Source organism: Lepisosteus oculatus, chromosome 8 (assembly GCF_040954835.1).
Source record: "Lepisosteus oculatus isolate fLepOcu1 chromosome 8, fLepOcu1.hap2, whole genome shotgun sequence".
Lineage (NCBI taxonomy): Eukaryota > Metazoa > Chordata > Actinopteri > Semionotiformes > Lepisosteidae > Lepisosteus > Lepisosteus oculatus.
Window position 1 is genome coordinate 28,932,523 of NC_090703.1, and position 144,179 is coordinate 29,076,701.

The following is a 144,179-nucleotide window of genomic DNA, read 5'->3' on the forward strand; positions in this document are numbered from 1 at the left end:
AAAAAGAAGAAAGTGAACACAACGTTTCGGCCGTGGAGCCTTCTTCAAGTGTGAGAGAGACAGGGAAGTAGGCAAAGGTAAAGTAGTGGGAGAACAAAGGTTGGGAGGGAGGAGGAGTGAGAGGCGGGAGCAGGGGACAGAAAGAGAGGCCAATCAAGAGGTGTGAAGTCAGAATGGGTGCAGAGAGGTGTGAAATGAAACTTCCAATGAATGGAGAAAATTTAAAAGAACAGTAATCTGTCGTTAAGGGAAGGGAGAATGTGTGATCCTAACTGCTGAATAATTTTAGTTTCGGTGGTCTTTCTGATGTATGAGTTCGGAAAACCGTCTTTGAGAACACAGACAGAGTGATTAGTGTGGTTGTGGCCGTCAGAGGTGAAATGAGAAACAATGGGTTTGGAGAGATCTTTAATCTTCACAGCCCTGACGTGTTCTCTGAAGCGGTCTCCGAGTCTCCTTCCTGTTTCTTTCTGATGTATGAGTTTGGAAAACCGTCTTTGAGAACACAGACAGAGGAAGGAAGGAAGAGGAAGAAACAGGAAGGAGACTCAGAGATCCAAGGTTGTACTCCCTATTTACTCACGACTGCACAGCAAGACACAGCAACAACCGCATCATTAAGTTTGCCAATGACACCATTATAATAGGACTGATCAGTGATGATGACGAGTCCACTTACATGGATGAAGTTGTACAGCTGCTTAGGTGGTGTCATAGCAATAACCTGGACTTGAACATAAAGAAAACGAAAGAGCTTATAGTGGACTTTCAGAGACACAGGCCACACACTCACAGCCCACTCAGTATTGATGGAACGGAAGTGGAAACAGTCACCAGCTTTAGGTTTTTGGGAATTCACATCTCTAAAGATCTAACCTGGACTCTGAACACTGACTATCATGAAGAAGGCTCAGCAGCGCCTTTATTTCTTGAGGTGCCTCAAGCGATGGGGGATGCCAATACATGTGTTGGTGAACTTCTACCGCTGCATCATCGAGAGCGTCCTTACCGACGGGATCACCGTGTGGTATGGCAACACCTCTTCGCAAGAAAGAAAGGCACTGCAGAGAATGGTCAATATGGCCCAGAAGATCATCGGCTGCGGTCTCACCGAGATTAAACAGCTCTATGAGGACCGCTGCCGTGGTAGAATTCTAGCCATCACAGAGGACAGTCACCACCCCAGGCATGAGCTCTTCACCCCATTGCCCTCAGGCAAGAGATATAAGAGCATACGGACACTTACCACTAGATTCTTCAATAGCTTCTATCCACAAGCAGTGAGACTGGTGAACACATTTAGCCATCCCCCTCGGACCACACCTACACCATCACCATCTACCTCTTTATGATTTCTTATCTATTGCACATCTCAAGTCATTGTTTACATGTCTGTATTGTTTACATTCAAACTGTCTACATGTTTACTTGCACATTGTCTATTGTTTGTTTGTACATTGTCTTGATGCACTGTTTGCACTTTGTCTTGTTTTTTACACTTGTTTTACACTTTCTTACAAAAGTAAGAATTCCATTGTAGCAGTACCGGTTACATATGGTAATAAAGTTCAAGTTCAAGTTCAAATTCAGGTTCACAAAAGGCATCAGGTCCCTAGGACATGCCAGTCGGCCAGTTTTCTGACATCTCCAGGTGCCGTCCTCTTGGATGCCCACTCCTCGCTTAATCTAGGTCCATTTCTCAGTCTTAGAGGCCTGAGTCTGTACTTCCTTCAAGTGAGTGGAATTCAGAGCATGAACATGGTTGTTCCATTCTCCTAAGGCTGCTTGTCTAGCAGCCCAGTCAGCCAGGTTGTTTCCCCTAGCTTCAGGAGTGTTTTCTTTATTGTGTCCCTTACACTTTACCACAGCCAGCTTTTCCGGGAGCTGGACAGCGGCCAACAGCTCAGTTACTAGGTCGGCATTCTTGACTGGTGACCCAACTGCTGTAACAAAATTTCTTTGATTCCACATTCTCCCAAAAAATGTGACATACCCCAAATGTGTAACATGAGTCAGTGTATATAGTAGCCGTCTTTTCGTTAGCCACCTTACAGGCTTCAATAAGGGCCTTCAGCTCTGTGTGCTGCGCAGATGTGGGGATATCAAATCTCCCAGCACACATAATATTATGTTCTGTCACTTCGGCCCATCCTGCTCTCTTCACTTCATCTTGATCTATGAATGAGGTACCATCTGTAAATAATATTAAATCCTCATTCCCCAGGGGGTGTTCAAAAATGTCCTTGCTATGATTTTCCTGATCTGCCCAAACCTCAACAATCGTGTTCTAACAAATATTCCTCAGATGGTTCAGGCAGGATGGAAGCTGGATTCAGAGCTCCTTCTCGTTCTATTGTGAAATTAGGGGCCTCCAGTATGAGCTGCTACTTACTCCATCTAGCAGCACTAACTTGACTCACACGGTTGAGAGATAACAATGTATGTACAGCATGAGGACAGCTCACTATTAATTGTTGATCTAGTACTATATCATTTATAGCTTGCACTGCGAAACATACAGCCTGGACTGCTCGCAAGCAAGGTCCCCATCCCTTAGCTACATCATCAGGGGGCCTGAGTAATAACCTATATCTATATCTGCCCCCATGTTCCTGAGTCAGAATAGCAGTCCAATACCCATTTTTCTCACTTACATACAGATAAAAAGCCTGATCCAAGGGAACCCCAGTGCAGGAGCCTGCAAGAGAGATTTCTTTAAATCCTTATAAGAATCTCCAGCATCGCTAGGCCATGGAATGGGGTCATTAAGTTTCCCTGCCCCCTTCAGCAAATCAGTTAATGGTTTAGCTCTTTCAGCAAAAGCATCCACCTAATTCCAATTGAAATTGCACAGGCCCAAGAAGGAGTGCAGCTCCCTGTCAGTCTCTGGGGGGGAGTTTTAATTGCTTTTGCCCTGTGTTCTGTTAGCTCACAAAATCCCTGACTAATCTTTTGCCCAAAATAGATTACGGTATCTAGGCATATTTAGGCCTTGTCATAACTGGCCTTATGCCCTTTCTTAGTCAGATGGTCTAGGACTACCTTCAGGTCCTCCTTGTGGGTTCTCTCGTCGGGAGAGGCAATCAATATATCATCAACATACTGAATAATGACAGAGGCGAGGGGAGGCAGGTCTCTGAGGTGTGTTCTCAGTGCAATATAATACACCGTGGGACTGTTATGGAATCCCTTTAGTAGCCTAGTCCAGGTGTACTGTTCGCCGTCCACTACAAATGCGAACCATTCCTGCACTTCTGGGTGCAGGGGCACTGACCAGAACCCGTTAGCCATGTCAATCACTGAAAATTTCTTATGATCAGGGTTTAACAGCTGAAAAATTGTGGATGGGTCTTCTACCAGGGGTGCCAGTCTGTTAATATATTTGTTAGCTTCAGAATAGTCCACAGTGAACTATAGTCCTTTCTTTACTGGCCAAATAGGACTGTTGCTGGAGCTATGAGTGTGCCTAATGATTCCCTGCTTTAACAGTTTTTGCACAATGGGCCGAATTCCCTCTTCAGCTTATTTCCTAATCTTATATTGTTTAGTGTATGGGGGTGGTTTTCCCATAAAATTAGCTAGTTCCAATCCAACAGGCCACACTCAACCTTATCTTTAGACCAAATTGGATGATTTTTTACTTCATCTTTCTGAAGAGACCAGATGTCAGCCCTTCTTGTACCATCAGAGTGACACCCTGTAAATGTTTGAGGTCATCCCATCCCAAAATATCTGATGTTGGACCGACCCACATTGCCATGGAAATAGAGACCTGTCCCCCTTCCTCATCACTCTAAGTGGTCCAGTTTCGTTGAGAGTAGCTTTCCCCCGTACACCAGTAGCCTCCAGCAGCCTCCCTGTATATTGAACTTCACATCGTTGAGCATTTTTTTTTAGACAAGCATGAAATTTGAGCTCCGGTATCCCATAACAAAGAAACATCCTCACGATTTATTTTACATTTCAGTTTCAATTCTTTTTCCCCCAATTTTTGAGTGAGGCATAGGGAGGCTACTCGGGGGTCTTCTAGTTTAAAAGATCTCTGAGCTGTTGCTTTTGCTCCTCACTTAAATCTTTTAATTGTGAGAGAAGGCTTTTCTGCCCTTCCCTATCCATTGGATTATAGGGAGGATTTTCGTCTCTCATTTCTTGATACCTTTTATGACATTTTCCCTGAACTTGCCCATACTTTAGACAATAACTACATTGCTTATATTGTGATTGACTATTGTCCCCTGTGGATTTAGGCAATTTGTAATCCTTCCCCTTTGGGGGAGCACTTGGTTTGGGATTAAAAGACATTCCCATTTGAACTGTGTGTACTTTTGCATACATAGTTCTCTAAATTTTCCTTGCCTCATCGGCGATCTCTTCAAACGGTTTACTGTTATCGGTAGAGAGATCAGGGTACCAAAGCTGCAATGCTTTAGCTATGAAGTAAGAGACAAGATGTAAAAAGGGTTAACTTAACTTAACTGCCTGAAAATTAGACTTCTAAGCAACAGGGGTTTATGGCAGGAAAGGGGGTTAACTGATCAGGATTCCAGATGCGAGCAAGGAACCCCCTGGGAGCATAATCTTAAACTGACCATTTGGCCAGGGTCTCTTAACTGGGCAAATACCATGACCCCCCCATAACACTGAATGACGTCTGAAGCAGCAAGGAAGGACTATATAACCTAAAAGTTTGTACCGGCACATCAAACAATACTTCAGTTTTGTTGTTTCTTGTGGGAAACAAGACTTCGGCTTTATTGTTCCTTGCATGCAATAAACTCATCTGTTTTACTTCATCTCGGGATCCAGAACCTTATTCTTTCTGTTACAACAGCTATATCAGGTTTTAAACCATTGAAGAACAGCTGTTTAATTACTGACACCTTTTGTTCTATAAAATCGTGCTCCTCATCTTCTAGTCCCGAAAATTCCACCCATGCATTTGCAAATCTTTCAATATTGTCTGACACATCGTTAGATTCTTTTTGTTGGCAGACAGACATTTTTTTCCAATCAGTTTTGGGCGGATAATGACCGCCCAGCCAATTTTTCAAATATTCCCAATCTCCCCCTCCTCTTTTTTCGAAGAAATCTCTAATAGTTCCAGCCTTCTTTTCCCTGGCTCTCCTTAAAATCATCATCGCAGTAAGAGGGGTAATACCATAAGTATCTTTGAGCTCCATCAAAGCTCTCCAAGTTTGTTGCATACCGTTTTTAGGATGTGGGACCTCTTTTGCCCACCTATCTATATCTTTGGGTTTTCTATTCCCACCACCCCTGAGTCACCACATTCTAATACTATTGGAGGTTAGAGGATCGTCTTCATCAGAACCCTGGTCCCCACTCAGTATTATAGTTATACCAGATCGCTCTTCACAGGTATAAGGGCTGTCTCCTATCGAATAAAGCTGTGCTTTCCCCTTTTTGTATTTTACCCAGAGATCCTCCTGGCTTTCATCAGTCAATCGAGAAAACTGTTCCCACTAGTCTCGGTAGGGATCCCCGCTTTGTCTTGCGGTATGGTAGGATATAATTTAGCTACAGCTGGAGTCGAGGGGGTGGCCAGCTCCCCTCTCTCCGTCCGTGCGTAAAACCTAACCTTTTCAACCTCTTCAGTTAATCTCTTTACTTTACCTTCTAACTGATCTCTCTGTCCTAACAACACATCTTTTCTTTTGTTTAGTGCTGCTAATTTTTCTTGCAATTCTCTTTTTCCAACTTCCCAGTCTGATCGCTCTTTAGTACCTGTATAGTATTGCAGATGCCTTCCTAATGCCAGCACTCCTCTCACATCCTGACCTTTCTCCCATTATTCAAACACTTTTCTACAAGCTGCAACATCCCACACACCCTCTGGCAGACCTAACTTTTTCCTCAATATTTCTTCAGTTTCCTTCAACCTTTTTTTCTTACTCACATAATCTGATAGCTGTACTTTCGTCTCATCACACCACTTTTTATCCATTCTGAAAACAACAGTGGAACAACAATGAAACAATAAAACACCGAAGCGCACCTAGGCTTCTCAACAAATAACATGGACACTTGCTGGGAGAGATCCGGAACTTACAGTGCCAAACAGAAAATGCCTGCCCGGGACAAAATCGGGCCTTACAGCACCAGATAGAAAATGCAGAATTCCTACTGGCTTCGCAAACTTACACTCAGGCAGTACTCGCTAGACAAGGGAGCCTTCCCACCACAGCACGAGAGAGTCGGGACTTTTGGAAAAAGGAGTCCTTACCTCTGATTTTGTGCTCAGAATGCCGTCTCGGGTGCCGGGTACAAAAGTCTCGTGACGTTGGAGTACCCTGCAAGAAGTGCCAAATTGTAGAAACCAAGAAATTCGAGCCCGAAGTGTTCGTTCGTCCAGCCAAGCTTTATTGCATACATACAAGGAACCACAATAAGCACCCTAGTGGTTATGGTACCTATCGTATAAGTTCCCCCCCGATGTAACCGAAGGAAATAAAAACCTTCCTTTGTCATCAGGAGTTCAGTGTAATGGTATGATGGTTACAGTTCAGCATGTAAAAGCCATTAGCAGGCTACATCAGAGGTAATAGTTGTCTCTAATAGTGGACAGGGACAGGCTACCTGCATCCTTTACTAGAATCTTGATGTCTTTGAAAACCCCCATGTTCCTCACCTTCCAGACCGCATCCTTTCCACTCCACTGATCACTGCAGCCCAAATCCTGTCAAACACATTTGGGGAAGTTTGACAGGAGAGATACCGTATATAATGAAGGCAGCAGTAAGGGAAAAGTGACATTAAAGGGCCTGCAACCATTCCTCAAACTGGGCCCAGAAAGCCTTAGCAAATTGGCAGGACCATAGCAGATGGGTCAGTCTTCTCCTGACTGCAGTCTGCTCTAACATAGTCAGGGTTGGGAGTGAGACCTCTGCAGTACATGAGGTTCGTACTGCTAAGCACTGGTGGATGACGCTCTTATATTACACTTATATAGCACTTTTGTGGACAATCCACTCAAAGTGCTTTGCAGGTGATGGGGACTCACCTCCACCACCACTAATGTGCCGCATCCACCAGGATGATGCGACGGCAGCCATAGTACGCCAGAACACTCACCACACATCAGCTATTAGTGGGTAGGAGAGCAGAGTAATGAAGCCAATTCATAGGGGGGGAGTATTAGGAGGCCATGACTGGTAAGGGCCAATTGGAAATTTGGCCAGGACGCTGGGGTTACACCCCTTCTCTTTTCGAGGAACACCCTGGGATTTTTAATGACCACAGAGAGTCACGACCTCAGTTTTACGTCTCATCCGAAGGACGGCACCTGTTTACGGTATAGTGTCCCCCTCACTATACTGGGGCATTAGGACCCACATGGACTGCAGGGTGAGCGCTCCCTGCTGGCCCCACTAACACCTCTTCCAGCAGCAACCTTAGTTTTTCCCAGCTGGTCTTTCATCCAGGTACTGATCAGGCTCACACCTGCTTAGCTTCAGTGGGATGCTAGTTGTGAGATGCAGGGTGACATGGCTGCTTGCATCAGTTTCCATTTAGGATTGGCAGTTTGTTCTGTCAGTTCACCGTTTACATCCATTCTCCAAAATACAGCCTTAGGACCTTAATTCTCTTCTCTTATAGTCTGAGATCTTGTTCTTTCTTTGGTTCCCTCCAGTCCCTCCAGTATAAATTCTCACTCATGGATTTATTAATTTTTGCAGAGGAAGATAAAGAGAACCGATCACAGCACTGCAAGGCCTTGTTGACTGAGGCATTGTCAGAGAGGAGAAGTGTTACATCACCGATGTACAGAGATTCTTTACATCTTACCTACTCTCAGGCACTGGTATCCCTTTAATAGACTTATCCCGATGCAAGGCACAGGCTAAAGACTCCATAGCTATTACAAATAACAAAGTGGATAATGGGCAGCCTTACTTCACCCCAGAACAGAGGAAGGCAGCAGTCTTTTGAGTACAGACAGGCATCATTCAAAATGCTCACTCATCAGGCATCCTGGTAACCTGTTCTTTTCCTACTAGTGAGGCCACTAGTTTGAAGGGGCAGGAAAAGGGCTTTGGACAGGATCTTAGAGACCATACCTAACCGACTGAGACTGACAATTCTTTATGTCATTTTTCATTCTTTTCTTAAAAAAAGAGAGAGATAATACCTTCTCATAAGGAGTCAGGCAGCAACTCTATCTTGAATCTTTCCTTATACAGGTAGAATAGTGGATCCTTAAGCAGATCTCAAAAGGTGCAATAAAATTATTTTGGGAGCCTGTCCACACCGGGAGTTTTCCCCTTCTGTAGAAAGTTTTCCATAGCCTCTCTCAGCTCTTCTACTGTCAAATCCTTCTCAAGTAATTACCTATCTTCTTTATTAAAAATGTTTCTAGCTTTGAGGTACAGATCCAGCCATTCAAAATGCGCAGAGTAGGCTGCGTTAAAACACGGTAGGCATGGTGCATCCCAACAAGTCATAGCGCATCATAACGCATCATACCACGTGTTATGATAGTAGTATCCGGAACCACCTTGTAAAACTGCCAGGTGAAGCTAATAAAGCTTAACGGCACATGTACAGCATTTGAACTGTCACCAGAAAACACCTGGTTTCGAATCCTAGTCACTGCTGAGGGACAATCTTTTTCCAATTAAGAATTTAAGTTGTATACTCTTTAGACTTTAAATAATTTTAAACTGTGTATTACAGCATGTTAATCATTAAACATTAAAAAGTCAGTATATATTATAAAAGCAAGATTGTTCAGTTGGACAAGTACACAACCTTCCACCTTTTAATTATGCAGAAATATTTTATGCGTCAAAGTCTTTACAGAAGATATTACTAATAGTATTAATAATGAATGACCTTGGACCTTGGAGGCTGTAAGCTCAAAGTATTACTGTGGTCCACTTTCTTTGTAACTGTCTGCATTAGTTTAACTGTTGCTACATGATAATACTTTAGTTTTTCATTGACAAAAAGTAACACTGCACTCTCTTGTTTAAATGGATTGTTTTGTTGCTGCACATACTGTTAAACCAGAGGAAAAGAGCGCCTCTTTCTTCGAAGCATTTTGTTGATCTGATCACATATTCGTTTCCAATCATACAATGTGCATTTTGAGAATTACTGATTCGGGAAGCCTTTAATGGTTTCCCGAAGATTGCTCATATCAGTTGAAGCCTTCTGACTATAAAAAAAACAGGATTCACTTTTTTCTTTCTCTTCCTACTCTCTCTCACCCGCTGCGAATGGTTAAAATTGGAAAGAGGTCAGACAGGCAGAGGGAAGGGGGAGGGGTGAAACTGTTACCTGTCCTGGCTAAAGCGGTTAGAAAATAGGTTGATTCAAAACTGAAAAGCTTTCCAATTTTAATGCAATATGGAAGATATTATTAATATCAGTCATCACTCAATATTAATGATGCTGAAAATGTTTAGGCAGAAAGTGAAATACTGGTGTGTATTTCTTTTTAAACTACCAATATCAGCCATATACAGTTTACATAATATGTTTATGTTCCTAAATTAATATGCTTTATGACCTTATGCTCCTCTTCTTTTTATGCTCAGCTACTAAACTTTCGCTTTACAGATGCAGCCATTCAAAGTGCGTGGTACAGACACGTACTGGAGGTAATTGGCTATGGCCTTGCGCATCGTAACGCATGTTGACGCAAAATACAGCGGTACGTGATTGGTTGACCGACAGGGGCACTCGTGGTCCGTTGGTCAGTTGTAGAAAGATTTACAGTAAATGTCTTTACTGTGCCCATTTTAGTATTGAATATTTATATGGAATTTTACCACTGAAGGGAAATCTTAGAAGCTGAGCATAAAAAGAATAGGAGCATACTGTAACGCGTGTGAAGGCCATAAACGATATTAATTTTCGAACATAAACATACAGTATATGGCTGGTCTCGGTACTTTAAATAAAAAATACACACCAGTATTCCATTTCTCCCTAAACATTTTAAGCATCGAAGTCTTTAACTAACGTGATACTGGGGTCAACAAGCATACTTTTAGAATTTGATTAAAAGGGAATATAATATGGAATCGTGTATCTAAAGAAATTAATAACGATATAATTATATTCATGTACTACAACACAAGAATAGTACACGCTGTACATTGTCTGTTGATAATGTTTCTGTAGTGCTTTTTCAGCACCCTGCATGTGACCTTGCTGGTGGCGCTGTGGGTTAGGTTCCTGACTCCCATCTCACATGGTGAGTGTTTGAATCCAGCCATGACTTTTTTTTAACAAACATTTCTTTGAAAAAATAAAACTTTTCCCTGGGTCATAAGAATCAGTATGGCTCAGAGATTAAATAAAACCTCACTCGCACCAAACAAATTTGTATTTCTAAATATCACAACATGATCTAATTTAAGTCATTTTAATTACAATGAATAGTCACCTAGGCGTTACAATATAAACATTTATATTTATTTAAATCGCGTTTTGATTTAAATCGCAAATGCGGGTTTAAATATATGTGTTTTTTGATTCACAATCAGACAAATGCAACATAAATTGATATCTTTGTCTTCTAAGTATCTTTACCCATTTATCCCATTTAGATTTATTTTTCTTGGTATCTTGGGATCAAACGTGGAAAGATTAGATTGTAATCGTTTTTATTTTTTAAATACATTGCGGAGTTAAAGCAAGTTAAAGCCTTGATTTTATATATCACCTTTAAAAGTGGAATCTCAAAGCAAAGTAAATACCCAACACCGATTGTACCCATCTGTCATGCTAATAAAGCACCTTGAATTGAATTGAATTGAATTGAAGGGGGGGGGGGGGCAGCGAGAGAGCCAGAACAGACAGGCAAATAAGATACACTCCACAGACATTCACAACAGCGACATATCATAAAACGTTTACACATAGAGTTAAGTTATTACTTGGTTTTCAAAGTGCAGTGAAGTACATTATTGTTGCTGTTGCTGTTATTGTTGTTTTAACCCTGTAAGGCGTTTTGAGAAGCCACCTTTAAAGGCAATATATAAAAGCGCTGAATCTTATGGAATGTGTTCTGCCGGGGATTCAAAAACATTTTTTTTTAATCGCATATCTAAGGAAATAGCAGTATAACCTTGTTCATGCACAAACAGTGGCATGTTACATTATTAATTTGGGTGTCTCCTCTTGCCAGAAAGCTCTAAACTGCATTTTGAGTGCGGTTTTTGACTTTTTCTAAATTGCAACCCTTAAATAAAGCTGATACAGTTTAGACTTATTTTAAACTGTATTACAGCAGCACAATGGACAATGCAACGTAAATTGCAAAAATGCACTTGGAATCTGTCCAAGCCCTACTTTGCCAGGCATTTTCTTTTACTGCAACGGACATAAAAACTCCCTTGCTTTTAACAGAGCATTTCATAATTTCTAACTACGAAAATTATTTAAACGGCGACACTTATCATTTATTCCATTCCATTCCATTATCAATCTTTCATTTCTCCCTAAACATTTTAAGCATGAAAGTTTTATCAAACGGTACCCAAATATGCGATTGCTGTATGGAATGAATTTTAATTTAAAAAATTTATTTAACACGAAAATTAAGCTGTTTACATCTTCCGCCTGAGAACAGTCACCCGTTGCTACCCAACGCAGAAACACAGCCACTAACTAGCAAAGAGAGGACATTAGCTAGCCAATATGATAAAGAAATAAATTATTATTTTATTTATTTTGCACATTTATTTGAACATTTCCATCGATTGTACAAGCACTTGGAAACTGTCCAATCCCTAGTTCATCAGGCATTTTCTTTTACGCTGCATCATTCTCCTGGTCTGGCGCCAATCTGTGTCTTCTAGGATATAATGCCAGCGAACTCTTGTTTTTATGTCCACTATAACAGACAATCTTACAGCGTACACAGATTTCTAAACTGATCAGGATTGTTATCTTTGTCTTATCCATAATAATGTTCACCGCTCTGTCCAGCAAATTAATAATAAACTTTATTTTATATAGCGTTTTAAATGAATAAGTAATTAGATTGCTCATAAACTTAATCGCTTTTTCTACATAAACACAGCGTGATTACTCTCTGAAAATGCTTTTTCTTTTTATTTAGGCTCAGATTTAAACTATAGATCGTATTATTATAAACTTTCTTGGAAAAATGTATTTTATGTAAACCATGTTTGCTATTAATTCATTAGGGTTAGAATATGTTCATTGTCTTCCAAACGAGTCGAGTTGACATTAGAAGCTTGCCACGCCCGGACTGTTACAACAACGCATTAGCATGTTAAAGCGATTTCATTGAGGAGCCTAGCTTTCTTAACTAGTAAGTACTGAACTTCCTTGGGTTTGGAGGGGGGAGGTGTCTTTCGCTGGAAATCTCGCCCCCTTCTACTTTGAAAATACCTGTGAAACCGGTTTAATTCATCACAGCCAGCACTCCCGCAGAGAGGGGGGTTGTACTCGTTAATGTCTTAACCGGAACACATCATTATATCTCATTTTGTATTTCTATAAAAAAATCATTAACATTATTGCTGTTGTTTTTATCCTGTAAAGCGCTTTGAGGAGCACAGCTTTCTGACCACTTAGATTACTTTTTGATTCCACCCTTACACAAAGCAGAAACTTCTTGTATTTTCCGATGACATACAAGTGGAAAGATTACAGATTTTAATCTTTTTTCGGAACCAGGGAAAATCTGATCATGTTTCTCTATAACAATAATAAAAAACTTTATTTTACATATCACCTTTAAAAGTGGCGTCTCAAAGCAATACAGTAGATGTAAACCACAGATTACAAAGTAAATACCCAGACAAACGCAAACGCGTTTTTAATAAAATGCTTTTATTCATTCAGCAGAGAGAGAGGGGTGAAGATCACTCGCTGGATAAACGTCTCACCTGTCCTGTTCTTTGTTTTCCTAATTTGCTGATTATGTCTTCTGCGATCCACTCCTGCCCTTACACCTAAAGAAGACTATTTTAAATTTCTTTGCGCGGTCCATTGTGCAATTAACCCTTGTATGTGCTGTCCTTAAGGTGATATCACATAAAGGTGATATGTAAAATAATGTTTTTATTATTGTTATAGAGAAACATGATCAGATTTTCCCCGGTTCAGAAAAAAAGATCTAAAGTATACTAGTTTGTCACTAGTTTACTTTTAATACAGTCTTTGCTGTGCTCTTGAGGATCCTTGTGATATTTCGAGCTCTGGTTGAATGATAAGTGTCGCAGTTTAAATGATTTTCGTAGTTAGAAATTATGGAATGCTCTGTTTAAAGCAAAGGAGTTTTTATGTCCGTTGCAGTTTTTTTGCAACATGAATATAATTATATAATTATTAATTTCTTTAGATACGTGATTCCATATTATATTCCCTTTTAATCAAATTCTAAAAGTATGCTTGTTGACTCCGGTATCACGTTAGTTAAAGACTTCGATGCTTAAAATGTTTAGGGAGAAATGGAATACTGGTGTGTATGTTTTCTTTAAAGTACCGAGACCAGCCATATACTGTATGTTTAAGTTCCAAAATTAATATCATTTATGGCCTTCACACGCGTTACAGTATGCGCCTATTCTTTTTATGCTCAGGTACTAAGATTTCCCTTCAGTGGTAAAATTCCATATAAATATTCAATACTTAAATGGGCACAGTTAAGACATTAAATATACATATACATACTGTATACAATTCAGTTTGCATACGGTAATATGTTTATGTTCCTAAATCAATCTTTTATGAGCATGTGAAAGGCATGGTGAATCGATTCTCAAAAATTACTGTACTTTGCATGATTGAAAACAAATGCGTGATTGTGAAATGCTGTGGTGTTACTTTTACAAAGACGGTCAATGAAAAAAAGAATGTGGAACAGGGCAATACTTTGAGTTTACAGCTTGTCCAAGGTCATTCATTATTAATACTATTAGTAATATCTTCGGTAAAGACTTTGATGGCGACAGCTCAAACATGAGAGGTTGAGCTTTATTAGCTCCACCTTGCGGGAATTTCGGATACTATTATTTTGCTTGCGGTATTATAGGAGAATTTACAGTAACTAGCGGTATTTACCGATAACTCACGGTAGACTGCGTAAAGCGCACCGGAAAATAATGCGGTATTGCCCGTGCATTTTGAATGGCTGCATCTGTATGTTTATGTTCCTAAATTAATATATTTTATGAGCATGAGAAAGGCATGGTGAATCAGAAATTCTCAAGAATTACTTTGCATGATTGGAAACAAATGCATGATTAGATCAACGAAATGCTGTGGTGTTACTTTTTGTTAATGAAAAAAAAAAGTATTTTTGTTTACAAAGACGGTTACTCAGCAGCGTCTTAAATACAGCACCCATGGTGTATGTATTTATATTGTGCAAGCGAATGCAAAATATTAATGTAGAGCTTTCGGTCTCACGTGGATTTGCACCCTTCACCCTACGGGTCCGCTGTGTAGATACAGTATGAACATGTTGTGATATTTAGAAATATAAAAATTTCAATATAATGCCAATAATATTTGCTATTTTAGTTTTTCAAAGAAATGTTTATTTGTTAAAAGAAAACTAATGGTAACAGCTGGATTTGAACACCTGACCTCAGGGTTATAAAGCAGTCACTTAAAGCTATCACACCACCAAGACAAGTCATGTGACAAGCCCTGAAACAGCAATACACATATCAATGTAAAGTCTTATACTACTGTTTGTGCAAAAGTATATGAATATAATTATATCGTTATTAATTTCTTTAGATACACGATTCCATATTATATTCCCTATTAATCAAAGTCTGAAAGTATGCTTTGTTTACTCTGATAACAAGTGTATTCGCAGAAAAGGTTAAAACAATCACTTTTCACAAAGTATATAAACGTACAGTAATATGGTCAGAAGGATGTAAGACCACATGTAAGACTTTGATGCTTAAAATGTTTAGGGAGAAATAGAATACTGGTGTGTATTTTTTCTTTAAACTACCAAGACCAGCCATATACAGTAAAGTTTACATTCAGTAATAAGAATTTATGTTCCTAAATTAATATATTTTATGAGCATGTGAAAGGCTTACTTTGTATGATTGGAAACGAATGCATGATCTGATCAACAAAATGCTGTAGTGTTACTTTTTGTCAATGAAAAAATAAAGTATTTTCATTTACAAAGACGGTATCAAAGAATGTGGACCAGGGTAATACTTTGAGTTTACAGCTTGTCCAAGGTCATTCATTATTAATACTATTAGTAATATCTTCGGTAAAGACTTTGATGGGGACAGCTCAAACGCTGTACATGAGAGGTTGAGCTTTATTAGCTCCACCTGGCCGAAATTCCGGATACTATTATCTTACTTGCAGTATTATGCGGGATTATACGACATTATAAGGTAACCCGTGGTATACTTTGACAAGCACACCGCGTTTTAACGTAGTATAACCCGCTCGTTTTGAATGGCTGCATCTTTATGTTTTGGGTATTGTTTGATATTTGTAATATACAGTATATAGAGTACAGTATACACAGTATTGACACCTGAAGGAGGCTTCACTGCTGAAATATTTTGTTTTCCCTCTTCTCTTTTCAGCATGGAATAAACCTAATACTTGTTCCTATACAGTATATATATATACTGTATGATTGCAGGAACTAGTTGCTTGGTGGGTGTGCATCACTTCATTGTTCTTTTATGTATGTCCGTATTGATAAATCAGAACATGTTCTAGTAAAGACACAGTAACCACAGCCCTCGTCTCTTATTGTTTTTTTTATGTAGTTATGTTAACAAACATAATAGGTATGTCATTGCAACATTTTGGTAACAAGTAGTTAATTTACTTTCAGTTTTATTAGAGACGGGATCCAGTCCCTGTTTTTTCTACTTAATGATGATTCACTGAATAAGAACAAGTAAAGGTTTATTCCATACTGAAAAGAGATGAGAACAAACACAATGTTTAGGCTGTGGAGCCTTCTTCGGTTGTGATTCACTGAATAGATCTAATATAGTACTGAAAATTATTATTATATTCTGTTTTGAACACATTATGCACACGTTTCATTGCTGGCTAATAGAGTTTAGTGTTTAATTTAATGTACTCACATACACTAAAAGCATAGAATTTAGCCTCTGCATTCCAAATGTATGTTTAAGTTTGAAGTTAATATTAATTTTAAATTACTTTATTAATTGAATATGTGTATGAGCATATGTATATTATATGTATAGTGTATATGTATAGTGTCATATTGTCTTCATTTTCATGTTTTCTCTTCCTTTTTCAAAAATAATAGTGTTGATCACAAACATTTAGAACTAATTAATGGTAACACTACAAATGTTCTTGCTTAATTTCAGATGCATTATCTTGACAATACAAGTAAAACATGTAATGAAATACAATGTTATGGCACATTAAAAAACACATTGGAAAGCCAATTCTTCCTTGGTATCTTTACCATGGAAATGCTGCCAACAGCAGTCTTCAGTGAAATATATCCTTATACTCTTTTATTTTTAAGCAGGTATAGTTTTGGCTCTATGACTGTATGGCAATAATTTAGAATCTAAGCATACTTATGTGTAGAGGCATTTTTTACATGTACTTCTGTATACGCTTGACATCCACATTAAATTATGAATGTCCAACAGGTACCTAAAAGTAAATGAGCATGAAGAAACCATCCCAAAAAAACCAAATGGTTGTATTTTGTATGATTTAAAAAAATTAACACATTTGAAATCAGATTTTCTACAGTACCGGCAATTAGACCTACAGCACTCATAAAACAATTTGTATACTGACAGACAAGAATAATCAGAAGAAAAATAAAAAGGAACAATTTTTAAGACAATTAAAAAAAAACATCTGTATATAGTAAAAGATAAAATGAAGAAAAGCGTTCTTGCATTTGATAAAATCTGCACTGTAAATTTAGTCCCTTCTGCAACATGTTTTAATTTGCATTATAAACTGCTGTATTTAATTTGGAAATGAATTCATTGACACTTTTTCTATATTCCCTTTTTGTTTTCATTGTCAAAGGTAATGAACAGTTCCACCATAAATTGCTGATTGAGTGGTGGTACCATAATTAAGACAAGTAGTATCATCCCATGACAATTTGTCCCTTTTATAAATTGTAATATAACAAACAATATTGCTCTAATAACTTTTCCTTTAAATACACCCCGAAGTTAATCAATAAAAATGATTAAATGTGAGTAGTAAAGAGAGAAAATTATTGAAAAAAAAATTACAAAAATCTTTAGAAAATCTTTAAAAAATGACAGATGGATATTAGAGCTTTGAAATGTGATTTAATAAATTGTACCCTTCTACCTATTAGATACTGAAAGGCAAAATTTAGGTACAGTAAAAAAGGAAACAAGAATATGAGGTAGGGATTTGAATGTGTAGATACTTGTGTTATGTTACTGTGTTGCATCAAGCCCAAACCCCAAGTTACATCTGATGGGCTCTGATCCTTTGTCTGCAGACAAAAAAGGAAGAAAAAATATATATCTTTCAGGATGATGAGCCTGCCAATAATAATTTCAGTGTTGAGATTTCCCTCTGGCTTTTAATGCTGCACAATGGGCAGATGCATTGATCAGCAGAAACAAGGACACACACAGGCAAAAAGCAAAATGAAACAACCTTTCTTTATAAGAGGGTTATACTTCATGCAAGGCATAAGACATCAATATCATAGTTGTCACACTAATCCCCTGTTAAGGATAGAGCTGTTACAAAATGTCAGCTTTCCCTGATGTTTGCTGGGATGGGCAGAATGTACTTAATAAGGTGTCAAAGTTATCCCTGATGTAAAGTAATATCTTATACAGAGAACTCTGGGAAAAATAAAAGTTTTACAGTGCAAGTTAACTGTATAACAGGATTCCAGATTATTGTACTTCACTGAGGCCAATTAAGGGCAATCTCAGAGCAGCAGCAATTATTTTTTTCTTATGACATGCCCTACAAGTTTATACCCCCTTATTATCCTTTTCCTTTTTAAAGCCCTTGTGAGTCGTTTATACAATCCTGGTTGTGTGCCAGACAGGGAGCTCCACTGGGCTAACATAGGAATTATGTTAAAAGAGATTTAGAAAGAAAATACCACAACAACAAATCAACAGAATGATATTGCTAAATAATAGCCCATTGAAACCTGTCAACAAGAGCTTCATGAATCAAACTGTCCTTACTGTATTTGTTCTAAACCGCTGTCTCTCTACCCCACTCTCCAAGAAAGGTTCGAGTTATTGTTCATTGTAAAAATGAACCTAGTACTTCAATGTAGGAGCCGCAGAAGCACTAGTACTAAAAAGACACAAAAAGACAGTCCTCAGTGATACCAAAAAAGAAATAGGTTTTAAATTAAAAAAGGGTAGAAGTAAGGAATAATAGCCTTACAGTCATTAGGTCCTCTGTGACATACCAGCTCAAGTAAATTGATGATTGTTCTGCCCACTGGGGCTGTTAATTGTAATTTTTTTACGAGGTAGTTTTTGTCAGGATCCATCAGTCTTATTTGTCATTTGTAAAATGATAGTCATCCTAGATTCTATTCTAGCATTCAGTCAGGTCAGGTCAAAGACAACTTTTTATCATGATAGCAGAGCTGTTCAAATGTAAGCATTGATTCAATAATGTTCAGTATTTGGGTAGGAGGATAAAGCTCTTCAATATGTTTCCAAAGTACATGTCTGTTTTTTTGAATAACTTATAAAATAATTGCCTTTCTTTTTATTACCATTTATTAAGCTGTGCTTATTGTTGTTTTACTTTGTTGTCAATGGGAATAAATGCACTAGGAAAGCAAATACAATGAGCGTGATTTAGAGTTGTCATTGGCAAATATTAATATATTACTTTTCTGCACTGAAGTAGAAATAATATAATTTATTTTCTGAAGAACATCCTGATTCACCATTCAGATTATTCCAGTTCACTTTTATTTACTTTGATACAGTATGCCATGAGCTGTCAGTGGCAAAAAAAGGAAAGATTTTCAAACTAATGCCATTTTAAAATAGGTTGTAAGTCAAATAGTTAATTTTTTTTGGTAAAGAATCTCTAACAATTCAAATAAATATCTGGATTATTTAGACCAGAAAAATATGGACAATTGTCATCAGTCAAAATCCACATGAATTAATTTTCTGACCTAAATATCTTTATCCTAAATAACTCTCTCCTTACAATTTTAATGCTAAATACCCTTATTGCTTAAATGCTTAAAACCTCTGTAATATAATGGGATAAAGACAAGACAATAAGTACACTGACATTTTAGATTAGTCCCCATAAAATCATTTTTAAATGCTTTTTGTTTGGATAATCTTAGAATTAAAGATAATGTGTAACATCTTTGCAGTTAGAGCACTGCTCAATCACATACAGGACACAACAAAAAGTTAGATACAAAATCTGCATAGTGTGAGAAAAATTACCATTGTCATACAGGAAGACAGTAGTAAATGGTGCATCATTTTTCTGTAATTTACAAATCACCAAGCGGAAACAAAATTAGATTAAGAGGGATCTTTAAAATCAACTGGCTAAACACTGCAATTAATTACCCAGTTGTCAGGGTAAATATTATTTATTTTTAAGAAGAGGAATTAATGACTAGTGGATTTATTTTATAGTAATAATTCCTATTAGTCTACAAAAAATGTTTTCTATCAAAAGAGCCTCATGTGTTTATTATTATCAAAGCAATAAACAACTGAACTTGAATTATGTTGAACAAAATGAGAGACAAATATTACAAGGCTTTTAATTGGTTGCTATCATTTATGAATAGTCAATCCAGTAGCTGAGACAATCCTAATTCAGACATAATTAAGAAGTAATTAAAAAAGACATATAGTTTTTATTGGTTTAACCAGCTTGGCTCAGGAAATGACAGGAACAAGGCTATTGGAATTCACCTACTTGCTTGAATTTGGCAGGGAGCAACTGCAAGAGCAATAATGGAGTAGAAGAGATGCAATGTAAAATAAATGCTTTAGAAATCTGATACATTTACATAGGTAAGAGGAATGGAGTTTTCATTCTTGTGAAATTTTATTTAAAATTCCATTTGTGGAAAATTTAGAATAATTAAAACAAAGTGTTTATACCATTGTGAGGCATATCTTTGTCATATGCAAAATAAGAAAAATATAAGCAGCATACGAATAATCCTCAAATTTTACAGCACTAAAAAAAATAGAACTAAATTCTCAGAACACTTAACTGGAATATCATGTGGTTTTTCAGATGAATCATTTATCTAGTTCATTGTGACACAAAATTGCAAATTATTAATTGGCAGCATTTTTTTGTATTCATTTTCAAGGCCAAAATAGCATTTAGCCAAAATGTAAGGTCTCAGGATATCTCAGTAGCTCATGGATATGATATGGTGAAGGGCCAAACCTGTTTTAGCAAACACTGATGCAGTAATTGGATAATTATTCAGAATGCAAACTAAACCCTGTAATCCAGACACCACTATTAATTACCTCTTAACTATTAACTATTAACAACCTCTGACCAGAATTCTACAAACAATGGTGCACAATAGCTTGAACTGTTCCCTGTAACTTGGGGGATGGAAAATAAATGTCAATTAATGAAAAAATGAAATAATAACATAAAAAAGTATTGCTAATTTAGCTTTATCACTGATGTGGGCATTGTATCTGCCAGCAATTTCAGCAGCAGTGGGGGTTGCAGATCTGAAACGATCTCTTAGATGGACCTGTCTGATGTGTCAGTCCTACTCTGGTGTGGTCACTCGAGGGTGACCGGATCTTGGATGGTCATCTGTCCTGTGGGTCTGCTGAAACATTCTCTGCAGTTGGGACACAGTGGAGTGGCTTACTCCATAGTGTCAGGCAGGGCTGGCACATGACACGCCTGCCTACAGCATCTGGTGACATTTGTGGCATTATGAAATGCACAGAAAACTGACTAAGTCTGGCCTTGGAATGACCTAAGGTTTGAATTAAGGCCTTTTTAAAGTTAACCTGATCAGGCATTGTTCCACCTGGACCTCGTTGGGTAAAAGTGCACCTAATGAGCTTTCGTGTGATTGGCAAGTTGCAATGCCTCACTGCACAAGCTGTATTGCTGGTCAGATGGCTTAAAACAAATTGTCAAATTCTAGTGCAATTATAAGTATAGTATTCTCATTCCAGAAAATATTGTGTTTCTATTTAGTACAGTTGTCAAGATGACACTGTATGTTCATATGGCATATTAATAGATGTGCACTACAATTTTAGGCTTTCTGCTGAAGCATACACTACTACAATAAAACAAAATCAAATGGAGCTTCATTTCTAGCTTAGATGATTAATCCTGACTGAATTCATCAAACAATGTTTTTAGGCTGTTAAAACATTTAAAAACAGTGTTTTCTTAAGAAACACCTCATACTGAACATTTTCTCCATTTCAAGATCAGTGCTAGTACTGAATCGCGGACATCTGTGAAATTACAGTGGGAAGAAACAGTGGGAAATGATAGTAATTACAGACATTTTAAAATTTTAAAATAAAGTGTCGATAAATAGATCTAACAAATTACCGTATGTTTAAAATTACATTATTTTGGACAAACAATTTCTTGTAAGAAAATATGTACACTTTTTGTCACTCCAGATGTTTATCTTAAATGTGGGCTGTCTGCAGATACTTACAGTGGTACACTGGTCAGCCAATCTGAAGACAGAACACATTGCCCAGCATTTCATGGATGATTCAATATCATTCACAGGAGCCTGTCATTTATCAGGGCTGAGCAATACAGACAGGTATAAAGGTGATTAATTTCACTTTCCCATTTTCTGAAACAAGCTCTATAAATCATTCTAAGCTGCATTTTTTTTATTTCTGCATGACAAACATTAGTAAATTATATCACTTTGCACATTGTGCGAGAGGCTTCTGCCTAATCATAAAACCCAGATTGTATGATTCAAAATAGAGGTATACTGTACAAACATTCCATTCAAAGTTCATATTCAGTACAATTTTATGATTGAAAAATTATTGAAGAAATCAATAATATTTTATCCATAACATGGAACTTAACTTCATAATTTATTTAGATGTGCATTTTTTGTATTGAGAACTGTATTTAAAAGTTCAGTTGCTTATTTAAAAACAATTGTTTGAAGCTCATTTTAGAGCATGGCACAGTATATCTTCCCTAGCTGAACATATGCTCATATTATCCCATAGTATAAAAGATGGAAAAAATGGCTACAATGAATAGCTTGCATACAGATGGCTATACATTTAAATGTAGAAATCAGATCCTCAATAATGCATTGCACATATTGATTTGTAGCAACAAAGTACCAAATAAGTGCTCTTATCAGTAAGTACCATCTCCACTAGATGTGTAAAAAGCTGTAGTGTTAAATATACACATGCAAAGCAAAATATTGCTTCAAGCTTGTGGTAAGAAAAAATGACATAAAAATTGGGTGAAATCAGCTAAAGTGCTTTTGAGCTAAATTTTTCATTACTGTCATGGACACCAGAAAGGCCAGCCAAGGAATGAGCAGAAGAGAAGTAGAGACACTATGCATAGCGGCAAAGATGGGACAAACACAGAGGTTTGCTCAGGGGTCAGGCAATGGCGGGGATGAGGCCTATGTCCTCAGGACACGGACGTGGGATGACCTGGTGCTAGGCGGACCTGGCAACATCCATACCCTAATGCTGAGCGAGGAACACTGGAGACACAGGGACTAAATAGGAAACCTAAACAAGATACACCAGAAGGACACGAATAATCACATGGAACATGAAACAGGAAAGAAGTGGAGTGCCGTCTAGGGGTTGGATGTCAGCCGAGAAAGTACCACATGTAGAATAGGCTGCACAGCAAAGGGGAGAGGAAAAACCTAATTTAACTGTCAGGAAACCTCTTGGAGTCCATGGCTTAGAGCTGCCCCCTCCTCCAGGGTTATAAAAATAAACTTTATTAGCTTGTGGTAGAGGTAGCCTGTAAACTCTCTCATGGACTGTGACAATTACCAATCCACATCAGCCAAAAAAAAGCCTCTATTAGCAATTTTCAAGAAAATTAAACTTTAACCAGACTTAAACTACTCTTTTTGTTGTCAGATTTGTTATATCCAATCCTATTTAGATTTATAAAACACTTGCATATTTCCATTTTATCCATATGCTTAAATTAATGAATATTTTGATTAAAATTCAAATTAATCAATTAATTATTTAGCATTAAATGTTATTTGCTCTGTTAATGTGTATTGTGATGAATAAAACCATAATATAAGGTAGTATGCACAGTAGTATATGGTATGTTGTACACTGCATACTGTAACTTTCACATAAAAGTCAGATAGATAAAAACCTGCAAATCATGGAATAGTTTATACTAAATATAAAATCAAAGTTTATTTATCAAATGCAGCATGCAGCAGTAGTTGCTGGCAATGAAATGTCTTTTCTGCGAGCTCACAAAAATCACAAAAATCACAAAATTAAGGTTACGAAAATAAGGTTACATAATAATAGATGTAATAGAAATTGAATAAAACTCAATATGAATAGAGTTGCTACACAAGCAACCATTCAAAACAAGCAGGCGATACCGGATTATAATGCGGTGAGCTTGTCGCAGTATAACTCAAGTTACCGTATAATACCGTATTAATACCATATATTCTCGAATAACACCGCATGGTACCACAAGTAAAATAATAGTATCCGGAATTTCCGCAAGGTGGAGCTAATAAAGCTCAACCTCTCATGTTTGAGCTGTCGCTATCAAAGTCTTTACCGAAGATATTACTAATAGTATTAATAATGAATGACCTTGGAGAAGCTGTAAACTCAAAGTATTGCCCTGGTCCACATTCTTTGTAACCGTCTTTGTAAATGAAAAGATTTTATTTTTTCATTGACCGTCTTTGTAAAAGTAACACCACAGCATTTCATTGATCCACTCACGCATTTGTTTCCAATCATGTAAAGTAGAGTAATTTTTGAGAATCTCCGATTCACCATGCCTTTCACATGCTCAAAAAAGATATTGATTTAGGAACATAAACATATTACTGTATGCAAACTGTACTGTATACAGTATGTATATGTATATTTAATGTCTTTACTGTGCCTGTTTAAGTATTGAATATTTATATGGAATTTTACCACTGACGGGAAATTTTAGTAGCTGAGCATAAAAAGAATAGGAGCATAATGCGTGAGAAGGCCATAAACGATATTAATTTTGGAACATAAACATACCGTATTACAGTATGTAAACTGTATATGGCTGGTCTTGGTACTTTAAATAAAAAATACACACCAGTATTCCATTTCTCCCTAAACATTTTAAGCATCCAAGTCTTTAACTAACATGTGAAATAACATGTATAAAAAGTGGTAGTTTTAAGCTTTTCTGCGAATACGCTCGATACTGGAGTAAACAAGCATACTTTTAGAATTTGATTAATAGGGAATCGCGTATCTAAAGAAATTAATAACAATATAATTATATTCATGTACTGCAACACAATAGTATACACGGTACAATGTCTGTTGATACTGTATGTGTAGGGCTGTTTCACCACTCATCATGTGACCATGTGAGTGGCACGATGGTCTAAGTGCCTGACCTTTTAGCGAAAGGTCGGCTGTTCAAATCCAGCTAACGCCATCGGTTTTCCTTTAACAAATAAAAATTTCTTCCAAAAACTAGTATAGCTCATATTATTGGCATTATATTGACAGTGATAAGTTCTTGTTTTGTGCTGCGTTTAGCAGTTTTCCGAACAGTCTTTCAGCAAATGCCATACCATCTCTATTGGATTTAAATCTGGGGATTCGGCTGGAGTTTTCACCCAGTTCACTCCTTCTGCTATAAGCCTTGCCCTTGCTGCTGTGTTTCGGATCGTTATCTTGAAAGAGACGGTGCCTTGATCCAAAGTGCTCCCTGATATATGGGGCGGCATGCTGTTTGACCACTATTGCCTTGAGGTAGAAGCTGTTCTGTTATCTGTTGGATTTGGGCTGAATGCTTCGGTACCATTTACTGGATGGTAGGAGGGAAAACAGTTTGTGACTGTGATGACTGGGGTTCTTGAGAATGGACCTGGCCTTCTTATATATTATATATAAAAATATATAAATTCATATATTACATGTCTTCATGTTTTGAAAATGTTCTAAACATTATGGCCGCATCAGGAAATATAATACACAATGTTTGTGATGTCACTTGTGCCATGACCAGATGGCAGATTTATTAAAGACTGCACATTAAATTATTTTATCAATCCTATAAATCTTGAGATAAACAATTTTCACATATGCCTGTATTATCAATAAGCTTTCTGATCAGATCACTGATAGAAACCTAATCACTTCTAGTTTAATATTTTGTACTGTGGCCCTTTCTTAGTCTCAGTGGCACGACTTTCATCTGAGATGAGTAAACCAGATTTAAAATTCAGGAATTGTGTCTTTCTGTAATTCACAGAATGCAAGCATATTTCTCTCATTTAAGAGAAATATGATTGTCTAATTCTAACTTGACATAACTTTGTGTAACCTATCCAATGCATACTGATAATAAGTAATTGTGACAGAGTACTTGTTATTTTTTCTTTCTTTTACTGAATGTGAAATACTCCAATGTTTCCCTCTACCCTTCTGGTATGTTTGAGAGTGTGTATGTGATACGAATGTGTGAATGTGTGAATGATACTTACCCTTTTTGTTGTTTCCCTAAAATCACTGCAGTGTTTTCCCCATTTGAGGTATTGTTTTGTATTGTGTTGATCAAGATGGCCACCAGTCACCTTTCCTGTTTGTCGTATCACACAAATGATCTTAAAGGGAAAGGTTACTGGGGAGCCATCTATAAATAACTGATGTAAGGTTAGTTGTTTTGTTTAAGTGAATATATCACTGTTGCTTGACTCTGTTAAAATGTATACTTTTTTTTTTGGATGGTTAAATACTTTATTTTGATTAAACTGCCTATCTCTGTTAAGAAAATGTGGGCGAGTCCCTTTAAGAGGATGGGACTGGGAAAGAAAGAGGGACTGGGAGAGTTCAGTATGGAAGAGGGTGCCTTGGAGAAAAGGTGTGGAGAGTACTCCTGTGAGGGTTTTTTTTGTTATCCCTATTTTTTTTTCAATAAATCCAGTTTTGTTTGCATTTGCAGAGTGCTTGTGGGATTTTCTTTTCTTTTGAGCCAAGCCTGGTCACTTGGCCGGTGACAGTAATAATTGTCACGTACTGTTCTTTCCTGGCCTTATGCAGACAACGGGATCTGGATTTGTGAAGATACACTAGGGAGAAAGTCATGCAGGAAATGTTCTGGATACAGGGGGGCGTGTCCAAGGTGAGCAGGTGTCCTGGGGAAGTGAGTCCGGGCGAACAAACAAAGCCAAAGTCCAAACAGGGAATCCAAATGGAAGAGTAGAGTCCACGGCCAGGAGATCCATCCAAGGGTTAAAAGCATGAGCCAGGTCGGGACCGGCGGGGCAGGGAATCAGGAACAGAAGTTTAAAACCATAACGGAGCCAGACACAGCAGGACCCCGGGCTCTCATGAAACGTGATTCAATGAGGAACCAGGAGTGAAGTCCGCGTCTGGCTTTTAAGGGGGAGCGGGAATAGGGAACAGGTGCAGACAATGGGAGAAAACAAGGAAGGGCTGGAGCGCCCTTAAGAGGAGAGGTTAGCGATCGTGACAATAATAATATTTTAAGTAATAAAAATAATAAGTAATTTAAAAACTTAGTATATGGTATCAGAATTTAGGATTCTAACCAGCCATTGCTGATTATAGCAATACTTTCTTCCCAACATGTCCAAGACATAGGGTTTCTATAACAATACAATGACTGGGAACAAAACTATCACCACAACAGCAACAAGTGAGAGAAGGCCATTCAGCATATTAAGCTCTTTTGGTTCTATTTCACCATAGGTTTTTGTCCATTATCAACTGTACAAGGAACAAAACAAAAGTATAGAAGTAAGCAATCCCTTTGAAAACCACACTGGAAAGGGTTGATTTAAAGTAAAAGGAAACCAGAAAAACAAAGCTCATGAAATAGTAGTGCTAATCATGAAGCCACTCAATAGGATACATTTCCTTGACATAACAACACATTTTAGGACAGCCTGATAATGTCTGAGAGATGTCTAAGTAAGGAAAAGGGATATTTCATTTTTAAAACATGCTTGTGAAATCAAAAAACATTATGAATAAGGATTGACTTTGTTAAATTGGAGACACCAAAATTAACTGAATCCTATTAATCTTTTTCATGAGAATGCATATGACATTTCCCCCTAATTAAACAAGCTGCAGAATGAAATGTTGAGTTGCTAATTAAAAATTATCAAGGGACAGCGTGACAGACACACAAATGCATTTGCAGCATTGCAGTTATGCTTAGCTATGGTGATTTTAAAAAGTCACATCAAAGAGAGTTCAAGGAAAATATATTCTGATTTTATTTTCTCTGAACTATCCTGCTTCACATTATGAATGCAAAAAAAATATTTGTAGTTTTATTCAACAATGATGCTATGGCAAAGCTTCCTTTTCAAGGTTTTGGAAAAGAACATTTTTAAAAACATGGCTTAATTTTATTTAACCTCTCAGACTTAATTTTATTGTAATAAAAAAGTTAACTCAGGATTAATTCTAACAGCATAGTTACAAGAAACTTCCAAACCATATTTTAAATCCTTTTCTAAATCTTTCTAACTTCTCTTATGCATGAGCTAAGGTTACCAAACTGTCACTTCAGGTACAGATTCAGTGTTGTGCATAATTGATTCAGATAGGGGTTTATGCACTTCAAAGTGAAGAATGGCTTGGTTCTAGGAAAAATACATTTGTGCATTCATAACACAAAACGTTTTTGCTTTCAGATTGGAAATAACTATAAACAAAGGCATTGCATTGATAAAAATGTTTAAATATTTGTGTGAAGGGAAAAGAACTGTTGACAACTTCATAAATTATTAAATATTTAACAAAAAGCAGAACAATTACTGTTAAAGGTAATTAAATTTATAATACAAGTATAGTCTCACCATTAACAGTACATTATAGGTCTATGTTTTGGGAGAGACCACGTTTTTATTGGGCAGATGGTCTGCACCCAAGCAGAACTGGAGCAATTGTTTTATTAGACGATTTCACAAAAGCATTGAATAGCTTGTGACTTGTGCACAGAGGGGTTAATTTAGATAGTGACTGCACCTGTGACTTGATTTGTTCTTACCCCTCTGCTGCATCCACTATTGATTCCTCTTTTTCAGTTTCTAATAATCATTTCCATGCATTTCCTATAACTTGTGTATTTTCAAACATTAGGAAAACCAGGAAGAACCTGTGAGGTCAAACTGTGAATAATTTAAATTCTATATCATTACAGAACACCAGCTCCCCCCAAAACCGTATTGTTGTGAACAGTAAAACTTAATAGAAATACCTTTGTCACTAAATATATCTTTAAAAGCTGTATGTGCTTCAACCCAGTTAAACCTTGCAGTAGTGAATGTAAGGTCACTAAATAACAAAACGTTTCTGATAAGAGATCTTATTGAAGAACACAAGCTTGATTTTATTTGTTTAACCGAAACTTGGCTGTTACAAATGCTAAATGTGTCCAAATAGTTCAGCGATTTTACTTGAGGCCTCTCCTGACAACTTTAGATTTATGCACACTGCTAGACAGGAAAGGCAATGAGGTGGAGTGGCATGTATCTATAGTGGTGATTTCAACTGCAAAAACATCTCTATTGGTCAGTTTTTAAAATTTCAGTATATGGCATTCACTCTTATATTTGAGACTTCGGTGCTGTTTGTTGCTATTTATAGACCTCTGAAGTATAATGGTGATTTTTTGGGGGAATTTGCTGAACTACTATCAATTGCATCTACCAGCTATGATAAAATTTGTCTCACGGGTGATTTTAACTTACATATTGATAACTCCTCAGACACTAATGCTATGAAATTCATTAGATTCTTGGAGACGTTTGACTATAAGCACCATGTAGATAGTTCTACTCACAAATGCGGTCACATCTTGGACTTGTCAGTAAAAGTCTAAACACAAGGGTGTTACCAATATCTGACGTACTGATATCGGACCGTCTTTGTGTATTCTTTCAAGTTTATTTATTCAAGTTAAGTCAGGACGAAAGTATCTGAATCTTAAGAAATGCTACATAAATACAAAAACAGCTGAGAAGTTTAAAAACATTTTAAATAATGTTTCATGCACAGCGTCATCTCCCTCTTGCAGCGATCTGGTTTATGCTCTGAATATTAAGGAATCTTTTGACACTGTTGCACCAGCCAAATGGAATAAAATATCACTTACTCATAACACTCCTTGGATGAATGAGGAGATACTTCAGCTTAAGAGAAATTGTCGCAAATCAGAGTGCCTGTGGAGAAAAACTAAACTGCAGGTTCATTATGACATTCTGAGGGAACAGATTTCCACCTACAATACTTCCATAAAAAGGGTAAGACAGTCGTTCTTCTCTAATATAATTTTACAAACACAAAGATTATACCAAAGTACTTTTTTTCCACTATAGACCATTTAATAAACCCTACTTTCTCTCGTAATTTGTCTTATGATTTATCTTCTACAAAATGTGTAGATTTTGAATTCATGTGAAGATAAAATAACTTTGATTAGACAGAATATAGCTCATACAACCACGGTGAGTTTCCATTATTGTCCTGATCAGCCACCTAAAGATGCAGCCATTCAAAATGCACGGTTCAAACCCGTGGTACAGGCAACTACCCACAAGCCACCGCACGGCACGGAGGGTAAGTGATTGGCTGGCCAAAATGACCAACAGTGGCACTCATGGTGCATTGGTAGTGAAAAGATTTAATCATTTAATCTCTTTACTGTGCACATTTTAATCCGCTTAGTATTGAGTATTGAAATTTTACCACTAAAGGGAAATTTTAGTAGGTGAGCATAAAAAAAAGAGGAGCAAAACACATCTGAAGGTCATAAACGATATTAATTTAGGAACATAAACATACTGTTTACTGTATGTAAACTGTACAGTGTATGGCTGGTCTTGGTAGTTTAATGAAAAAATACACACCAGTCTTCCATTTCTCCCTTAACATTTTAACACGAAAATTAAGCTGTTTACATCTTCCGCCTGAGAACATACAGATGCAGCCATTCAAAGTGCGCGGTACAGACACGTACCGGAGGTAATTGGCTACGGCGTCGCGCACTGTGACACACGATGATCGATGATGCGCGGTACCGCGGTATGTGATTGGTTGACCGACAGGGGCACTCATTGTCCATTGGTCTGTTGTAGAAAGATTTGTGCATAAAATAATGTTTTTTTATTATTGTTATAGAGAAACATGATCAGATTAAACAAAAAACATTATTTTACATATCACCTTTATGTGATATCACCTTAAGGACAGCACATACAAGGGTAAATTGCACAATGGACCTCGCAAAGAAATTTAAAATAGTCTTCTTTTGGTGTGAGGGCAGGAGTGGATCGCAGAAGGCATAATCAGCAAATTAGGAAGACAAAGAACAGGACAGGTGAGACGTTTATCCAGAGAGTGAGAGATCAGAAAAAGGAACAGCTGTTACGGCCAGGTTTTACGCTCTCTCTCTCTGCTGAAGAAATGAAAACATTTTATTAAAAAACGCATTTGTGTTTGTCTGGGTATTTACTTTGTAATCTGTGGTTTTCATCTACTGTTTTGAGATGCCACTTTTAAAGGTGATATGTAAAATAAAGTTTTTTTATTATTGTTATAGAGAAACATGATCAGATTTTCCCTGGTTCAGAAAAAAGACGATTAAAATCTGTAATCTTTCCACTTGTATGTCATTGGAAAATACAAGAAGTTTCTGCTTTGTGTAAGGATGTTATCAAAAAGTAATCTAAGTGGTGAGAAAGCTGTGCTTCTCAAAGCACTTTACAGGATAAAAACAATAACAACAATAGGGGCTGGGCAAATGATTTTTTTATAGAAATACAAAATAAGAGATAATGATGTGTTCCGGCTAAGACATTAACGAGTACAACCCCCCTCTCTGCGGGAGTGCTGGCTGTGACAAATTAAACCGGTTTCACAGGTATTTTCAAAGTAGAAGGGGGCGAGATTTCCAGCTTAATTTTCGTGTTAAATAATGTTTTAAAATTAAAATTCATTCTATACAGCAATCGCATATTTGGGTACCGTTTCATAAAACTTTCATGCTTAAAATGTTTAGGGAGAAATAGAAGGCTGATAATGGAATGGAATGGAATGAATGATAAGTGTTGCCGTTTAAATAATTTTCGTAGTTAGAAATTATGAAACACTCTGTTAAAAGCAAGGGAGTTTTTATGTCCGTTGCAGTAAAAGAAAATGCCTGACAAAGTAGGGCTTGGACAGATTCCAAGTGCATTTTTGGAATTTACGTTGCATTGTCCATTGTGCTGCTGTAATACAGTTTAAAATAAGTCTAAACTGTATCAGCTTTATTTAAGGGTTGCAATTTAGAAAAAGTCACAAAAAAATGTGCACTCAAAATGCAATTTAGAGCTTTCTGGCAAGAGGAGACACCCAAATTAATAATGTAACATGCCACTGTTTGTGCATGAACAAAGTTATACTGCTATTTCCTTAGATACGCGATTAAAAAATATAAATTTTTTGAATCCCCGGCGGAACACATTCCATAAGAATCACCGCTTTTATATATCGCCTTTAAAGGTGGCTTCTCAAAACGCATTACAGGATAAAAACAACAATAACAGCAACAACAACAATATTGTATTTCATTGCACTTTGAAAACCAAGTAATAACTTAACTACATGTGCAAACGTTTTATGATATGTCGCTGTTATGAATGTCTGTGGAGTGTATCTTATTTGCCTGTCTGTCCTTGCTGTGCTCTCTCGCTCGCCCTCCCCCCTTTCAATTCAATTCAATTCAATTCAAGGTGCTTTATTAGCATGACAGATGGCTACAATCAGTGTTGGGTATTTACTTTGCTTTGAGATTCCAGTTTTAAAGGTGATATATAAAATCAAAACTTTAACTTGCTTTAACTCGCAAGTCTGAGTTCTTGTGTCTGTCCTATCAGAACCCGAAAGTTTTACAATATGTATCTTTATAGCAGGTGGTGTACAACTTTTTAGCATAGATTACACTTTTATAAAATGTACTTAAAAAATAAAAACTATTACAATCTAATCTTTCCACGTTTGATCCCAAGATCCCAAGAAAAATAAATCTAAACGGGGAGAAAGCTATGCTGAAAGTTTTTTAAGATACTCAGAAGACAAAGATATCAATTTATGTTGCATTTGTCTGATTGTGAATCAAAGAACACATATATTTAAACACTCGTTTGCGATTTAAATAAAAAAATGATTCAAATCAATATAAATGTTTATTTTGTTACGCATGGGTGACTATTCATTGTTATTAAAATGACTTAAATTCGATCATGTTGTGATATTTAGAAATATAAATTTGTTTGGTGCGAGTGTGGTTTTATTTAATCTCTGACCAAGGGAAACGTTTCATTTTTTCAAAGAAATGTTTGTTAAAAAATAAAGTCATAGTTCCATGGGATTCAATCACAGACCATGTGATATGGGAGTCAGGAACCTAACCCACAGTGCCACCAACAAGGTCACATGCAGGATGCTGAAAAAGCACTACAGAAACATTATCAACAGACAATGTACAGCGTGTACTATTCTTGTGTTGTAGTACATGAATATAATTATATCGTTATTCATTTCTTTAGATACGCGATTCCATATTATATTCCCTTTTAATCAAATTCTAAAAGAATGCTTGTTGACTCCAGTATCTCATTAGTTAAAGACTTTGATGCTTAAAATGTTTAGAGAGAAATGAAATACTGGTGTGTATTTTTTCTTTAAAGTACCAAGGCCAGCCATATACTGTATGTTTATGTTCGAAAATTAATATCGTTTATGGCCTTCACACGCGTTACACTATGCTGTTATTCTTTTTATGCTCAGATACTAAGATTTCCCTTCAGTGGTAAAATTCCATATAAATATTCAATACTTAAACGGGCACAGTTAAGACATTAAATATACATATACATACTGTATACAGTACAGTTTTCATACGGTAATATGTTTATGTTCCTAAATCAATCTCTATTATGAGCATGTGAAAGGCATGGTGAATTGATTCTCAAAAATTACTGTACTTTGCATAATTGTAAACAAATGCGTGATTGCGAAATGCTGTGGTGTTACTTTTACAAAGATGGTCAATGAAAAAAATAATGTGTACCAGGGCAATACTTTGAGTTTACAGCTTGTCCAAGGTCATTCATTATTAATACTATTAGTACTATCTTCGTTAAAGACTTTTATGGTGACAGCTCAAACATGAGAGGTTGAGCTTTATTAGCTCCACCTTGCGGAAATTCTGGATACTATTATTTTACTTGCGGTATTATAGGAGAATTTAAGGTAACTAGCGGTATTTACCAGTAACTCGCGGTAGACTGCTTAAAGGGCACCGCAAAATAATGCGGTATCGCCTGCACATTTTGAATGGCTGCATCTGTAGTCACCCGTTGCTACCCAACGCAGAAACACAGCCACTAACTAGCAAAGAGAGGACATTAGCTAGCCAATATTATAAAGAAATAAATTCTGTTTATTCCTTTTGCACATTTATTTGAACATTTCCATCGATTGTACAAGCACTTGGAAACTGTCCAATTCCTAGTTCATCAGGCATTTTCTTTTACGCTGTGGGCATTCTCCCGGTCTGGCGCCGGTCTGTGTCTTCTAGGATATAATGCCAGCGATTTTTTGTTAACTTTGGGTTTCCAATAACGCCGCAGCAAACTCTTGTTTTTATGTCCACTAGAACAGACAATCTCCTTTGCTTTTAACCGAGCGCTTAATAATTTCCTAAAATGAAAATGATTTACTTTATTTCCTTCACGGAATCAATTAAAGTATCTATCATCTATATAAACTATGAGACAGAATTCTGGGGTCTCCCTATACCAGATATTGCGGTACGGCTTCAGAATGGTGATTGGCTGACACCATCTGACACCCCTCTGATTGGGGAAAAAAGAAGTGCTGATCTGCTCTACATACTGTACCAGGAAGAGGATTTCTTTCTATTCGAAACATGTATTTTAAAAGTTTAATTAAGAAGTAAAAACCTTACAGTATACACAGATTTCTAAACTGATCAGGAGTGTTTTAACAGAAAGAATAAGGTTCTGGATCCCGAGATGAAGTAAAACAGATGAGTTTATTGCATGCAAGGAACAATAAAGCCAAAGTCTTGTTTCCCACAAGAAACAACAAAACCGAAGTATTGTTCGATGTGCCTTTTATAACCTAAAAGTTTGTACCGGCACATCGAACAATACTTCGGTTTTGTTGTTTCTTGTGGGAAACAAGACTTCGGCTTTATTGTTCCTTGCATGCAATAAACTCATCTGTTTTACTTCATCTCGGGATCAAGAACCTTATTCCTTCTGTTACAACAATAGTATCTTCTTTTCCGTTTCTTACGTCACTGGGTCTGATGGTAAAGAGGGGGGGTCATGGTATTTGGCCAGTTAAGAGAGGATTAAGATTACACCCAGGGGGGTTCCTAGCTTGCATCTGGAATCCTTATCAGTTAACCCCCTTTCCTGCCATAAACCCCATCTTGTGATTTAGAAATCTGAACCTCATACAGAAAGGATTATGGATTCAGGAGGAAGAAAAATCACCCATGTTTCGTGCATAAAAGTGGTTATTAACTATCGAAACCTGTTTTATTTATTTTATTTTTATTTATATTAAGAGTTCTCGTCACCCCCATTCCCATTTAAATCACAAACCCATGTTTAATTAAATGTCTTTTAACATAAATCGTTATCTTTGTCTTCTGCATAATAATGTTCACCACTCTTTCCAGCAAATTAATAATAAACTTTATTTTATATAGCGTTTTAAACGAATAAGTAATTAGATTAAAAATCATAAACCTAATCACTTATTCTACATAAACACAGCGTAATTGCTCTCTGAAAATTATTTTTCTTTTTATTAAGGCTCAGATTTCAACTATAAATCGTACACTAATTACAAGCAGTAAATACTGATGTTTTGCTCCCTCTTACCACAAAAATATTAAAAATAATGTATTGTAGCTGGGATGAACTTTTTTTCGAACGTGTCTCTACTTGCTGCGACTCAGACACGGAATGGTTAAAGATGGCGACAACTCAGGCACCCAGAGATGGGGGGGCGTCTTTCTGCCTCCATAACTAAAATGCCATGTAGGAGTACGTAACTGCACGTACTGTCTTCGTATTTGGCCAGGGCTTTAAAGAGAGGGCGTGCCAACATTTTTTGGTGCCGTCGTCTGCGCTTTAAAGGTACCCCTGTCGTGGAAGAATTTGACCTCGGAACGTTCACCCAGCGTAAATATTGTTTCATTGCACTTTGACAGATTGTCTTGAAATCGATTGTTGTCAGAATATCCCCACCTCCAAACAAGAACAAAATTGCAACAATTTTATTAATTGGCTGTTTCAGTAACCTAAAGTATATATTTAAAGTAATAATTTAACAATATACATAAATGTTTTAAGATGTTTATGTTGTGAATGTCTGTAGATTGTATCTTATTTTTAGTTTTAGTTACACATTAATTTTATAAGGGAATCTTGATTAAAATACTTTTATTTTTTCACAATCTGGTAATTCCAGACAGAATTCATATTCGCTGCAGCCAAATGGCCTTGCAGATCTGAAACAATATCTAGGAACAAAACAATTATCGCGCTTGGCTCCTCAATGGAATTTCTTTAACATGCTAATGCATTGGTGTAACACGCTATGTCAACAGTACATTGTGAACAAACCAGTTTCACAGGTATTTTCAACCCCCAACCAATGTTTTTTCATCGGTTGATAGCCTGTAAAGCACTTTGAGGAGCCACCTTTAAAGGTGCTATATAAAATAAAGTTTATTATTATTATTATTATTATTAATATTGATCATATTTTTCCTCCCAGAACTTGTAAATTGTTGTTGTAATTGTTTGTTGTTATCCTGTAAAGCGCTTTGAGAAGCATACTGTCCAGCTTGTCAGGTGCATTCTTTTGTAAAATAATAAGTAGAGCTTTGGGCTTATTAGTGCTCCACTTACAGCAACCCAATGTAAATACATTTTGTCTCCAAATCAACCACCATTTGTATGAATCATAGCACTGCCAAACGATGCAAATTCCACTGCAATGGTTGTGTGCAGTGTAGCGGCGAGGCTTATTAATAAGAAAGAATTAAGTGTTCTGACCCTTCCCAAATGAGGCCCCATTTCTCTGTTCATCTCTGTGGTGCAGCCACAGAGAAACTATTAATGCAGGCTGATTTAAGGTTTGTTTTGATAAGGTTTCCTAGGACAGCTCCCAAAGGGGGATGCACTTAGCTAAGCCTGGCTATTATGATCAATGGTCATCCATTGGCGCCTATCTGTCTAGGGAGTGCCAGATGGACATCTGGACTGCATTCCTAAGTGTCAGGAGTAAGTGACTCATATCTCACCTCGATCAACCAATCACGGAGTGGTAGGGCCGAGTAACCCACGTGGGACTCTGATGCCCATGGAACTTTCAGCCAATCAACGAGCTGAAGTTCCTCCAGGTAAAAACAGGCAACACTGAGAGCCTAGTAAGATTCAGTGGAGAATTCTGTGGACTTTTCTAAAGGGAATTCAAAGGAGAATTCCAGGGCAGGACGGCCCAGGAGCAGAAGGCACCCAAGGGCAGGACATTCTAACAGCGCGCCTCCTGACCATCCTGAGACTCAGCCCGGACAACCACGGAATGGCCAGTGTGTCCGAGTGCCAGAACTTTCCTTTGTTCTAAGAGTCTAGAGCGGAGGTTGCCAGAGAGTAACCAGAGGATCCACCCGAGGTTAGCATCAGCAGCAGGCCTCGTGAACAGGTCAGAACTGTGGACAGCTGAATCGCCTATTCAGAACTAGCTCTTCATCAGGAACGAACTGGTCCTCTTCCTGACTTGCTGGGACCCACAGTCATCTTTTCTCCTGTGCACAAACTGTGCTAGTTAAAGCCAACACCAACTAGCCAGTCAGTGAGCATCTGCAGCGCACCGTCACAAGCCGCACAGCACAGCCTGGCACCGAGCCAGAGAGCACGGATTGGACGGCAACAGCCTGCAACTGTTTCTTTGTGCCCGCAGGAGATCTGAATCCCCAGAGATTGGATGAGTATTCAACTTCAATACATTACTGCTCGAGAATTCAATTGTTATCCCAACCAGTTGATATCAATTTAATTCCTAAGAGTTATGTGCTTGTTTTGAGTATCTAATGTAGAAGTTATAACCAAGTTCATTTACGAAACGGTCTTAATGAATGATATACTGAACGTATGTCCTCTTGATATGTGTAACGCTTTGTAACTGACTGAATATATACCTTTTGTATTCTGATAACCCTCTCGATAAGATCTGTTAGTTTTATATGCATATTTTATGTATTAATAAATGTATCCTCGTGTATAAGTACCTGTGTGTGTGCGTTGTTTGAGTTTTATCGCACGGTTGGATTCTAAAGCTATCAAAAGAATCAATTTTGTTATTTACTGCTACAATTAATAATTGTCCCAGTAAATGCCCAAACCCTACAGAACTGGTGCCTTCAGAGAACACACTACATTACAGCAGGAATTATTCAGTATGGCATCTCCATGTTCATGTAAACACTGCTCTGTGTGCAAATGCAATTTTTTTAAAAAGCCATCTTTAAAGGCGCTATATAAAATAAAGTTTATTATTATTATTAATATTGATGATATTCTTCCTACCAGGACTTGAAAAATTGTTGTTGTTATTGTTGTTATCCTGTAAAGCACTTTGAGAAGCATACTGTCCAGCATATTGTATTTCATTGCACTTTAACAGATCGTCTTATAATCACTTGTTGTTAGAATATCCCCCAAGAGGATATTCCCCCCAAGAGGATATAGTGGATATCCCACAAGAGGTATCCAGGTAACAGTGAAACGGGCTTACAATCTGGGGAGATCGCCCGTTTTCCATGTAAATAGTTCCCTGGTTCCGCACCCCTTGGTGTCTCTCTCTCTCTCTGTCTCTCTCTCTGTCTCTCTCTTGGGCCCGCGCTCTTTGCGGGCTTGTCTTCTTTCTCTCTCTCATCTGGGTGCGGGAGTGCCGCTGGCGGGTGGTGACGTAGAAGAAATAAAGCGCAGTTTTTAACTCCACAGGATTGAGTCTTTGTGTTCGTCCTCAACTAACCCAAATTTATTGCACTGGTGTCAGAAGCGGGAGGATGGACAGTGAACGGCCGATGATGTTGAACTTAGAGAAGCACCGGTTCTCCCAGCAGCCGAGTGACCCCCAAAAGCACCTTTTGGGGGCGAGCAGCAGCTGCCAGGGGCTGGGACGACCTCTCAGCACCGCTAGTGGCCACAGCCCTTATCAGGGCTACCCCACGGTGACCTACCCCACGGTCCTACTCAGCGGAAGTAATTGGGAGATCCCATGGCAGATGTTTGAGGCCCAGTTCCAGATGGCGGCCTGGGCAAACGGCAAGTGGAGATGGTGGACCACATCGCCGCCGTCCTAGAGGGGAAGGCCTATCAGGTGTTGCTGGATGTACCTGGGGACCAGTGGTACAACTACGTGGCGTTGGCGTCGGTCTTCCGGAGGCGTTTTGGCAGGAGAGGGGAGGGGCCGGGACTGCTCCGGGCAAGGTTGGCCCAACGCTGCTGCCTAGCCCTCTTGAGGGCTCCTCCTGGCGGTTTTACAAGGTGATTCTGGATACTTTCCGGTATGACGTCAAATGACGCAATACACTGCATGATACTGCGTGATACTACATTTTGATGTGACACGCCCACCGGGATATACAGTGAAATGGCCAATCCATTTTGAATGGCTGCATCTGTAGATCGGTTATGACATATTTTTCTATTATTAATCTTCAGACACTTAAAACTGTTATAGACAAATTAAGGTCTTCCAGATGTGATCTTGACCTTGTTCCTACAACTCTTTTTAATAAGGTTTTTGACTGCATGCAAGATAATTTTTTAACTATTGTAAATTGCTCTCTGTCAACTGGAATTTTCCCAAATTGTCAGGAAGTGTTCTTTCAGGACCCTATGCACAGTACAATCTGGAGAGGAGTGAGGAAAACACTGGGGAAAAAGCATGCAAAGGGGCTGGAAGGAAAACATGGGGCGTGTTCAAGGGGGGCAAACAGTCCGAGGCAAACAGTCCAAGGGAGTCCGAGGCAAATCCATGAATGTTCCAGTGTCCAACAACCGGGTAATCCATCCTGACACACAAACAGAGTTAAAAGCCAGAGCAGGATCCGGCGGAGGGTCGGGAGAATAAAAGGGAGGCGTCCACCTTCCAAAGCTGAGCCCAGATTGGCAGGAACGCCTGGCTTTTATAGGACGGGTGCAGGAACCGGAGGCAGATGCAGGAGATCAGTACAAGACAAGGAAGAGCTGGAGCATCTTTAAGAGGAGGGGTTTACGAGCGTGACACAAATGCTTTCAAGACTGCCTTGGTAAAGCCTTTACTAAAAAAGACTAATATGGATCCACTTTTAGACCCATTTCAAATTTTCCTTTTTTAAGTACAATTTTAGATAAAGTTGTTTTTATTCAAAAGGTTTTCATTCTAACCATAGTACAGAGACGGCATTGGTCCATGTTGTGAATGACCTATGACTGAGTGCCAATAAACATAATGCCTCTGTTTTGGTTTTACTTGATCTCAGTGCAGTTTTCAATACAGTTGATCACAAAATTCTGATCCACCGACTTGAAAATTGGGTAGGTCTTTGGGGGATAGTTTTAGAATGGTTTAAATCATATTTGATGAATTGACAGCTGCTAGTTGCTTTGGGAAATCAATCATCAAAAACATTGACATTTCTTGTGGAGTTCTCCAGGGTTCCATTGTAGAACCTCTGCTCTTTTCATTATATATGTTACCTTTAGGTAATGTAATTAGGAACCACGGGATCAATTTTCATAGCTATGCCGATGATATACAACTGTATTTCTATTCCATCTGAAGATCAAAACTCTGTCAACAGACTAATTGGCTGTGTATTAGATATTTCTCAGTGGATGTCCCAAAACTGAAATATTGATATTGGATACTAAAATTCAGAAAGAACTCTTGCAGGATAAATTGGTCTCTTTTGCTTCATGTGTTAAATCTGAAGTATGAAACTGGGAAATAACTCTAGATTCTGATCTTTGTTTTGTCCCTCACATAAATAAGGTTACTAAAGTTGCATTCTTTCATTTACAAAACATTGCAAAAGTAAGGCCTTTTTTATCCCAGGGCGATGCAGAAAATCTTGTCCATGCATCTGCTACCAGTGGAATCGATTTTTGTAATGCTCTGTTTAGTAGGCTTCCCAAGAAGCTATACATGCCTTACAACTTGTTCAAAATGCAGCCGCACAGATTCTAACAAAAACAAGAGAGAGAACACATATCACTCCTGTTTTGAAAGAACTTCACTGGTTACCTGTATTATCTAGGATAGATTTTAAAGTTCTTTTACTTGTTTCTAAAGCTCTACACAGCCTGGTGACACCTGAATAAGGCTCCATGGCCAAAATGTTGTGTTTTCTTTCTTCTCCTTTCAGCATGGAATAAACCTATTACTTGTTCCTTTGCAGTCTATGCATGTTGACGCTGGTACCCACCTGAACTATTTGAAAACATATCTTTTTAATTTAGCTTTTAGTTGAAATGGTTCTTTGTTCTTTCTATTTGTCTTTCTTTTTTGTTTATCTATTCTTGTTCTTACTTCATTAAGACTTTCCAAATTTTTATTTATTTATTTTTCAAGCATAATTTGACATTTATGTTGCTTTACTGTATTACTGTGTTTTCCTTTACAACTGAAAGTATATCTCTTAATTTTAAGATTTTATTTTTACGCTTGGTTTGTAAAGCACTTTGAACTGCTATTTGTATGAAAGTGCTCCATAAATAATAAATCACTTTATTATTATTATTATTAATTGCAACAAACTGAAAGCACCATATAAACTGAAGTTCAACTCATAGTATGCATATCTGTGCTAAACTAGCCCTCAATTGTAAAGAACCCAAAGTAACGGCTACTGCCCTTAGAGGTTTCTAAAGTAGGTAACTAACCACCTTTTCATAAGATTAAAGCAACTTGTTAGTGTACTAAGCTGAACACTCAATCACATTGAATACAATGGAAATAGTACCGTCACTACATAATGACTTTATGGATCCCTAACTTGGAAAGGTATAGTAATATTTAACTAAATTTGCCAGTCACACCACATTTATTAATAATGAATTTAAATGTACAGTATATCTTTATTAGTAGCTGTATGTAGAGCCTTTAGCATGTGGTAGTGAATTTCAGATAACCTGGGGAGAAATACATATTTAAATAAAGAGTACATCTTGTTCTGTTACATTTGGGAGTCAGTTGAATGGATTCATTGTATTTGTATTGTGATACGACACTATACTTGTAGTTCTCATGGGAAGGCAGGGATATTCAGGAATTTGGGGTACAGAAAATAAATTGTGTAGGCAAATGTAAGGGTATGTTAAAGAAAAAAAACTCTTGTCGGCATCTTTCTAAAAGTGAAGAGAGAAAACAACGTTTCGAGTGTGAACCCTTCTTCAGGTGTCACCTGAAGCCAAAACATTGTGTTTTCTCTCTTCTCTTTTCAGAATGGAATAAACCTATTACTTGTTCCTGTCACGATCGTAATCCCTCCTCTTAAGAGCGCTCCGGGTCTATCTTATGCATGCACCTGCCCCCAATCCTGCCCCTCGTTATTTAAGCCTGGCGCTCTCTCTACTCCTGGCTCTGCATTGGAAGACGGAGGCCTGGAGGCCCGCCTACCAGCTGATCACCCAATATCTGCGGCTTGAGGGCATAGGTCTCCTATCAGCGTCCAGGGCTCAGAGCGCCTGGCTTTGTCATCCCTTTTTTATTCCCTGTCCCTGTACCGTCTTGTTTTGTGTCGATTGGATCACCTGGATTTGGACTTTTGGACTTCACCCCGGATTTAATATAGACAGTACATGCCTTTGTCAACATACTGTAATATGTTCAACATAGTGTAACTTATTTATGTAAATCACTAACTAAAATGAAGAAGATCCACAAACATATCCAAAAACTTTTAGATAAATTGCAACAAGTACAGTGCCTAAATGTGCATTAAAACTTTAATTTATTAAATTACAACACAAACAGAGCCTATACATAAAACAGAAATAGTGATGTGTTTGCTAATTTGTCTGAAGGCTCTCAGTGTGAATCTATTTATCAATGTAAATAAAAGCTGCTATATTACCATATGCGTTCAAACTCAAACTCGAAGCTGCTTATTCCGTGACTAATTGGAATTGAGTATCGTATCAGTAGTTGCGCACCCTTATGTGTTATATTTTAACATAAATGCTGTTCATAAAATCTAACATTAAATTGCCAGGGAAATTCTGTTACAGTATACACAAGACAGACAAGTAATAATTTATATACTAATGTTGCTTTCATATTAACTTACTGATGTGATTAATTGAAATGTACTTATTCAGAGCTCCGTGCACTTTGTGCTAATAAGGACAACAATGTTGCGCTCTTAGAATCTTACTAAGCAAAAATTCAGAGGTCTGCAACTTTGTTTCGCATGCCCAAAGCTAGAGATTATCTCCATATAGTACCTTATTAACTAGTAATTTAATATGCAGGAGAAAAATTATTTGCAATCGACCCAATAACTCCAAGCAAATGTTTTAAAAATAAAACATTTACATCCCACAATGTTTATAATATATCTGTGTGAGGTCATAGCAATAATCCTCAAGAACAGTGTTTTTTTACTGCAGCCCTGCACCCCTTTGGTTCTTAAAATATGTTCTCTCACTCTGTATTAAAAATTAGTACTTTGTGGTTTTGATGATTTACCTTCTAAAAAAATCTGGAATGTCATACAAACCGAGAAAGGTCACCCCAGGTAAAAACTACTGCCTTAAGGAAGCATGGGTTTTTCCCTTTTTCTAGCAACTTATTTTTTTCTAACATCTATGTTACCAATATTTTTTAATACCTTCACCCAACCTTTGATCAGGTGAGGGAAATTGTTGCTATTCATGTCCTTATTTAATTATTTTTTCCCTGTATGTGATAGTTTTGTTCTATAAAAGCAATCCAAGAATGACAAATCTGGGAGGCTCCAAAAGTTCACACAATGTAGATGAATAAATGAAAAAGTAATATTTGAATGGTACTATAAAAGGTATTGTGTATTCACAGGGGAAAATGAAACATGTAATTTGCACTTTCCTTAGCCACAGGATTGTAGTAATAGCATACATTCCAAACCTAAAAAGACTGTATAGATTTGTGAGGAACGTGTGCTCCATTACGATGATGATAAAATAAATTGTTATAAATTGTTTATAGTTGTTATGGTTATAGATACCAGCAGATGGCAGTGTTGTCCTGTTTTTTTTAAAGTAGCCCAGCACTGCTTGGATTAAAGGGAAAAAAAATGAAAAGGAAAGATTTTTAAGTAAATTGCAGAAGAAAATTGAAATGGCAGAATGATTATCGGTACGGCTACAAAGCCTTTATAACCCCAGCGTGAAGCAAGGTCATTTAATGGAAGGCCTTGCATGCCTTAGTGAAACATCTCCATTTCCATCTTCTCACACATAGAGTTAATCTGACAGTAAATTTCAGTACAAAGGGGCTATAAATGGATGTTAAGCAACAGCACCAGGTGTAAAGTAAAATACTGTATTTATATATAAAGTGCCAAAGAAACCTTTGCAGTCCAAGAAAGAAAACAGTCGATATAGAACAATGCCCTTAGTCAGTGTTTTACCATAAATAGTTCCTTTACTGTCATATGTCTCCGTTTAAAATACACTGAATCCTTTTTTACTTTTATATTATTTCAGATTTGTGTACAAATAAATTACTTCAAACAATTGCTGCAGATCTAATGCATGGAATGTCTGATTTGTTTATTTCTTGCTTTGGAAATCTAATGGACCGTGTCTTGTTTCTCATCAGCCTACTGCTCACTACACTCAATACTCTTTAATAATGTACTTATCCTTTCCCCTCTAGCTTCATTCTGGAATCAAATACTCATATCAGATTGATATAAAAATCAGTCAACTATATTATAATGAAGTTTATAATAACATTCGATCTTACTGGACAAAAAATCAATTAAGTATGGTTAATTTTTAGGATCTTAGCTTAGTTAATCCTATAGTTCATCGTCTAAATATTTAGGTTTGCTGGATAATATTCTATGTAACAGATTAAAATACTATGAAAACAATATAAATGGCAATGCATTTAAGAAATAATCCAGATTGCTTTGTTGAGATTACATGTTGTTAATCATCATGAAGATTTCATATGCTGTTCAGCATTTGGGCCAGCAATAATTGGTCATTTAAGTACTATGGGAATAAGGTAATTTAAGTGATTCTTGTTTACCGTACTATTAAAATTAATGAAGCAAAATGTTTTATTTAAAAATATTTAAACAAAATAAAAACATTTTTTGAAGAACAGAGATGTAAATGGGTGGCATGGTGGTACAATTGTTAGCATTTCAATGTTCATGTGGGTTTTCTTCCAGGTGCACCCCTTTCTTGTGAATGTGTTAATTTTTGTGTCTATGTGCAAAGCACTGGGCTCCCATGCAGTTTGTATTCTATCAAGACCCAGTATTGGATTAAGTTGTTAGGAAATAAATGGTTGGATAGAGATGTATACATAGTATTTAGATCTTGTTCTGACATGATCTAGTTGAGTATAATACGATGTGTGTGAATAACTAAAATAATTACATTTGATATGAATTCAGACTTTATAATTTAAAGTAATAACCCACTTAAAAGTCTCACAGTGTTTCTTTAAAGGGATGTTTCATTTATGCTTCAAAGAAATATGTTGTATTAAGAACAACTGGAACCACATAAATACTTTTAAATTCCATAACAATGTTGTGTGGCATAGTAGTATGGTTGTAAACAAGTTATTAGGTATCAGCTTGTGGAAAGAAATCACGCATCTGTCTAAAATTGTGTGGGAAGAGAAGTAATAGCACAAGTTTGTAGGGGGCAAGATAGTTGGTTCACTGCATTCACAAATCATTCACATGCTGTTACATTTTTCAACAGAATATTCACATTATATTCCAATGCTGTACATAAATCAACCCACTGTTTATTGACTGAAAACCTCTCATTTGTGCTGTTTTTTGTAGTTTATTGACATTCACCTTTAGTCTTTTTGCAATTTTAAGTAACATCATTTACAATAAAGAATATAAAAGTATTTATGTGGTTCCAGTTGTTCTTAATACAACATCTTTCTGTGAAGCATAAATGGAAGCAGCCATATCACCCTGCAAATCACAACTGGCAACCCACTGAAGCTAAGCAGGTGTGAGCCTGGTCAGTACCTGGATGGAGACCTCCTGGGGAAAAACTAAGGTTGCTGCTGGAAGAGGTGTTAGTGGGGCCAGCAGGGGGTGCTCACCCTGTGGTCTGTGTGGGTCCTAATGCCCCAGTATAGTGATGGGGACACTATACTGGAAACAGGTGCCGTCCTTCAGATGAGATGTAAAACCGAGGTCCTGACTCTCTGTGGTCATTAAAAATCCCAGGGCCTTTCTCGAAAAGAGTAGGGGTGTAACCCCAGAGTCCTGGCCAAATTTCCCCTTGGCCCTTATCAATCATGGCCTCCTAATAATCCCCCTCTATGAATTGGCTACATTGCTCTGCTCTCCTCCCCACTGATTACTGATGTGGGGTGAGTGTTCTGGTGCACTATGGCTGCTGTTGCATCATCCAGGTGGATGCTACACATTGGTGGTGGTGGAGGGGAGTACCCATTACCTGTAAAGCACTTTGAGTGGAGTCTCCAGAAAAGTGCTATATAAGTGTAAGCAATTATTATTATAATTAAAGGTTTACAAATGGCATAAAGTTAATTTGCATTTTAATTGTTTTCTAAAGAAAACAATACCTGGTGTATATATTGTACCTGACAGTGAGAGAATTTATGTTTTAAAATTTGATTCAATGTGCATACAAACAGCAATATGTCTGACTTATTACAGGACCCCATAAGAAATATATGCTGCATATTAACACTTTAAAAACAAAAATCAAACATACATTTTTGTGGTCTTATAAGGACCTATAAAATTGCCTGCATCCTGTTGAAGCTATTTCCAATTCAAACCTAAGAGTGTGAAAAATAGGAAACACAGAATCCTTAAGACAGATAAATGCTGGTCTGAGATTTTATAGAGCATCTGACTACTTCAATTTAAATATCCATGAATTGTTAGAATAAATTGTTAGGAGAAACAGTATTTACACTACTCTTACATACAATCTGTACATACAAGACAAAAAATGTGTAAATTGTTACATTTTCTAACTGATATAATCATTGCAGTGCATATGGTAGTATAACATCTTGAGAATCAGTATGCTCTAATATAAAATAAACCCATAAAAAAGCCATATTCAGGCTGAGCAGTGCACATGGGGGCACCTTTGGAAGAAGGTCATTTGAATCTTCATTTTTATTTCAATGTTAAATCCTAATGCAGGTCATGCACAAAATCAGAATTGACAGTCAACCATAAATACATGCATTCTCAGAAAAAAAAAAACTAATATTATTGAACACTGGCACACTCCTTAGATGTTCACTACTGCAATGATTTCACACTAACATTTCAAGGTAAAATAGACTAACATTCACATCATCTGTGTTTTGTCCTTTCCTTCTTTGACTGTGCCATACAGATTCCTTTAGAGATCACCATCCCCCAGGCAATGCTGTGTTCCTATCTGATGGTCAGATGTAAATAAGTTTTTGAAAACTTGCTTTGTACCATTATATCTCACTTTCCTGCTGAGCAGTAATAAAATGCGCCACTGGAAGATAGTTAAAAGTAGCCAACTGCTTTAATAATGCAGACCTGCAGAGACTAGTTTCTGCCTCCCGCCTACATTGATTTAGCACCACTGATCTGAAGCAGCTTCGCTTACTACAAGGTGACTAAAAGTCAGGCCATTTCATGAGAAAGAGATCTATAAACCAGTAGAGCTTTGTAGATTTTCCCTACCCTACACTCTTTACCCTTGAGAAAAGAAAAGGCTCCCAAGAATCATTTGATCGTACTCTTCTACTTCATTGTATTAATTGCTTCTGAGCCCTCCAGTCAAGTGTGCATGGCTTATACTCCTCATGCATTTCAGTCTTTCCCCTTGGTCAAAAGAGAATCTGAATTTTTACTTGTTTTTATTTTAGTAGAGTTTTATTTTTTAAGTTAGATCAAGTAATCAATTTTTGTATTAATACTACTTTCTCCATGAGTACAACCAAAGGGATTTTTGTTTGTTGTTTCATTTCTGTTTCATGTATCAGTTATGAAAGAGTGCGGTGACCAGTAGAAAAAATCAGTGGATGGTTCTAGAAATTCATAGAATTTTATTTTTAATTTCTTAATACTGAAGATGATAACAGGTTATCAGGTTATTGAATAAAAAAGTAACGGTTTCATGCTTTAACAAAATTATGCTTGCCCTCATAAAAATCTGATATAATTAGATTAAACTCATTGTTAATAGCAATCTCAAACATGACAACACTAATCCACCAACAACATCAAACATTATGAAGAATACATTATAAAGTAGTTTGTTAATATCAATTTATTCATCTCAGTAACTCTGGAATAAATATCAATGAGGTCTGGAGTAATGAGATGTGGAGTCTTTGCTGACAGGACATAATGGACTGTGATGTAATTTCTCACATATTACATTATGTAGTGACAATGCCAACGTGTGAATGCATACATTTTCAATTTATGCACAGCTGCACTGGACAATTTATTATAACGATTCTCTGTGTCAATTAAATTTCCAGAATAATATGGAGCACCACAGAAACAACACACCATATGTCAAATATGGATACAAAACTAACTAAACTAACTATCAGCAGCCATATCACCCTGCAACTCACAACTGGCAACCCACTGAAGCTAAGCAGGTGTGAGCCTGGTCAGTACCTGGATGGGAGACCTCCTGGGAAAACTAAGGTTGCTGCTGGAAGAGGTGTTAGTGGGGCCAGCAGGGGGTGCTCACCCTGTGGTCCATGTGGGTCCTAATGCCCCAGTATAGTGATGGGGACACTATACTGTAAACAGGCACCGTCCTTCGGATGAGACGTAAAACCAAGGTCCTGACTCTCTGTGGTCATTAAAAATCCCAGGGCGCTTCTCGAAAAGAGTAGGGGTGTAACCCCAGAGTCCTGGCCAAATTTCCAATTGGCCCTTACCAATCATGGCCTCCTAATACTCCCCCTCTATGAATTGGCTACATTACTCTGCTCTCCTCCCCACTGATAGCTGATGTGTGGTGAGCGTTCTGGCGCACTATGGCTGCCGTCGCATCATCCAGGTGGATGCTACACATTGGTGGTGGTGGAGGGGAGTCCCCATTACCTGTAAAGCGCTTTGAGTGGAGTGTCCAGAAAAGCGCTATATAATTATATAGCGCTATTTAATTAATTGTGTAAGCAATTAATTAAATCCATGTCAGTATGACAGTATGTAACTATATACTGTACAATGGGATAAACAATGAAGAAATCAATTATTACTCAAATCAGGACAGAATGAGACACTGAACAGAGTATATTTTACATATCTCCAGATAATTTTATAACAGCCCAAAACAATAACTGCAAAAGAAGACCCTTGATAAGTGACAGTGTATTGGATCTACATGTAGGCTTGATTTACTACCCTTTCCAGTACCATAATGAGATGTAATTCTAAATGTACCACTCTTTGCAAGAAGGGTTTAAAACCGTCATTGGCAGGGTCAGTTCCTGTTCACTCTATCTTCTGTAAAATTTTGATAGCTGTCTTATTAACTGAGGATCTTGCATGCATCTTCATTAAAGTCATATTAGTATAGAGGTCAGAAAATTAAGATAAATTCCTGACCCCTTTTACCCAATCTCCGGCAAAAAAATTAACTTGTCCTAACAGCTGAAATGATTTATAACAATGTGCTAGGGAGAAAAATATATCTTTCCTCTTATTGGTATTTAAATAGTGAGCTTATGGTCTTTAAATACTAAATTAAATATAGAAACAGTATATGAAGGTGAGGAAAATGCTGAGGAAATTACTTAAAATTGCAGTAGTTTAATATTACTATTACTATTGTTTTTATACAATTACTTGACAGATGTTGTTATCCAGGGTGACTTACACTTCCATGAAAACAAGTCACGCCAAGTGAATAAACACTATAGGACTCATCTATCCTATGGGCATGTTACAAATGTACAGTACCTTATTGGAAGTGTTATTATTCCAGCCTATAACAGTTATCACATTCACAATTCTCCCTCTCTCTCTTACAGTCTAAGCCCTAGAGTGTGGTATCCGTCCTTACCCAGATACCTTAACCACCTGCTTGAGGATAGCACACATTTTTATAGAGAGGGCCACAAAATGCATACATTCACATGGTAATTAGTTGATTGAGAGTCACAATAACATAATAAAATCTAAAACAATAAATGAAAAACACAAGACAGTAAAGTACAAATACAGCATAAAGTGCAAAAAGAGCACAAATACTGCAATCAATCATCAGGTTGCAGCACTGTAATTCAATGTTTTGAGCTCTGTAGGCTGTTGGTTCCAACAGAAAGGGACAAAATTATACATGGAGTTAGTTTTAGAAGAGAGAGTAGGTGTCACGGACGTCCAAAGGGACTAACCGTGGAGAGCAGGAGAGCGGAAAAAGACCCATATGCGTAGCGGCAAGAAGAGTTCAGGAATGCCGTATAGAAACCTATACCCTCAGGGAGCGGACGTGGGGCGCCCTGGTGCTAGGCGGGTCTCAGGACATCCGAACGTCAATGCTGAGCGAGGACAGAGTGCAGGACCCGGAAATATATAACCCAAGGGAAAGAGAGGGACTGGAAGGACAGCAGACCGGAAACTAGGGACAGGACAGAGAAGGAGTGCCCTTGCAATCAATGCCTCTGTGTTTATCTTCAGATAATTCTTATATTAGAATTGTTCACTGCTCTAAAAACGCTATGGAAATTGAAAAGAAAATGCCCATAGATTTTAAGTCAAAGTAAAACAAAATGAATAAAGGTCAAATGTAACATGTAACTGGCCAAACCTCACAGTAAAGCCTGACTTATTGCAGGGCAAGTTAATAAAGGTCCATTGTGTCATCACTATGACAGTACATTTGCAGGCTATTTATTTCTTAACATCAACTTACCATCTGAACTTAGCATTACTATCACTTTTGGAGGTTTTTTACAGTGTGGGATAAAGTCTGAAATGTTTTTAATGCTTTTGCATTTAAGGTTATATAATTTTCTTAAGACAGACACTTTTTGAAGGTGTTAATAACTTAGCATAACTGAAGGATAAACATCCATAACAAGGCTCTAAATTCTGTTAATTGATGGAAAATACTGTAACCATTAAAAGTGGCTTTTAAAATAATTTTGACTATGTTTAGCCTAACACACAACTAACATTTGAAATAGGTAGATACTGTACAGTATTTCAAAGCAGGCTGTGAGGATTTACAGCTTGAATGTTCATTTCTATGTTTTATTACATTCACTAGTTATATTTGTATACCAGAAAAGATAACTGTATGTACCCTATCAGGCAAAGAGCATAAACATTTTCTAATATAATAAAACCAATCCCAGTGGTTATTTAACTATTTATTTAACTAAAAAGTAAAATGAAGAGAAAAATAAAAAAGTCAAGCTCATTGTGCTTCTAGCACTGAAATTACTGTATAGAATATAAAGCAAAACACTTTCCTTGTTCCTACCAAGAAGACTCTATTAACTGATGAATTAACTACATGTAATTTCCTAAGCTGAATATGTGATCTTAATAAAGATGTAGTCTTTAAATCTGAAATTTCCTAATGAAAGTTTTTAAAAAGTGATCCATACAGATTGTTTTAAATTTTATATTCATACCCTAACCTATTATCTTTATGATACGACTTCCTCCCATTTAACACAGTATCAAAACTCATGGATCTCTGTTCATCAAAACTTTATTCGCTGCTTTGTGATTAAACTTCATGGGGTAGTACTTAACATTTATAAAAGTAGAAAAGTAGTTAATTTATTAAAAATTATGGTATTCTTTAAACAGCATAAATTTAAAAAGCTAACTATTTTTTGGTGTGCAGTATTTAGCAAAGGTATCATTTAGACTGCAAATATACTAAAGGTTACTATAATTATGTACATAACCTAAATATTTTATTAAACATTTTGATAACAGTTGAAGTTCAAAGGTACTTTATATGCAAAGCTAAAGTATTTACCAACCAAAGATAAATGTGCTTTATGGCAATAATTATCAATCATCAGTGTGCCATGTGGTCCTAACAACCTCGTCACCAAATTGGTATATGATGACTTTAAGTTCTTATTGAGTGAGACTGAAAATAAGTGCTCATGAACATATCATAATCTTGGAGTGCATATCGCTACAGCAAAAAGAAAATTTGGAATTAATTGCACTCAAACTATATTTTGGCCCCTCTGAGCCAAAGAATACTACAAGCATCTGTGTTTGAAAGACTATGGGGAATGACTTATTTAAATGTTTCCAATCACAGACAAACCACTATTTACAATGTTTACAACCACTATTGCTTTGAATTTGGAGAACCAGGGAAGATAAATATTTTGTTTTTAGTTTTTCATCAAAATTATCCGGATCAACTTTTTTAAAAACAAAAACTGTTTTTTTTTTATTATGCAGTTCCTAATAGGGAATATAATATGGATTTGTGTATCTAAATAAATTAATAACGGTATAACTATATTCATGTAATGTTGCACAAACAGTAGTATAAGACTTTCCATTGATATGTTTATTGGTGTTTCAGTGCATGTCACATGACTGCATCGGTGGCGTGATAGCTTAAGTGACTGCCTTATAACCCTGAGGTCGGGTGTTCCAACCCAGCTGTCACCATGAGTTCCCTTTTAACAAATAAACATTTCTTTGAAAAACTGAAATTGCAAATATTATTGGCATTATATTGACATTACTTATATTTCTAAATATCACAACGTCTTCATACTGTATGTACACAGTGGTACTGCAGGGTGTAGGGCGCAAATCCACGCAAGTCTGAAAGCCCTACATTAATGTTGTGTATTCGCCTGGCACTGCACAGTTTTCGCATATCTCTCTCTCTCTGTGGGAGTGCTGGCTGTGCAGAAATTCACTCCACAAAGTCTGAGTCTCTGTATCTACATTGTTTGTAAACAAACTGGTTTCACAGGTATTTTCAAAGTAGAATAGGTCAAGTCTTCCAATGAAAGACAGTCCACTTTCCCCCCAGGGACACATGTTTTCTTAGAAAAACAGATCCACAACGCAAAGCTGTGTCAGTCTTCTGTGTAAAAAATATCAGTTTGAACACCATGGGTGCTGTTTTTAATAAGCTGCTGAGTAAAGAATAAGAATGTTCCTGCTGTCAGCAGTATTGTGTATATAGTTTTATGTATAGGCTGTGAAAAGTTTCACAAGTAGAGGTTTTTAAAAAGGCTGGGCAAATGATTTTTTCAATTTTAAAAAAATAAATAAAAAACAGATATAATGATGTGTTCCTGCTTAGACATTACACAACTTTAAAAGCTATAAAAACAGGTTTCGATAGTTAATAACCACTTATTATGTGCGAAAAAAGGGTGATTTTTCTTCCTCGTGATCAGCTTAGAATCTCTGTGTATGCTGTAAGGTTTTTACTTCTTAATTAAACATTTAAAATACATGAATTTCATAAAAACAACACGTTTCAAATAGAAAAAATCATATTCTGTTGTCGTCCTGGTATGTAGAACAGATCAGCAGGTCTTTTTTTCCCCAATCAGAGGCTCTGAAAACAGCATGCCACCCACTGCGCTGCGTCAGAGGGGGAGGTGGCAGCAAGAGGGAGGAAGTGCGGAGATCAGTATTGGACAATGGCTGTAAAGCACCAATTGCGCCTGCATTCATAACTTAGTGTTTAAAATTAAACAATGTAAATCATTTTCTTTGACTTCTAAGTCCCTTAATTATCATTAAACACAGGTTTCTTTTTTGATACCATCGTTATCGTTATCGTTATCAAGATGGCGCCATGTTAGTGGCAGCCTGCTACAGCAGCTCTGTGTCTTTTTGTTGTCTTTTTGTTTCTTTCAGTTAGTTAATGCTAGTGTGTTAGTGTTTTTTCTTCATACCTTTGCCGGCAACTAGATTTGCGATCACAACATGATGGATACTAGGAAGCTGAGAAACTTTTTCTTGTTTTTTCTGATACTCGGACCTCTGTGGCTATCGAGTTGCAATGCCGATAGCCACAGAGGCATTGTCTACACGCGGGACCAGCTGATCGCGCTAGCGCGTCCGGCTCTACTCACTGGAGAGAAGCCATCGGTGCTGGAGGAGCTGAGGAGGAGAAGCCGAGGCTGTAGGGCTGGTGCGACGCGAAAGGCGAAGAGAAGGAGATTTAAACCCTACCTTCCTTCGATCATCATGGGAAATGTGCGGTCCTTAGTGAACAAGATGGACGAACTGGGAGCATTGGTGAGAAGCCAGAGGGAGTATCGTGAATGCAGTATCATGTGTTTCACCGAGACGTGGCTGCAGGAACTTATTCCGGACTCGAACGTTACCATCGGCGGCTTTCAGATGGTGCGGGCGTCTGAAACACCGAGAGCGGTAAGAGGAAAGGAGGGGGGCTCGCGGTGCTTGTAAACAACAGATGGTGTAATCCTGGACATATTCATGTTAAGGAGCGCGTCTGTAACCCGGACATCGAACTGGTAGCCGTAGGACTGCGTCCGTACTATCTGCCGCGGGAGTTTGCATGCGCCATCTTCGTTGTTGTTTACATTCCACCTACGGCAAATGCAGAGGTAGCGTGTGACGTCATAAACACAGTCACAGCCAGGCTACAAACAAAGCACCCAAGCGCTTTTATAGCTATTTCAGGGGACTTTAACCACGTATCTATTTCCACCACTCTGCCTACTTTCCACCAGTTTGTTAAGTGCCCGACCAGGGAAAACAAAACACTGGACTTATTATATGCCAATGCTAAGGATGCATATAGTTCCACAGCCCTTCCCCCCCTTGGCAGATCAGATCACAACCTTGTCTTGCTTACACCACTATACAAGCCTATTGTCCAGCGCCAACCTGTGACCATGAGGACTGTGAGGAGATGGTCTCAGGAGGCTATGGAGGATCTACGTGGTGCTTTGGAGGCCACCAACTGGGATGTGCTGTGCGAACCACATGGGGACGACATAGACAGCATGGTGGACTGTGTCACTGACTATATTAACTTCTGTGTAGACAACACCATCCCCACCAAAGACGTACACTGCTTTTCAAATAACAAACCCTAGATCACCAGCGACCTGAAGGCTCTTCTGAATGACAAGAAGAGAGCCTTTAGGAGGGGAGATAAGGAAGAGGTCAAGCGTGTACAGAGGGAGCTAAAGCAGAAGTTAAGAGAGAGCAAGGACGCCTACAGGAGGAAGGTAGAGGACAAGCTGCAAAGGAATAGGGTGATAGATGTATGGAGCAGCATGAGAGAGATCACTGGCTTCAAACAGGCTGGGGTTGCAACAGAAGGGAACCTGGAGATGGCCAACAAGTTGAACCAGTTCTTTAACAGGTTTGATTCTGGGTCCTCTGTGGCGCAACACCCATCCCCCCACAGCCACACGCTCCCTAACCCTTCACAGCTGCAACTGCCCAACACCTCCTCCATCCCCCCACAAACATGGCCGCCTACAGCTACAACCCCCGACGGCTGCTCACCCACCCATCCCCCACAGCTGCCACTCTCCAACACCTCCGCCATTAACACCTCCAGCACTGAAAGCACTATGAGCATCATCCCCCGGGCCAGGCTGACCATCACAGCTGACCAGGTGAAGAAGGAGCTGAAGAGGCTGCACGAGGGTAAGGCCACAGGACCAGATAACATCTGTCCCAGAGTTCTGAGGGCCTGTGCTGATCAGCTGAGCGGAGTGCTCCAGCGACTGTTCAACCTGAGCCTGCGCTTGGAGAGAGTCCCGGTGCTCTGGAAGACATCATGCCTGGTCCCGGTACCAAAGAAAGGGCGCCCCTCTGTCCTCAACGACTACAGACCAGTTGCACTGACTTCTCACATCATGAAGACACTGGAGAGGCTGGTCTTATCCCACCTGAGACCCCTGGTCAGCTCATCACTGGACACCCTACAGTTTGCCTACCAGCCCAGTGTTGGTGTGGAGGATGCGATCATCTACATGCTGCAAAGGGCCTACTCACACCTGGACAGGGCTGGCAACACTGTAAGGATCATGTTTTTCGACTTCTCCAGTGCCTTCAATACCATCCAGCCCTTACTTCTAAGGAGGAAGCTGGAGGAGATGCAAGTCGATGCCTCCATGACCTCGTGGATCACTGACTACCTGACGGGCAGACCACAGTCTGTGAGACTTCAGAACTGTGTGTCTGAACTGGTAGTGAGTAACACAGGGGCACCTCAAGGGACAGTTCTTTCTCCATTCCTCTTCACCCTCTATACTTCGGACTTTAAGTACAACTCAAAGTCATGCCACCTGCAAAAGTTCTCAGATGACTCTGCAATTGTGGGATGTATCAAGGGTGAGCAGGAGGAGGAGTACAGAGGACTGGTCAGCAGCTTTGTGGAGTGGTGTGGGGTGAACCACTTGGAACTGAATGTTACAAAGACAAAGGAACTGGTGGTAGATTTCAGGAGGAAAAAGGTCAAACCTACTCCTGTCTACATCCATGGGAGTGGCGTGGAGATGGTGGACTCGTACAAGTACCTGGGAGTGCACATCGACGATAGACTGGAATGGTCTAAGAACATCGAGGCCATCTATAAGAACGGACAGAGCCGACTTTACTTCTTGAGGAGGCTCAGGTCCTTCAATGTGTGTAGTAAGATGCTACACATGTTTTATCAGTCGGTGGTAGCGAGTGCCATTTTCTACGCAGTGGTGTGCTGGGGCTCTGGGATTAGAGCAGTAGATTCCAAAAGGCTGAACAAGCTCATCAGGAGAGCAAGCTCTGTCATTGGGTCTGACCTGGACCCCTTGGAGGTAGTGGCTGAGAGGAGAATGATGTCCAAACTAGAGGCCATCATGGACAACTTCTCCCATCCCCTCTATGACAGGCTTGCAGGAATGAAGAGCACGTTCAGCAATAGACTGATTCATCCACGGTGCGACAGGGAGCGCTACAGGAGGTCATTCTTGCCGTCTGCCATAAGACTGTACAACGCATCCACCTTGCGTCTTGGCAGAGGCAACAGCGACAGTGACCTGTTTCTGGACTAAACGCATATACACATCTACTGCTACATCTGTTCTCTTTCTTTTTCTTTTTCTTTTTCCCGTTTACAACCACTTTTGTGCAATATATGCCAGGGACCTGTGCAATACATTTATATTTATATTTATATCTATGGTTACATCTATATTTATATTCATACGTGTGATACGATTTTCTGTGTACTGTTCTGTTCTAGTTTCCTCTTGTGTGTCCGGACTGTGAGTAACTCTTGTATTGTATTGTATGTATTGTACTATTATTATATAATTCGTTACACTGTGGCTGTGTTGTGTGTGTTAAGCTGCTGTTGCACTGCAATTTCCCTCACGGGATCAATAAAGTATCTATCTATCTTAGACAAAGCAGGAACTTATTGTACTTTCCAATGACATTACTTGTAGAAAGATTACAGATTACAGATTTTAATCATCTTTAATTTTGTTATACATTTTAGAAAAGTGTCATCTATGTATACACCACAAAACTATTCTCCATTGTATTTCTGAATGTTATGTATAAAAAAAAACGCGTAGCTTACTCAACGATTCTAAGATGACCACGAGGAAGTATATTGCATGTCTAATGGTCTAACCCCATTTTCCCCATTTTGAGTAAAATCGCAAACGTGTGTCTAATTAAATGCGTTTATTGATTCACAATCTGACAATGCAATGTAAATCATTATCTTTGCATTCTAAGTCCCTAAATTAACTTTAAGCATAGCTTTCTCACTATTTAGATTTATTTTTCATACCATCATTAAACAATGCAGGAGCGTATAATACTTCCTCATGGGATCAAACGTGGAAAGATTAGATTGTAATCGTTTTTATTTTTTAAATACATTTTAGAAAAGTGTCATTTATACAAAAAAGTTGCATTTAATACCACTCGATAGTTATATAAATAGAGATAAGCTCTATTTTGAGTTAAAAAAATGTCCTGAGTTAATTATGCACAGCTGTTGACAGTGGAAGTCCTGTGCTCAGTATATACAAGGGTGTGATAATCTGGGGTTTGCTGCTAGTCCATCATAAAATCAGGTATTACACTGGGAAGTAGATTAAGGTAGTAGTAGTAGTAGTAGTTAAGTAAATAAGCAGTTCTTAGTTTTGGAAGACAATATTTTTTGGAAGAATCAAGATAGATGGTGTTTTTTCTTCTTTGCATGTTCATGAGACAGGAAAGAAACATCAAGTATCCAAAAAAATGTTTGTTTTTGATTACAAGGAAGCACTAGGACATCCATTTTGTACCTAAAACATGGCTAGACATGACCAGCAAAACTCAAAGGTGTCCAAAGTGGTGGAAAATATGGGAACTGCTTTATCTTTAAACATCTTTTTGTTTTGGAAGAAAACTCAAATACTAAAAACTGGAAAATCTTAAGTCAATGATTAAGGACACCATATCACTGCAACAAATGATGGCTGACCAATATGCATATAATCTGCTGTATAAGCAGAAGTGCAGCAATCAAAGATTAGAACATGAAATAAGGAGCCGGTCAGAGAAGACTGAGATATTTTCAACACGTACTCCAGAGATTTTCCAACCTATTTGAGCCAGTCACTATTTACAGTGGATGACTGATACTGAAGATATATGTTTATTTATTGTCTTTTGAACAGACTGCTGAGAGAGAAGTTTGGCGATCAAAACAATGGGCAGGCCTGTTGGCTCCATTTCTAAGTGGGGAATCCTAAAAGGCTTATTATGATCTTGAACGAGCTTTTATGGGGGTTACCACCATGATCGTGATAAAAGGTTCTGTGCTTGGTCTTCTCACCTAAGTCGGGCACGTGCAGTAGATCCCATATCTTTGTCTTCTTCCACCTCTCCAGAAAGTGGCTGCAACATAAACTCCGCAAAGCAGACTATTAGAACTTTTCCCATATGTCCTTAGAAAATTGTGATTTCTGTCCTTACAGACATGTGTAACGATGGCTGGGTTGTGATGAAAGGATCCAATGCAGATGCAGGATTCCTGGGGCGGTGAGTAGGCGGACAGAGCTATCCAGGAACTGGGTCGTAATCCGGAGGCGAAAGGTAGGTCAAGATCAGTAAACAGCACTGGTGGTGAACAATCCAAAACGAGAGACAGATACGTGGTCGGGACAAGAGCAGCAGGGTCGATACCAAAAATAATCACAGGTAGTAAACAATCCACGGGGCAAGGCAAGAAACGTAGTCCGAAGGCAAAACGATGAGGTCAGAAAATCCAGAAGGCAAAGTGCAAGAAACGCTAGGTAGAGCCACAAGTAGGGAACTCAATACCGAGCATTGATATGCGAGTAAGAGAGGCTTAAATAATGCAGCCTGCCGCACGGTAAGACGTCTGAAGAGAATTAACACGTGCGGCGGCGTTTGTAATTATCACCCACCTGCTGGGACTGATTAGACCTCTTCGGAGCTGGTCTGGGCTGGTTAGTGGTTGTTACAGTACCCCCCCCTTCACAGGCGGCTCCCGACGCCCGAGATGGTCGCTGGGGAAAATTGCGATGAAAGTCAGTGATGAGCGCTGGATCGAGAATATCCCTTTCTGGAACCCAAGATCTGTCCTCTGGTCCATACCCTTCCCAATCCACAAGATACTGCAAAGTATTACGGTGCCATCTCGAGTCCAGGATCTTATTAACCGTATACGCCGGACGCCCCTGAACAGTACGAGGAGGTGGAGGACGAGCAGGAGGGGCCACCAGGGGTGAACGGTGAAATGGTTTCAGAAGAGAGACGTGGAAGGCAGAATGGATTCTGAAAGTGGGGGGGAGCGCTAGTCGGTAGGTGACCGGTGTAATTCGAGAGAGGATCCGGAAAGGGCCTATATACTTGGGACCTAGCTTCTTGGAGGATGGGCGCAAGGGTAAATTCTTTGTGGCCAGCCAGACGATCTGACCCTTCCTGAACCTAGGGGCAGGTCTACGACGTCTGTTGGCAAAAGCGGCCTGGCGCTGAGTTGACTTGAGGAGAGATGTCCTAGCCACCTTCCAGATCCTTCTTAACTTCGAGATGTATTGTCTCAAAGAAGGAATTGTCGTAACCAGAGGGGCGTCTGAGATGAGGGAAGGTTGGTAGCCTAAGGAGCAAAGGAAGGGGGAGATGCCTGTGGAGGAGGATGTAAGGGAGTTATGAGCGTACTCTGCCCAAGGAAGTAAAGATGACCAATCATCTTGGGAAGATGAAGTGAAGGCTCTAAGGAAAGCCAGGAGCGTCTGATTAGTTCTCTCCACCTGCCCGTTGGCTTCAGGGTGATATCCCGACGTTAAGGACACATGAGTACCCAGGGCTTGACAAAAAGCTTTCCAAAAGGCCGAGATAAACTGGGGACCTCTGTCTGAGACCACATCCCTGGGCAAACCATGAAGACGAAATATGTGCTGGACAAACAACATTGCCATCTCCTGGGCCGTGGGTAAGGCTGAAAGCGGAACAAAGTGGGCTGATTTGGAAAATCGATCCGAGACCACCATGACAACAGTATTACCTTGACTGTTGGGGAGATCCGTGATGAAATCCACCCCTATGTGAGACCAAGGGCGGTAGGGGACCGGGAGGGGGTGCAAGAGACCCAACTTTCTGGCACGCGGGGTCTTGGTTCTGACACAGGTAGGACATGCTCGAATATATTCTGCTACATCCGCCCTCATGGTAGGCCACCAGAAGTCCTTACTCAGGAGATCCAACGTACGTTTGACCCCAGGGTGGCCTGCGAACCGTGAATCATGGCTCCACTGTAAAACCGCTGAACGTAAATTATCCACCACAAATAGTTTGTCCACGGGGCAATGGAGGGGGATGGTAGTCTTGTCCATGGCCCGCTTGACTTGATCCTCAATCGAGCAACGAACTGCTGCCACAACACGGTCAGTTGAAATTATCGGTTCGGGTGCATAATCCAAATCCGGGGGGTCGTGAAGCCTGGAAAGTGCATCCGCCCTACCATTCTTAGATCCAGGGGTATAGGTGATCATGAAGTTGAAGCGCGAGAAGAACAGAGACCAGCGAGCTTGACGAGAATTGAGGCGTTTAGCCGATTGAATGTAGGCCAAGTTCTTGTGGTCCGTGATAATAACAAAAGGATGCTGAGCCCCCTCCAGCCAGTGCCTCCATTCCTCAAGGGCCAGCTTGATTGCAAGGAGCTCGCGATTACCCACATCATAATTCACTTCGGCAGGAGAGAGCTTCTTGGAGAAGAAGGCACATGGATGTAGAACCTGTCCTTCATCCTGACGCTGGGAGAGGACTGCCCCAACCCCATAGGCAGAGGCATCCACTTCCACTACAAAGGGCCGGGAGGGATCTGGGTGACGGAGAAGAGGAGCGGTGCTGAAAAGGTGCTTTAAGCGTAGGAATGCCTTATCCGCCTCTGTGTTCCACTTGCCTCGGCCAGGTCGATTGCGAGTTAGAGCAGAGATGGGTGCAACAACTGAACTAAAATTCCTTATGAACCGCCTGTAAAAGTTAGCAAAACCCAGAAAACGCTGTATCTGCTTTAGATTGCGCGGGACTGGCAGTCGTTAATAGCTGCTACCTTCGATGAGTCCATTGCCACACCCAGAGGAGAGATACTGTAACCGAGGAAATGGATCTTGGAAACATGGAACACACACTTCTCCAACTTAGCATAGAGCCTATTGTCAATCAATCTTGACAAGACCTCCTGTACATGGCGGACATGATCCTGAGGGTCGGTAGAAAAAATCAAAATGTCATCAAGATATACCAGGACAAAGCTACCAATAATATCCCTAAAAATATCATTCATAAAAGACTGGAAGACAGCTGGAGCATTGACAAGGCCAAAGGGCATGACTTGGTATTCATAGTGCCCATGCGTAGTCATAAAAGCCGTCTTCCATTCGTCCCCCTCCCGAATCCTGATAAGATTATAAGCCCCACGTAAATCCAGTTTTGAAAAGATGGTGGCTCCACGTAAGGACTCCAAGGCCGCTGGAATTAGAGGCAGAGGGTAGCGATGTTTAATTGTGATTGAGTTCAGCCCCCTGTAGTCAATGCATGGGCGCAATGAGCCATCCTTCTTTTCGATAAAAAAGAAACCAGCACAGGCAGGAGAAGAGGAGGGGCGAATAAAACCAGAGTCCAGGGCTTCCTTAATGTAGTCCTGTAAGGCCTGATTCTCCTTTTGGGTTAAAGGGTAAATGCGACCCTTGGGGGGGAGTGATCCTGGCAATAGATCGATGGCACAGTCATAAGTTCGATGAGGGGGAAGCAAGAGAGCCCGTTGTTTGTCGAATGCCTGTTTCAGGTGAATATATTGAGGTGGAATGGAAGGTAGAGCATCCACAGGGAGAATAGCGGCGGAGACCTTAACAGGGAGACGACAACAATTAGCATGGCAAAAATGACTCCAGGCAATGATCTCATTCTTGGCCCAGGAGATGTGGGGGTCGTGCTTCCTGAGCCAGGGAAGGCCCAGGATTAGCGGGTATGCAGGCGAGTCCAGGAGAAGAAATGAGATTTCTTCTGTATGAGTGGCCCCCACCCTGAGAGAGAGTGGGATGGTTTGTAGAGAAACCTGAGCAGGGGTGAGTGGAGAACCATCCAGGGCTAGGATACTGACGGGGGGTGATACAGAGACCACGGGGATATTCCATCGGTGTACGAAGGAAGCGTCTATGAATGATCCTTCTGCACCTGAATCAACAAAAATCGACAGGGGAAGATGAATATCAGACCATGACAATTCCGCCGGAAACAGCGTGCCCGAAGAGGCAGAGGAGAAAACAGCACTGCTGACCTTAGCTGAAGGCTGAGGTAGAGCACGAGGTGCAGACGAAGGTCTTGAAGGACAAGCAGCAAGCTGATGGTTAGGGGAGGCACAGTATAAACATCGTCCCTCCCGGCGGCGCCTTTCCTTTTCTTGAAGGGAAAGAGGAGCATGTGGCAGAGCTGGCAAAGCAGGAAGCGATGCCTCAGGAGGACCATATCTGCTTCCAGTGAGTCTGTCTGCTTTCCGGATTTTGATGCGGGTGTCCAATTCCAGGACCTGGGAGATTGCTGCTTCCAGGGAATGAGAGTTAATTGGCATGAACACCAAGTGATCCTTTAACTCCTCTGACAAACCCTTACAAAAAAGGCAAACCAGCGCCTCTGGGTTCCAGGCAGATTCTGTGGCAAGAGACTGAAATTCTTCCACATAGTCCTGTAGAGGTCTATCACCCTGTTGAATCGCCGAGAGCCGAAGGTGAACCAAGTCCAGATTGTTTTGCGAAAAACGTGCCTGAAGACGTTCCGCAAAGCCGTTGAAATCCATGGGTTGCGGGTCAGCTCTGGTAAAAAAAACGGAAGCCCAATCTAAAGCCTTGCCTGTCAACAGGGAGATCGCAAAACCAATCTGTTCTTGCGACGTAGGAAAACGCTCCGGATGCAGATGAAAAGAGAGGTAACATTGAGTAATGAAGCCTCTGCAACCAGAAGGATTACCGTCATATTTTTCAGGAAGAACAAACGGTAAGGTTGAGGGAGGGGTGGGCGGGGCCGCGGCTTGTGCGGAAGAAACTGCAGGAGGAGCTGTTGAAGGTGCCGGGGGTGCTGGGGGGGACGAAAGCCAGGCAACGTGATTGGTAAGCAGTTGAACCGACTGCTGTAACTGAGTTAGAGCTTGGGAGTGCTGGTGGAGGAGAGAACGAAGAGCTTGCGCATCCGCGGGATCCATACTGTAGGCTCGGTATTCTGTAACGATGGCTGGGTTGTGATGAAAGGATCCAATGCAGATGCAGGATTCCTGGGGCGGTGAGTAGGTGGACAGAGCTATCCAGGAACTGGGTTGTAATCCGGAGGCGAAAGGTAGGTCAAGATCAGTAAACAGCACTGGTGGCGAACAATCCAAAACGAGAGACAGATACGTGGTCGGGACAAGAGCAGCAGGGTCGATACCAAAAATAATCACAGGTAGTAAACAATCCACGGGGCAAGGCAAGAAACGTAGTCCGAAGGCAAAACGATGAGGTCAGAAAATCCAGAAGGCAAAGTGCAAGAAACGCTAGGTAGAGCCACAAGTAGGGAACTCAATACCGAGCATTGATATGCGAGTAAGAGAGGCTTAAATAATGCAGCCTGCCGCACGGTAAGACGTCTGAAGAGAATTAACACGTGCGGCGGCGTTTGTAATTATCACCCACCTGCTGGGACTGATTAGACCTCTTCGGAGCTGGTCTGGGCTGGTTAGTGGTTGTTACAGCATGGATAAAATTGTTAGGCCCTTAACTGTATTTATGGTAGAAGTTGGGTAAAGACAATAGATTCTGGCAGTACGATTACTTTGGTATCTAAAGACTTGGTGCACACCTCAAAAATTAAAATGGATCAGAATAAAAGTATAAATTGTTCATGCTGATATGAACAAGTAATACTAATTCTGCTAGAGCAGAATTTAAGTGCCGGGTGGGTGTAGCACTTTCTTTCCCATAGCCAGTAATATTGAGATGAGATGGGGGTTGTGGGTGAATAAGAAGGAAAAGACCCAACAAGAGCAGATTTTAGTTCCTACTTTTGAGACTCAAGACTGGGACTGATATTTCACTGTTTGGTATAAGAGAAATAACAGATTGTATCAACATTTCCTAGATTTAGAGATCCAGGCATTCAAAATGCACGAAGACAAATCAAAACACATCAAAACATGGCAGACATGGCACATCATACCATATGTTATGATAACAGTATCCAGAAGCACCTTGTAAAACTGCCACGTGGAGCCAACAAAGCTTAATGTCTCATGTACAGCATTTGAGCTGTTGCCAGAAAACACATGGTTTCCAATCCTAGTCACTACCGAGTGACAATCTTTTCCAGTTAAGAATTTAAGTTGTATACTCTTTAGACTTTTAATAATTTTAAACTGTGTATTACAGCATGTTTATCATTAAACATTAAAAAGTTGGTATATTTTATAAAAGCAAGATTGCTCAGTTGGACAAAAGTACACAACCTTCCAACTTCATCACACATATTTTAATTATGCATACATATTTTATTTTAAGTCTTTATGGAAGATATTATTAATAGTATTAATAATGAACGACCTTGGACAGGCTGTAACCTCAAAGTATTACCGTGGTCCACTTTCTTCGCAACCGTCTGCATCAGTTTAATTCATTCACTTGTAATTGTGTGAAGACATTTTGCCTGCCCTTTTCAGCTAAAGCTTGAGATGTTATGCAATACGTTACTGTAATGGCTTAGGCTTGTGCTTTGCATGCTCGAGGGTGGGACTTCAAACCTAGCTATCACCATGAATTTTATTTGAACAAATAAACATTTCTTTGAAAAACTAAAATAAGAAATATTATCGACACTATGTTGAATCTGTTGGTATCAAAACACGTTCAAAGTTAAATGAGTTTTCTATGAATACTTGCGCTCGTTATCGCAGTAAAAAACATAATACTTTTTAGAATATAATCCTCTTCCTACTCTCTCTCACCCGCTGTGATTCAAACACAGAATGGTTAAAAATGGGAACAAGTCAGACAGGCAGAGGGAAGGGGGAGGGGTGAAACTGTAACCTGTCCTGGATAAAGCAGTTAGAAAATAGGTGGATTTATACTTGTGAAAAGTATATTTTAATGCAATATGGAAAATATGATTCATCATAAATTACCTTGGATGGTCTGTAAACTGAAAATCTATAGACACATTGAGTCTTTACTTTCCCGCTTGGAACTAACTTTTACCTACTAGTATATTCCATTGCAGCTACCTTATGTAATACAGCTCTATACTTCTCACAAAGGCTAGGACTGTCAATACCCTGCTGTGTATTGCTACATAGAACAGAACAGAATAGAACAGAACAGTTCTGGGGGATGGGAAGGAATTTTCAGTAGCATGCACTGTTGTCATTGTTAAGGAACAAGTAATACGTTTATTCCATGCTGAAAAGAGAAGAAATAAAACACACTGTTGTTTTCTCTCTTCTCTTTTCAGCATGGAATAAACCTATCACTTGTTTCTTTGCAGACTACGCATGCTGATGCAGCTACCCACCTGAACTGTTGTCAATTTTGCTGTTTAACATAAGGCAACCAGCAATCTAATGTGGGAAATACATTCATTTGTCCTGCATCAAAGATTAACTCCATTCAGAACACCATACATTACAAACTCCAAGCATTTTGCAAACATTCCTGATACATAACCATGTTATGTACTCTACATTGTTCTATTTTATACCATCACAGGAGAATACACACTGCATTAATTATTGTTGCTGCTGGACTTTGAACTTTGAGTCACCTACTTCTTCGACTAGCTTGCAGAGAAAGGCATTGCCCTGCTTTTTGTATATCACTTAATAAAAAGGTCAATGTAGAACACGTTAGTTATTACTGTGTATTTATTTTAGGGTTTTATATTTACATTTATAATGGAGAGTCCCAAGCGGCCCAGTAGGTGAGAAGACATTTTCATACTATTTTCATTTCTTTTTTATTAAAAACGCAAACAAAAGCATCTGTGAAATCACATTCTCGAATGCCCCCCACTGTGCTCAACAATCTGAGGAAGAACAGCCTGTTTTAAAATTTGTTTTAAAAAAGTTTTAAAATCGTTGCAACTTTGATCTATCAGTTTACAATTGGCACTCAGAGATTCTGAATGATGTAATTCCCTTTATTTAGCTGAAATGGATAAAGAAATCATGCAGTAGTTATACAGATGCAGCCATTCAAAATGCACGGGCGATACCGCATTATTTTGCGGTGCGCTTTACGCAGTCTACCGCGAGTTACTGGTAAATACCACGAGTTACCATAAATTTCCCTATAATACAGCAAGCAAAATAATAGTATCCAGAATGTGTTCCGGCTTAGACATTAACGAGTATAACCCCCCTCTCTGCGGGAGTGCTGGCTGTGACTAATTAAACCGGTTTCACAGGTATTTTCAAAATAGAAGGGGGCAAGATTTCCAGCGAAAGACACCTCCCCCCCAAAAAAAACAGTACAGTACTTACTAGTTAAGAAAGCTAGGCTCCTCAATGAAATCGCTGTAACATGCTAATGTGTTGGTGTAACAGTCCGGGCGTGGCAAGCTTCTAATGTCAACTCGACTCGATTGGAAGACAATTAACATATTCTTGCCCTAAATGAATTAATAGCAAACATGATTTACATAAAAGACATTTTTCCAAGAAAGTTTATAATAATACGATCTATAGTTGAAATCTGAGCCTAAATAAAAAGAAAAAGCATTTTCAGAGAGCAATTACGCTGTGTTTATGTAGAATAAGTGATTAGGTTTATGAACAATCTAATTACTTATTCGTTTAAAAAGCTATATAAAATAAAGTTTATTATTAATTTGCTGGACAGAGCGGTGAACATTATTATGGATAAGACAAAGATAACGATCCTTATCAGTTTAGAAATCTGTGTACGCTGTAAGGTTTTTACTTTTTAAACTTTTAAAATACACGTTTCGAATAGAAAGAAATCCTCTTCCTGGTACATCCTTAGTATGTACGTATAGCAAACCAGCACGTCTTTTTTCTCCAATCAGAGGGGTGTCAGATGGTGTCAGCCAATCACCATTCTGAAGCCCTACCATAATCTCTGGTATGGGGAGACCCCAGAATTCTGTCCCATAGTTTAGACAGATGATAGATACTTTTATTGATCCCGTGAGGGAAATAAAGTAAATCAGTTTCATTTAAGGAAATTATTAAACACTCGGTTAAAAGCAAAGGAGGTTGTCTGTTATAGTGGACTTAAAAACAAGAGTTCGCTGGCATTATATACTAGAAGTCACAGACCGGCGCCAGACTGGGAGAATGCCCGCAGTGTAAAAGAAAATGCCTGATGAACTAGGGATTGGACAGTTTCCTAGTGTTTGTACAATCGATGGAAATGTTCAAATAAATGTGCAAAAGAAATAAAATAATCATTTATTTCTTTATCATATTGGCTAGCTAATGTCCTCTCTTTGCTAGTTAGTGGCTGTGTTTCTGCGTTGGGTAGCAACGGGTGACTGTTCTCAGGCGGAAGATGTAAACAGCGTAATTTTCGTGTCAAATAATTTTTTAAAATTAAAATTCATTCTCTACAGCAATCGCATATTTGGGTACCGTTTCATAAAACTTTCATGCTTAAAATGTTTAGGGAGAAATGGAAGACTGGTGTGTATTTTTTCTTTAAACTACCAAGACCAGCCATACACAGTACAGTTTACGTACATACTGTACAGTAATGTTTATGTTCCTAAATTAATATCATTTATGACCTTCAGATGCATTATGCTCCTCTTCTTTTTATTCTCAGCTACTAAAATTTCCCTTTAGTGGTAAAATTCCATATAAATATTCAAAACTAAGCAGATTAAAATGTGCACAGTAAAGACATTAAATGATTAAATCTTTTCACTACCAACCAATGCACCACGAGTGCCCCTGTCGGTCATTTTGGCCAGCCAATCACTTACCGCGGGGCACCAGAGGGCACCTGGCTTGTGGGTAGGTTACCGTACCGCGGGTTTGTACCACGCATTTTGAATGGCTGCATCTGTAAGATTAGCAGGTTGCTGACAAAAAAGTGCACCGTCCACTAACAGTCCACCACTGCCCTGTGAAATAACTTTAATATAAACAAGATCTAGTACCTGGTGCATTTTTTTTAAATAAAACTTATTTTGAATTATTCGAATCCCAGGTGTGAGTTCATAAAGCTAGAATTAAGTACTATCCCTAAGTCCTTGAAACACCTGAAACTGAGTCACATTTTGATTGAGAAAGCTTTAGAGAGCTTTAAATTTTTATTTTCAACAAATTCTAAATATGACATTTACATTGGCATTTTTCCTCCTGATGGTAACTGTAACAAATTGTCACGTTTCACATCCTTGCAAAAAAATCATGATGTTCTCATTCAATTTAAGGTTTGATTTTTTTTATGATCTTGATCCATGATCTTGACATGCAGGTGTGTAGTAGAGTTAACAGCTTTAGATTTAAAAGGTTATTAAAAATATCTTCTGTGTAACCTTAACATTGGAATGTTCTTAAAAGTGCAAAAGGTGGCGATACACAACGTGTTTCCTCTATAGCTTTTCAATTTACAGAGAAACTCTGCCAGAGCCACACAGCATTGTATAATAATAATTTTCTTGTGTTTAATTTCTAGTTTAGCAGGATTTGCGTAATAAGCACTTTGTTTAATGGGGATGACATCTACAGATGCAGCCATTCAAAACAAGCGGGCGATACCGCATTATTTTGTGGTGCGCTTTTCGCCGTGTAACACAAGTTACCGTATATTCTCGTATAGTACCGCATGATACTGCATGTTACCGCAAGTAAAATAATAGTATCTGGAATTTCCGCAAGGTGGACCCAATAAAGCTCAACCTCTCCTGTTTGATCTGTTGCCATCAAAGTCTTTACCGAAGAACCTACTAATAGTATTTATAATGAATGACCTTGGACAAGCTGTAAACTCAAAGTATTGCCCTGGTCCACATTCTTTTTTTCATTGACCGTCTTTGTAAAAGTAACACCACAGCACTTCGCAATCACACTTTTGTTTCCAATCATGCAAAGTACAGTAATTTTTGAGAATCGATTCACCATGCCTTTCACATGCTCATAAAAGAGATTGATTTAGGAACATAAACTTATTACCGTATGCAAACTGTACTGTATACAGTATGTATATGTATATTTAATGTCTTAACTGTGCCCGTTTAAGTATTGAATATTTATATGGAATTTTACCACTGAAGGGAAATCTTAGTACCTGAGCATAAAAAGAATAATAGCATACTGTAACGCGTGTGAAGGCCATAAACGATATTAATTTTGGAACTTAAACATACAGTATTACAGTATGTAAACTGTATATGGCTGGTCTCTGTACTTTAAAGAAAAAATACACACCAGTATTCCATTTCTCCCTAAACATTTTAAGCATCGAAGTCTTTAACTAACGTGAAATAACGTGTATAAAAAGTGGTCGTTTTAAGCTTTTCTGCGAATACGCTCGATACGGGAGCAAACAAGCATACTTTTAGAATTTGATTAATTGGGAATATGATATGGAATAGGGTATCTAAAGAAATTAATAACGATATAATTATATTAATGTACTACAACACAATAGTACACGCTGTACAATGTCTCTTGACATAGTATGTTTAGGGCTGTTTCACCACTCCACAAATGTGACCTTGTGAGTAGCGCTGTGGTCTATGTGCCGGACTTGTTAGTGAGAGGTTGGCTGTTTAAATCCAGCCAGCGCCATGACTTTTCTTTTAAAAAACATTTCTTTGAAAAAATCAATTCTCCCTAAAAATAATTCTCTTTGTTATATTTGAGGAAAAAAAATAATTTATTCAGTTGGAATTAGCAAGCTAATTCCAGATAAGAGCTGTTACAATTGCTGTTAAAAGCCACACCTTCATGCATATTACAAGCAGAATATCTTTCCCTGAACTGATAATAACATTGATTGATGTGGTATTGGTGGATATCTATAAATACTGAGAACAAGTGACCATGTCAATTTCACCAAGCAAAGCGAAATATACTGTAGTATAAACTGAGTTGCTTTCCGTTTAGGGTTGTGACCAGAGTCCCTTATCATAAAATGGGATTTCTAACCAGTACCAATTCTGAATACTGTAAGTTTTTACTAGAACCTATTAGTCCTAATGTACCAATATAGAAAAGCACATATTAAATTTGGGAAATTTGATTTCAAAAGTCCTCATATCAATGATGCCTACACTGTTTTCCTCTACAGTATGCTAATCTATTATAGACTATTCGTCCAGGCAGCGACCGAAGAGCGCCCGGCTGGGGTACACGGTGAGGGGCTGGACAGGACTGGAAGTGGTCAGGTCGGGGTATAGGATGGCCGACGACCAGTGCAGCTGTCCCACAGTGAAACGGGGGTACAGTCTGGGGAGATGGCCGGTTATTCATGTAAATAGCTCCCTGGTTCTGCACCCCTGGGTGTTTCTCTCTCTCTCGCTCGCTCGCTCCCCCTCTCTCTCTCCCTCTCTCGCTCGCCCTCTCTTAATTTCAATTCAATTCAAGGTGCTTTATTAGCATGACCGATGGGTACAATCAGTGTTGCCAAAGCAAATAATATAATGAGATCTTATATTTAGTTTTGGTTTTAGTTTTGTAGCCAAAGGCTACATTATCATTACATTATCATTTTCAGAAGGAAGATTAATAAACATAGACATAAACATAATCTCATGGCTAAATAGTGAAGTCTAGCCAAAAAAGAAAACATCAACTTTATTTAAACTATAAATAAGTATTAATGGTTTTTAATTACTGTACTTTTATGGAAAATAAAAAAAAAAACATTTATACTTTCGCTTGGGTTTAAATAAAGCCAATGTTTTCTCTTTGGGCTAGACTTCACTATTTAGCCATGAGATATACAATAGATTGTCATTAAACAACCTTATGTTTGTTAATCTTCCTTGTTATGCACAGTTGGAATGATAATATATTGAGAATTAATTTAATCACAGAGTGCTCATAAACTGATACCCTGGATTCTTTCCAGACACAGCTGAATGAGCTCCACCAGCCAGGACAGGAGGCTCTACTGTACACAGAGAGGGGCAGGAGGGGGGAAAAAGCTGCTCAGCCGTGTGGAATGCTACAGAACCCTAAACAGACAATACACACTAGCCGAATATTTGACCAAGATAAGAAACAACAAAAAGAAACAGACCCTGACGAAGTACAGGCTCAGTGACCACAACCTGGCCATAGAAACTGGGCGACACAGGCAGAACTGGCTGCGCAGAGAGGACAGGCTGTGCTCCCACTGCCAGCAGGGAGAAATAGAGACAGAGAAGCACTTCCTACTGCACTGTTACAGATACTCTGGGATTAGAGAAACATTCTTCCCTAAATTCAGAAATCTAATCCCAGAGTTCCCACACCTGAAAGAATCACAATGGGTCCCAATCCTACTGGGAGAAGGAGGAGGGAACTCAGTGGAACTGGCAGCCCAGGAACAGTGAGCCTGTCTCCCAATAAGGCTCCTTCTGTCTACAGTATATGTCAATATTGTATAATATGTCTTTGTTGTAAATATCTGTAATATGTCTGTAGATTTGACATTACTTTTATTTTTTGTTTTGTTTCATGTGAATCTCATTATTTTATTTCCTTTGGCAACACTGATTGTACCCATCGGTCATGCTAATAAAGCACCTTGAATTGAATCGAAATTGAGAGAGGGGGAAATTGAGTTTATGCTACAGTATATTTCACTTTGCTTGGTGAAATTGACATGGTCACTTGTTTTCAGTATTTATAGATATCCATCAATACCATATCAATCAACGTTATTATCAGTTCAGGGAAAGATATTCTGCTCGTAATATGCATGAAGGTGTGGCTTTTAACAGCAATTGTAACAGCTCTTATCTGGAATTAGCTTGCTAATTCCAACTGAATAAATTATTATTTTCCTCAAATATAACAAAGAGAATTATGTTTAGGGAGAACTGATTTTTTCAAAGAAATGTTTTTTAAAAGAAAAGTCATGGCGCTGGCTGGATTTAAACAGCCAACCTCTCACTTACAAGTCCGTCACATAGACCACAGCGCTACTCACAAGGTCGCATTTGTGGAGTGGTGAAACAGCCCTACACTTGCTATGTCAAGAGACATTGTACAGCGTGTACTATTGTGTTGTAGTACATGAATATAATTATATCGTTATTAATTTCTTTAGATACGCTATTCCATATTATATTCCCAATTAATCAAATTCTAAAAGTATGCTTGTTTGCTCCTGTATCGAGCGTATTCGCAGAAAAGCTTAAAACAAGCACTTTTTATGCACGTTATTTCACATGTTAGTTAAAGACTTCGATGCTTAAAATGTTTAGGGAGAAATGGAATACTGGTGTGTATTTTTTCTTTAAAGTACAGAGACCAGCCATATACAGTTTACATACTGTAATACTGTATGTTTATGTTCCAAAATTAATATCGGTTATGGCCTTCACACGCATTATGTTACTATTCTTTTTATGCTCAATTACTTAGATTTCCCTTGTGGTAAAATTCCATATAAATATTCATATATTCGCAATACATAAATGGGCACAGTAAAGACATTAAATATACATATACATACTGTATAAATACAGTTCGCATACAGTAATATGTTTATGAGCATGTGAAAGGCATGGTGAATCGGAGATTCTCAAAAATTAGTGTACTTTGCAGGATTGGAAACAAATGTGTGATTGGATCAATAAAATGCTGTGGTTTAACTTTTACAAAGACGGTCAATGAAAAAAAGAAAGTGGACCAGGGTAATACTTTGAGTTTACAGCTTGTCCAAGGTCATTAATTATAAATACTATTAGTAATATCTTCGGTAAAGACTTTGATGGCGACAGCTCAAACATGAGAGGTTGAGCTTTATTAGCTCCACCTTGCGGAAATTCTGGATACTATTATTTTACTTGCGGTAAAGACATTTAAATCTTTCTATGAATGACCAATGCACCACTAGTGCCCCTGTCGGTCAACCAATCACGTACCGTGGTGTTATGTGCTCTCGGAAGGCACCAGTTCTGTAAGGTTTGGGCATTCACTGGGACAATTATTAATTGTAGCAGTAAATCACAAAATTGATTCTTTTGATGGCTTTAGAGTCCAACCATGCGATATAACTCAAACAACGCACACACACAGGTACTAATACACGAGGATACATTTATTAATACATAGAATATGCATGTAAACCTAACAGATCTTATCGAGAAGGTTATCAGAATACAAAAGTCAGTTAGAAAGAGTTACATATATCAAGAGGACATACGTTCAGTATATCATTCATTTAGACCTTTTCGTAAATGAACTTGGTTACAACTTCTACATTAGATACTTAAAACAAGTACATAACTCGTAAGAATTAAATTGATATCAACTGGTTGGGATAACAATTGAATTCTCAAGCTGTAATGCATTGAAGTTGAATACTCATCCAATCTCTGGGGATTCAGATCTCCTGCAGGCACAAAGAAATAGTTGCAGGCTTCTAAACTGTCCAATACGCGCTCTCTGGCTCAGTGCCAGGGTGTGCTGTGTTGCTTGCGATGGTGCGCTGCTTATGTTCACTGACCGGCTAGTTAGTGTTGGCTTCAACTAGCAAAGTTTTTGCACAGGAGAAAAGATGACTGTGGGTCCCAGCAAGTCCACTATAACAGACAATCTCCTTTGCTTTTAACCGAGCGTCTAACCCCTCTGATTGGAGAAAAAAGACGTGCTGGTTTGCTATACATACTGTACCAGGAAGATGATTTCTTTCTATTCGAAATGTGTATTTTAAAAGTTTAAGAAGTAAAAACCTTACAGCGCACACAGATTTCTAAACTGATCAGGATCGTTATCTTTGTCTTATCCATAATAATGTTCACCGCTCTGTCCAGCAAATTAATAATAAACTTTATTTTATATAGCTTTTTAAACGAAAAAGTAATTAGATTGCTCATAAACCTAATCACTTATTCTACATAAACACAGTGTAATTGCTCTCTGAAAATGCTTTTTCTTTTTATTTAGGCTCAGATTTTTAACTATAGATCGTATTATTATAAACTTTCTTGGAAAAATGTCTTTTATGTAAATCATGTTTGCTATTATTTCATTTAGGGCTAGAATATGTTCATTGTCTTCCAATCGAGTCGAGTTGACATTAGAAGCTTGCCATGCCCGGACTGTTACACCAATGCATTAGCATGTTAAAGCAATTTCATTGAGGAGCCTAGCTTTCTTAACTAGTAAGTACTGTACTGTTTTTTTTGGGGGGGAGATGTCTTTCGCTGGAAATCTTGCCCCCTTCTATTTTGAAAATACCTGTGAAACCGGTTTAATTAGTCACAGCCAGCACTCCCGCAGAGAGGGGGGTTATACTCGTTAATGTCTTTAATTAATGTTAATGTCTAATTGTTTTTATCCTGTAAAGCGCTTTGAGGAGCACAGCTTTCTCACCACATAGATTACTTTTTGATACCATCCTTACACAAAGCAGAAACTTCTTGTATTTTCCGATGACATACAAGTGGAAAGATTACAGATTTTAATCGTCTTTTTTCTGAACCAGGGAAAATCTGATCATGTTTCTCAATAACAATAATAAAAAACTTTATTTTACATATCACCTTTAAAAGTGGCATCTCAAAGCAATACAGTAGATGTAAACCACAGATTACAAAGTAAATACCCAGACAAACGCAAACGCGTTTTTAATAAAATGCTTTTATTCATTCAGCAGAGAGAGAGCGTAAAACCTGGCCGTAACAGCTGTTCCTTTTTCTGATCACTCGCTCTCTGGATAAACGTCTCGCCCGTCCTGTTCTTTGTTTTCCTAATTTGCTTAATATGCCTTCTGCGATCCACTCCTGCCCTCACACCTAAAGAAGACTATTTTAAATTTCTTTGCGTGGTCCATTGTGCAATTTACCCTTGTATGTGCTGTCCTTAAGCTGATATCACATAAAGGTGATATGTAAAATAATGTTTTTTATTATTGTTATAGAGAAACATGATCAGATTTTCCCTGGTTCAGAAAAAAATATCTAAAGTATACTAGTTTGTCACTAGTATACTTTTAATACAGTCTTTGCTGTGCTCTAGAGGATCCTTGTGATATTTCGAACTCTGGTTGAATGATAAGTGTCGCAGTTTAAATAAATTTCGTAGTTGGAAATTATGAAACGCTCTGTTAAAAGCAAGGGAGTTTTTATGTCCGTTGCAGTATTTTTGAATCCCCGGTGGAACACATTCCATAAGAATCAGCGCTTTTATATATCGCCTTTAAAGGTGGCTTCTCAAAACGCTTTACAGGATAAAAACAACAATAACAGCAACAACAACAGTATTGTATGTCATTGCACTTTGACAGATCGTCCTTAAATCAATTGTTGACTTTTCTCTCTTTACTACTGAACTTGTTTGGATTGACTGAGCTCCGTTCTGTACAACACAATGATCCCCCCCAGAGTCTCCGCCCCGGGTGACTTGTTTTTTTTTGACAGAGGGTAAAAAACTCTCTCTCTCGCTTGCCCTCCCCCCCCGTGTATTGTCTGTTTTTTTTGTGCTGTCCTTTGACAACACAAGGCTCGCCAGATAATGTGAATCGAAACCTGTTTTTCTAGCTTTTAAAGTCGTGCGATGTGTAAGCGGGAACACATCATTATATCTTACATATGAAAAATACATAATATAGCTCCCAAACAAACGCAAACGTGTTTTTAATAAGATGCTTTTATGCAATCATAATCCGACAATTTCAGGAAGACTAAGGGAGGTCTGGCTTTTTTTCTGGAAAACCATAACTCTTGTCTTGTCCAGATTGACTGTCAGCGCCCAGGTCGGACAGTGCTGCTCCAGCAGTGCCAGGTTCTGGCACAGCCTCTGTTCTGTGGGCGACAGCAGGACCAGGTCGTCTGCAAAGAGCAGGAACTCGATTTCTGTAATTAATGCAGATCAGTAAATCAAGGGACAAAACAATTATTGCGCCCGGCTCCTCAATGGGCTTTGACGTGCTAATGCATTTGTTTAACAGTCCGGGTGTGGCAATGTTTTTTATTATTGTTATAGAAAAACATGATCAGATTTTCCCCGGTTCAGAAAAAAAGATCTAAAGTATACTAGTTTGTCACTCTTATCATCCCCTCTTTGCTAAATGGCTTTTTAATAGAGTCACATGAAGAGAGAGGTGAAACAGCCCTACACAGCCCTGTTGCAGTACATGAATATAATTATATCTTATTAATTTCTTTAGATACGCGATTCTTTTAAAACAGTCTTTGCTGTGCTCTTGGGGATCCTTGTGATATTTCGAGCTCTGGTTGAATGATAAGTGTCACAGTTTAAATAGTTTTCATAGTTAGAAGCAAGGGAGTTTTTATGTCCATTGCAGTAAATGAATATAAATGAATATAAATGAAGTACATGAATATAATTATATCGTTATTAATTTCTTTAGATACGCGATTCCATATTATATTCCCTTTTAATCAAATTCTAAAAGTATGCTTGTTGACTCCGGTATCACGTTAATTAAAGACTTCGATGCTTAAAATGTTTAGGGAGAAATGGCATACTGGTGTGTATGTTTTCTTTAAAGTACCGAGACCAGCCATATACTGTATGTTAAAGTTCCAAAATTAATATCGTTTATGGCCTTCACACGCGTTACAGTATGCTCCTATTCTTTTTATGCTCAGGTACTAAGATTTCCCTTCAGTAGTAAAATTCCATATAAATATTCAATACTTAAACAGGCACAGTTAAGACAAATATACATATACATACTGTATTCAGTACAGTTTGCAAACGGTAATAAGTTTATGTTCCTAAATCAATCTCTTTTATGAGCATGTGAAAGGCATCGTGAATCGATTCTCAAAAATTACTGTACTTTGCATGATTGGAAACAAACGCGTGATTGCGAAGTGCTGTGGTGTTACTTTTACAAAGACGGTCAATGAAAAAAAGAATGTGGACCAGGGCAATACTTTGAGTTTACAGCGTGTCCAAGGTCATTCATTATTAATACTATTAGTAATATCTTCGTTAAAGACTTTGATGGTGACAGCTCAAACATGAGAGGTTGAGCTTTATTAGCTCCACCTTGCGGAAATTCCGGATACTATTATTTTGCTTGTGGTATTATAGGAGAATTTACGGTAACTAGCAGTATTTACCAGTAACTCGCGGTAGACTGCGTAAAGCGCATCGCAAAATAATGCGGTATCGCCCGCGCATTTTGAATGGCTGCATATTTAATTAAGAAGTAACAAGAACTTACAGCTTACACAAAGACTCAAACTACAGTATGGAAAAACGAGTGTAGTTGCTGATTGCCTTATATATATTTTTAAAAATGAAATAAAAAATAAGATACAATGACGTGTTCCTGCCTAACTCTAACATTGCATGACTTAAAAAGCTGTAAAATTGGTTTAGATAGCAGAAAGTCACCTTGCTCTTACACGCGGCTCTGTTAAGCAGAGTTTGTATTAACTTTGTCTGTTAGTGAAAGAAATGGCTGCGGACACTTTTCTTTCCCTCCAGGTTGTTTAAATAAAACTCGGTCTTAATGGCCTAATCCTTCAGTCATTCTCTGTGATGCAGTGCATCAGCTGGTCAGGTGACTGAGGGTGGTACATCATTTTCCACTGCTTTCTGGGGAACCTCCATCTTGTCTCCATCTATCACTCTGTCACAATTCATCATGGGTGAATGAGTCAAATTAAAAATAAAATGTGTTTACAAAGAAAGTGGATTACAGTAATACTACCAGCTATATACATTTATATATTTAGATCCTTCAATTAATATTGTTATTAATTTATTTCGATACGCAATTTATTTAGATTCCATATTATATTCCCTAATAATCAAAGTCTAAAAAGTATGCCTTTCTTTCAGTTGGGTATGCTTGATTAGCCACATGGGGTCGTTGTTGTGATTTCTCTGTTATTAACAAATCCCTCAACCCGTTCACTTGTGGTTATTTTGGAAACATTTTGACATATTCTTTTTAACTACATTACTGTTGATATAGTAGTATTATAGACAAAATGAATAAATGTGTTTCCCACAAGCTATACTGTAGTGGCACTACAGTAGCAGTTTGAAATCGTTATTAATAAATCACTTAGCTTCGAACATGTTGTGATATTTAGAAATATAAAAAATGTCAATAAAGTGTCCATAATATTTGTTATTTTAATTTTTCAAAGAAATGTTTATTTGTTAAAAGAAACCTCACGGCAACAGCTGGGTTCAAACCCCCAACCTCCAGCATATAAGGTACACGCCTAAGCCATTACACCACACACATAACAACGGGGGACTGAGTTAAACTGATGCAGACACTTCCAAAGAAAGTGTACTACTGTAATAATGTGAGCTATATGAATATATTTATATCATTATTAATTTCTTTAGATACATGATTCCGTATTATATATGTAGGGGTTTTGTGCATTTGCTGGGACAATTATTAATTGTAGCAGTAAGTCACAAAATGATTCTTCGATGGCTATTTGAAATCGACCTTGTGGAACAACTCAGCAACACACACACATGGATACTAATACACGACAACACATTTATTAATACATAATATGTGCATATAAACATAACAGATCTTATAGTGAGGATTAGCAGAATACAAAAGGTATATATATTCAATCACGAAGAGTTACACATACCAAGAGACACATACATTCAGTATGCAATTCATTTATACCGTTTTGTTAATGAGCTTTGATTACAACTTCTACACTAGATGCTCAAAAGCAAGTACATTACTCATAGGAATAAATTGACATCAACGGGGGTTGAGGTAACAGTTGAATTCTCGAGTTGTAATGTAGAATGTTGAATACTCATCCAATTTATGTGGATTCAGATCTCCCGCGGACATAAAGGAACAGCAACAGGCTGTTGCTGTGTCCAATTGGCGTCCTCTGGCTCAGTGTCAGCCTGTCCTGGTGTGGCGTGAGGTGTGGGAGAAGGAGGGAGAGATTCCTGCTAAGGCGTGCTGGAACAGATCTAACCTGGACTGTAAACACTGACTCTATCATGAAGAAGGCTCAGCAGCGCCTTTATTTCTTAAGGTGCCTCAAGCGATAGGGGATGCCAATACATGTGTTGGTGAACTTCTACCGCTGCACCATCGAGAGCATCCTCACCAACGGGATGACCGTGTGGTATGACAACACCTCTTCGCGAGAAAGAAAGGCACTGCAGAGAATGGTCAATATGGCCCAGAAGATCATCGGCTGCGGTCTCACCGAGATTAAACAGCTCTATGAGGACTGCTGCCGTGGTAGAATTCTGGCCATCACAGAGGACAGTCACCACCCCGGGCATGAGATCTTCACCCCACTGCCCTCAGGCAAGAGATATAAGAGCATACGAACACTTACCACTAGATTCTTCAATAGCTTCTATCCACAAGCAGTGAGATTGGCGAACACATTTAGCCATCCCCCTCGGACCACACCTACACCATCACCATATTGCACATCTCCAGTCATTGTTTACATGTCTGTATTGTTTACATTCAAACTGTCTACATGTTTACTTGTACATTGTCTACTGTTTGTTTGTATATTGTCTTGATGCACTGTTTGCACTTTGTTTTTTACACTTGTTTTACAATCAAGAGACTTTCTGTAAGTAAGAATTCCATTGTACCAGTACCGGTTACATATGGCATTAAAGTTCAAGTTCAAGTTCAAGTTCAAGTTCAGTGACTCTCTGAAGACCGGCTAGTAAGCCCTGGCTGAACTGGCAGAGTTTGTGCACATGAAAAGTGACTGTGAGTGCGAGCAAGTCACACTCTTTAGACGGGAAGAAGACTGGTTCGTTCCCAATGTAGCGCTAGTCCTGAATACTGAGATTTAGTTTTCGACAGTTCCGACCATAGTTCACTCGTTGATCAGGCGAGCATTCACGGTGGGTTACCAGCAGTTCATGTGGTTTGCTGCTGGGCTAACCTCGGGCGGATCTTTTGGTTACGTGTGGGCAACCTCTGGTCTTGACTCCTAGAACAAAGTAAAGTCCTGGCACTCGGACACACTGGCCATCACGTGATGGTCCGAGATGAGTCCGAGAATGTCCTGGAGGGGCACCTTGTGGGCCCTGTGCTGCCTCTTTTATCTGGAGGAACTACGATCGTTCATTGGTTGAAAGTTTCATGGGTATTCGAGACCCATGGCAGTGTGGGCAGAGTGCCCTACCGGCTCCTGATGTGCTGATCAAGGTGGGGGATGAGTAACAATACTCTCTGACCTTAGGGTTGTAAACCTTGGAATGAGACTCTCCCTTGGAATCTCCCAGCCAGTAAGGCGCCAGAGATGAGAAATAATTAAGGTGGCTTGAGAATCTCAGGCCTGGGAGTTGTTCCTAAACTCTATCAGATAAAAAAACACCTTAAATCTGAACCACATAGAATGGCCTTTCTGTGTCAAGCACCACTGATGAGGGAGAGAGAGACTGGCATGGGTGCAGCAAATGTAATTCCTGTATTATTAATAAGCCTTGCCACTACACTTATTAATCAAATTCTAAAAAGTATGTTTACTGCGATAACGTGCACAAATATTCATAGGAAAGGTTAAAAGATGATAACTTTTTACAAAGTATATAAACTTAATATAGTCAGAAGGAGCACGTAAAAACTTTTCCAAAATAACCACAGTATGTAACCGAATGAAAGACTTTGATGCTTAAAATGTTAAGGAAGAAAGTGGAATACTGGTGTGTATTTTTTAATTAAACTACCAATACCAGCCATATTCAGTTTATATAATATGTTTACGTTCCTAAATTAATATAGTTTTTTACCTTCAGACACATTATGCTCCTCTTCTTTTTATGCTCAGCTCCCTTTAGTTGTAAAATTCCATATAAATATCCAATACTAAGAGGATTAAAACATGCACAGTAAAGAGATTAAATGATTAAATCGTTTCACTAACAACCAAAGCACCACGAGTACCCCTGTCTGTCATTTTAGCCAGCCAATCACGCACTGTGGTACAACGCAGTGAACTGTAGATAATTTTGCACAGTACAGGGTTGTACCATGCATTTTGAATGGCTGCATCTGTAGGTATGACCAAAAATGTGGCATGGTCTTTGTAATTACTGTCCTTGTCAGAATTGTTACTGTTTGATCTTGTGATAATTTACAGGCTGCTGGAAACAGTGCACACTTTGGTTATACAGTAAATTACCCTGGATACATTTTAAGGGTAAGATTAGTTATCCTTAGCTAACATGACCTTCCTAATAAATGTAAAATTTAATTTAAGAACAAAAATTACAACATCTTATATAACTGATCCCAATTGAGCACTCTGTTGCAGCATTCTGCATGTAAAACAACAGTATAATTATATTTATAGGTCTTCTGGTTTTAGATTTAGTTTTAGTTTTAGTTCATGATGATCACAATTAAAAGGACAGATTCTCTGGGCTTTAACATTAAACCTATGAATCTTTTGTTGAGTGGTGAGATTATTGTATATAAAAATAATATATTTATATTAAGAAAATTATTTTTTCCTTAGTTATCTTCCCTTGTATTACCAGTATTAACTTAATAAAGGTTCCATATACTACACTAGATTAAAAACATCTGTTTAAACAGTTTTTACAAGGTACTGCCATATTTAAAAATTCAAATTTAAATAAATATGTTTTTCTTTCTGAGTGTGTATGTTCAGGTTAAATATCAAGAAAGTACCAGTTAATAGTGGAATTCATTTGAATGCTTTCTGTTCTAGTGATTGTAAATGTGGTAGCATACTTGGTGAAACTGATAGCTTCATAGGTGCTATATACTATAATATACTGAAAGGTATGAAAAAATCTCAGTAATCTCTGAATTTTGTTTATTTTTATGTTTATTATTTGCTTGCAACACTGATCAAAACCTGTTTTTTGTATCAATGCATTTTAACAACCAAGGAGATACACATACTCTGTGGGTTATAAGGGAACACGTAATAGGTTTATTCCATGCTGAAAAAAAGAAGAAAGAGAACACAACGTTTCGGCCGTGGAGCCTTCTTCAGGTGTGAGCCTCCCTCAGAGTCCAAGACCAGGGGGTCCATCCAAAGGAACTAAAAACAAGAACCGGGTCAGAACCGGCGGGTCAGGGAATCAGGAACAGGGAACTAAAACCATGACAGAGCCAGATGCAGCAGGACCCTGGGCTCTCAGGAAGCAGGATTCAATGAGAAGCCTCTGGCAAATGCCTGTGTCTGGCTTTTAAGGTGGAACTAAAGAGGGACTGGAAAAAGGAACAGGTGTAAGCAATGGGGAAAAAGAGGAAGGGCTGGAGTGCCCTTAAGAGGGGGAGTAGAGATCGTGACAAACACTGTCTAAAAAAGGAGGGACAGGAGAGCAGAATTGCAGGATCACCAGCATTTATTGTTCTTATTGTTAACACCCTACAATCGGAATGATTGAACACCAAAAATAGCATACACTTAAATATATTGTACAGTGAAAACATTACAATAGCATTTTAATGAATTTATTTAAAAAAATGTACATTTCAATGCCCCACACTGTACTGTGCAGGAATTAAACACAAAATAATAAAATAATAAGTACATGATAAAAATGATAAAATCACACCTAAATGACATAAATTAAAATTGTGAGTGATTCTGTGATGAAAACTGTAATCTCACAGTTTAAGGGAGATAAAGACAAAAAAGTCATTTAATTCTTACATTGAGCATTTGCTCTCACCAGAGACAAACTTTAATATGTAATCATCTCTCCACAGGCTCTGTTGTTTCTTTTTCACAGCCCTCCCTGGCCTAGATAGCAGTAGTGATGGGTTCTCCTCCTTTCAACTCCTCTTGCATCCTATTATGTGTGGTGTCACACCTGATGTTTTCCCCCAAACTATCCCACTCACACCCCTGCCTCTCTATCTTTTCCAGCAGACCAGTTTCATGCTTCTTCTCAGATTTCTGCTTTCCTTCAGCCACTCCTCTGTCGGGGTCAAGCTCTACATCTGTTATTTTCAACTTGGGCCAACTTGCATTAGAGGAATCATGATTAACCTCTGCAACTGTTCTACAGTTGCCTGCCTGACTGTTGATATTTGTTTTCCTTTTCATTTCACCCTTTTCCCAATTCAGGATTAGGCCTCTAAGTATACCCATCCTTCTTATAATCTGGTTAAATATGTCTTATCAGAGTTATTCCTCTGGTTCAGAACTTCACTATTTTTGCCTGCCTATAAGAAGCAGGACAAAACACTTGAAAGACAGCTGTCTTCATTATTGCCCTTAAATTTCTACCTTAACTTTTTACCCCAAACATGGGTTTGCCAGCAATCTCAGTATTATTTACAGTTATTTACATTATTTACAATCACATTTTCATCTGCCACATCAGAAAAAAAAAGCTTTTCCGCACTTTCAGAATCCCCATGCTAGATCTTCCTTCATTTACATGTTCCACTCTAGCCTTCATTTCTCAGATGCCTTTCTCTCATTGATATTCCCCTAGTAAAGGTCTATCGACGTTGATTCGGGTTTTCAGATCTCAGAGTTCCTTTCACTACCGATCAATTTTAGGTAATTTTCCTACTTTGAGGACAATCTCTAGGGATTGGTCTTTATTCTAATATGCTTTTTTTTCTACAAACCAAGCTAGGCAGTAATAAAACAAGTAATAGGTTTATTCCATGCTGAAAAAAGAAGAAATAAAACACAATGTTTCAGCCGTGGAGCCTTCTTCAGGTGTTTCAGCATGGAATAAACCTATTACTTGTTCCTTTGCAGCCTACAGATGCAGCCATTCAAAATGGGTGAGGTATTTCGCGGCTTACCCCGGTGGGCGTGTCGCGGTATCACGCAGTATCACGTGGTGTTACGTATCATTTGACGCTCTGCCGGAAACTATCCGGCGTCGCCTTGTAAAACCGCCAGGAGGAGCTTAACCTCTCATTTACAGCATTTGAGCCTTTCATTTTGAACTTTGTATTACAGCATGTTAATAGTAAGTCATTAAAATGTTGGTATATTTTATGAAAGCAAGATTGCTCAGTTGGACAAAAGTACACAACCTACCTTTATCAGAAATATTTATGCATCAAAGCCTTTACTGAAGATATTACTAATAGTATTAATAATGGATGACTCTGGACAAGCTGTATACTCAAAGTATAATTTCTTTAGCACATTTGTACAAGCACTTGGAATCTGTCCAAGCCATACTTTGTCAGGCATTTTGTTTTACTTCAACGGGCATAAAAACTTCCTTGCTTTTAACAGGGCGTTTCATAATTTCTAACTACGAAAATGATTTAAAATGCGACACCTATCATTCAACTAGAGCTTAAAATATCACAAGGATCCTCAAGAACACAGCAAAGAGTGTATTAAAAGACACTTGTATTTATCCACGCTTTCTTTTCCGTATACCAGATTTTATGGAACCACTTCAGAGGGGTGTCAGCCAGTCAGAGTCCAGGAATCGGCACTTTAAAGGAAAAATACACACCGGTTTTCCATTTCTCCCTAACGATTTTAAGCATCGAAGTATTTAACTAGCATGTGAAATAGCGTGTGAAAAAGTGGTAGTTTTAAGCTTTTCTGCTAATATAATATGGAATCGCGTATCTAAAGAATTCGTGTGCTGCGACAGGGCTGTGTAGGGCTGTTTCGCCTGCCTGTTCATGTGAGCTTTCTTGTAGCCTACTGGTCTAGGTGCGTGACTACCAACTGGCAGGTTGTGTGTTTGAATCCAGCTGGTGCTGGACTTTTCATTTGTATTTATTTATTTTTTAATCGCGTAACATAAACATATTACCGTATGCAAACTGTACTGTATCCAGTATGTATATGTATATTTAATGTCTTAACTGTGCCCGTTTAAGTATTGAATATTCATATCTAATTTTACCACTGAAGGGAAATCTTAGTAGCTAAGCATAAAAAGAATAGGAGCATACTGCAACGCGTGTGAAGGCCATAAACGATATTAATTTTGGAACATAAACATACAGTATATGGCTGGTCTCGGTACTTTAAAGAAAACATACACGAAACATGGTTTAATTATGACCAGAATCGGTCTTGAGATATTTTTAACTTGATTTACAGTATTTGAGAGGTATGTCTTAACACCGATACTACAGTGCTTAAGTACTGCTCACGTATATGTTTCTAGGTTTATATTATGCATTTCATACGGTCAAATTACTTTTGAGCAACTAATAAGAAGCGCGAAACGATATGCGTTTTAGTTTCGTTAAACGTTTTGTATTCGTTAAAAATACAAAAATGCACATGAGCAAAAAGTTTTAGAAATGGAGCAAACAGAATAAAAGCCATGCCTATAGCGCAGAAGAGGGATGCAGGAACACTTGCTTAGATATACAAAAAAATCACAAAAAGGTGTATGTTAAAAAAGAACATGCAAACATGTGCATCAATTTCCCTTCGCGATCAATAGTCTTATCTATAAACATGAAAGTGAGGAATCAGAAATTAGCATGCATAAAAAACAGCAATTCTGTCAGTGAGCCCTAAATGAATTAATAGCAACTATGGTTTCATGGAGGGCTTCTCAGATAGTTGGGCATTTAGGTAAACTGCCAGGTGAAAGGACTTGTAAACATATTTTGTTAAAGCAAGTCAGTTTTTTCCGCAACACATAAAAGACATTATTCCAAGAAAGTTTAGCTTTTGTCACTAATGAAACCACTAAATAAAGACATAAATATAGAAATCTTAAGATTTGTTTTATTTAATGTTGGTAGCAGGATGAACTGTTAGGTTGAGCTAAGTGTATATTCTGTCGCAGAGTTGCTGCTAGATGTTAACAGTGAAAAGGGTATTTAGAAATGAGTTATTTCGAGATGAAAATTTTCAGAATAATTGCAAATCTAGTAGGATAGAGAAAGCACAGAAAACTGGCAGTTAGATTGATCAGATTAGTATGAAAAGTCATTTAGCAAAGGGAATGAGAAGAGTGACAAACTAGTATACTTTAGATCTTTTTTTCTGAACCAGGGAAAATCTGATCATGTTTCCCTATAACAATAATAAAAAACTTTATTTTATATATTACCATTAAAGGTGGCATCTCAAAGCAATACAGTAGATGTAAAAACAGATAAAAGGACCACAGATTACAAAGTAAATACATATAAGAAAGACAAGCAGAGGTGCTACCAAAATTAGAAAATGAAGCAGATACAGACACTAAGTCTTCTGAAAAGAAAGGTTCTGAGGTTAGATTTAAATGCACTCAGGGTACGTGACTGATATCACTGGGAATACAAATTGAGAGCTCTGGGATGCAGCTAGAGAAGACCCTGTCACCCACAGAATGTAGATGTTTTTGAGGACAGCTAGAAGACCAGAGTCAGACGGACAAAGGTGGGGGAGTAGACAGATAATAAGCCATATACTGTAGGTACTGAATGAGGATGAGGAAATTGAAGTTGACTCGAAACCTGATAGGTAACCAGTGCAAGGACTTGAAAACAGGTGTAATGCATCCCTGATAGGATTCTCGCTGTCATATTCTGAACATATTGAAGATTGCTCAGTGTGGATTTAATTTCCCCAGTGAACAGGATGTACATTTATTAATTCTAGAAAAAAAAGCCTTTCTTAATTTCTCTAGTTCTTAGTTTCTCTAGTTCCCTTTAAAATAAACTATTATCCCACAATGCAGAGTATTAAATGGCCAGTATTTATACATGATATTTGTGATTTAAAGAAATTAACACAAGCAGCTTTTGGAGATTTAAATGTTGGCTGAGTTATTGCAGGATAAAAGACTAGAGATGTTGATAAGAAGAAGATAATTTTGGGAAAGCTAAGGAATACACTGATAACAAGAACACTTCCTAATGGGGTTAGGCATACTTTTGATGAAGATGATGAAGTTAACAGACTGTATGTTTACATAGATACTGAAATGAGGATTGTATTTTAGATTTTGTGCAGTTACTAGCATTGAACTGTGTGTTGGATGCACATGAATTGAAGGAATGGGCAAACATAGTTGATGCGGATCCACAGAGCCAGCATATTAAGATGTTTATAATTAGAGGCAATTTTTTTAAATAACTAGGTATGGATACTGATGTGCAAGAGAGGTGGAAAGGCCAGCACTATAAAATATTTTATTCTCAGTGAGATGCTGCCATTTCATAGTGGGTTTCTAACACTGTGTATAGTTCCATCTATTTCTAATCTCTTTATCCAGTACAGAGGATTTGGAGCCTATCCCAGTAAGCAACGGACACAAGGCAGAATACACCCTGGACATAGCGCCAGTCCATCACAGGACAGACAGACACAAACACAAACACACCAGGGCCAGTTTTCCCATAAACCAATTAACTTACCAGTATGTTTTGGAGTGCGAGAGGGAGTCATATCACACATATGGAGAAAAACCATGTAACCCAGAGAGAACATGCAAACCCCACACACACAGGATGGCAGGAATTAAACCTAGGACCCCAGTGCTCCAAAATAGCAATGCTAACCACTTTGCCACCATTATAAATGGATGGATATCTTAGTTATCTTTCTAGTTCACAGGTTTGCATGCATAATTTAATGTTGAAAGGCGCTGAGACATCAGGTACTACTGTTGTATTTATGAAAAAGAAACAAAACAAACTGTGCCATCCTACTCTTTAGTTAATACAATTTATTATTTATAAACAGTTAACAGTGTTAGCAAAATATTTTGAATTATATTTAACCCTATTTTTTCTTTAGTTTTGTATTTAACTTATTATATGATAGTCATATTTAATGTATATTTGAACAATGAAAATGTATTTTTACAAGATGCGGGGGAAAATGCAACAACTTATTATAGTGCTAAATTTAATATTGATTGCTAATAGTTTATGCTAACACCTAACTTTCTTAATTAGGTGTAATTAAAACAGTGAACTAAGTGTAACATACCATTCAGAAATACAATCGAGAATAGTTTTGTGGTGTTTGTATGGATGAAACGTTTCTAAAATGTATAACGTAACAAAATTAAAGACGATTAAATTCTGTAATCTTTCCACTTGTAATGTCATTAGACAGAACAACAAGTTTCTGCTTTGTCTAAGGATGGTATCAAAAAGTAGTCTAAGTGGTGAGAAAGTTGTGCTTAATGATAATTAAGTGACTTAAAAGTAAAAAGAGATGCTTCATATTGCTTGATTAATTTTAAAAACTAAGTTATAAATGCAGACGCGAACACTGCCATAAGCACTCCAGGCAGTAGAACGTTCGTTCTGTACTGCTGAGCTCCGCGCCTCCTCCCTCTCTCGGTGCCGTGCCCCTCTCTGACGGAGCGCAGTGGGCGGTACGCTATTTTCAGAGCCTCTGATTGGGAAAAAAAGACTTGCTGATCAGTTTCATACACCAGGAAGAGAAAAGAATGGGATTTTTTCCCATTAGAAGTAAAAACCTTACAGCGTACACAAAGATTCTGAGCTGATCACGAGGAAGAAAAATCACCCATTTTTCGCGCATAAAAAGTGTTTTTTAACTCTCGAAACCTATTTTTATAGGTTTTAAAGTCGTGCGATGTCTAAGTTAAGCAGGAACACATCTCATTTTTTATTTCTTTTTTAAAAAAATTAAAAATCGTTTGCCCAGCCTACTATGAATACTTGCACTCGTTACCGCAGTAAAAAAACTAATTCTTTTTAGAATCCGCTAAATAGGGAATATAATACGGAATCGCTTATCTTAAGAAATTAATTAATTATTAATTTAAGGATCTAAATATATGTATTTATATAGCTGGTAGTATTACTGTAATCCACTTTCTTTGTAAACATGTTTTATTTTTAATTTAATTTAATTTCACGCATGATCACTTTAGAAACATTTTTAAGCTGCTCACCTCAGCTGTGTTTCCGAGGAGCCTGTTAAAACAGCAGGTTTTCCTATAAGAGTTCTGTCTAGGTGAGCATAGGAGTTCACTACCCACTTCGGGCACACTTTTTTCTTCTAAAAATACTTTTTTAAAAATTAAAATAATAAATATTATGTACACTATATTAACATTTTTGTGTTTTTTAATATATTTTTTATATATTATAACATATTCAATGTTAAGTGAAATAATTTAATAAAAACGTGAATGACACAGAGCCTGCAACCTACGATTTGTGAAAAATTGCACAGCTTTTATTTAAACAATATCTAGTACCTAGCTGCATTTTTAGAAACCTTTGAATAAAGCTGATCCCAGGTGCAAGTGACTTCATAACGCGAGATGGCATTATGCTATATTTTTTATACATCAGTTGCAGCCTTCTGAAGTGTCTCAAAAACAAAAATGCAACATAATATTGTGTGGCACGATGGGCAACCGATTCTTTCAATTTGAAAGAAAATCAAAAATAGGAAAGAATAACGCATGTGCCTAAAATAAACATTGCATGGTTTTAAAACCCATAAAAAGGGGTTTAGTTGAAAACACTTAATCCATGAAAAATGGGTGATTTTTTTTCCTTGTGATCAGCTTAGTATCTTTGTGTAAGCTGTAATTTATTTTTTACTTTTTAATTACACATTTTAAACACTTTAATTTTATAAATGCAACATGCATTTCATACAGATACAGTACAATCACATTCTCCTGTTTTCCCATGTTGTGAAGCAACTTAGCAAGTGACTGAGAAAATAGTGCACTGCCCACAGAGAAGAGGCAGCTGTGTGTGTCTGCCTTTTAAACTTAATAATGGAATGTAAATAATTTATTTTAACTTGAAATCTTTTAGTTATCATTAAACATAACTTTCTCACTAGTTAGTTTTATATTTGAAATCCTAATTAAACAAAGCAGGAGCTTATTGTACATTCTAATGACATTACACATGGATTATTAAAATGCAAAATTGTAATCATTTTTAATTAAAAAAAATAATTTTAGAAAAGTTTCATCTAAACAAATATCACAGACTATTTTCAATTGTATTAATGAATGTTATGCCACAGTTCAATATTTTATATACACCTAAATAAAGTCAGGTGTCAGGTGCATAAACTGTTAGTAATCAATAATTAGTTTTAAAATTCACACTGTGATAAATTATTGAACTTCCACATCTTGTAAAAACATTGATTTGCAAGACTGTGTTCAAACATACGTTAAATCTGACTATCAAAAAATAATAATCAAAACTTATGAAATAAATAAAAAATGAAGGTAAATACCTATTACCACTATAAGGACAATAATACTTTTAAAAAAACGAACATTAAATGTTTCCAAAATTTTGCCTTTGTGATAGGGGAAATTCTCAGTTTACAGATACATTTTTATAGCTGTTTTTATAGCTTTTAAAGTAATGCAATGCCTACGTTAAGCAGGAACACATCATTATATCATTTTCATTTATTTTTTAAAAAATTAAAAAATCGTTTGCCCAGGCTACTTGTAGTGGGAGCACAGCCTGTCCTACAGACCATATGAGCTACAGTCCATAAAAAAAACAGGATTAACTTTTTTCTGTTTCTTTTCTCACCTGCTGCGATTCGGGCAAAGAGGGCTAAAAAGAGATCAGACTGGCAGACAGAAGGGGGAGGGATGAAACTGTTACCTGTCCTGGATAAAGCTGACAGGTTGAATCATCACCCAACCCTTGAAGCCTATGTTTATTTAAGAAGATGACAATGCAAAACTTCTTCAGTTTTTTAAAAAAGAACACTCCTATGAGGTATTAAGATGTGTTTGCACAACATTGTCCAATAATACTCTTCTAGTGATACTCATAATAATACTCATCCAGGTGGATGCTGCACATTGGTGGTGGTGGAGGGGAGTCCCCATTACCTGTAAAGCATTTTGAGTGGAGTGTCCAGAAAAGCGCTATATAAATGTAAGCAATTATTATTATTATTAGTGTCTAATTTTTAGCTAAGCAAGATTTGAGATACAGACCATAAAAAAAACAGGATTCACTTTTTTCTGTCTCTTTCTTACTTGCTGAGATTCCGGTGTTAATAAAACGTGTTTACAAACAATGTGGAACACAGTAATACTGCCACTTATATAATTACATACAACGTATTTAGATCCTTAAATTAATATTGTTATAATCTCTTTAGATACTAGGCTGCATATGTGATACTAGATCTTGCTTATATTAAAGTTATATCCCTTTGCAGTGGCTAGCCTCAGGACAACACTGCTAGAGTACCACAACTTCATAACACTCATTTTTCCATACTGTACTTTGAGTCTTTGAGTAAGCTGTAAGTTATTTTTACTTCTTAATTAAACATTTGAAACACTTTAATTTAGTAAACTTAACACGCATTCCGTACAGAAATAAAATAATGTTTTCTACAGGTGTTAAGCAGATAAGCAGGTTACTGACAAAATAGCACACCGTCCACCACTGTGGATGGGTGGAACTTAATGTTAGTTCTGTCTTGCATTATCTGATAGATTGTGAATAAATAAAAGCATTTTTTAAACACGTGTTAGCGATTTTAATCAAGATGGGGGTAATTATACTCTGTATTATATTGCAGCGGATTCGCCTTGCACTGCGGCTAAAGAGAAATATAAAAAATGTCGATATAGTGTTAAGTGCATTATACTACTATTTGAGCTACAGTACATTAATATAATAATATGTTATTAATTTCTTTATATATGCGATTCCATATTATATTCCCAATTAATCAAATTCTAAAAGTATGCTTTTGTTTACTCCGATAATGAGCATATTCACAGAAAAGGTTAAAACATTATCACTTTTCACAAAGTATATAAACTTAATATGGTCAGAAGGAGCACGTAAAAACGTTTCCAAAATAACTGCATGTAAGACTTTGGTGCTTAAAATGTTTAGAAAGAAAGTGGAATACTGGTGTGTATTTTTCTTAAACTACCAATACCAGCCATATACAGTTTGTAATGTAGGGATTTATATATTTATGTCTTTATTTAGTGGTTACATCAGTGACAAAGTCTAAACTTTCAGCTTCAGTAACGTATATGCTGTATGGCCGACATTACATACATGTTTATAATGACAATATAGTGTTGATAATATTTATTGTCAATAATAATATCAGTAGCAGTTTGAAATTATTTGTTGTTATTAATAAATGACTTAGCTTCGAACATGATGTGATATTTAGACACATAAAAAATGTCAATATAGTGTCCATAATATTTGCTATTTTAGTTTTTCAAAGAAATGTTTATTTGTTAAAAGAAAACTGATGTTGACAGCAGGGCTTGAGCCACAGACCTCAGGCTTTTAAGGCACAAACTTAAGCCATCACACCACAGACATAATCACATAGGAAGTAGTGAAACAGAAGCACACATATCCATAGAAAGTGTATTGTACTACTATTTGAGCTACAGTACATGAATATAATTATATTGTTATAAATCTCTTTAGATACGCGATTCCATATTATATTCCCTATTAATCAAATTCTAAAAGTATGTTTTTGTTAGCTCCAATAACGAGAGTATTCACAGAAAAGGTTAAAACATTGTCACTTTTACAAAATATGTAAACTTAATATGGTCAGAAGGAGCATGTAAACATGTTTCCAAAATAACCACATGTAAGACTTTGATGCTTAAAATGTTTAGGAAGAAAGTGGAATACTGGTGTGTATTTTTTCTTTAAACGACCAATACCAGCATAATAGGGTTTACATAATATGTTTATGTTCCTATATTAATATAGTTTATGATGGTGTATCATGGTGTTACTTTTTGTCAATAAAAAAATAAAGTATTTTCGTTTACAAAGACAGTTACAAAGAACTTGGACCATGGTAATACTTTGAGCTTACAGCCTGCGCAAGGTCATTCATTATTAAAACTATTAATAATATCTCCCGTAAAGACTTTGATGCATAAAATATTTCTGCATAATTAAAATATTTATGATAAAGGTGGTAGGTTGTGTACTTTTGTCCAACTGAGCAATCTTGCTTTTATAAAATATACCGACCTTTTAATGGTTAATGATTAACATGCTGTAATACACAGTGTAAAATAATTAAAAGTTTAAAGAGTATACAACTTAAATTCTTAATTGGAAAGAGATTGTTCTTCAGCAGTGACCGGGATTTGAAACCATGCGTTTTCTGGCGACAGCGCAAATGCTGTACATGAGAGGTTAAGCTTTATCAGCTCCGCTTGGCGGTGATTCTGCATACTTTTAACCTATTTCAATAAAACATGTGGTAAGATGCAGTATATTACTTAATGTCCATAGCTTTTTAAGGCAGCATACCTCGCTCATTATGAATGGCTAGATCTGTACTTGAGATTATTAGTAATAAAAATAACAAAAAGGCTTATGGAAAGAGATAAGAAAATGGTAGGAAATAGAGAATTAGAAAAGTGCAACTTGCTAAGATATACTGTAATACAGTATATCTGTATTACAAATATAATAATACAGATATACAGATATAATAATAATAACAGATATAACAGTGTTAATAAACTCAAATTCTAATTTGAGGCAAAAGGCATAACTTTATATTAAATTATTGTTAAGATAAACATGTTATACTATACCAAGCACTGAACCCAATCACAATGAAATGTGAACTATTTCTTTACATGCCTAGTTTGTTTCTTTTTCTTATGTTCTGGATAGGAGGGAAGGATCTCTGAGGATTTGTGCTGTGACCCTGCTCAGGAACTTATCTGACATTGCTGTAGAGCGCAAGTAGGTAGGCTGATGGCTGGAGAAGATGGAGCAATGTATTAGACTTTGCTTTCCTGGGTCAGTTGAGCTCTTTGCTACTTGTTCTTCTTGATGTGCTAGGTCATGACATTGAGTCTTCTTGGGCCTAACATCTTCATTCCAAATCTTCCAAACTTCTGAGTTGTGATTCTTAGCTTGTCCTATTTATTAGCCTCAAACAAAGACATGTCAAAGTCTTGTCTGTCAGGGTTCTGGTTGGCCAATTCAAATTTGAGATTTGCATATCTCTCCTTCAGAAATTTTAATTGCTTCTCTAGGGAGAGACAGGATAAAATGTCAAGTATTTAGGAAAACTGATAACTTTTTCTGAGTAATACATACAGATTTGATATTTAGATTCCTAAAATACTCATGTTTTGCCCATTCATTTTATTCCTACCAAACACAGACCACTTCTTCCTGAACTAATTATATTCTTATGATGTCTTTTAATTTAATATTTTTTAGCCTATCCTTTTGTAAGGGAATGGAGTAGGCAATGTAGCAACACATTCAGTACTTCATGCAGTTTTTTACCAATAAGGAATGAAGAATGGTATTTTAATAAGTCAAAATTCTGATTTTCTATACAAGCGAATGGAGGGGGGTTGTACCTCATTTTGCAACAAGAGGGTTTCTTGGGTTTCAGAATATGGATCCCCAATTGATGTGGATGAATCAGAATAATCTGTTTTCTAAAATTCTAAATCCTTTCAATAATGCTTGCTGCAATTAGTATTCTGACTGTTTCATTTGACTTATTATAAATTGCTATTTAATTCAAGACCAAACAAGAGATATCTACTGTACAGGCATTTACTTGGATATTCCTTGTTTCTTGCGGTGTAATGCACTTGATTATTTTTCTTTTGAGTATAAACATGTGATTTCTTCATTTAATATCAACAGAATGGTAAAACTTAGTGTTTGTGTTATATAGGGTAAAATACTGTATATGGATGATTTTAAGTTATGCTTGGACAGGTTCTTGAAATCAACACTTAAAAGTCTTTCCTTACATTCCTTGCTAACTAGTGGGCCCATATTTATGATCTTGTCTCTAGTGTTAGAGACCCTCCTCTTTTGACTTGAGAATCACCAAGTTTATTTTGTCCACAGCCAATTGGTCTTATGGGTATTTCTGTGCAACTCTTAATTCTCTTTAAGAGAGAGATGCACAGTAGTTCTTCTAGCCTTTGTGTACAAATGCTTCATAATTCAGGCATTTTCCAAGTGGGGAATGCATACAGACTTACTTGTTTGCAAGAAATGAGTACACACCGTAATATCAAATAGTATGCCTAAAGTGTTATGGGATCTTTCTCATTGCTTTTGTATATACTGACATCCCTTTCCTTACAGACAGGTTGTCATTCTCTTCAGCCAGTTGAGCTGCTGTATCGCAATAAAGCTCACTATGTGAATAACATCTCTTCTTCACCTAAATCAGGTTTTGACTGAACTGCTGAATTAAGAGCTATTTAAATTAGTTTATCTTGTACTTCATCTATACAATATCTCTTTTCATAATCTCCATTTAAAAGAGCTAGCTGATGATTGCCATTGCCAGATTCTACAAGTTTTACTATGTCATTCTGTTAATATACCTGAAGGCTATAAATGTTAAGAAAGTCTTCATAATCTATGCCATAATATGCCAGTAATGCCAGATACATCTACAGTTTGGTTTAATGGGCACTTCTAAATTAAATGGCTTATTTTCTTGCATTGGTCTTTACAAATTATATTAAGATGCATTAAAAAGACAACAAATCAGTTTGTTGTATAAAGTATAAAACCAGAAGAGTCAATTGTCAAAAGAGGGCTTTTATGGCATCAAGGAATCAATCAAACATAATAAAACAATATATGCACATGGATCCTAAGTATGCAGTACACAATTCATTGAACAACAAACATGCAAAACAAACCAATGAGTAAAATATACAGGAATCTAACTGCTGGGATAAAAATGGCTCACACAGGGATTATAAAGATACTAATAATAGAGGAGTTAAAAAACACCAAAGACTCTACCGAGAGCAGTAGAGGGAGGCTCCAGCATTGTTTTCAAGGTGGTTGGGACTGAAGAGAATACCTAAGACCACCGAAGGACTACATAGAGTTTCATTCCTTCCTTTGGTATGGCAGAATGAGCCACATCAGGTCACTGACTAGAAATTGTTTCAGAAGAATAATCTTACTGGACATTTTACTTACTGGACACTGAGTTTTGGTAACAGGGGACCATGGAGTGTTTTGTTTGTTTTGTAATTTTGGTTTGACAGTTTTGAATATTGTAATTATTAGAGAATTAAAATACTTTTTATGCAATACTAATGTCTGGTGCTGGTCTATGGGTGCCCTGGTAGTCCTGGAAACTGTAAGGTATATTTTGTGGAAAAAAAGGGTTCTAACACTAAGAATATCTAGGTGGTGTAGTTAGTTACAAAACTAATGTTTAAAAGCAGGTCCTGCAATTAGGGATCACCATTCATGACATGCGTTTACCATGCATGACAGTCAAACATATTGTACACACACGAAGTGTGAGTTTTAAGAAACACAATGTAGGCAGGACTTTGAGGAAATTTTGTGACTGACATTTTCAAGTTAAGGTTTAGAAACAAATAGAAAAGAATAGCAGTCCATTCTCAGTTCTACTCAGCATTCAGATTCCTAAAGCCCCACAGACTTCTTTCAAAATCTTTGTTTAAGGCTTTTATTTCAGTGGCAGGCTTTGAAAATCTTATTGTATTCTGGATTTCCACACTTCCTTCAGCATTGAAATATGTATTTATTTAGGACAATGTTTTTCAGTGAAAGCACAGAATAACCCTTTTGGTCTACATTTATTTTAACTAACAAACAGCGATGACTGAAGATGTATAGAAGATGAAGATGCAATAATAGTAACAAAGGAAGCATGTATTATATGCATTTTCTGTCAGCATTCCTTATTTTTTCATTGTATTTGTTGCCTGTTGTTTTTCTACTAATTCAAAATATTGATCAGAGTAAAAATCTACATCAATGAAAATCATTTTTTAAATGATTTGTCAAAGCTGAATGTAAATTAATGTAAATGTGGCTTGATTGCTAATAGTCTAATAGTTACAATAGTATATGAATGTTAATTATATATCTTCTTTAAATCTTCAAAGGAGCATGCATGACTTCTGTAATCACTTATTAATTTATGCTGATGTTTCTCCCCATGTAGTGATTTTCTGTCAAAAGAATGACTAAAGATAGAGGCAAAGTTTTCTCTAAAGCACTATATACTGTATGTTATTCACATGGCTGACATCAGCACAGTGTGATGCAAAAGTGATACTAAACTAGATACTCCAGAAGAGTTTTAAGAAGCTGAGTCAAGAATATGTTTGGGTAAAAGTTCAAATCTAATTTGCTCCTTCAATATTCTTCCTGGCTGTAAACTTAAGAACCATTCTGAAGGGATTTTAGCATATCAGATAATCAGAGCAAGAACACCCAGATGAAACATGTGAAAGCAAGTTTTAAAAGAGTTTTGTTCTGACTAGGAAGTATTTATGGAGTTAAATTTATTGAGTCCTTTTATAGATGAAGCCCTTATAGGGAAAAGTGATGCTCCTAATTCAGTTTTCTAGTTCACAATACATATCTTGCTATCACACATAGTGCCCCATAAATGCTAAACAGCCCAATCTCTCCAGACTCTGCAATGGTTAAGTTGTACTGGGAATCCTCTCTCATGTCCTGCTCTGTTTCCACTCTTTCTGTTGCCTCAGTACCAGCTCTCCAGGCCTTCTTACCTTGCCCCCAGGAAATCAAAGTCCCAGCACAGTACACAAGTTCTGTTGCTATGGACTCTCTTAGTATATAGTTTCTGGACCAAATGTTCCGCTCTTTTGTGGTATCATCTCAAAAAGTGTCTTCCCTTTCCCTGCTGTTTTTCATAGAGGGACTTATGGAAGGAAGAGAGTGCATTTATGTCCTTTCAGTCTTTGAGGTGGAGTGGTGGTTCTGTGGCTAAGGATCTGTGCCTGTGGCTGGAAGGTTGCTGGTTCCAATCCCACAGCCAGCAGAGAAGTCCTAAGCTGTTGGACTCCTAAGCAAGGCCTTTAACCCCAGCAGCTCCAGGGGTGCTGTACTATGGCTGACCCTGTGCTCTGACCCTAGGCTTCACTCCCTGTCTGTGTGTTTCATGGAGAGCAAGCTGGGGTATGTGAAAAGACTAATTCCAATACAAGAAATTGTATATGGCTAATAAAGTGATCTGATCTCATCTCTTTCTGGCTAGCCACTTCCACTGTCTGGGAGCATGCCTTTCTCTTAGTCAAGGACAGGGAATTAGTCAGGGACTGTTTAACGAAGCAGGTTTAACAAAATGATTTTTTTTTCTAATTATCAAATTGAATTAACCCAATAACCAACTTCAGGATTACTCTGGTTTCACAAAGGCAAACTCTGGTTCAAGTTACCTGGTTATAGAGATGCAGGCTTAAACAATTTGAATAACTGGATGTTCACATTGCACTTCAGTAGGCAGGAGGGTATCATTCATCATATCGTGCCAGCAAAGCCAATGCAAAGCCAAAATTAAAGAGCATGTGTCTTAATCCTGTGACCATGAATTACAGCATGACTCTTTATGGACAACTGTGAACATAAAGTCTGTTATAATAACAAAGAGCTATTTACATTATTGTAGCATCGAGTTGGAGCTCCTCTTTAAGCCGTTGTGCAATTGTACAATATTGTATTTATGCAGCAGTAATCCATGCTTTTACAGAAGCTGTATCTCAATTGGACGACCTGGCAGCAGGTCAAGACAAAATGCAGGAATATCATCCAATAAGGTACTGTACAATACAGTACAGTACTCTGATGTAAAATGTTTCTGATCTTAGCAAACAAGCAGAGCAATACTGGAGGAATCATCATCATCAACACAATGAAGAAATGTTTTCCTTTATTGGGATATTGTCTTTTTGCCAATATTTCTTTGGTGTGAATCATGTACTATTGTAAAGGTTTCCCTCCCACCAGATAGCAAATATTATGGACACTATATTGACATTTTTTATATTTCTAAATATCACAACATGTTCGAAGCTAAGTCATTTAGTAATAACAATGACTACTACTGTCGTTATTACTGATAATAAATATTATCAACACTATATTGAATTTGATGGTATTTCTAAATATCACAAAACGTTCAAAGCTAAGTGTGTTAAGTGATTACCATTTTCCATGAATACTTGCACTCGTTATCACAGTAAAAGATACTCATAATTTTTAGAATTTAATTATTTGGGAATATCATATGGAATCACATATCTAAAGAAATTAATAACTATATTAATTTAAGGATCTAAATATATGTATTTATATAGCTGGTAGTATTATCAATGAGTCAAATAAAAATAAAATGTGTTTACAAAGAAAATGGAATACAGTAATAAATATTCAATACTAAGTGGATTAAAACATGCACAGTAAACAGATTAAATGATTAAATCTTTTCACTTACAACCAATGCACCACAAGTGGCCCTGTTGGTCATTTTAGCCAGCCAATCACATACCACGGTGGGTAATTGTGTACCGTACAGGGTTGTACCATGCATTTTGTATGGGCGACAGGGCCTTCTCCTGCTATGCCCCCAAGCTCTGGAACTCTTTGCCCAAGGATATTAGAGAGTCACCTTCTCTAAACTCCTTCAAATCCAGACTCAAAACCTTCTTCTTCAGAAAAGCCTTTACTTAACTGGTTCCATTCTTCACCCCTCTGCTCTTCTTAATACCATCTTCCACGGTCTCCTCTATCTTTATTGTTGTATTGTTGTAATTATAATTGTGTCCTGTCTTGTGAAATTTTCTTATTTATTGTTTAGTCTTCTTATTTATTGTTATTGTCATCCTGTAAAGCGCTTTGAGAAGCCACCTTTAAAGGCGCTATATAAAATAAAGTTTATTATTATTATTATTATTATTATTATTTTGAATGGCTGCATCTGTGCATACAGTATTAAGCTATTTAAAAAATCTACATTAATATACAGTGCCTTGCGAAAGTATTCGGCCCCCTTGAACTTTTCAACCTTTTGCCACATTTCAGGCTTCAAACATAAAGATATAATTTTTTTATTTTATGTGAAGAATCACCAACAAGTGGGACACAATTGTGAAGTGGAACGAAATCTATTGGATTTTTGAAACTTTTTTAACTAATAAAAAAATGAAAAGTGGGGCGTGCAAAATTATTCGGCCCCCTTGCGTTAATACTTTGTAGAGCCACCTTTTGCTGCGATTACAGCTGCAAGTCGCTTGGGGTATGTCTTTATCAGTTTTGCACATCGAGAGACTGAAATTCTTGCCCATTCTTCCTTGCAAAACAGCTCGAGCTCAGTGAGGTTGGATGGAGAGCGTTTGTGAACAGCAGTTTTCAGCTCTTTCCACAGATTCTCGATTGGATTCAGGTCTGGACTTTGACTTGGCCATTCAAACACCTGGATACGTTTATTTGTGAACCATTCCTTTGTAGATTTTGCTGTATGTTTGGGATCATTGTCTTGTTGGAAGATAAATCTCCGTCCCAGTTTCAGGTCTTTTGCAGACTCCAACAGGTTTTCATCCAGAATGGTCCTGTATTTGGCTGCATCCATCTTCCCCTCAATTTTAACCATCTTCCCTGTCCCTGCTGAAGAAAAGCAGGCCCAAACCATGATGCTGCCACCACCATGTTTGACAGTGGGGATGGTGTGTTGAGGGTGATGAGCTGTGTTGCTTTTACGCCAAACATATCGTTTTGCATTGTGGCCAAAAAGTTCGATTTTGGTTTCATCTGACCAGAGCACCTTCTTCCACATGTTTGGGGTGTCTCCCAGGTGGCTTGTGGCAAACTTTAGACGAGACTTTTTATGGATATCTTTGAGAAATGGCTTTCTTCTTGCCACTCTTCCATAAAGGCCAGATTTGTGCAGTGTAAGACTGATTGTTGTCCTATGGACAGACTCTCCCACCTCAGCTGTAGTTCTCTGCAGTTCATCCAGAGTGATCATGGGCCTCTTGGCTGCATCTCTGATCAGTCTTCTCCTTGTCTGAGCTGAAAGTTTAGAGGGACGGCCAGGTCTTGGTAGATTTGCAATGGTCTGATACTCCTTCCATTTCAAGATGATCGCTTGCACAGTGCTCCTTGGGATGTTTGAAGCTTGGGAAATCTTTTTGTATCCAAATCCGGCTTTAAACTTCTCCACAACAGTATTACGGACCTGCCTGGTGTGTTCCTTGGTCTTCATGATGCTCTCTGCGCTTTCAACAGAACCTTGAGACTATCACAGAGCAGGTGCATTTATACAGAGACTTGATTACACACAGGTGGATTCTATTTATCACCATCAGTCATTTAGGACAACATTGGATCATTCAGAGATCCTCGCTGAACTTCTGGAGTGAGTTTGCTGCACTGAAAGTAAAGGGGCCGAATAATTTTGCACGCCCCACTTTTCATTTTTTTATTAGTTAAAAAAGTTTCAAAAATCCAATAGATTTCGTTCCACTTCACAATTGTGTCCCACTTGTTGGTGATTCTTCACATAAAATAAAAAATTTATATCTTTATGTTTGAAGCCTGAAATGTGGCAAAAGGTTGAAAAGTTTAAGGGGGCCGAATACTTTCGCAAGGCACTGTATATTAAACCACTGTGGATTTTTATTGGCCAATTTGAAGTCAAGTCTAATTGGGATGGAACAACTGTAAGTGATAGTAGCCTAACCCACCAAGTACAATATGTATACAACATACAGTATAATCTACTTGACCTTTTTTAACATTATATTACTTAATGAAGGTATGAGTTATTAATGGAATATCATGAGTAATAGGATTACTTTAGGTGGGTAAAAAACCTAGTTTTAGGGTAATGAAGGGTTAGGGTTATTGTGAATCTGTATTTCTGTGAACTGGAGTATGAAGAGGGTGGGGTGAGGGAAAGGTAGGGGAGGGTGGGCTGTGAGTGGTTGAGCCAATATATTGATGTAGGCAATACTATGGAGGTTTGGATATACAAAACTTTAATATTCTCTTTCTTTTCTTTACTGTTCAATGGATAGATACATTAATATTGTATGTTAAAGGTGCCAATACTACAACAAAATGCTATAAGATACTGAATAACTTAAAGAGAATAAAAACACAAGTGCCACATTTACAGGAAGCTCATCTGAAATCTGAGGATGTACATCAGGGGTGCCCAACCAGTCGATCTCGGAGTGCTTGACAGTCAATCGCAGGAACGTTTGGCAAACAAAATGGACTGCTTGACTACTTTTTTTGATAGCCTAAAAATTCATTCAGATCTGTGCATGTAATGTCATACATTTTACTGCCCTTTTGTATGTTTAACCCTTGTCGAATGGGTTGTAAAAGTCTCTTCTCTGAGTACTGGCTGACACTGGAAAAAAAGCCTACAGAAGCTCCGTAAATAAATACGGACTCCACATTCGCTACAGTGGATAGTGGAGCGAAACAGACTAGCTGTGACAAATTTACCAACAGTTTGATAAGTTTGATTGCCTTTTTTATAGTTGTAGTGTTTGAGAGAAAATGCTGAAGCAAAGAGACTGAAAGCTTACCGTTACCACAAAGAATGGGAGCATGGTTATTATTTTGTACTTCCGCATTCTAATCTGCAGTGCGTCTACGCGAAAAAGGGAAATATAGAACATTTAAAAACTGCATGCAAAATGTATAATGTGGACTTTCTCTATAAAAATAAGTTACAGAAAAGAAAAGTGGAAAAATTAAAATAGCAGCAGTCGGTTTTCACGAGGCCAAATACAAGAGGGAAAGTGGCAATCATTGCATCGCTCCGTGTGAGCCACATCCTGGTTAAACACAAACAGTCATTCAGGGATAGAGAAGTAATATAAAAGCATTTGTTGAGGCTGCTGACTTGCTGTTTGGAGATTTCAAAAACAAACATTTTTGGTGAGGTTCAGACAGCTGTTGCCTGAAATCAAAGAATTTCTCAAGTCGTCTAAACATGGTGAATATGCCCAATTAGGGGATGACCAGTGGCTTCTGGATTTAGCATTCCTCACAGACTTGACTGAACTGCTAAATGAGCTGAATGTAGAGCTTCGGGGACAAAATATCAATGTCAACGACATGATCAGCAGTGTCAACACGTAAAAAAAAAGTGTTCTCAAGTAAGCTTCTCAGTGCCAATGCTCACATTAAAGTAGGATATTCTTTTTTCTAAAATGGGGAACATTACTTGTTCACTCTAGCATGAGTCACTTTCTTTTATTTGCTGTCATTTTAGTGATGGGTATAGTTATTGTACTGATGTGCCCACAGTCTGTTTTTCCTATATCAGAGCTTCGAATTCACACTGGTAGATTGTGCTGGATTGGCAAATGAAAAAGTAAATCTTGCATTAAAGAAGTTTGGGCACCCCTGATGTACATTATATCTGTAGAGAAAGGACAGGCCTTTGGATATTTAACTGAAAGGGCAGGTGTTGTTATATTTCTTCATAAATCTGTGACCTGTGTACTAGAAAGCTAAATAGCAGATCAAGAGGATTCATTTCTTTGCCTATCTGGTATCTTAGAATGGAATTCTAAGTCAGTAACCTTTGTTAATTTATGGTCCTAATTTAGATGACCCAACATTCATTACAAAGTTAGAAATCAAATTGATTAGGTTTGTGAATGTGTACAATAATGAACCTTTGTATGGATAAAACCAAAAAACATTTGACTCAGCACTCTAAATGCACTCCACAGACTGACTAATACATACTTTTTCAAACATATGATGTGGAAACGTCAATTCAGCAATAGACACAAGTCACTTTCAAGAATACATTACTTCTTCATTACTCAATATATTTTACAACATACTATAAATACAATTATTCATCCTAGAATTATTTCTGATCACAGCCCTCAACAGTTGCTATTTTTTTCACCAGACATATTCAAACCATTAGGAAGATGGGAAATAAATAATTCATTCACTTCAAGCACATTATATTAATTAATAAGTAGAGAGGTTTATTCAAACTTTTATGGATATTGTTGCAGATTTAGGTAACTGCTTCTAGCTTCAAGGCAGAGAGGATGTTTGCTGATATGTAGAGAGTCCCTTGAGCACAAACAATTGTGAAGTTTACCTTAACATACCTAGGAACAAGTAATAGGTTAATTCCATGCTGAAAAAAAAGAAGAGAACACAACTTTTCAGCCGTGGAGCCTTCGCAGCCTACGCATGCCGACGCAGCTACCCACCTGAACTACTACCACTTAACATACCTAGGTAAGTTGTGGGCTAATGATCGTCAATGAGCAGTACAGAAACACATCATATATGATAACATTAAGAACACACAAAAAAAACGAGAAGAAGTGACAGAGGACAAGAAAATAGAGAAAAGAGGGGTTGGGTCTTAAAGCTTGTGCCAGACGAGAGTCCCTACATCATGATCATCCAAACAAAGCCTGACTGCACCTAAGTATCTTAACCTTGGTAGGGAGAGCTTGCTATTATGTCTTTTTAGGGAATTTGCATTTCCTGGGTTAAAGGTACCTTTGTAAGAAATGTCTTTCTAACTTGAAAGATGCACACAGCTGCCACAAGTGCAGTACATTTGCATAATGTGTGAGCAAGTCTGGGCTGCCCAGCTGCTGCAGCTGCTCCACATGGCTGGCAGCAAGTGCAGGAGAAGGATCGGGGGAGCATGCTAGTGTAGAGGATAAGGCAGCATCAGCTTCTGTTTTAAATGCTATTTGAATAGCCTTGTTCTGCCTGAGGTCATCAAGTATTGTCAGTATACTTTCTCTGACTTTTGCGTTATTTGTGTGTTCCACTAGCTGGTCTCAAAAGAACTCATCTTACATCAGGCCGAATTGGCAAGGGAAGGCTAGGGTCCACAAGTCCACAACAAAGTGATGCATTGACTTATCCAGCAACTATTTCCACTGTCTGAAAAGAATCCTTTGGAGGATGACGCTCTGGGGGGCGGTGAAATGCATTTTCAGGAGCTCCACGGCATCAGCATATGTTATAGCAGGGCTGAGAGTGTAAAAACGCGCTGTCATTTGGTCCCTTGGCAGTGTACGAGGATCACTTTTTCTGGGAGTCTTGGACATTTCTGAGGTCACGTCCTGCTTAGGATGCATTTTTATGGATAGGGATATATGCTCCCATTTATTTTATAGCATCCAGGGGGCAGGGAGAGAGATTTAACTTCAGGTTGTATTTAGTTAGAAGGCAGCTTATCTCCTATGTGGCCTCTGCAGGCATCTATTGCGAGATAGCGGTCTGGGGTTTTCTGGGTGATTAAAATGTTAGGCCTCTTAACTTGTAACTTGTGTGTTGCATATTTTTTGTTGTGTAGTGTAGTTTGTGGCATTGTCACTGTTAATAAATATTTGTTTAACCAAGTGTGCCTGGATTATTACTCTTTTCACAAAGGCTGTGCTAGAGAACATACCAGCTGTGCACGTATGTTCTAGAGAAATCACTTAGAAGTTGAGGATTTAGAATAATTATTTCACTTATTGACTAAACAACTCAGTCAATTGCTGATTTTCATCATTACAAACCTCCCATTTGTAACAATATTAACTTAAATTCTGTCTCTGACCCTAATATTATCTGAGAATCACTTAAGGGTTGCTTTAGGGGTGTAGTGGCAATGCTTGTTAATAAGACAGAATTAAGTGTTGCTGTGCTTTCCCAAATGAGGCCCCATCTCTCTGTTCATCTCTGTGGTGCAGCCACAGAGAAACTATTCATGCTGGCTGATTTAAAGACAGCTCCCAAATGGGGATGCACTTAGCTAAGCCTGGATATCATGATCAATGGTCATCCATTGGCGCCTATCTGTCTAGGGAGTGCCAGTTGGACATCTGGACTGCATTCCTAGGTGTCAGGAGTAAGTGACTCATATCTCACCTTGATCAACCAATTAGGGACTGGTAGGGCCAATTAACCCACGTGGGACTCCGATGCCCAGGAAACTTTCAGCCAATGAACGAGCTGAAGTTCCCCATGGTAAAAACAGGCAACACAGAGAGCCTGGAGGAGACTATTCTAGAGAATTCTAAAGACTTTTCTAAGGAGAATTCTAAAGGACAATTCCAGGGCAGGATGGCCCAGGAGCAGAAGTCTCCCAAGGGCAGGACATTCTCGCAGCGCGCCTCCTGACCATCCTAAGACTCAGCCCGGACCACCACGGAAGGGCCAGTGTGTCCGAGTGCCAGAACTTGAGAGTTGAGAGCGGAGGTTGCCAGAGAGTAACCAGAGGATCCACCTGAGGTTAGCATCAGCAGCAAGCCTTGTGAACAGGTCGGAACTGTGGACAGCTGAAACACTATTCAGAACTAGCGCTTCATCAGGAATGAACTGATCTTCTTCCTGACCTGCTGGGACCCCCAGTCATCTTTTCTCCTGAGCACAACTTCGCTAGTTAAAGCCAACACTAACCAGCCGGTCTTCAGTGAGCATCAGCAGCGCACCGTCGCAAGCTGCACAGCACAGCCTGGCACGGAGCCAGAGAGCATGGATTGGACAGCTTATAAGCCTGCAACTGTTTCTTTGTGCCCGCAGGAGATCTGAATCCCCAGAGATTGGATGAGTATTCAACTTCACTGCATTACAGCTCAAGAATTAAATTGTTATCCCAACAAGTTGATATCAATTTAATTCCTAAGAGTTATGTACTTGTTTTGAGTATCTAATGTAGAAGTTGTAAACCACGATAAACCACAACACCTGTGTTGGGTATCTGTTAGGGTGGTTTGGAGGTTTGTTCCATTAAAGCTAACTAACTACCTGTACCTCTTCAGGGCTTACTGTTTCTTGGATTTCTATCCAATTCAATAGTGTGGCACCTGAAGGCATCCATGACCTCAAGTTTGGTCTTATGTTGTCTGGTTCTAGACAGTACAGTGTTAAGTTCAAGAGCACTGTGGCCTCCTCGGGAACTTGCAGGAAAACTGTTTGATTAGGTAGCTGCATTGTGGTAGCTGTATCATGTCTGTCACAAGTCATAGTGACAGTTAAATGTGGTGTGCTGACCAGCCATTTACTTCCCACCTGCTCTTCATGGGGTTCATTAACCTCCCTCTGCCCGTTAGTAGCTTTACACCCTTCATTGGTGAATCGTTTAGACACAGATAATGGATAGCTTTGGTAGCCATACCCATCTCAAGATTTGGAACCAAATTAAATCTTGGATTGCCTTCTGGGTGAACTATGAGCGATGGGGTTAATGTCACATAGTCCTCTACTGAGAAGTGTGGAATCAAGTGGATTTGGGAATTGTGCCATGGTTAGACTGGCTACAGTGGCACTAAGCTCCCTTAACAGGTCTTGTGTCAACATTCTGGCCTGTTGCACACAAGCATAAACCCACTGTATAATAATTATAATATATATAATTATAACACCTTAGCAGGAAAGACCATCTTTAACTGGGATATTATTAACTAATAAAATCCAAGTTCCCTATACACACAGAATAACCAACTTGCAAGGTTCAAATATTCAAATACTTACCCCCACTTGGGTTTTGTCTGGATGATCATGAAGCGGGGGCTCTCACCTAGCACAAGTTTCAAGTTCCAGCTCCTGTACCAGATGGCTTCTTCTGTGTTGTGTCAATTGAAGGGACACCAGGGTCTGCGATTTTATTTCCTTATAGAACATAATACACATGAGCATTACACACACTAATTGTTTCTCTCTCTCTCCCCCTCAGCGTCCACAATGCATCTGAGATTCTCATTATAATCATATTAAATAAAAAATTGAAATAATATATAGAATGATATATAACATATAAAAATAATAATAGATTACATATATAAATATAATTATCTAATATCATATATCATTTATACAATACCCACCATCTATCTACATTTACCTGACTCTACATATAACATATCAATATCAATGTCAAATCAATTACAAAGATTATAATAAATGCATAATTCACCCCTTTCTTTTTCCATGTTTTGTCTATCATCACAGTATACATACTCTCCAAGATATAAGACAATACCCCATTACCTTAGTCTACAATGCAACTTTTCCAGTGTTATATGTTATCATTTGGTTAATAAAAACACACCTAAGATATTAAAGTAAAGGAGAAGAGAAAAAAAAGTTATAACAAAATGGACGATATACGTTATAGAACATAAAACCGGTGGGCGTTACACATGCTAAATTAACACTGTGATTAATTTAACACACAACTATAATATTCACAGAAATAATATCATCACATTAATGTGTAATAAAGAAAAAAAATAACACCAACATGCTAACCTGAACGACCACGTGTCGCTAGCACCACACCAACAGGCCCTCCAAATCAGACATCCTAACTTTCTAATTAATCAAATAAAACAATACCTGTGTAGTTTGCTCTCTGAAGGCACCAGTTCTGTAGGGTTTGGGCATTTACTGGGACAATTATTAATTGTAGCAGTAAATTACAAAATTGATTCTTTTGATGGCTTTAGAATCCAACCATGCGATAAATCTCAAACAACGCACACACACAGGTACTAATACACGAGGATATATTTATTAATACATAGAATATGCATGTAAAACTAACAGATCTTATCGAGAGGGTTATCAGAATACAAAAGATATCTCCTGGCTGCACCCCTTGTAGCCTGTGATTGACTGTAATCCCTGCCACAGCCTCCGGGTGTCAGCGCACTACGTTTCAAGCCGCACTCTGTAGCTCTGTTTGGGCATTGTATGGCTTCCTCTAATGCATACCATGATTTCCTGTAATATAGCTGGTTACCGCATCCGTATACTCATTTAAATCTGTGTCGGGAGCTCTGAATGCATCCCAGTCTGTACTATCAAAGCAGTCTATTAACCCGCTTTCTGCCTCCTCAGACCAACAATGCACTGACCTGTTCGCAATGGGGGAGGTCTCAGCTTCTGTTTGTACTCAGGAAGCAACAGGAGAGCGATGTGGTCCGACTTACCGAAACTCGGTTTGGGAAGCGCTTTGTATGCTCCTTTTATTTTTGTGTGAAGTGGTCCAAAATATTGCCTCCTCTTGTCAGTACAGTGACATGCTGAATGTATTTTTACAGTACTTTCCTCAGATTGCAGTGGTTGAAGTCTACAATTGAGACGGCTTCTGGGTGGGAGTCTTTGTGCTTGTTGATAATGTCATGGAGTTCGCTGTGTGCTGCTTCCACGCAGGCTTGAGGTTGAATGTAAACGGTTGTGATAATAGTAGCGGAAAACTCCCTCGGCAAATAAAAGGGTCGAGATTTTATGGTCTGGTGTTCTAGATTCGGCGAGCAGGATTTAGAGATTAGCTTCACGTCGGTGCACCACTTGCTGTTGACCAGGAAGCAAACGCCTCCTCCTTTGTGTTTGCCAGTTGCTTGGTGGTTTCTGTCCATACGATAAATGGTGAACCACTTTGGCTGGATGGCAGTGTCCGGGACACATGCATTCAGCCAGGTTTCAGTGAAGGCATAAACACAGCATTCCCTCAGGTCCCTTTCCGCGTTGATCCGACAGTGTAGCTCATCTATCTTATTGTCCAGTGACTGAACATTAGCTAACAAAATAGACAGCACCGGTGGTCTGTGTGGACGCCTTCGTAGTCGTGCTAGTACGCCGCCTTGTATCCCCGGGTGTCTGCCCACCTGTTGTTGTTGTTTGCCGCATCTTTGTCCGATCCAGCAGGTGGGGTCCGGTACGTGAAAAAAGTTGTTTGATGACACTAAGGAGTCTGTCCTCAGGTTTAAAAGCGTTTGTCTATCATAAGTAATGACAAACATTGAGCGTCCAACACAAAACAAGAGTATAAACATATAAATAAACATTAAAACAGTCACACAACGAGAGAGCTTTCTGTAAACCGTCGCCATCTTTCCGGCACCAGAAGTAACAGATTTCCATTCTGGAAACTCCACAGTAACATAAACTGTGGAGAATGTAAATAAAGAGTATAGTTCCTTGTAAAATTATTCAGACCTTTCCTACATTTTTCCATTTTGGGAAATTACAAAATAATTTGTTCACATTTTTCAAACTTAATATTTTAATACAAACGTAATTGCTCACTCAGAAGAATTCTATGAGTACGATACTCTCATAGAATTTCACTGACATAGTAAATACCAGGGAAAACTAATGAGAAATATCAGAAATATTTTTATATGAGTGTATAACAACTTTGCACAATGGCTTGGTGTAATCTTTACCCATTGTTCTTTACATTTTGGCTCAAGCTCTCTTAGTTTTTTTGAAGATTGTTTTTAGACAGAAGTTTTCAATTCTTTCCGTAGATTTCCAGTAGGATATTCACTTTATTATTCTCAAGCCAGTGTAGCTTTGGCCATATACTTTAGATAATTGTCCAGTTGAAACATGAACTTTTGTCCTGGTCTTAGGTCTAAAGCAGGTTAGATTTTTTAAAGACTGTTTAGGATTTTCCACTACTTTGCTTCGTGTTCTCATCATTCAATATGTTTTGCATTTAGACTAATCATTTCCAGTCTTGTCTTATCTGACCACAAAACCTTTTGCCATATGTCTGCAGCATTACTTAGGTGCTTAGTTGCCCACCCCATGAGAGATTTGAGACATACAGATGCAGCCATTCAAAATGGGTGGGGTATTTCACGGTATACCCCGGTGGGCGTGTCGCAGTATCACGCAATATCACGGGGTCAATCGCGTCATTTGACTTCATGCCGGAAAGTATCCGACATCACCTTGTAAAACCGCCAGGAGGAGCCAATAAAGCTTAACCTCTCACGTACAGCATTTGAGCTTTTAAATTTAAACTGTGTATTACAGCATGTTAATCATCAGTCATTAAAAAGTTGGTATATTTAATGAAAGCAAGATTGCTCAGTTTGACAAAAGTACACAACCTACATTTATCAGAAATATTTTTGCATCAAAGCCTTTGCCGAAGATATTACTAATAGTATTAATAATGAATGACTTTGGACAAGCTGTAAACTCAAAGTATAATTTCTTTAGCACATTTGTACAAGCACTTGGAATCTGTCCAAGCCCCACTTTGTCAGGCATTTTACTTTACTGCAACAGACATAAAAACTCCCTTGCTTTTAACAGAGTGTTTCATAATTTCTAACTACGAACATTATTTAAACTGCGACACTTATCATTCAACCAGAGCTCAAAATATCACAAGGATCCTCACGAGCACAGCAAAGATTGTATTAAAAGATACTTGTATCAGATACATGAGAATCCAGGCTTTTTTATCAACCCTTTCTTTTCCGTATACTAGATATGATGGAACCACTTCAGAAGGGTGTCAGCCAGTCAGATTCCAGGAATCGGTACTTTAAAGAAAGAAATACACACCGGTGTTCCATTTCTCCCTAAACATTTTAAGCATCGAAGTATTTAACTAACATGTGAAATAGTGTGTAAAAAAGTGGTAGTTTTAAGCTTTTCTGCTAATACAATATGGAATCGCGTATCTAAATAAATTAATAATGATATGATTATATTCGTGTACTTCGACATTTCTTTGAAAAAATAGAATAGCAATATTATGGACAATTAATTGACTTTTATATTTTTTTATATCACAACATGATAGAATTTAAGTCATTTTAATAACAATGAATAGTCACCTATGCGTTACAATATAAACATTTATATTGATTTAAATCACGTTTTGATTTAAATCGCAAACGCGTGTTTAAATATATGTGTTTTCTCCATAAACATTTTAAGCTTCGAAGTCTTTAAGTAATGTGATACCATAGTCAACAAGCATACTTTTAGAATTTGATTAATAGGGAATATAATATGGAATCGCGTATCTAAAGAAATTAATAATGATATAATTATATTCATGTACCGCAACACAAGAATAGTACACGCTGTACATTGTCTGTTGATAATGTTTCTGTAGTGCTTTTTCAGCACTCTGCATGTTACCTTGGCGGTGGCGCTGTGGGTTAGGTTCCTGACACCCATGTCACATGGTCTGTGATTGACTCCTGCTGGAGTCATGACTCTTTTGTTTTAACAAACATTTCTTTGAAAAAATGAAACGTTTCCCTTGGTCAGAGATTAAATAAAACCTCACTCGCACCAAACAAATTTATATTTCTAAATATCACAACATGATCGAATTTAAGTCATTTTAACAACAATGAATAGTCACCTATGCGTTACATATAAACATTTATATTGATTTAAATCGCATTTTGATTTAAATCGCAAATGCGTGTTTAAATATATGTTTTTTTGATTCACAATCAGACAAATGCAAAATAAATTGATATCTTTGTCTTCTAAGTATCTTAAACTTTCAGCATAGCTTTCTCCCCGTTTAGATTTATTTTTCTTGGGATCTTGGAATCAAACGTGGAAAGATTAGATTATAATCATTTTAATTTTTTAAATACATTTTAGAAAAGTGTAATCTATACTAAAAAGCTGTACACCACCTGCTATAAAGATGCATATTGTAATACTTTTGGGTTCGGATAGGACAGACACAAGAACTCAGACTTGGGGAGGTAAAGCAAGTTAAAGCCTTGATTTTATATATCACCTTTAAAAGTAGCATCTCAAAGCAAAGTAATTACCCAACACTGATTGTACCCATCTGTCATGCTAATAAAGCACCTTGAATTGAATTGAGAGAGAGAGGGGGGAAGGGCAAGCGAGCAAGCGTAAGCACAGCCAGGACAGACAGGCGAATAAGATCCACAGACATTCATAACAGCGACATATCATAAAACGTTTGCACTTATAGTTAAATTATTATTTGTTTTTCAGGAAGTTAAAAAAAACACTTGAATTACTTATCCAGTCTCTCGAAATAAAATTATTTTTCAAGCAATGCAACTAACGTCGGGCAATGTGGTTTTTTTAATCCAACATTGACAGCCACATCTTAATTCTTGTCAGTCAGCTCTTTTTTCTCTTTTTGAATTGTGGCGATTCAAACAACCTGGGTAACAAGTGGTCTCAAAGTCACCGAGCTCACAGAGCTTCAACAACAGATGACAATTTCCTTAGTCCTTCCTTAGACTTCCTGAAATTGTCAAATTATGAGTGAATAATAGCATTTCATTAAAAACTTAAAAAAATATATTTTTTTAATTATTTGTTTAATTTAAAAACTCCCTTGCTTTTAACAGAGCGTTTAATAATTTCTTAAATAATTATTTAAACTGCGACACTTATCATTCAACCAGAGCTCGAAATATCACAAGGATCCTCCAGAGCACAGCAAAGACTGTATTAAAAGTATACTAGTGACTAGTGAACCGGGGGAAATGTGATCATGTTTCTCTATAACATTATTTTACATATCACCTTTATGTGATATCACCTTAAGGACAGCACATACAAGGGTTAATTGCACAATGGACCATGCAAAGAAATTTAAAATAGTCTTCTTTAGGTGTGCAGGAGTGGATCACAGAAGGCATAATCAGCAAATTAAGAAAACAAAGAATAGAACAGGTGAGACGTTTATCCAGAGAGCGAGTGATCAGAAAAAGGAACAGCTGTTACACCCAGGTTTTACGCTCTCTCTCTGCTGAATGAATAAAAGCATTTTATTAAAAATGCGTTTGCATTTGTCTGGGTATTTACTTTGTAATCTGTGGTTTACATCTACTGTATTTCTTTGAGATGCCACTTTTAAAGGTGATATGTAAAATAAAGTTTTTTATTATTGTTATAGAGAAACATGATCAGATTTTTCCTGGTTCAGAAAAAAGACGATTAAAATCTGTAATCTTTCCACTTGTATGTCATCGGAAAATACAAGACGTTTCTGCTTTGTGTAAGGATGGTATCAAAAAGTAATCTAAGTGCTGAGAAAGCTGTGCTCCTCAAAGCGCTTTACAGGATAAATACAATAACAATAATAGTGTTAGGCTGGGCAAGCGATTTTTTTTAATAGAAATACAAAATGAGATATAATGATGTGTTCCGGCTTAGACATTAACGAGTACAACCCCCCTCTCTGCGGGAGTGCTGGCTATGACTAATTAAACCAGTTTCGCAGGTATTTTCAAAGTGAGATTTCCAGCGAGAGACACCTCCCCCCTCCAAAACCAAGGAAGTACAGTACTTACTAATTAAGAAAGCTAGGCTCCTCAATGAAATCGCTTTAACATGCTAATGCATTGGTGTAACAGTCCGGGCGTGGCAAGCTTCCAATGTCAACTCGACTACGGCGAAAGGAACCCTTCTTTCATTGGAAGACAATTAACATATTCTAGCCCTAAATGAATAAATAGCAAACATGATTTACATAAAAGACATTTTCCCAAGAAAGTTTAGCCTTTGTCACTAATGAAACCACTAAATAAAGACATAAATATAGAAAACGTATGATTTTTAAAATACATGACTTTGCTAAAATTTATTTAAAAATAAAAACTATTACAAACGCCAGTGGAGAGAGAGAACAGGGGAGGGATGTTGGTTTTGCATAAGGGGCGGGGCTATGTTAATTCGAGAAATTTGAGAGAGTTTTTGGTTTGTATTACGAATAATTGGTACAAGATGTTGAGATTTGTTGTTGTTTTGTTGAGATTTATCTCTGCAAGTCTGAGTTCTTGTCTCCGTCCTATACGAGCCCGAAAGTATTACAATATGTATTTTTATAGTAGGTGGTGTACAGCTTTTTAGTATAGATTACACTTTTCTAAAATGTATTTAAAAATAAAAACGATTACAATCTAATCTTTCCACATTTGATCCCAAGATCCCAAGAAAAATAAATCTAAATGGGGAGAAATCTATGCTGAAAGTTTATTAAGATACTTAGAAGATAAAGATATCAATTTATGTTGCATTTGTCTGATTGTGAATCAAAAAACACATATATTTAAACCCGCGTTTGCGATTTAAATCAAAACGCGATTTAAATCAATATAAATGTTTATATTGTAACGCATAGGTGACTATTCATTGTTATTAAAATGACTTAAATTCGATCATGTTGTGATATTTAGAAATATAAATTTGTTTGGTGCGAGTGAGGTTTTATTTAATCTCTGACCAAGGGAAACGTTTCATTTTTACAAAGAAATGTTTGTTAAAATGAAAGAGTCATGGCTCCAGCAGGATTCGATCATAGACCATGTGACGGGGGAGTCAGGAACCTAATCCACAGCGCCACCAACAAGGTCACATGCAGAGTGCTGAAAAAGCACTACAGAAATATTATCAACAGAATGTACAGCGTGTACTATTCTTGTGTTGCAGTACATGAATCTAATTATATCGTTATTAATTTCTTTAGATACACGATTCTATATTATATTCCCTTTTAATCAAATTCTAAAAGTATGCTTGTTGACTACGGTATCACATTTCTTAAAGACTTCGAAGCTTAATATGTTTAGGGAGAAATGGAATACTCTTGTGTATTTTTTATTTAAAGTACCGAGGCCAGCCATATACTGTATGTTTATGTTCCAAAATTAATATAGTTTAAAGCCTTCACACGTGTTACAGTATGCTCCTATTCTTTTTATGCTCAGGTATTAAGATTTCCCTTCAGTGGTAAAATTCCATATGAATATTCAATGCTAAAACGGGCACAGTAAAGACATTTACTGTAAATCTTGCTACGACCGACCAATGAGTGCCCCTGTCGGTCAACCAATGACGTACTGCTGTATTTTGCATCGCGATGCGCGACGCTATAGCCAATTACCTCCAGTACGTGTCTGTACCGCGCACTTTGAATGGCTGCATCTGTATATACTTTTTTTATTCATTTAATCCCCTGTTGTAAAAGACAGGTATATTGTTGACCCATGAACATTTTATTCCCATTTCAGTCTCTAAACTCTAACTTTATAAAAATTGCCATTAGCTTCACACCAGTTTCATCTTTGTCTGGCAGCTCAGTCAAGGAACAACTTCACTTCTCAAAATTATATTAAAGGCCTTTGAAATGTTTTTATACCGATCCCTCCTGATCTCTACCTTTATACAACGTTATCCCCAAGTTATTCTAAAAGCTCCTTAGTATTAATTATTAAATATTCACTAAAATTCACTATATCAGCAAGGAATTTCACAAAGATAGGTGTATTTATTCGGAAATCCTGTGAAACACCATAAAGCTTACAGACTGTGGCTCACTCAAGTAATTGTAAGGTATTTTTGTGCACTTGAATTAATTTAGGATTTCCACATCAAAAGAGTTTAAACACTATGCAATAACAACTTTAACAACGGCATCTTTCTCTCACACTAATAATCTTCTTAACCATTTCTTTTTATTATGCATTGAATAAGTGGAGAAGGTTGTGTGTATAATGAATATTGTTATTTCAAAGTGTTCCTTAAATTTACCTAACAAAATGTGAAAACTATTCAGAGATCTGAATACTTTTGCAAGGCACTGTATGTAGAAATATAAACTATATTTTTCATTTTCTAATGCAATGTATAAAAAATGTATAACCTATACATTTTGGAAAATATTTTAGTTTTACAACTCTACAAGCAGCGGACAACAGGAATTCATTACTGAAGCATTTTCCTTCTGGCTGCCTTCTGTTCCCATTTTTCATTTTCACTATTCATTTGTTTGATAACAAATGGAATTTTCAAGCCCTGAAGGGAAACTGCTAATAATGAAAACTCCCTTCATAAGTCTTTGGTTTCTTAAAAAAAGATTCAGATTGACACTGTTAGTTCTTGTCATTTATGTGCAACAAAGAATCTTCTAATTTACCAACTCATCTAAAGACATTTTTCATTCCTCTAGAATTCTTATAGAGTGACAAAATAGTAGCTGCAGAATACCAGCTATTAACAAAACTAAATTTTTTTGGAGATGTAAAATGTAGTATCAAGTGAAAACAATACAGATCTTTACCCTTTGACCTAGTTTCCACCAGTTTTCTTCAGGAACAGTGTTAAAACAAATAAAAATGCTAGGAATATAATTACAAACAAAACCCAATGTCAAGCCTGACAATTTTCTATACACCTAATCTGGTGTATTTATCAGGTTCTGCTAGTGTAATTTCACACTGCATAGTTTTTACATGTGTTAAGAATGTGCTTCAGAATGTATTTGAGCAGAATCAGAAAGAAATGTCAATATTGTAAAAGGCTTAGTCCCTTTTGGTCCCTAGTCCTAACATTTTCTTCATATTTTGATGTCTTGCATAATTATTAAGGTGAATTCATCATTGTGATGTGCTTTTGGAAATTGGAAATACTATGAACATCGATATATGTTAACATAGATTAGAGGTACTATTAAATGGATGAGGGAGTCACTTCTTAGATCCTGATATTTGCATAAAACATTGTATTTGTTCAGTACATGATGAAGAGAAGGTCATTGTGTTTATTTATTTTTTAATGTCAAAGTTGAGGCCTGATCATGCAGTACCCTCTATACAAATAATTATTTTATCAAATAAAATTGTTTCTATTCTTTAATTCAATGTGAAGTCTATTTGTCCCTTTTAACAGACATTTTTATTTCAGAGGTAGAGGTTTTTATTTCCAAAAGAACATTACAGTAGGACAGTGATAGTCCCTGTTAACAGTAGATAATGCCTGATAACAAAATGCAATTACTTTGAAGATTCTCACATACGAAGAACTTTTATGTTGAACAGGGAATCTAACTGAAAGTCATAAAAGTCTGTTTCAGTATTGACTTACTCTAGGTTGTAGTCAAACCTGCATATAGTGAATTGATCACTAATATAGACATTTTAATGGTTTATGAAAGTTTGAAATAAGATGAAAGAACATATGAGTTATTAAGCTGTTAAAAAAAGAAACAGTGCACTTAATAATATGGATAATGCGAGTTAAATAAAACAGTAACTATTAAATCATAGAGCTTGACATAGAATAGCAAATCATGTTGTAAATTCTGGTTTCAATATTCTGACAGCACTAAGTTTCTTGCTCTGATAAGGTTTAATATTAGAGTTCATTGTCACCATGACAATAGAGTTGTTAGCCTATTTAAAAATCTAAATTGATTCCTTAAATACCCTGTTAATAGAAAAATCCAGAGGTCACTAGGGGGAAAAATCACACTGATTGAATTGTCTTCATTTACTTAACTTCGTGATAATGTTTCAATTAAGTCATCCTGAAGCAGAGATAGGGTTAAAACAAAAGCTTAAGAGAATTACAAAGACTGAATAATTTAAGCAAATGACATATTCATTCTTTCTATGGCTAAAACATTGAGAATAATGTTTTAATCACTACATTTCATTTCCATCATAATCCAGATGAATGCCAAATGTTTCAAATAAAAAATAATTTTAATGGCGTATGATACAAAACACACTGTATTTTGTATTATGTTTTTTATTATGTTAATATTTTGAAGTTGCATGCAAAAGTAAGTGTACTAACATCAATGTTGGACATCAAAGACAAAAACATATTGTAGACAAATGGAGTTACCATAATAATAGTAATGATTAAATAGTAATATAAACCCATTAATACTTGTATTGCCATTGTGCTAATGGCTAGGAATTCCTCTATGTTGAATCTATACTTTGGTCTTAATAAAAGTATAATGAGCAAAATCAGAATGTCTTTCAAATTAAACTACCTTTATTCATACCTGCATTTTCATTCTGCCCGTAATTTATAGAAATCTGCATGATGCAAGATTTATTACCAAATACTGATAGAATTCATTTAGAGGTTGACTCAGTTTTTTTTGGTAATTATTGTGAGATTTAATTGTTCACAGCTGGAAGTCTGGGAATTAGAAAGACAATATTGAAAGCCATTGTTTTGAGCTCACTTAAAGAAGTTTATTTTCAATGCTAAATCATTGCAAATGACAACCATTTTGACAAGTCACAACATGACAAGTTAAATTAAAATAGGAAATTAACCCATTTAACTTTATGCATTGCTTTATCTCTCTTTTTACTTTACTGTATTACCTCCAGGACAAAATTAATTTTAAAATACTGTTACAGCTTTGGGTGACTTGAGAAGTGTCTCTTAATATTTTGGATAAAGTTTGTGACACAGGGAAGAGTAAATACTTCTAACTTCAAAGCAGAGAGGATGTTTGCTGAGGTTGAGCAGAAACAATCATAAAGTTGATCTTAGTATGCCTAGGCAAGTTGTGGATTAATGATTGCAAAGGAGCAGAGCAGTATACACAGTATAAGTTCACCTTAAGAGCACAGAAGAAGCAAGCAGAAGCAGGGAGAAGAGAGAGGAGTCCAGTGGAGTTGGGACTTGAAGCTTGCACCAGACGAGAGCTCCTACTTCATGTTCATCAAAAAAAAAAAACCTGACTGGAGTATTTGAACCTTGATAGAGAGCATGCTTTCCTTTGTTTAAGGGAACTTTGATTTCCTGGGTAAAAGATACCTCAGTTAGAAACATCTCTCCTGATAAGGGTGTATTTTATGGATAGGGAAATAGGTTCCCATTTGTTTTGTGGCATCCAGGAAGCAGAGAAAGAGATTTAACTGCAGGTTAATTTGTTTTTAGTTAGAAGGCAGCTCATCTCTTGTGTGGCCTCTGTAGGCATATTAAGAGTTTGTGCTTAATAGCAGTCTGGTGTTTTCTGTGCGATCAGAATGTAAGGCCTGTGAAATGTCTCATCTGTAAATACTGTATATAAATGTAACTGTTTTGTTGTGTGTTGTGTCATTATTTTAGAATATCTGTCCAGCTCCATTTGTAACAATATAATGTAACTTGGTGTATAGTATGTTGTGTCTTGTGTAGTTTATTGAAATAAATATTTGTTTTAGACAACTGTGCCTGGATTATTACTCCTCTCAATAAAACTGCGCTAGACAATAAAGAACTTACATGCCTATAATTATACCAGCCACTCAGGTATAAAAATCACTTACAAGTCAGGGGTTATGACTAATGATTTGATTGATTGACTAAAACACTCCTGATTTTCACCAGTTTCGTAACCCCCATTTGTAAAAATACTTAGCTGGTGTTTGAGCCAGTGTCATGGTTCCAACATACCAAGGTAGCATAAATGCAACAATACCAAGCATAAAGGTAGCAGATACTAATACAGTGGTATCTTCTAGCACAAGACTGTGCATCCCACATGGCGAGATGTACATGCTTAGGGTATTCATGCCATGATATGGAAGTTAACTATGCTTAAAGATTCTCTAGCACCATGGTTCTCAAACTATGGTACACCCCCAGGTGGTACGCCAGATGACCCTGAAAATTTGTTGTGTGCACTGAAAAATTGGGACGGGTTATCATATTTTCTATTGAAATAAAATTAGTTTACGCATCAAATACGCAGCTTAGATCCTACGATACAGCGCCGGCTAATACTTGAGTGGACACAAGAGCTACAGATCCAGCCATTCAAAACAAGAGGGGTATGCTGCGGTATAATGCGGTGGGCGTGTCGCAGTATACCACAATTTACCATATGCAAATTAGATTATGTTAATAGTATCCGGAATCACCTTGTAAAACTGGCAGGTGGAGCTAATAAAGCTTAACCTCTCCTATACAGCATTTGAGTTGTCACCAGAAAACATTCAGTTTCGAATCCCGATCACTGCTGAGGGACAATCTTTATTCAATTAAAAATTTAAGTTGTATATTTGTCAGACTTTTAAATTTAAACTGTGTATTACAGGATGTTAATCATTATACATTAAAAAGTTGGTATATTTTATGAAAGCAAGATTGCTCAGTTGGACAAAAGTACACAACCTACCACCTTTATCATAAATATTTTAATTATACAGAAATATTTTAGTATTTCTTTGAAAAATTAAAATAGCAAATATTATGGACACTACTGTATATTAACATTTTTATATTTCTAAATATCACAACAAGTTCAAACCTAAGTCATTTATTAATAACAACGAATAATTTCAAACTGCTACTGATATTATTACTAAATATTATCGACACTATATTGAATGTGTTGGTTTTTCTTGAATATCACAAAACGTTCAAAGTGAGTTATGGGATTACCATTTTCCATTAATACTTGCACTCGTTATCGCAGTAAAAGAAACTCATACTTTTCAGAAACTAATTATTTAAGGAATAAGGCACGAGAGGCCGTGCTACTGTATATTGTGGAAATAGTCACAGTGTTGCTAGGCCCAACGTGATGCAGAGGGCTGGCAACCCTTTAACTGTGACTATATCTATGATATAGTACAGACCTCGAGTGCCTTATTGCTTTTATAAAACAGTCCCCAACTATGTGATTGCTGTATAGAATGAATTTGAATTTAAAAAAATTATTCAACATGAAAATTAAGCTGTTTACGTTCCACTGCCTGTGAATATAGTCCCTCGTTGCTACGCAATGCAGAAACACAGCCACAAGTAACTAAGGACAGGACATTAGCTAGCCAATATGATAAAGGAATAAATTACTTGCTTTTTGTTTATTTCTTAGCACATTTATTTGAACATTTCCATCAATCATACAAGCACAAATCTATAGTTTGTAAGGCATTTTTATTTTGCTACGGGAGTGTTTCAAAATTTCTAAGAATGAAAATGCTTTAAACTATGCGACACTTATCATTCAACAAGAGCTCAAAATATCACAAGGATCCTCAAGAGCACAACCAAGACAGCAGAAAAAGATACGTGTATCAGATACACGAGAATCCAAGCTTTTTTATTTACGCTAAGAAGTAGTTTTTAAAATTTCCTTATCACACAGTAAAAAGTCAAAATTCCGGGGTGTGTGTATATCAGAGAATCAGATTTCAGGACCGGAATTATCCGTTTAATAATAGGGAATATAGTATGGAATCACGTATCTAAAGAAATTAATAATGATATTAATTTAAGGATCTAAATATATGTATCTATATAGCAGGTAGCATTTCTATATTCCACTTTCTTTGTAAACATGGAAAAACAGATTCACAACGCGAAGCTGTGTCACTCTTCTGTGTGAAAAAAATGGTTTGAACATCATGGCTGCTGTTTTTAATAAGCTGATGAGTAAAGAATAGGAATGTTCCTGCTGTTAACAGTATTGTGTATATAGTTTTATGTACAGGCTGTGAAAACTCTTTAAAGGTCTTTCAAATTAGGTTGTTTTTTTAATTCTTAAAAAATAAAGCAAAAACAAGATATAATGATGTGTTCCTGCTTAGACATTGCATGACTTTAAAAGCTATAAAAACAGGCTTTGATAGTTAATAGCCACTTTTTCTGTGTGAAAAACAGATTATTTTTCTTCCTCCTGATCAGCTTAGATCAAGTATATATATATAAAATACACATTTCAAATAGAAAAATCTATTCTGTTGTCTCCCTGGTTTGTAGAACAGATCAGCAGGTCTTTTTTTTTTTCAATCACAGGCTCTGAAAACAGCATGCCACCCACTAATGTGTCAGATGGGGAAGCGGCACCGAGAGAGGGAGGAAGCACTGAGCTCAGTATTGCACAATGGCCGTAAAGCACCAATTGCGTCTGCATTCATAACTTAGTGTTTAAAATTAAACAACGTAGATCATTTTCTTTGACTCCTTAGTCCCTTGATTATCATTAGACACAGGTTTCTCAGCACTCAGACTACTTTTTGATACCATTGTTAGACAAAGCAGGAACTTATTGTACTTTTTAATGACATTACAGGTGGAAAGATTACAGATTTTAATTGTCTTTAATTTTGTTATACATTTTAGAAAAGTTTCATCTATACCTACACCACAAAACTATTCTCGATTGTATTTCTGAATGCTATGTTACACTTAGTTCATTGTTTTAAACACATCTAATTAAGAAAGTTAGGTGTTATCATAAACTATTAGTAAACATTAATATTAAATTTAGCACTGTAATAAATTGTGCTAAGAATAAATTCTGTTCTACTCTGAGAATGTAGGGGGGAGGAAAAATGCCCGTGGTCTTTTCACTGATAAACTTGTGTTAACAAAAACTACAGTATGCTTAAGAGTTGTTAAACAGTTTTTTTAGCACAGCCAGCCCTGCTGAAGCACCGCAATTCACATTCAACCATATCACAGATCACAGATCAGCCCCAGTGTTTGATCTATGCTTGCTGTTTGATCTATGCTTGATCTTTGATCAGAGGTTTAATAAAGAGCTTATCTCTATTAATATATTAATATTGAATAGTATTAAATGCAACTCTTTTGTATAGATGTCACTTTTCTAAAATGTATTTAAAAATAAAAACAATTACAATTGGCATGCCTGTAGTTTTTTCACAAAACCGTACACACAGTTATGTAAACACTTGCTGTGTGTACAAAGTACATGTGGCTTTTTTCACAGCCTTCACTATGTAGTTTTTCAGCCATTTTTTTTACCACGCTTGAATATTCTTCTGTCCCTATCTTTGGAAGGGAAACACAGAAAGCCTTAAAACCAAATGCATTTTAAAGACCACGACATGTGAAAATCTTCACAGCCTCCGTTTTTTCAACGATGCGTAATTACATACTAACTGGAACCCGGGGGGACCGCTGTGTACACATGTTCACAACTGCTCAATTCGGCTTAGTGCGAAAAACCCGTACAGATGCAGCCATTCAAAATGGGTGAGGTATTTCGCGGCATACACCGGTGGGCGTGTCGTGGTATCACGCGGTATCTCTCAGTGTCACGTGGGTAATCGCGCGTCATTTGACGCTCTGCCGGAAACTATCCGGCGTCACCTTGTAAAACCGCCAGGGGGAGCTTAACCTCTCATGTACAGCATTTGAGCCTTTAATTTTGAACTGTGTATTACAGCATGTTAATCATCAGTCATTAAAATGCTGGTATATTTTATGAAAGCAAGATTGCTCAGTTGGACAAAAGTACACAACCTACCTTTATCAGAAATATTTATGCATCAAAGCCTTTACCGAAGATATTACTAATAGTATTAATAATTGATGACTTTGGACAAGCTGTATACTCAAAGTATAATTTCTTAAGCACATTTGTACAAGCACTTGGAATCTGTCCAAGCCATACTTTGTAAGGCATTTTGTTTTACTTCAACGGGCGTAAAAACTTCCTTGCTTTTAACAGGGCGTTTCATAATTTCTAACTACGAAAATGATTTAAAATGCAACACTTATCATTCAATTAGAGCTCAAAATATCACAAGGATCCTCAAGAGCACAGCAAAGAGAGTATTAAAAGATACTTGTATGTATCAACACTTTCTTTTCCATATACCAGATTTTATGGAACCACTTCAGAAGGGTGTCAGCCAGTCAGATTCCAGGAATCGGTACTTTAAAGGAAAAATACACACCGGTATTCCATTTCTCCCTAACGATTTTAAGCATCGAAGTATTTAACTAGCATGTGAAATAGCATGTGAAAAAGTGGTAGTTTTAAGCTTTTCTACTAATATAATATGGAATCGCGTATCTAAAGAATTTAATAACGATATGATTATATTCGTGTACTGCGACAGGGCTGTGTAAGGCTGTTTCGCCTCCCTGTTCATACGAGTTGTCTTGTCGCCTACTGGTCTACGTGCCTGACTAACAATGCACAGGTTGTGTGTTCAAATCCAGCTGGTGCTGGACTTTTCTTTTAACAAACATTTCCTCGAAAAAATAGAATAGCGATATTATGGACAATCAATTGACTTTTATATTTCAAAATATCACAACATGATCGATTCTAAGTCATTTTTGATAACAATTAATAGTCACCTTCTTCCCTTCTGACAGTGGTTCCTGCTTCTATTGTGTGTGTGTGTGCAATAGAGTACATTTTTATAGAGAAATGGAGGCTGGACAGTATGCGTTACAATGTAAACATTTATATTGATTTAAATCGTGTTCTGATTTAAATCGCAAACGTGTGTTTAATTATGTGTTTTTTAATCATAATCAGGCTAATGCATTTCTACATTTCTGTATGAACCAGCTTAGAGGTTCATACAGAAAGACAGTTTGTGTTTAAATTGAGTGTAAGGTAATTTATGTTTCTAAAGTCATGGTCAGCATTTATTATTGTACTGTGCTGTAAACTTGTTCTGTGCCTAGTCACATTATTTTATAGCGTTTTTATTGCGTTATTAAATCCGGTGGTGCTGTGTGTTAGTTTCCTGACTCCCATGTCACATGGTCTGTGATTGAATCCCATGGAACTATGACTTTATTTTTTAACAAACATTTCTTTGAAAAAATGAAACGTTTCCCTTGGTCAGAGATTAAATAAAACCTCACTCGCACCAAATAAATTTATATTTCTAAATATCACAACATGATCGAATTTAAGTCTTTTTAATAACAATGAATAGTCACCTATGCGTTACAAAATAAACATTTATATTGACTGAATCACGTTTTGATTTAAATCGTAAACTCATGTTTAAATATATGTGTTTAAAGGCGATATACTGTATAAAAGTGCAAGCCTATTAAGTTCCGTGTGTGTTGAGTTTCTACAGCTGACTGTCTTGGCCGAAAGGAACCTGTCTTTCATTGGAAGACAATTAACCTATTCTACTCGTACATGAAAATATAATATAAATACACCAAGGGATTGGGCTGAGTTCACATTACAAAAAAATCCGCGAGTATATAGTATGGAGACAAAAACTTTTTATGGGAAGAGACGTGGTGTTTCAGCTGCCTGTGTGTATGTCTCTCTGTACTCAGCTGTACTGAAAAATAAAGCACCGTTTTTCATTCAACGATTGCCTGAGTCACTGTGTCTGTCCTAGATAATAATGTCACAATATTATAAACGCCCCTTAGGCTGGGCAATAACATTTTTTAATTAAAAAAATAAATAACAAATTAGATGTAATGATGTGTTCCTGCTTAACTTAGAAATTGCATGAATTTAAAAGCGATAAAAACAGGGTTCAATAGTTCATAACCATTTTTTGTGCATCAGATCTTTCTAGGAAAAAAATCTTTCTTACCTGCAGTGATTCTATTACAGAAGGGTTAAAAAGAAAGTCAGACAGACAGGGGGTGGGAGGGCGAGTTGTAAAACTGTTACCTTTTCTGGATAAAGCGGTTAGAAAATAGGTGGATTGACACCTGTGAAAGGCATTCCAATTTTAATGCGATACGGAAGACATTATTCATAAAAAATGATCTTGTACAGTCTGTAAATTGAAAATGTATGAAGGAGACCCATTGAGAACATTCCAATGTTAATATGACACTGAAGATATTATTAATAAGGGATTAATGAATGGAGATCTAAAGGGATCCACATGGTACAGATTCCTGCTAGCTAGTCACTGTGCAGGCGAGCAGACTCACCCTCTCTTGTCAGGCGTATGTGTTAGATATATTTAGATCTTTGAATTAATATTGTTATTGATTTCTTTAGCCTCACAACATTGTCCAATAATACTCTTCTTGTGTCTAATTTTTAGGTAAGCAGGATTTAAGTTACAGACCATAAAAAAACAGGATTCACTTTTTTCACATATTGATGATAATGATACCAATAGCAGTTTGAAACTATTCATTATTAATAAATGACTACGGTTCAAACATGTTGTGATATTAAGAAACATAAAAAAGTCAATAGAGTGTCTATAATATTGCTATTTTGCTATTGCTATTTTAGTTTTTCAAAGAAATGTTTATTTGTTAAAAGAAAACTCATGGCGATAGCTGGATTTGAACACCCAACCTCACACTTATAAATCAGTAACTTAAACCACCACACCACTGACACAGTCATGTGATAAGTAGTGAAACAACCATACACATATCAATAGATATGTGTATATACTACAGTTTGTGCTACAGTACCTGAATATAATTATATCGTTATTAATTTCTTTAGATACGCAATTCCATATTATATTCCCTATTAATCAAATCCTAAAAGTATGCTTTTGTTTACTCCGATATCGAGTGTATTCGCAGAAAAGTTTAAAACTATCACTTTTCTCACAAAGTACTGTATATAAACGTACAGTAACATGGGCAGAAGGAGCACGTAAAAATATTTCTGAAATAACCACATGTAAGACTTTGATGCTTAAAAATAAATGGAATACTGGTGTGTAGTTTTTCTTTAAAATACCAAGACCAGCAATATACAGTTTACATATGTATATGTTCCTAAATTAATATCTTTTATGACCTTCAGATGCATTATGTTCCTATTCTTTTTATGCTTATGCTAAAATTTCCCTTTAGTGGTAAAATTCCACATAAATATTCAATACTAAGCAGATTAAAATGTGCACAATAAAGAGATTAAATGATTAAATCTTTTTACTACCGATCAATGCACCACAAGTGCCCGTCTGTCATTTTGGCCAGTCAACCATGTACAACCATGTAAGCCATGGTGGTTTGTGGATAGATGCATGTTGTACGGGTTTGTATAGTGAACTTTGAATAACTGCATCTGTACTATGTAATTCTACACCAGTGTATAGGAATGAGCATGTTAAGATGAGCAGATGCTTTTCACTGCAATTAGATGAGTCTGTAGATGTTGTTGATTTGGCCAATTTGCTCGTTTCGTTAGATAAGGGCATGTCCCATGAGGACTTTCTGTTGTGTAAGCTGCTACCAACAAGAGAATGGCATAGACTGGATAAAATGCTTTGGAGTTTGTACAGACAGTGCTAGAGCGATGACAAGCAGTGTAGTTGCATGAATTAGAGAGGGTGTTCCATATATAAAGTAGACCCTTTACAGCATCCACTGCAAGGCCTTGGCCGTCAAGAAAATGCCTGAGGATTTCAAATCTGTTAGACTCTGTTATTAATTGTATCAATTGTATTAATTGGCTCGACTAGTGAATTCACATCTGCTTTGAACCATCTCATTGAAATGGTGCTTTTTTATTGTTTATTTTTAATTGTTGTTGTTCCAGTTGTCATTCTGTGAAGCATTTTGAAAAGCCACCTTTAAAGGCGCTATATCAAAAAAAGTTTATTATTATAATATTTATTATATGTGTGTGTGATGTGTGTGTGCGCTCATGTTGGTCAATGAGATTTTCTGTGGTTCCTATGAGAAGATGACATGTACCAGGTACTTAGATGCTTTGGTTTGATCAGAGGTGGTACTTGCTGCAAAAAGATTGACAACCACTGCTCTAGCATATTGTATTGTAACTGTAACCTCTACCTTTTTACAAAGAACACTAGGTTAAAAGTACCCATCACCTGGAGAAATGCAGGTGAAAGGATATGAAATGAGTCCAGATTGTATTTGGTATTTGTAAAAGTGAGACTGGCTCATATAACACCCTTCAAAGGTCTTTTGAATACAACACTAAACAAGGAAAAACGTAAGTCTCTGTGACTTCAAATATGTCATACCTATACAATATAGTACATCCAGAGGAGGGCAGCATAACATCATAGTAAAAAGTCCTATTAACATGAAAACAGGAAGGTCTCAGAGCTGGCAGTAGAGTTCAGATTCTTGAAAGACATAGAAATGTGCAGTTAAGCATTGAGATAATATCTGCAAATACATCAGTCTGCACGCATTAGGGGTATGAATGCTGAGAACATGTTAAGATGACAATGTTAAAAATGTTATCAAGCTGAGAATGATGCATGCCTATGTAGTGGTTTTATGATTTTACTGAGACAATTATTAATTGTAGCAATAATCATGAGGTGGTTCGTTGTGGCTTTTAGAAAATCAATCGTCAGAACAACTAACAACACACATGCACGGATTCAATACACAAGATACATTTATTAGACATAAATTGTGCACCAAACATATACCAGTCTGCCTGGATACAGGCGGCAGACCTTACTGTGAGGGTTATCAATATACAAGGTATATAATCTCGAAGAGATGCAAACACAAAGAGATACACAACAGAGAATATATTTCAATATATCCTTTGGCTATACCAAATCGCTAGTCAGTGTTATTACCCACTGTTACACTAGACTCGGAAGTAAATACATTACTCATGAATTAAATTGATAACAACTTGTGTTGAGGTAACAATTAAATTCTCGAGACACAATGTAGAACATGTGGTTTACTTATCCACTGTATGGATTCAGATTTCCCGGCACGAACACCAAACCAGCTGACAGGCTCTTTTGCAACCTCTGTTCCAGCGGTCATCCAGTAGGTGTCCGTCTAGGTGTCCTCTGACTACCGGCCAACCAATCGAGGTGCAGCTTGGAGTAGGATGGGCAGAAGAATCTAACTGCAGTGCGCAGAGCAGAAGTTGCTCCTAGGGATCTACCAGCAGTCCGGCTGACTATTAGAAAGTCTCTATGCACAGATTGTGACCGCGGGTCCTCGCAAGCCACTCTTTTGCACGGTAAGAAACTAGTTAGTTCCCGGTCCAGCACTGCTTCTGAATAAGCTATTCAGGTTGTCGACGAGGGTCTAACTGAAGGCTGCCGTTGATCAAGCAGAGCATTCATGTTGGTTGTTGCAGAATTCTTGAGTATGTACAGGATCCTCGGCCTCATGCTTAGAACAAAGTCCAAGTCCCAGTGCAGACAACAGCGGTTGTCAAGTGATTGTCTCTGAGGGTGCGTGAAAGATGACCAAGGAGAACTCCGACCTGACCTTGCGCTACCTTTTTGACCAAGAGACAGGTGTGTGCTGATTGGTTGAGAGTTTGACGGGCATGGGAGACCCACGTGGTATTACCATGCTCTGCCAGTCCCTGATTGGTTGATCAAGGTGAGCTATGAGTCACTTACCCCTGACACTTAGGAATGCAGTCCAGATGTCCATCTGGCACTCCCTAGACAGATAGGCTCCAATGGATGACCATTGATCATGATAGCCAGGCTTAGCTAAGTGCATCCCCATTTGGGAGCTGTCCCTTATCGAAAGAAAACACCTTAAATCAGCCTGCATGAATAGCTTCTCTATGGCTGCACCACAGAGATGAAGAGAGAGATCGGGCCTCATTTAGGAAAGCACAGCAACACTTAATTCTGTCTTATTAACAAGCATTGCTGCTACTCCTAACATCTTACTTTCTCTTAGCCATTTTGAGGAACCTCTTGTAATTGACTGCTTTATTTAGCAATTCATAAAAATGTTGCATATAAATAACAGACATTTTGGTCATTATCTAGGACACGGTAGTAGTGCTGTAATGTGTTAGAAAAGGCCAGACACCATGTAAGATTTATAGTCACAGGAGGACTGTATATTGGATCTTTGTATCATTTCCAAAAAGTCAAAAAGATTTGTTGAAATAATACAAATATATAAACCTTAAAAATAACATTTCAGTTAACAAGTTTATCTCTTATTATTGGATCATGATTAACCTAGATCACCTCTGCATTTTATCTTTCATTTCAGGATAGGTTTAATAAATTGTGCTTATAGTCAATTGATGCATGTTTGAAATCTTGTTTTTCAGTGCATATGAAGCAAAAATGCATACATGCATGAAAAAGTAAACATTTTAAAATCATGACCTTAATTTTGCTGTAAAATAAAGCAAAATGCCACACCACAGTTTTAAAAAAAAGAGTTGGGGTAAAAGGTTGTATGAAGCAACTTCCTGAGGTGCTAATTGAAGTATTTTGTATTTTCACTGATCTGAAGAGGCTACTTTATCATTGAATAAGAATGATCAATATAATGAAAACAAAAGGAGCATCGGAAAAGGCCTACATCCTGACCAACCACAAAAAACCCAGACTGCTCCCAAGCATTCAAATTTTTAAAAAATAGCTAAAAGAGTCAAAATAAGAGATAAAACTACCTTCTAAACCAAACAGAATATGAGACCCTATCTCTGTATTCCCACTAACCAGGAAAGGATTTTTTTAACCAAGGGATTATTTTCAGGAAATCAAAAAGTAACATTTTGTCTCAACAGTGTAATCAATGTATTTAATTAAATTGTTTGTCACAATATACAAATGCAGCCATTTAAAATGCACGGTACAACCTGTACCGCACGAAAATACCCACAGTTCGCCACGTTGTACCGCAGTATGTGATTGGCTGGCCAAAATAGCTGGGCAAACGATCTTAATTAAAAAAAAGAAAAATAAGATAAAATGATGTATCCCTGCTTAACTAAGACATTGTATGACTTTAAAAGCTACAAAAACAGGTAATTCTGGCTTTATGAACTCACACCTGGGATTTAATTAATTCAAAATATATATTTTTTAAATACTGCACTAGGTACTAGATCTTGTCTATCTTAAAGTTATATCACTGGGCAGTGGTTGACGGTACACTGTTTTGTCAGCAACCTGTTGATCTGCTTAACGGCTGTAGAAAACATGAATTTATTTCTGTACGGAATGTGTTGCATTTACAAAATTAAAGTGTTTCAAATGTTTAATTAAGAAGTAAAAATAATTAACATTTTACACAAAGACTCAAACTACAGTATGGAAAAACGAGTGTTAAGAAAAAACAGGACATCTGATTGTGGGTTACCTTATATTTATTTTAAAAAATGAAATTAAAAATAAGATACGATGATATTTTCCTGCCTAACTCAAACATTGCGTGACTTTAAAAGCTGTAAAAAAATGGTTTAGATAGCAGAAAGTCACCTTGCTCTTACAAGCAGCTGTTAAGCAAAGTTTTTGTTTACACAACACAACTTCGCCTGTCAGTAAAACAGATGATCGGGGGCACTTTTCATTCCCTCCTATATTCTCATGTATGAATAGGCGAACCTTCCAAAGAAAGACAGGTTCCTTTTACCCAAGACTGGCAGGAAACAGTCGAAACTCACCACACCCAGACTGTTAACTCGATCAACCATTTTGACATGTTCCTTTTAACTACATTGTTGTCGATATTGTAGCAATAGACAAAATGAAACACTTGGAGTTTGTAATGTAAGGCACTCTGAACAAGTTAAACTTTGATGCGGGACAAATAAATGTATTTCCCATAAGCTATACTGTAGTGCAGTACAGTAGCAGTTTGAAATTATGCGTTGGTATTAATAAATCATGTTGTGATATTTAGAAATATAAACAATGTCAATATAGTCTCCATAATATTTTCTATTTTAGTTTTTCAAAGAAATTTTTATTTCTTACAAGAAATCTCATGGTGACAGCTGGGTTCAAACCCCCAATCTCCAGCATGCAAACCACACTCCTAAGCCATTACACCACACATGTAATCACAGAGGAACAAGTTAAACTGATGCAGACATTTCCAAAGAAATTGTACTACTGTGATAATGTGAGCTACAGATGCAGCCATTCAAAGTGTGCGGTACAGACACGTACCGCAGGTAAGATGACACGGGGTACCGCGGTGCGTGATTGGTTGACCGACAGGGGCACTCATGGTCCGTTGGTCTGTCGTAGAAAGACTTACTGTAAAAGTCTTTACTGTGCCCGTTGTAGATATTGAATTTTACCACTGAAGGGAAATCTTAGTAGCTGAGCATAAAAAGAATAGGAGCATACTGTAACGCGTGTGAAGGCCATAAACGATATTAATTTGGAACGTAAACATACAGTATATAGCTGGTCTTGGTACTTTAAAGAAAAAAATACACACCAGTATTCCATTTCTCCCTAAACATTGTAAGCTTCGAAGTCTTTAACTAACGTGATACCGGAGTCAACAAGCATACTTTTAGAATTTGATTAAAAGGGAATATAATATGGAATCGCGTATCTCAAGAATTTAATAACGGTATGATTATATCCGTGTACTGCGGCAGGGCTGTGTAGGGCTGTTTCGCCTGCATGTTTATGCGAGCTGTCTTGTAGCCTGCTGGTCTAGGTGTGTGACTACCAACTGGCAGGTTGTGTGTTCGAATCCAGCTGGTGCTGGACCTTCCAGTTTTATTTATTTATTTATTTTTTAATTGCGTAACATAAACCTATTACCGTATGCAAACTGTACTGTATACAATATGTATATGTATATTTAATGTCTTAACTGTGCCCGTTTAAGTATTGAATATTCATATCTAATTTTACCACTGTAGGGAAATCTTAGTAGCTGAGCATAAAAAATAGGAGCATACTGTAACGCGTGTGAAGGCCATAAACGATATTAATTTTGGAACATAAACATACAGTATATGGCTGGTCTCGATACTTTAAAGAAAACATACACGAAACATGGTTTCATTATGACCAGAATCGGTCTTGAGATATTTTTAACTTGATTTACAGTATTTGAGTGGTATGTCTTAACACCGATACTACAGTGCTTAAGTACTGCTCACGTATATGTTTCTAGGTTTATATTATGCATTTCATACGGTCAAATTACTTTTGAGCAACTAATAAGAAGCGCGAAATGGTATGCGTTTTAGTTTCGTTTTGTGCTGGGATCCGTGGATTGATTAGAGATATCAAGTACATACAAGTCATTTTTTAAATGTTGTAGTTTGTCTTGAAAAAATGTTACGAGTACATCATCTATCAACAATTACACAGGTTCTGTTTCCATATTGCGGATTTTGGTTATGTAATATTATTTTCTAGATTTCACGTTGTGAATATGATGGGATGTCTGATGGGATGTTTCTAAAAATCCGTCCTCTGTAAAACGTCTTCTCTAGTTGTCCTGCATATGTATTCGCTAATGAAGCTGTGTGTTCTGAGCCTGGATCTCTACATTTCTGTATGAACCAGGTTAGAGGGCTAAAGACAGCTTGTGTTTAAATTGAGTGTAAGGCAATTTATGCTTCTAAAGTGATGGTCAGCATTTATTTTTGTACTGTGCTGTAAACTTGTTCTGTGCCAAGTCACATTATTTTATAGCATTTTTATAGCGTTATCAAATACGGTGTTGCTGTAGTTTACTGAGTCCCATGTCACTGGGTCTGTGATTGAAACCTGTAAAACCGGTTTAATTCATCACAGCCAGCACTCTTCAGGTGTGAGGGTCTTCTGCTCAGAATGAAACGCTAAAATGTTTGTGTATATTCTAATGGTAGTGGGGGCAGGGTGTGTGGGAACAGGTTTGGTTGAAATTGCATTGGAGATCTATGTTCTTCACACCTGAAACTTTTTCTCTGAAAGCATTTTCTTCGCAGTTTAACCGATCTTGTTACAGCATGTTACAGTTTACTATTATTAACCATATTAATTTTAAGTGCTTAATGTAAAATCTTGTAAAAATATATTTTCATTGTTCAAATATACATTAAGTCTGACTATCATATAATAAGTTAAATACAAAACTAAAGAAAAAATAGGGTTAAATATAATTCAAAATATTTTGCTAACAATGTTAACTGTTTATGAATAATAAAATGTATTAACTAAGGAGTAGGATGGCACAGTTGTTAGTATGTTTTTTGTTTTGTTTCTTTTTCATAAATACAACAGTAGTACCTGATGTCTCAGTGGCTTTCAAAATTAAATTATGCATGCAAACCTGTGAACTAGAAAGATAACTAAGATATCCATCCATTATATTCCATAATTTCCATGAAATATATATATAGTTTACATAATATGTGTATGTTTCTAGATTAATATAGTTTACGAGCAATCTCCAGGAAACCATTATAGGCATGGTGAATTGGAAATTCTCAAAACTTACTTTTTAATTGGAAACTAATACGTGATCGGATCAGTGAAATGCTTCAAAGAAAGAGGCATTCTTTTCCACTGGTTTAACCATCTGTGCAGAAACAAAACAATCTGTTTAAACAAGAGAGTGTGGTGTTACTTTTTGTCAATGAAAAAATAGTATTTTTGTGTTGCAACTGTTAAACTGATGCAGACGGTTACAAAAAAAGTGGACCACGGTAGTGCTTACAGCCTGTCCAAGGTCATTCATTATTAATACTATTAGTAATATCTTCCGTAAAGACTTTGATCCATACAATATTTATGCATAATTAAAATATTCATGATGAAGGTTGAAGGTTGTGTACTTTTGTCCAGCTGAAAAATCTTGCTTTTATAAAATATACTGACTTTTTAATGTTTAATTATTAACATGCTGTGATACACAGTTTAAATTATTAAAAATCTAAAGAGTACACAACTTAAATTCTTAATTGTAAAAAGATTGTCCCTCACCAGTGACCGAGATTCAAAACCAGGTGTTTTCTGGTGACAGCTCAAATGCTGTATATGAGACAGTAAGCTTTATTAGCTACATCTGGCGGTTTTATAAGGTGATTTATAAGGTGATTCTGGATACTATTATCATAACACGCGGTATGCCAGCGGGCAGTGATTCGTCAAATATATGTACATATCACGGCGAAAATACAGCTATATGTATATATACATTGCCGCAATATATAATCAACGTTGAATTGCAACTGTAAAATGAATAAATGCATATACAGATGCAGCCATTCAAAGTGCGTGGCACAGACACGTACCGGAGGTAATTGCCTATGGCCTCGCGCATCGTGACGTGCGTTGACACAAAATACCACGGTATGTGATTTGTTGACCGACAGGGGCACTCGAGGTGTGATGGTTGGTCGTAAAAAGATTTAAATGTCTTTACTGTGCCCGTTTTAGTATTGAATATTTATATGGAATTTTACTACTGAAGGGAAATCTTAGTAGCTGAGCATAAAAAGAATAGGAGCATACTGTAACGCATGTGAAGGCCATAAACTATATTAATTTTGGAACATAAACATACAGTACAGATGCAGCCATTCAAAATGTGTGGTACAAACCCGCGGTACGGTAATCTACCCACAAGCCACCGCGGGGCACCGGAGGGCACTGTGGTAAGTGATTGGCTGGCCAAAATGACCGACAGGGGCACTCGTGGTGCATTGGTTGGTAGTGAAAAGATTTAATCATTTAATGTCTTTACTGTGCACATTTTAATCCACTTAGTTTTGAATATTTACATGGAATTTTACCACTAAAGGGAAATTTTAGTAGCTGAGCATAAAAAGAAGAGGAGCATAACGCATCTGAAGGTCATAAACGATATTAATTTCGGAACATAAACGTTACTGTATATGGCTGGTCTTGGTACTTTAAATAAAAAATACACACCAGTATTCCATTTCTCCCTAAACATTTTAAGCATCGAAGTCTTTAACTAACGTGCTACCGGAGTCAACAAGCATACTTTTATAATTTGATTAAAAGGGAATATAATATGGAATCATGTATCTAAAGAAATTAATAACGATATAATTATATTCATGTACTGCAACACAAGAATAGTACACGCTGTAGATTGTCTGTTGATAATGTTTCTGTAGTGCTTTTTCAGCACCCTGCATGTGACCTTGCTGGTAGCGCTGTGGGTTAGGTTCCTGACTCCCATGTCACATGGTTTGTGATTGAATCCCACTAGAGCCATGACTTCTTTTTTAACAAACATTTCTTTGAAAAAATGAAACGTTTACCTTGGTCAAAGATTAAATAAAACTTCACTCGCACCAAACAAATTTATATTTCTAAATATCACAACATGATCGAATATAAGTCATTTTAATAACAATGAATAGTCACCTATGCGTTACAATATAAACATTTATATTGTTTTAAATCGCATTTTGATTTAAATCGCAAACGCGTGTTTAAATATATTTTTTTTTTTATTCACAATCAGACAAATGCAACATAAATTGATATCTTTGTCTTCTAAGTATCTTAATAAACATTCAACATAGCTTTCTCCCCGTTTTGGTTTATTTTTCTTGAGATCTTGGGATCAAACGTGGAAAGATTAGATTGTAATCATTTTTATTTTTTAAATACATTTTAGAAAAGTGTAACCTATACTAAAAAGCTGTACACCACCTGCTTTAAAGATACATATTGTAATACTTTCGGGTTCAGATAGGACGGACACAAGAACTCAGACTTCAGAACTCAGAACTCAGACTTGCGGAGTTAAAGCAAGTTAAAGTTAAAGCACCTTGAATTGAATTGAATTGAGAGAAAGAGCACAGCCAGGACAGACAGGCAAATAACATACACTCCACAGACATTCACAACAGCGACATATCATAAAATGGTTGCACATATTGTTAAATTATTACTTGTTTTTCAGGAATTACTTATCCAGTCTCTCAAAATAAAATTATTTTTCAAGCAATGCAACTAACGTCGGGCAACGTGCTTTTATTAATCCAACATTGACAGCCTTAGATCTTGTCAGTCAGCTCTTTTTTCTCTATTTGAATTGTGGCGATTCAAACAACTTGGGACAACAAGTGGTCATATACTGTATGTTTATGTTCCAAAATTAATATCGTTTATGGCCTTCACACGCGTTACAGTACGCTCCTATTCTTTTTATGTTCAGCTACTAAGATTTCCCTTCAGTGGTAAAATTCCATATAAATATTCAATACTTAAATGGGCACAGTTAAGACATTAAATATACATATACATACTGTATACAGTACAGTTTGCATACGGTAATATTTTTATGTTCCTAAATCAATCTCTTTTATGAGCATGTGAAAGGCATGGTGAATCGGGGATTCTCAAAAATTACTGTACTTTCCATGATTGGAAACAAATGCATGATTGTGAAATGCTGTGGTGTTACTTTTACAAAGACGGTCAATGAAAAAAAGAATGTGGACCAGGGCAATACTTTCATTCATTATTAATACTATTAGTAATATCTTCGTTAAAGACTTTGATGGCGACAGCTCAAACATGAGAGGTTGAGCTTTATTAGCTCCACCTTGCGGAAATTCCGGATACTATTATTTTACTTGCGGTACTATACGAGAATTTACGGTAACTCCCGGTAGACTGCGTAAAGCGCACCGCTTGTTTTGAATGGCTGCATCTGTATAGGGCCGTAAACAAATCTAACACTGTGCCTGAGGCTTTTTATATATCGCAACTAGGAGTATGATGGCAATCTGCATAGTGTACCAAGTAAATTATTTTTGCAGTAATTTATTTACACAGCTTTGCATACAGGGGTTTTGCGGAGGGGGTCTTGCCACCTGCCTGAAAAAAAAAAGTAAAATGTTTGAATGCCTATTGATGTTCTATTTTTATAGAAAAGTTGATACCATTTCCTGGACACCCAGTCCCCCATCAGGGCGTGGTGCCCGGGGAAAAATATGTTGGGGGGCGTCTGAAATTCTGAGGGGATATGTTATATTTCGGTTGAAACTGAGCCATACGTTACAGCTACCCAGATGAAATCTCACAACTATGCCATTGATTAGTGCTTCATGATAGAAGATAATGACTAGCAATCTGGTATTTGTGATGAAGTTCAGTTTCACATTTTTCGGCACTTTCGCGGTTTGTATTGCCTGAAGCAACGAAGTACCACACACGTTCATTTTTGCAGCTACAGTATAAGGATAAACTACTGCAAGGAATCGGCCAACCTGAGCAAACAGGATTGTAATGTTGACATCTAATAACAACACTGATATGTGCCGTTCCTGGACGGATAGCCCTCCTGCACATCAAACAGTCCAAGTGACTGTTAGTGTCAATAAGTGTTATCTGACCATTGACAAAGTACAACATTTTTTTTAGGGTGCAGGTTAAGTGAGAGAATGTGATCAAAAATGCCCAGAACTGAGGGGGCGACACTCCTTCTTCCCCCTGTGACGCCAGGCCTGTCCCCATCCTATTCCATAATGTCATTATATATAATACTTTATAATATAACAGTGACCGTTTCCTTACTAACTGCATGCGTTGAAGTTGCACATCAGCACACAGCAGGGGGCAGATTGCTGTGATGTACTATCAATGTTAAATTGCAACCGTAATATCGACAACATTAATAAACGCATATATTATTGACATTGAAAACATATCTAACACCGTAACAGTTATATACGACAATGCATTGCTGATATTCGTTAGTTGCCATTTTGGTTAAATACTCTCACGTTTTTCAACGAAGAAGAAATCTGCAAAAATCTCAGCAATCCTCTTTTGACGAGTAAGTATAAATAATAATAATACTGTTTTAATACAAACAGGTCTTACTTAATATTATTTAAAAATAGTATGTTAATAAGCAATAAATGGCACATAAAATAGTGTGAAGGTGAAGATCACACAAAATCCACTACAAATGTGGGAATTTTACATTTTTAAGATTATAAATTGCATGTAGCACATTAGCAACACTACAGTAATGCTAATATAACAATAGTGTAAGAAAATCCTGACCTAATTCCTTTCAAATGCTGATATGAAAGGTGAATGAATTCAGAGTTTCAGAAGTGGGTATTGAGTCTCCCGATAGTGATCAAAGTGTGGGAAGGTGTACAGAACTGTTGGACTCCCAATTCCACATCAAGAGGCAAAGCACAATGGAAGAGTTCTGTACACACGAGGGAGTCCTTGCTCCTGGTATGATATTATATTCTCTCTGTGGTGTAGAAAATATTCACTACTAGTATTCTAGGTTACAGATAGGTCATAATTTGACAGCCTACACCTGTACATCTGATTAATAGGATCCATCTCTGGCATACTTTCTTAATTTTAGTTTATAATGTATAATATTGCTTATCTTTTAATGCCAAAATAAAGTGTTTTACATAAAGTTCCATGTTCTAAAAAGTTATTACAACTTTTGAACTTTGAAATATGGTCACTTTGTATTCTAAGACTTCGCAAATACTGCAGAAAAGTGCAGTTAATAAGTGAAAATGTGTTTGTTCCATTGAATGGTGTAATGTGTATGTCTGATTAGTTGATTAATGAAGATCCAGTAGTAAAAATAGCTTCTAATATTATTTCTAATATCATATTATTTCCAGATGAACCAACTTCGGAGAGTAGGTGGCAGTGATGTTAGGGTGTGTTCACAGTGTTGTCAAGGTATTGCTTATTGATTTTTAAAATGTTTTTACATTACATTTTTACTTTGATCAAGTTAAAATATCCACAAAATGTAGCTTATAGATACCTATGTGTTAACCACTGAATTTGCAAGGTGTTCAACTGTAAAAATGTCTTTTTAAATATAAGGATTACTGTAGTACATTCAATACTAAATATTTGAGTAAATAAACGTTGAGTGGAAATTCGCCTGAAAAATGTCTAAGCTCAGTGATAATTTAGTTTTCAGACTTAAGACAAATTAACTGTTGATGGAATTCAACTTCGCTGGCACAAACCATAATGATCAACGACAAAAGAGGGGCATGGGAGACACAAATCTTTCTAGAGCAATTAAAGGTACTCTTATTCTATGTTCTACTTTCAAACTTTGGGTACTCTTTAATTAGGACAGACTTTAGTGCTCATGATTGCTATATGATGCAAGCTAAACTTAATACACTGATTAAGCTTTGAGCTTAGTAAACCTTAATGGTTCTTTTTTTAGATTATATTCAAGAAGAGATTAATCATCATTTATCTGAGTACTAATATTATAAAAATTTCTGCTAGCTGCGTTGCTGAAGTCCCACCCAACAGCAACAGAAAAAGAAATAAAGGAGCACACAATGCACTGAAAATGATAAGTTGCTGGTTCCAACTGTTAGGACAGTAAAAATCGTCTTAACGATTGTAAAGTTGTAAATTTTGAAACTTGTATTTGAATCAAAATGTGTTTTTGAGTTAAATAATAGCGTGTTCATGTAATTAGTTGGTTTGTCTTTATATATATTGCCATGTTACTAGAATTTGTAGCTGAAGTTTACTAGTTGTGTTTTTTATGATGATTATCCATATGTTGATTACAATATTGTATATAATGTATAATTTGAATTACATTTTTTCAGGTGTGAATGATAGTAAATGATACATTTCTAAACCAAATCATTGGCTTGATTTACTAGTTTCTACACCTGTAAAACTTATCTTTGATGCATAATAGACCTTTAACCATATATGTATAATAGTCCACTAAAGTTATCCATATAATAGAACTCCAACCATAATTATAATAGTAATCTAAATTTATCCATATAATAGAACTCCAACCATTTATGAACAATGAACATATAATCATAGATGTATAATTTAGGTATAACGATATACGTATATTAGAATTTCATTCTAGACCAATTACAGACCACATTTATACATCTAAAGTATGTGTTTAATAGACATATTCTACATCTTTTGCTCACTGGGATGATGTTTTGTGATGCGTCACGCCTACCACGTTTGGCAGATTTTGAATGGCTGTATATGTACATACAACCACACACAGATGAGATGTAGGAGGTCCTGAATCTGTGATCGAAGCAATAATAAAGTTTACCTTAGTTAATTAAGGTAAGGGTAGATTAAGTGTCAATCAACAGTCCTGAAAGACATCATATAAGATTGTATCAAGACTGAGGAAGGAGAAAAAGAAAAAAAGTCAGACTACAATAGAGAGAGGAGACAGAAAGAAGCAGAACTCGACATTTGTGCCGGGCGATTAACTGAAATGTTTGTGATTAACTTAAAGACCGAATGGAGCTTAATATTTAAACACTGCTAAAGAGGATTTGCTATTCTGTGTTTTCAGGGAACTTGGATTTCCTGAGTGAAGAAAGCTTTGTTTAAAAAGCTTTCCCTCTCACAGGATGAGCGATCCCTCCTCAGCAAAGGGCTCAGTTTCGTACCAGTTCCCAGGAAGCTGGACATCCCCCAGACCAATGTCGACCTTAACCGCTTTTACCGCAGGATCCGTCTCAGAGCACATTTTGCCGACAATTCCTCTTCACAGGCAGCTGATAACAACCCGGTTATTGATGTCATTAACAACATTAATCCCAAACAGAGCTGTTGGACTCCCTCCTCTGGCCGTTTTCCACCAGTTGATTATTTCATCAACCAATGCACTAATCAAGCTCCCAAGGCACTCTCTATACCCAGTAAACATAGGTCTAACCTCACCCAAGGAGAAAATCAGGCGCTCCAGTCTCTCCGCAACAGGGATGATATCGTCATCAAACCAGCGGACAAAGGAGGTGCTGTTGTGGTGTGGCGTAAAGATCTATATATCTTTGAAGCCTCTAGACAACTAACTGACACTTCTGCCTACCTCCCTCTCCAACAGGACCCTACCACTAACTACCAAAAGGAAGTGGTATCCACCATTTCCCTTCTTATCAGCAGCAACGAGCTCCCCCAGGAGGCGAACCGGCTCATCATGGAACACCCACAGGTATCTCAATTTTACCTCCTCCCCAAAATCCACAAATCGGACACCCCTGGACGCCCCATCGTATCAGCATGTACCTGTCCAACTACTTACATCTCAGCCTTTCTCGACAGCCTCATGAGACCGCTGGTTGAAGATCTTCCCTCATACATCAAAGACACCAACCACGCGCTCCAACTTTTCAATGATTTCCAATTTCAGGGTACCGAATGCCACATTTTTACCATGGACATCACATCTCTGTACACCGTCATTCCCCATAATGACGGCCTTACAGCCCTCAAGCACACGCTGGACAAACGCACAGTGCTTGATCCACCCACCCACACCCTGTTACGCCTTGCAGAATTGGTCCTCACACTGAACGCATTTTCTTTCAGTAATCTTTTTTACCAACAGGTCAGTGGAGTTGCCATGGGCACCAGAATGGGACCCAGCTATGCCAACATTTTTGTCGGCTGGGTAGAAGAACGCTTCTTCGCTTCCTACACTGGCTATGTCCCTGACCTCTACAAACGATATATTGATGACTGCGTCGGTGCCGCCACATGCTCCAACGATCAGCTTGAATTCTTCCTGCACCATTTCACCAACTTCCACCCGTCCCTCAAATATACGGTTAACATTTCTTCCACCACTCTTCCGTTTCTAGACATCCACTTGTCTATCAACTACCCCCGACTGTCCACTTCAGTTTATTACAAACCCACGGATTCACACAGCTACCTCCTGTACAGCTCATTTCACCCCAACCACACTAAAAACTCTCTTCCTTTTTCACAGTTCCTTAGGTTACGACGATTATGCAGCGACGACATCGACTTCGAAAACCAAGCCCTTGAAATGTACTCATTTTTTATCAACAGAGGATACCCCAGCAGTGTGATTGACAGGGCCCTTGCCCGAGCCAAAAACACCCCCCGGACCATCAACCCGATCAGGAACTCCCGCCGTAACAACCGCATTCCTTTGGTGCTTCCTTACCACCCTAATACACTTCCTATCCCCAGGACCATTAACCAGAACTTTTCCATCCTACAGGATGATCCCTCCATTGGGGCCCTCTTTTCTGATCGCCCTATCATCTCATATCGCCGACCACCTAATCTGCGTAACCTCCTTGTCCACAGCTCCCTTGACCGCCCTCAGCAACCATCCACACCAGGCACTTTCCCTTGCAAAAGAGCTCGCTGTATCACCTGCAAGTACACAGCCACCACCACACTCATTCAAGGCCCCTCAGGACAATTCCGGATCACCCAGACAGCATCTTGTACCTCCAGCAACCTTATTTACTGTATCTCTTGCAGTAAATGCCCAGCCATCTACATTGGGGAAACAGGAAGGAGACTCGGAGACCGCTTCAGATAACACGTCAGGGCTGTGAAGATTAAAGATCTCTCCAAGCCCATTGTTTCTCATTTCACCTCTGACGGCCACGACCACTCTAATCTCTCCGTCTGTGTTCTCAAAGACGGTTTTCCGAACTCATACATCAGAAAGACCACCGAAACTAAAATTATTCTGCAGCTAGGATCACACATTCTCCCTTCCCTTAACGACAGATTACTGTTCTTTTAAATTTTCTCCATTCATTGGAAGTTTCGTTTCACACCTCTCTGCACCCATTCTGACTTCACACCTCTTGATTGGCCTCTCTTTCTGTCCCCTGCTCCCGCCTCTCACTCCTCCTCCCTCTCAACCTTTGTTCTCCCGCTACTTTACCTTTGCCTACTGCCCTGTCTCTCTCAAACCTGAAGAAGACTCCACGGCCGAAATGTTGTGTTCTCTTTCTTCTTTTTTTCAGCATGGAATAAACCTATTACTTGTTCCTTTGCAGCCTATGCATGCTGACGCAGCTACCCACCTGAACTACTTTGTTTAAAAAGGTTTTCCTGCTTGCTGGGTGCATTTTTAGAAGAAGAAAATAGGCTCACATTTATTTTATTATACCTGGGTTTGCAGAGAGAGAGATTCTTTGTATTGTATTTAGTTGAAAAGGCATTTAATTTTTTTTTTATTTTGGCAACTGTAGGCATTATTTACAGTAAGAGCCGAATCCTGGGTAGCAGTCTGTGGTTTTCTGGGTGGTCTAGACATAGCTCTCTGAAATGCCTTGTCTGTGATCTTGTACATAGAGAAACTTGTTTTGTATGTTTATGTTGTGCATAGTTTAGTGTTAGCATGGTAATTGTTAATAAATATTTGTTTAACCAAATGTGCCTGAATTATTATGCTTTTCTGCCAGAGAGCAAAGAATTCACATAACCAACTGCTCAGGTATATTCTTGGAGAAAACCTTACAAAAGTGGCAGGTTA